Consider the following 144,179-nt stretch of genomic DNA (forward strand, 5'->3'; position numbering starts at 1 on the left):
GGGCGGATAGCCTTCCTAAGTCTTTTATACATTTCTTATATAACTATACATATAGAGGCATGCAATTTATAATTTAAAAAGCATAAAATAAGATTTGTAAAACCTTTGAACATAAATATTTTCTAAGAAAAGACCGACTTGATGTCGATCTATAAAATGGTTTTGAAGGCATGGGTTTGATAAAACAGTTTAGTATAAAGAACATTTGTTTGAAACACAATTGTAAACAAGTTTGAAATGTAATATATAGAGTAAAATGTACAGTGTAATAAGGAGTTTTTAAACACATAAAGTGTTTATGAAAAACATTTGAAGGAAACTGTTTGGTAAAACGGCTAATGAGTTGCCAATCTACTTGTATCCCCCCATAAAACATTTAAAAACAGTTTAAAACATTGATTAAGGGGTATGAACTCACCTGCAGTAAGTGATTGGAATTGAACGGACTGTTATCGTAAGGAAGGATCGGACAAGTGCTTGGTGTCAAGTGAAGACTTTAGACACACACAATGATCCTAATTACATATGAAGACATATGTATATAAATAATTAGTGATTAAAACACTAATTATACATGTATAAGCATTTTAATGTGAGGAAAACACTTTTGGTCAAGTGCTAGGAGGCAAATGGGTTGCAATAAAGGAGTGCAATGCCTCTAATGGGAGTTTATGGTCAAATAACCATATGTTTTGGAGTTTACTCTCCATATATCATCACACATGGAGTTTACGGTTGTAAACTCCCAACCATGGGGGTATTGTGTGTTTTGAAGTTCCAAATGATTCCTAGAATTATTCCAACTTGGTGGTTAAATTCTTGGAAGGGTTTAAGGCCTAGAAACGCTCCTAAGAGGAGTTACCGGCCCTAAGGCCATTTCCTTTGGAGTTTACGGTTGTAAACTCCCTTGGAATGGTGTTCTTGTTGTTTTCAAGCCTCATGCACAAGTGGTATAAGTTCTAGGCTTTTATTCCAAACATATGAAGACTCTTGACACACTTTGGTGCCCCTTTAATGAGTTTACGGCCCATGAACCATGTCATGGCCATAAACTCACTTTTTAAGGTGATTTGTTGTGTTTAAGGCCCTTGATTTAATGGGAACAAGTCTAGGTAAAAGTCTAAGGCCTTAGGTGCCTTAAAAGCACCATTTTGAGCATGAACTTTGGAGTTTACGGCCTAAGATACTCTTGGGCCATGAACTCCCAAACTTAGGTGATCCTTGCTTGATTTCATGTCCCTAATACACTCCTATACAATTCCAAGGCAGTAGTATATCATGGGGGACAATCTAGGCTTGGTTTCGGGAGTTTACCGCCCAAGAACACCTTGGGGAGTAAACTCCTAAATCGAATGATTTAGCTATGTAATCTATGTTATGAACACATTTAAAGCTTTCTAACTCTACTAGAAAGAGTTACTCACAATTTGGGATAAAAACCCGAAGATCCGTGAGAGAGAATTTTGGCTTTTCTCTAATTGGAAATGTAAATAATGAACTATTTGGTTCAGTTTTCTATATATAGTCCTGGGATTTTTGGAAGAAAATATTTTTATTCCCGGAATGAACTCTAATATCCTAGAGTATTGGAATAACAGTGTTGCACAAAACCCTAGTGCATCCACTCTCTTAATATCTCCTTAAGTGTAAATCCTGAAAACTGCCAAACTTATACTCGAAGTCTGGATTTTCACTGTAACTGTTCTACTTCTATTGGCTTGATATGGTTTGTTCAGAATGGAAATTTCAGGTTGTCACAAATGATGCATAACAAGCCTTACAATACACTAGGGTAGGAATAATTACTAGTTGGAAGCTTGAAATGAGCTAAAAGTCCAAGAACACTAGTGTATGTTCTTGGTGTTCTTGGTGTTTTGGAAATCTAATCAAAACATTAAATTTGATGGATTACAAGATGTATAATCACTAGTTGTTATGATATAACAATAAATCAAGCCAAGAAGTACTTACGTTTTCGGGAAATCGGGTGAAAGACGGGATGGTAGCTGAGAGTGTTTGGAGTTTACTCGTGAGATTGCAAGTAAGAAATGATGTATTTTGGGGAGTAAAATCATGCTTAAGGCATGAGTTTACGGTTTTGGAGAAATTTTTGGCTCAAACATAAAAGTTTGGTCGTGAATTTCTTAACTACGTGGTACTTGCGGTTTTGAAATTTCAAGACCCAAGACGACATTTCCTTTCACCCGTTCGTTTAAAGAATAGTTATTAAAATAATCAAACAAACTTTAAATTTTCTAAAAACAAATAAAAGTGAACTTGACTTATAATTTGAAATGATTGACTTTAGGGTTTTTCTGAATGAAGATTTCGGGTTGTCACATCATCCCCTCCTTAGAAGGAATTTCGTCCCGAAATTAGAATTTAAGAAAATAAGTAGTTACAAATAACTAAGTAAAAAAGACGAGGATATTTCAGTTTCATCTGATCCTCATGCTCCCAAGTGAATTCTGGTCCCCGCTTGGCGTTCCAACGAACCTTCACTATCGGGATACGATTTTGCTTCGTCTGCTTGACCTCTCGGTCCATGATCTCTACTGGTTCCTTCACGAATTTGAGGCTCTCGTTGATCTCGATCTCGTCGAGTGGAATAACAAGAGTCTCGTCGGACAGACACTTTTCAAGTTCGATACGTGGAAGGTAGAATGTATGTTACTGAGTTCGTGCGGTAAGTTAAGTCTGTAAGCTACAGGGCTGATTCTTGCGAGAATCTCGAAAGGCCCAATGTACCTTGGATTTATCTTTCCTCTTTTTCCGAAGCGTATCAAGCCCTTCCAGGGTGAGACCTTCAATAGAACACGGTCACCCACCTGGAATTCCAATGGTTTCCTACATTTAGCAGCGTAGCTTTTGTGTCGGTCTTTGGAGACTTTCAATCGTTCACAGATTTGAACGATCTTTTCTGTCGTTTCCCGTATGATCTCCGGACCTGTGAGAGTGCTTTCAGGAACTCGTCCTTTAGCTAACTGGGTATCACCCACCTTAGCCCAGCACAGAGGGGATCTGCACTTTTGGCCATAGAGGGCCTCGAATGGAGCAGCCTTTATGCTCGTGTGATAACTGTTGTTGTAGGAAAATTCGACAAGGGGTAAATGAGTATCCCATGCTTTCCAAAAGTCTATCACACATGCTCGCAACATATCTTCCAAGGTTTGGATAGTTCTCTCACTTTGCCCGTTGGTCTGTGGATGGTAGGCTGTACTCATGTCCAGCCTAGTTCCTAAGGAACTTTGTAACGACTGCCAGAACCTCGAAGTGAATCTACTATCTCTGTTCGAGATAATGGATAAGGGAACACCATGAAGTCGTACAATCTCCCTAATGTAGTCTGTTTCTTTGATCGGCAGGAAGTGTACAGACTTGGTCAATCTGTCGACGGTGAGCCATATTTATCCACTCCCATTTCCATATTTACCCGCTCCCAACCGTTGTCTTGGGCAACTTGGTTATGAAATCCATAGTTATCCGCTCCCATTTCCATTTCGGTATCTCAGGTTGTTGTAATAGACCGGAGGGTTTCTAGTATTTGACCTTGACCTTTGCGCTAGTAAGGCATTTACTCACGAAGGTGGCAATCTCTGCTGTCATGTTAGGCCACCAGTATAACTTTTTGAGATCCAGATACATCTTATCTGATCCCGGGCGCACAAAGTAGCGAGTGTTGTGCGCCTCGTTCATGACCAAGTCTCTGAAACCACCGACTTTCGGGGTCTAGATCCGGTCCATGAAATAGTAAGCTCTGCCACCCTTAACCTCCAAGTTCTTATCCATCCCTCTTAGGGATTCACCCGCCACATTTTCAGGCTTCAAAGCGTCAAGCTGAGCTGCCTTAATTTGTGTGGACAAGTGTGAATGGATAGTCATAGTCAATGAATTGAATCAACGACCAGAATATTCCTTCCGACTCAGGGCGTCAGCTACTACGGTGGCTTTACCCGGATGATAACGAATTTCGCATTCGTAATCATTGAGTAGCTCGACCCACCGTCGTTGTCTCATGTTGTGCTCCTTCTGGTCGAATATGTATTGTAAGCTCTTGTGGTATGTAAAGATAGTGCTTTTCGTTCCGTACAAGTAATGTCTCCAGATCTTCAGAGCAAACACAACAGCTCCTAATTCAAGATCGTGGGTCGTGTAGTTGACCTCATGTGTCTTTAGCTGTCTCGAGGCATAGGTGATGACCTTACCTCGCTGCATCAGAACACATCCGAGTCCTTGATTTGACGCATCGCAAGAGACAACGAAGTCTTTTATTCCATCGGGAAGGGATAGTATTGATGGTGTGGTGCACAAGGCTCGTTTGAGCGTTTAAAAAGCTCTTTCCTGCTTCTCCTCCCAGTCAAAGGTCACGCCCTTCTGGGTTAGTGTTGTAAGAGGTTTCGCAATGCGGGAGAAGTTCTGAATGAACCTACGATAGTAGCCAGCGATGCCTAGAAATTGACGAATTTCTGTAGGCGTCTTCAGTGCTGACCAGTTCTCAATGGCCTTCATTTTGGAAGGGTCCACGTGTATACCCTCTTCGCTAACCACATGCTGTAACAACCCAAAGTTGTTCATCGCCGAAAACCCGTTCTACCCGAATAACTCGTCGGAAATCGAAATGTCCCGTTATCGTTTTTGGGCTTAGTTAACTAAAATTATATATTTATTTTCATTCAATGAGGGTCCAAATCATTTAGGAACTCATGAATTTAGCCCAAAACATTTATTTCATAAGTTTTAGAAATATCCTCGTTGGGTGACGGAAACTCAATCGGGTGCGACCCAAAGCATCGTTTAAGGCCGGTATCGGGTAGAATTCCACCGTGTCCAAGTTTTAGGAACTATATAAGAGTGTTTAAGCACTCATTTGAAGCTTTTTCCTTCTCTCTCTACTCTCTCTCTAACCTCTCTCCTAAATCCAAGGATTAAGTGTCCAAAACTCAAATTTAAGGCTTCAAATCCTTAAGGTACCTTCCTAGCCTTAATCTATAGTATGTTTAGCTTCCAAATTAGACACTTAATCATAAAATTGGACATTATATGTGAGTTTACGGCCCAGGAGGTTGCCTAGGCCGTAAACACCATTTTAGAGAGTTTTTAGCCCTTAAACTCCTTCCTTGACTCATTTGGACTTTAGATATGGCTAAGGGACTTCAAGATATGGACTTAGAACATGTAAATCTTTGATTTTGAGGACTTTGAAGGAGTTTACGGCCAAGGCATAAGCTTAGGTCGTAAACTCATGTAAATGGGGTTTTTCATGCCCTTAAACCCTCCCAAATCACTTCTATGGCTTAGATATGAATTATAGGACCTTGGTTTTAGCATTTGGACACTTGAAACATGATTTTTGGAGGATTTAGATGAGTTTATGGCCAAGGCATATGCTTGGGCCGTAAACTCCCCAAAACTTAGCATAAATCCAATTCTAAGGTGTTAGAAAGCCATCCAACACCACCAAAAGCCTTGGAATAAATCAAGGGACCAACCAAAAATACTTTGAAGGCCTTAAACACATCTTTTATGGGGTTTCTAAGAGTTTACGGTCAAGACCTGTTCTTGGGCCGTAAACTCCAAAATCTTTGGTGTTAGAATGCAAACTAAACACCCCTACAACCTTTAGATGAATTTTAGAAGCCATTCTATGCTAGTTTCAGGCCTTGAAACACATTGTAGCTTGTCATATTAGAGTTTACGGCCATGAAGGGGGTTTCATGGGCCGTAAACTACATAAATCCCTTATATGTCACTTGCAAACTCATTTCTAGGCTTGTGGGAATTTTTAGAATCACATGTGATTGGTTTTAACAACATTTAGCATCATTTTCATAAGGATTAAGGAGTTTACAACCAGGAGCCTATGCTAGGCCGTAAACTCCCATAAGTTAATCATTTTAGTGATTTTAATCCATTCCATGCATTTAGATCAAAGCCTAGAATCATTTCCCATGTCCATGTAAGCCATTTAAGCCATTTAAACACCCAAAACCACACCCACATGAGTTTACGGCCGTAAACTCATGTATGTGTGTGTTTTGTGGTTGTAAACTCATTTAAAAGTTTACTCATGGGGAGTAAACTCAAGTCCCAAGTCCCTAGTGTCATTTCACATCCTTAAACGCCACTCGGGTCCCTCCAAACACTCGTATCGGAGTGTTTTCGCGACTAGAAGCAATTGTCCCTATCCAACAATAAATCTAAGTCCTAATTAGATACAAATGTGTATCTTTACATTATAATTAGGAACCTCGTGTATTTACAAGCCCCGGATCAACTCTTAGCATTCAAACCGTCCTACTTCTCGTCCGGTGAGTTCATACCCCTACGCCTTTTTCACTGTTTTTAACTGTTTTCATGGGGGGGAATACAAGCAAACCAAAACTGCTTTCAAATCATAACATTTATGTGTTTCAAATAATATCTGGCAATCTTATAAACTCTTTTACTCCTTATGTATTATGTTGAGCATAAGGAATGATTTGTCAATTACAACTAAATGGATTTTAGTTAAGAAAATAACCAAACTAATCAAATTATTATGGAAATAATTTGGGGTTCTATGTTTCTCTTTATATCATGTACTGATATCTGTATTAAGTTATTAGATAAACTATGTCTGATTCAGTTTATCTCCGTATCATTCGAATGTTTTTGCCATATAATTTCATTGTATGTATCTATTTTTCACTGTATCATGTCTTAAAGTCTATGTATGTTTGTAATCGTATGAGAATCCTGTGAATAGTTTAATACTAGCTTGTGAGATAGTCACTACCCTTTATGGATGATCAAGTAAATCCTCTCCGGAAGTGTAACCAGAGTCTCCTGGAGGGAGAGCGAAGAGTTTGTGAATAGATCTATTCGGGACTGACAATCCCACACCTTCACTGCTAGCTACAGTTAGGCGGGCACGCCTAGGGTGACAAATTCTGGATATCATACGACGTCTGACTAACGTCAAGGAGGTCTCGTTGTCGTATCAGTATGGTTACCCGACTCACAATACGTATTAATATAAACTTATTCACAGCTAGGATCTGTTTAGAATCTATATCTTGTTCGGGATGGTAATCCCATGGTCTTGTAATCTATATCTCGTTCGGGATGGTAATCCCATGGTTTTATGTCTGTATCTCGTTCGGGATGATAATCCCATGATCTTGTGTCTACATTTCGTTCGGGATGATAATCCCATGGTTTTGAAACTAAATCTTATACGGGATGATAATCCCATGATTGTATCGAACTATCTTATATCTAGTTTCGGGATAGTGATCCCATGGTTTATCAAGCTATTTTGTATCTACTTTCGGGATAGTGATCCCATGGTCTTTATCGAATTATCTTATAACTGGTTCGGGATGTAGTCACAAGGTTTTCAAAATACTTTTTACTTACAGTTCGTCTAAATTATAGTTTTGTATATTAAACTATACTATGTGTTATTCAATCAAACTTGTAATTAGGAAAATATGGGATTTTCCTGGGGTTAACTTATATCTTGTAATAGAACTGTAACGAAAGATAACTTAACTACTTCACATAAGAAAATATGGGATTTTCTTAGATATCAAATCTTTTCAGAAAACTAAAGGAAATCGATTCATTTTCACTAAACAAAACCGCTTATGAACTCACCAGCTTTATGCTGATTTTCAAACTGCTTGTATTCTCAGGTCCAAGTTAGACAGGTACCCGGCGATATCTTTTGGTGAAGATGGAGTGCTCCGAAGACTCGTCTCTTTTTGTTCATATGAAATATGTATAACTTTGTACAATTTACTTTTGAACCAAATGTAAACTTTTATATATATGTAATGTAATGGTTGTTTACTGTGATTACTATGTACATTGGATTTGATACTCAACGTGGAGTCAACCCCGGGAACGTTTCTGCCTTTGGTTTTTGGGGTGTGACAGATTGGTATCAGAGCCCTTGTTTATAGTGAACAGAGTATACCAAACCTTACATGGTATAAAACTATAAACATTAAGGGGCCTAAGTGCTCTGAACTAAAAGTATCCTACAAGATATAAGTATTTTGAAAAGTATTTAAGTATGTCGAGCAGTCGAAATCCGTAGCTACAAGTAGAACAAAACATAAGTAAATAGGTGTTGTACACTACGGTTAAACCTGGGCAGTTATGTAGTCGTGTCTAGGGTCAATATAGCCTGGCCAACTATATTCATTCGAGACACGGCCAACATGTGCTTGGGAGTGACTGTGGCATGCGGCATACCTAAAACTTACCCAATATCCCAAACAACGAATCGTCGCTGCAGCGAACCATGAAATACTATGGGAGTATTTCTCGAGCCGATCCTTTGTAGAAATTCTCGTATACGCGTTATTTCTTAATCATTCCTCTAGCGATAAAATGTTCTATCTTGATAACTCCTTTCTGCTTTATCGCTTTGTATGATGCTATATTTGCCATGATGAGATATCTGTTGTCCTATATCTCTTGATTCAATTCAGAGGACTTATGATCCTCTCTTTCCTGATCTTGTTAGATCACGATGCCTCCAAGAAAGAGACCCAGCTCAACAAACGACAGCAATCCTCCTCCGCCACCACCTCCTATTCAAATCGATTTGGAAACACTTCAAGCAACCATTTCTGCTACCATATCAGCTCTCTTACCTCAACTGAACTCGAGGGGTTCAGGAGGTGGAACCCAAAACCCAGATGATAGCCAAGGACACCAAAAAGGGGGTTCCTATAAGGACTTCATGAACGCAAAACCGACATTCTTCGATGGAACAGGGGGTGTCATTGCCTTAACCCGATGGTTCGAGAGAACCGAATCAATCTTTGAAATATGTGGCTGTTCGGAGTCTGATAGGGTCAAGTTTGCCGCCTGTACCTTCCTAGACAAAGCCCTGACTTGGTGGAATAGCCGAGTCAAATCCTTAACTTTACCTGTAGCCAATGCCATGTGTTGGGAAGCTATGAAGGAGCTTCTTCTCGCAGAGTATTGCCCTCGGGGCGAACTTCAGAAGCTAGAACACGAACTTTGGAACCTTAAGATGAAGGGTTCCAACATAGCTTCTTATACCTCAAGATTCGATGATCTGGCGTTACTTTGTCCGGGAATGGTTATCCCGGAGAGTAAAAAGATAGAGAGATTCATCTGGGGGTTGACCCAGCCAACAAAAGGGAATGTCTTGGCTGCGAAGCCAGACACTTATGACAGTGCCAAATGTCTTGCGAAAATCCTGATAGATCACGAAGACAACTCTGATGAAGAAGCTACTACCCCTGAGCCAGTCACTAGTGGAGGTGGAAGTAAAAGGAAATCCTGGAACAAGCGTAAGGCCCAGAGTACGCAAGGGTCTTCTAAGAAACAGCAAATGGTAGCAGTCCACGCTGCTACTGCCCCTGTTGCTGTTTCAGCTGTAGGTTCCACAACCCAAACTCCCGCCAGTGGATACACTGGTACCCTTCCTTGGTGTGGTAAGTGCAACTACCACCACCGCGTTCCTGAACCATGTCGTGAAAGGATCTGCGACAACTGTGGCAATAAGGGCCATCTTGCGCGAACCTGTAGAAAACCAGCGAAGCCAACGAACCAATCATCTGGAACGGGAATCAGTCCGGCCTGCTACAATTGTGGTGAAGCTGGGCACTTCAAAAGGAATTGTCCCAAGACAGCTACAACCACAAATCCCTCTGCTGCCGCAGGTATATCTCTCTTTGATAATTCTTATACTTGCAACTCTTTTCGATTTTGGGTGCAAAAAGGAAATCTGTTATCTATCTATTCGAACGTATTCTAAGCTCAATCTTTCGCATGTAATCGAAATGTATACCGTCGAGACGACTAACTAGTGAGATAGAGAACATAAACTTCGTATCTATAGATTAAATCCTCGGTCCGGAGGACTATTCTATTCCATTCGATTTATAAAGGGGGAACTTTCCATGAAAATACTTTGGTGCCATGTTTAACCAGAAATGACTGAGTTTTCGTTCGCGTTGTTATCTTTACTTTCGAAAGGGCCGCTCGTTAGATCTTTTTCTCGACCAGGTTCTCGTGATCTTCGGCATCAAACTTCCGTATCATTTTATGCTTTAGAACTCAAAAGTTTTCCCAATATAAATTATCACGCATCCCTCGTTTCTGTGATTATTGAGAAACGGGAAGTTAGCAACTATTCCCTCTAAATGTCTATCCCGAAGGATTCCCGGGAGTTTCTTTCGAACATCCAGTTTAGTCTCACATCAAACCTTTCGAGATCTTCGTAGAGATCGATTACGTAACCTTCAAGTTTCGGATGCCCTTAGAGCTTGGTAATATCTATCTAGACCATCACGTCTCGAATCCTTAGAAGCGTCTGCCCAACGAAACCCTAGTGATTCCTTTGAGGAAACCGAAGTCATTCAGGGTTGGAGCTTCCACGAGAAAGCATATTGATATCGTAGATTGAGAGAGAGTCAAGAAGCGAAACCAAGGCATGTTCCGATAATGAGAATTCGTTAGAACGCCCAATAGAGACTTGATTCCACTTGAGGAAGTGAAGATCCGAGGCAACAAATCCATTCGTATCTCATTCCAATCCATGACCTGTATCTTATTCTTTGAATTTCGGGACGAAATTCCCTCTAACGGGGGGATAATCTAACAACCCGAAGTTGTTCATGCCGAAAACCCGTTCTACCCGAATAACTCGTCGGAAATCGAAATGTCCCGTTATCGTTTTTGGGCTTAGTTAACTAAAATTATATATTTATTTTCATTCAATGAGGGTCCAAATCATTTAGGAACTCATGAATTTAGCCCAAAACATTTATTTCATAAGTTTTAGAAATATCCTCGTTGGGTGACGGAAACTCAATCGGGTGCGACCCAAAGCATCGTTTAAGGCCGGTATCGGGTATAATTCCACCGTGTCCAAGTTTTAGGAACTATATAACAGTGTTTAAGCACTCATTTGAAGCTTTTTCCTTCTCTTTCTACTCTCTCTCTAACCTCTCTCCTAAATCCAAGGATTAAGTGTCCAAAACTCAAATTTAAGGCTTCAAATCCTTAAGGTACCTTCCTAGCCTTAATCTATAGTATGTTTAGCTTCCAAATTAGACACTTAATCGTAAAATTGGACATTATATGTGAGTTTATAGCCCAGGAGGTTGCCTAGGCTGTAAACACCATTTTAGAGAGTTTTTAGCCCTTAAACTCCTTCCTTGACTCATTTGGACTTTAGATATGGCTAAGGGACTTCAAGATATGGACTTAGAACATGTAAATCTTTGATTTTGAGGACTTTGAAGGAGTTTACGGCCAAGGCATAAGCTTAGGCCGTAAACTCATGTAAATGGGGTTTTTCATGCCCTTAAACCCTCCCAAATCACTTCTATGGCTTAGATACGAATTATAGGACCTTGGTTTTAGCATTTGGACACTTGAAACATGATTTTTGGAGGATTTAGATGAGTTTACGGCCAAGGCATATGCTTGGGCCGTAAACTCCCCAAAACTTAGCATAAATCCAATTCTAAGGTGTTAGAAAGCCATCCAACACTACCAAAAGCCTTGGAATAAATCAAGGGACCAACCAAAAATACTTTGAAGGCCTTAAACACATCTTTTATGGGGTTTCTAAGAGTTTACGGCCAAGACCTGTTCTTGGGCCGTAAACTCCAAAATCTTTGGTGTTAGAATGCAAACTAAACACCCCTACAGCCTTTAGATGAATTTTAGAAGCCATTCTATGCTAGTTTCAGGCCTTGAAACACATTGTAGCTTGTCATATTAGAGTTTACGGCCATGAAGGGGGTTTCATGGGCCGTAAACTCCATAAATCCCTTATATGTCACTTGCAAACTCATTTCTAGGCTTGTGGGAATTTTTAGAATCACATGTGATTGGTTTTAACAACATTTAGCATCATTTTCATAAGGATTAAGGAGTTTACGGCCAGGAGCCTATGCTAGGCCGTAAACTCCCATAAATTAATCATTTTAGTGATTTTAATCCATTCCATGCATTTAGATCAAAGCCTAGAATCATTTCCCATGTCAATGTAAGCCATTTAAGCCATTTAAACACCCAAAACCACACCCACATGAGTTTACGGCCGTAAACTCATGTATGTGTGTGTTTTGTGGTTGTAAACTCATTTAAAAGTTTACTCATGGGGAGTAAACTCAAGTCCCAAGTCCCTAGTGTCATTTCACATCCTTAAACGCCACCGGGGTCCCTCCAAACACTCGTATCGGAGTGTTTTCGCGACTAGAAGCAATTGTCCCTATCCAACAATAAATCTAAGTCCTAATTAGATACAAATGTGTATCTTTACATTATAATTAGGAACCTCGTGTATTTACAAGCCCCGGATCAACTCTTAGCATTCAAACCGTCCTACTTCTCGTCCGGTGAGTTCATACCCCTACGCCTTTTTCACTATTTTTAACTGTTTTCAGGGGGGGAATACAAGCAATCCAAAACTGTTTTCAAATCATAACATTTATGTGTTTCAAATAATATCTGGCAATCTTATAAACTCTTTTACTCCTTATGTATTATGTTGAGCATAAGGAATGATTTGTCAATTACAACTAAATGGATTTTAGTTAAGAAAATAACCAAACTAATCAAATTATTATGGAAATAATTTGGGGTTCTATGTTTCTCTTTATACCATGTACTGATATCTGTATTAAGTTATTAGATAAACTATGTCTGATTCAGTTTATCTCCGTATCATTCGAATGTTTTTGCCAGATAATTTCATTGTATGTATCTATTTTTCACTGTATCATGTCTTAAAGTCTATGTATATTTGTAATCGTATGAGAATCCTGTGAATAGTTTAATACTAGCTTGTGAGATAGTCACTACCCTTTATGGATGATCAAGTAAATCCTCTCCGGAAGTGTAACCAGAGTCTCCTGGAGGGAGAGCGAAGAGTTTGTGAATAGATCTATTCGGGACTGACAATCCCACACCTTAACTGCTAGCTACAGTAAGGCGGGCACGCCTAGGGTGACAAATTCCGGATATCATTCGACGTCTGACTAACGTCAAGGAGGTCTCGTTGTCGTATCAGTATGGTTACCCGACTCACAATACGTATTAATATAAACTTATTCACAGCTAGGATCTGTTTAGAATCTATATCTTGTTCGGGATGGTAATCCCATGGTCTTATAATCTATATCTCGTTCGGGATGGTAATCCTATGGTTTTATGTCTGTATCTCGTTCGGGATGATAATCCCATGATCTTGTGTCTACATTTCGTTCGGGATGATAATCCCATGGTTTTGAAACTAAATCTTATACGGGATGATAATCCCATGATTTTATCGAACTATCTTATATCTAGTTTCGGGATAGTGATCCCATGGTTTGTCATGCTATTTTGTATCTACTTTCGGGATAGTGATCCCATGGTCTTTATCGAATTATCTTATAACTGGTTCGGGATGTAGTCCCAAGGTTTTCAAAATACTTTTTACTTACAGTTCGTCTAAATTATAGTTTTGTATATTAAACTATACTATGTGTTATTCAATCAAACTTGTAATTAGGAAAATATGGGATTTTCCTGGGGTTAACTTATATCTTGTAATAGAACTGTAACGAAAGATAACTTAACTACTTCACATAAGAAAATATGGGATTTTCTTGGATATCAAATCTTTTCAGAAAACTAAAGGAAATTGATTCATTTTCACTAAACAAAACCGCTTATGAACTCACCAGCTTTATGCTGATTTTCAAACTGCTTGTATTCTCAGGTCCAAGTTAGACAGGTACCCGGCGATATCTTTTGGTGAAGATGGAGTGCTCCGAAGACTCGTCTCTTTTTGTTCATATGAAATATGTATAACTTTGTACAATTTACTTTTGAACCAAATGTAAACTTTTATATATATGTAATGTAATGGTTGTTTACTGTGATTACTATGTACATTGGATTTGATACTCAACGTGGAGTCAACCCCGGGAACGTTTCTGCCTTTGGTTTTCGGGGTGTGACAGATTGGTATCAGAGCCCTTGTTTATAGTGAACAGAGTATACCAAACCTTACATGGTATAAAACTATAAACATTAAGGGGCCTACTACGAATTCGTAGTCCATGAATATTGCGGGTGCGTTTGTCAATCCGAACGACATCACTACGAATTCGTAGTGCCCATAACGAGTTCGGAAGGCTGTATTTGTAACTGATGGGTTTTGAGCATTCTAACACTTCCTAAGTGTACATGCAACCCTAATAAACCTTGGATCTATGTTTGTCTAAGATACATGCAAATAATTATTTTTCCAAGGTTCATATCCTAACTAGCATGGCATGTGGAACATGAATCAAATAAAGCTAGTAGAAATACTTACCTTGTAGTTGTAGTTGATTGTTTGGAGTTTTAGAGCCTAGCACCAATAGTGTGAATGCCACAAATGGAAATCACAAATCACCACAAACTTGGAACTTTGAGAGAATAGTCACTACTATCTTGAAATCGACCCTCACCTCAACAAGTGTCAACTAGTGTGATTTCAAGAACCAAAGCCTTCTTTATATAGTGTGGTGGATTAGGGTTACATCCATGTAAACCCTAATACCCATGTCTTTTCATTTCCATGAGATCCATGGGTTAAAGCTCCATGGAGTATCCATGGACTTTTCCATGCAAGCCTAGCAATGCCAAATAAGCCTTAGCCCACACTATATAAATATAGAAGCCCATATTTAATTAGTAATATCTTTGATCTCTAAATTAATCCTAGATTAATTATAGATCAATACTAATTAAATAATATGATCTTATATTAATATATTAGAACTTATAGTATATTAATAAATCATAAATTGTACTATTGTCAACAGACTATCCATAAATTGTTCGGGTGAAGTGCAACCCAAATGGACCATGCCGGGTCGGGTCAAGTACATACCAAATATAGTTATGGACTTAGACACTATATCCAACAGTCTCCCACTTGGATAAGTCTAATAACTATAGTTGCAAGTATGACTTCAGGAACCGATCACCAATCATAGCTCTTTAAACTATGTTGAACTAGAACGCGCCATTTTAGATAAGTGATCATATAATCCTCGATTCTAGATATCAGCGGGACAAATACATGGAACATGGTGTTACTTATCGCCCAACATTTGTTTCCTGATTTCCGATTTGTTTGACATAGAACTTAACTGAACACATCAATTTAGTTCTGACCGGGCCCGGTACACAGGTCAAAACAAAATCATCGAGGGGCCCAGATATCAGCTTCTAATCCAAGAAGGAACAGATAAACTTCGACTCATATGTTTGTTCTACCACTCATTGAATTATACACAAAGGCACGTTTTATAACATCGAGTTACCAATACGTTTTCATACAATGAATGCATAACCAACTCGTAAGTAACAAATCATATCTCTAGGTTTGAAGACTTATATGATATTACCGTCTCACGATCACTCGAGATAAAATTCCATGAAATGATTCCAGTGAGCGTGGGTTGAGTCCAATGCTCAGAACTTATGAGCACTCATGATTGTTGTAGCCATGTCCAACACCTTAGACCTCTACAACCAATCATGACAGTCTTGATTCATACCTACTTCCAACATATGACCGACTGTGGAGGTTTGAATAATATGATATACCAAACATAATTATTCTGGAAGTCAAAACATGCAAAAGAAATATAGTAAACGATCGACAAGAGATAGCAACACTTTACTCATAAATAAAACACCTTTTATTCATCATCTAATGTCAATTACACTTTACAAATTTCATAATTTATCTAACTACTAAAACTTATATCATCCTTCAGCCCTATGCTCCGAGCATGCTGGAGATGCTTAACCCTACTCAGTCCCTTCATGAGGGGATCTGCTGGGTTCTCATCTGATGATACCTTCTTTGCCACGAGGATTCCTTCTTCTATTCGATGTCTGATGAAGTGATATTTTCTGTCAATGTGCCTAGACCTCCCATGATCTCTTGGTTCCTTGGCTAAGGCAACCACACTATTGCTGTCACAGAAAATCTCCATTGGCTCTTTTATAGTTGGTACAACTCAAAGGTCTCCAATGAAGTTCTTTAGCCATATAGCCTCCTTTGCTGCCTCGCTTGCTGCTATATACTCTGATTCACAAGTGGTATCAGCCACTTTCTCCTGCTTAGAACTCTTCCAAGTGATTGCTCCTCTGTTTAAGGTAAAGACCCAGCCCGACTGAGAGCGGAATTTATCCCTATCAGTCTGGAAGCTAGCATCACTATACCCTACAACTCTCAAGTCATCACTCCCACCGAGGGTAAGGACCCAGTCCTTAGTCCTCCGCAGGTACTTGAGGATATTCTTTACCACAGTCCAGTGTGCCTTGCCAGGGTTCCCCTGGTACCTGCTAACCATGCTCAAAGCAAAGGCTACATCAGGTCGAGTACACGTCATAGCATACCTGATCGATCCTACAGCTGAAGCATAAGGTAGTCGACTCATTTCTGCTATCTCAGCCTCAGTACTAGGGCTTTGTGTCTTACTCAATCTGGCATTACTCTGAATGGGTAACTCACCTTTCTTTGAATTATGCATGTTGAATCTTTTCAACACTTTGTCCACATAGGTGCCTTGACTAAGTGCAATTATTCTTTTACTCTTGTTTCTCAAAATCCTTATCCCTAGGATATAGGCAGCTTCACCATGGTCCTTCATAGCGAAACACTTCCCAAGCCAGGACTTAACTTCCTGCAGGGTTGGGATGTCATTTCATATGAGTAGTATGTCATCCACATACAGTACCAAAAAACTGACTATGCTCCCACTAGCCTTGATATAGACACAAGATTCATCTTCACTGCTTGAAAAGCCAAATTCCTTGACTTTCTCATCAAAGCAAATATTCCATCTGCGAGGTGCCTGTTTCAATCCATAAATGGATTTCTCGAGTTTACACACTCTATTGGGGTACTCTGTACTGACAAAACCCTCTGGCTGAACCATGTAAACGTCTTCAGCCAACTTTCCATTAAGGAAAGCACTTTTGACATCCATTTGCCATATTTCATAGTTATGAAATGCAGCGATGGCTAACAGAACCCTAATAGACTTTATCTTGGCCACTGGTGAAAAGGTTTCATCATAATCAACTCCCGGAGTTTGAGAATAACCTTTTGCAACTAGTCGAGCCTTATAAGTGTGTACATTACCATCCATGTCGTTCTTCTTCTTGAAGATCCATTTGCACCCTACAGTCTTACGACCTGGTACATTCTCAACCAAGTTCCAAACTTGATTGTCATACATGGACTGTATCTCGCTATCCATAGCCTCTTTCCATTTAGCATCCTTAAGACCTGCCATGGCTTCCGTGTAACTGTTAGGCTCATCCAGACCTACTAGTGTCTCATCACTAATAAGTGTCTCACCTTCCGCAGTAATATGGAAACCATAGTAATGCTCAGGTGCATTCCTAACTCTCTTCGAACGCCTCAGAGGTACAGACTTTTCAATTGGCTCAACAGGAGTTTCCTCCTCAAGTTGAGGGCTAGCGTTTGAAGTTCTTTCACCACTTGACTCTTGAATTTCTTCAAGATCAATTTGCCTCCCACTTTCTCCTTGGCTTATAAACTCTCTCTCTCTCTCGAAAGACTCCTCTTCTTGCTACAAAGACCACATTATCACTAGGTCTGTAGAAGAGGTAACCAAATGATCTTTGTGGGTAGCCGATGAAAATACACCTCTCGCTTCGGGGTTCTAGCTTGTCATGAGTCTCGCGCCTCACAAAAGCCTCGCAACCCCAAATCTTGATGTGGTTTACTAGTCCACATCTCGTGAGGAGTTTTGGCAACTTTCTTTGTAGGGACTAGATTAAGAATATGAGCGGCAGTCTCTAAGGCATACCCCCAGAATGAGATTGGTAGCGAAACTCGACTCATCATGGAACGAACCATATCCAACAAGGTTCGATTACGCCTCTCAGCTACACCATTCAACTGTGGTGTCCTGGGAGGTGTTAATTGTGAGACAATCCCACATTCCCTAAGATAGTCGAGGAACTCTGAACTAAGATACTCACCACCTCGATCGGATCGAAGCATCTTAATGTTCCTGCCCAATTGGTTCTCAACTTCCTGTTTAAATTCCGTAAACCATTCGAAAGTCTCTGACTTATGCTCGATCAAGTAGACATATCCATATCTACTGTAATCATCAGTAAAAGTCAAATAATAACGATTAGCATCCCTTGTGGCATGTTTGAATGGTCCACACACATCCGTGTGTACAAGGTCCAACAAACCTTCACCCCTCTCACAAGAACCTGTGAAGGGTGACTTTGCCATTTTCCCAAGTAAGCATGATTCGCAACTATCATCTGACTTCAGGTAAAATGACTCCAAGACTCCATCCTTTTGGAGTTGGCCTATGCGTTTCTTGCTTATATGTCCAAGATGACAATGCCATAATGATGCTTTATCCAAGTTATTATTATTAACAGAATCAATACACAATACATTGTTTCCTAAGTTATCAACCACAGATACTGTTTCATACACGCCATCACAAGGTAATGCTTTAAAATAAAGAACATTATTAAAGAAAGCATTAATCGAACCAACTTCATTATCAAATGAAAAGGTGAAACCTTGCTTATACAACGCATAAAAGGAAATAATATTTCTTGCCATTTCTGGCGAATAACAACACTTATTCAAATCTAAAATAATCCCACTACTAAGCGATAAAGTATAAACTCCAATCTTGGTGACAGATGAAGCTTTCCTATTTCCCATGATCAAGTTTATTCTTCCTTGCTCCACATTCTCACTTCTTCTTAGTCCTTGTAAATCAGAACATATATGAATACCACAAACAGTATCAAGGACCCAAGAATTAGAATGGAGTGAGTTATTAGATAAGATAGTGTAAATACCTGCATGGTTGGGTTTAACTTTCCCATCCTTCACATCTTGCTGGTACTTTGGGCAGTTCCGCTTCCAATGTGCCTTTTCATGGCAATAGAAGCATTCAGCCTCTTTTGGGTCAGAAGAAGGAGTGATGAAACCTTTCTTGGTTCCACTTGAAGAAGAGCTGTCAAGGGTCCTAAACTTGGTACCCTTCGAAGAACTCTTTCTCTTCTTCCCTCGTCCTTTCCATATTGCCAAGACAGGGGCGGAGTTGGTAGGAGTAGGAGTAGTAACAACCGCCTTACCCTTAAGACCACTTTCCGCGTTCTTTAAGAGTCCTTGAAGTTTGCTGAGAGTGATCTCTTCCTTGTTCATGTGGTATGTCATGCGGAATTGATCATAACATGAAGGTAAGGAGTGAAAAATAATATGTATTGCTAGCTCCTCCGGGAAGTTCACATTAAGTTTCAGCAAACGGTCCACAAATCTTTGCATTTTCTGCATGTGGCCTGTGATAGGTTCACCATCCTTCATGCGAGTTGTTATCATGGAGGTGATGATTTCATACCTCTCTTGACGAGCACTTTGATGGTATCTTTCCATCAACTCTTGGTGCATCTCATAGGGGTAGAAATCTTCATAGGATTTTTGGAGATCCGCGGTCATAGTGGCCATCATGATGCATGCCACTTTGGTGGCATCCCTTTCATGTGCGTTAAACTCAGCGATCACATGAGCAGTAGCAACTGTCTCATCAATCTCCTTAAGCTCCTTATCGAGGACATATTCCTTGTCTTCGTAGCGAGTAATCATTCTGATGTTTCTGATCCATTCATTAAAGTTGGATCCATCAAAAGTGACTTTCCCGCACAAGTTCATAAGAGAAAAGAAGCCATTAGGATTAGAGCCAGAAGTTGCGTTGTTTGCAGACATCTAGTAAGAGAAGAAAGAAAGAATTAGTTTAGATATAGAGATAGTCCTTAATAAAACACCCAAATGTAATATTAAGGCTAGGACCCAATCACAATATATTATACTTAGAAGAGGTATGCCGTAATCTAAGTAATAACATATTTGAAAGGTAGGTGAATGACGATTCACCAATTTCCACCAAAGTCGAAATATTAAAATATTTAATTTGGTTCTTAGAAACTCCTAGATTCTTTTGAGATTCAATGAACTTTTCAAAGGCATATTTCAATCTCGAGTGTGCCCTCCAAGTTTTGTGATTGGGATGCCGAGGATCACAAAACGAGGTGTGTAGTAACCATGCAAACTACTTGGTACCTTTAATAAATTACCCCTCAATCGATGTGCCGGTTAACCACACACGCTCCATCGATACTATGATAAATATTAAGTCACCCGTTACCTACCTTGTTAAGTCCACGTTAGTGTTCTGGTTAACTACACACGCTCCACTAACGACTTAGACAAAGTGTAAAGTGTAATTTCATGGATTAGAACCTTATTCACATTTTCCTAAAGTAACTAAGATTGGGAATTTAATAAAACATTTAGTTACTTTATAATATTCATCATACTTTTAATGAGAATTTATAAGTCCTTGTCTTACCCGTTCGGCTAACGACCCTCCACCAGTCAAGCAAGCGGTGGGTGAGAGTGGACACCCATTAAGTTGCCATTTTATAGGCAACAACCTTATACCCACCTTATAGATCGGCTTCGTGAATGAGGCGTACTAGCGGTAAGATGACTTTAATCTTATACATACATACATATATATATATATATATATATATATATATATATATATATATATATATATATATATATATATATATATATAGATATTATTAACTTATGATATTATAAGTATAAGGGTTGAATTTTAAATTTTAAAATTCTAAGGGTTGGAACTAAAGTTTTTAGTATGACTTTACTTGTTCCAAAACTTAAGGGCAAGTTTTGTAAACTTTCAAAACTTTTCATTTCTTGTAACTTATGAGTTTAATAGAGTAATAAAAATGAAGGCTCTTCATTTTTCTAACTCCTGTGTTCTTTTAATGGTTTTTTTTTAATTCAAGTGACTTTTGGTTTTCCATAACTTGAGGACAAGTTATGGACTCCATTAAAACACATTATGATCAAGAATTAAACTACCACATAGGTTACAAATAATTCCTATGATCATCTAAACATCATAAGATCAAGAACATGAATATGAACACTTTCATGAATCAAAAATTACACATAAAACTTTGTAATTTTGATAACAAGTTGTTGTAAATGGATTAGCGAAGACATTACACCATCTAAAACAAGTTTTCAAGTACCAAAACAGTTTAGGGTAATGTTTCTAGTCTATTTCCAGCAACTAAAGTCGAAAATCTGCACTCTGTGGCTCCTACTCGCCGAGTGCATGAACCTATTCGGCAAGTAGGTTAAAGATACACATGAACTCGGCGAGTCCCCCCATGGACTCGGCGAGTTCATCAGGCAGACAACAAGTTTTTCGACTTTTTCAACTATTTTGCATCAAGTATCAAACAAACAAGCCTAGGCTCTGATACCACTGATGGGTTTTGAGCATTCTAACACTTCCTAAGTGTACATGAAACCTTAATAAACCTTGGATCTATGTTTGTCTAAGATACATGCAAATAATTATTTTTCCAAGGTTCATATCCTAACTAGCATGGCATGGGGAACATGAATCAAATAAAGCTAGTAGAAATACTTACCTTGTAGTGGTAGTTGATTGTTTGGAGTTTTAGAGCCTAGCACCAATAGTGCGGATGCCTCAAATGGAAATCACAAATCACCACAAACTTGGAACTTTGAGAGAATAGTCACTACTATCTTGAAATCGGCCCTCACCTCAACAAGTGTCAACTAGTGTGATTTCAAGAACCAAAGCCTTCTTTATATAGTGTGATGGATTAGGGTTACATCCATGTAAACCCTAATACCCATGTCTCTTCATTTCTATGAGATCCATGGGTTAAAGCTCCATGGAGTATCCATGGACTTTTCCATGCAAGCCTAGCCCATTCCAAATAAGACTTAGCCCACACTATATAAATATAGAAGCCCATATTTAATTAGTAATATCTTTGATCTCTAAATTAATCCTAGATTAATTATAGATCAATACTAATTAAATAATATGATCTTATATTAATATATTAGAACTTATAATATATTAATAAATCATAACTTGTACTATTCTCAACAGATTATCCATAAATTGTTTGGGTGAAGTGCAACCCAAATGGACCATGCCGGGTCGGGTCAAGTACATACCAAATATAGTTATGGACTTAGACACTATATCCAACAGGAACATACTCCCCTAGCACTCGTAGTTGGTGATATCTAGATCTCAAGTCGATTTTTTAAAAGAAGTTCGCCCCATGAAGTTGGTCAAATAAATCGTCGATGCGAGGCAACGGATAACGATTTTTGACCGTCAGCTTGTTGAGCTCCCTGTAGTCGATGCACATACGAAACGATCCGTCTATCTTCTTGACGACCAAGACTGGAGCTCCCCAGGGTGAGAAGCTTGGTCTTATAAATCCCTTGCTGAGCAGTTCGTTAATTTGACCGGACAGTTCATGCATCTCTGTAGGTGCTAGACGATAGGGCGATTTGGCTATGGGGGTAGCCCCTGGAACTATGTCGGGAAATTCGCGTACCACTGGAATGTTCTGAATGTCCTTCGTTTATTGGCTCACATCGACCACATGAGTAAGGAATGCACGACATTCCTTTCACAAGAATTTCTGAGCTTGAATGCTCGAGATGATACGAAGGTTCGTGCCGGGTTTGTCGCCATAAACTACTAAGGTTTCGCCAGACAGCAGATTAAGGCGAACAACCTTTTCGTAACACATGATATCGGCACGATGAAGTCTCAACCAATCCATCCCGATAATGATGTCGAAACTTTTAATTGAGACCGGAATGAGATTGATCGAAAATGAATGGTTATCTAACGTTAGGGTACAACCTATAAATATATTGCTAGTGCTCTCTGTCTTTCCATTAGCCATTTCTACAGTGAACAGTTCATTAAGTGCTTATGATTTTTGCTTAAGTAAGTAAGCAAATTTTTGGTTCACGAATCTCCTCTCCGCTCCACTATCAAATAGAATGCATGCATAAGAGTTATCGAGGAGGAACGTACTAGTGACCACTGTGGGGTCGGCAACCGCTTCCTCATGGCCTATGGCCAGAACTCTTGCCGCTCCACTGACAAACCCTACCTTCGGGCAGTTTCTTTTGAAGTGGCCTACTTCGCCACATCCGTAGCAAGTTTGGCTCACTCTAGCACCAGTGGCTTGGTTGATTGGCTTCGCCGGAGCTTTACAGAAATGGGCAGTGTGGCCCATCCCATTGCAGTTCATACACTGTGTAACACCGTGATTTTCAAAGCAAAATTTTTCTTTTAAATAATCAATTTAATATTAAAATACTTGTTTAAAATCTTATTCATATTCGAATTACAATACATAATTCCATTTTCATTTGAATAGACAACCAGGATCCTCCAAAATACAACTCTTTCCTCGGTGTGTACAATCGAGCCGATGCCATTCCGCGTTACTGAAAGAACCTGAAACAACATAACATAGATACTGTAAGCACGAAGCTTAGTGAGTTCCCCAATATACACTTACGCACATACGCCTTTCCAGGCCCTGACCTTCCGGTCCTCAATACAACGCCTTCCGGCCCATAATATAATCGCCTTCCGGCCCATAACATATTGCCTTCCGGCCCACATATCATACATAGCACATATAACAAATAACTTACCACATATAGCATACATATCACATAACATATCCGACCTTCCGGTCACACAGTCAAACCCTTCCGGGTACAGTATAGTGAGAAGACTCACCTCGCGGACACTGGAAGATAGCAACTCCTGAAATCTCTTGCACTTGATCCTCCGAGCTACAAGCTCCCTGTCTCATCATATATCTCTTTTTAATACTTCTATCCTCCACGTTAACTGACCCTAAAACGTTACACACAGGTCAACTCGGGTCAAAGGCCATCTCGACTGGACTCGGCGAGTACCCTGGCGACTCGGCGAGTCTAGTCGTCCTCACCAATTCCTGCATGATCCCTTTCTACTCGTCGAGTATCCCTCTTGACTCGACGAGGTCCTCGTGGAAGAATCGCGGGGCCACCCCGACTCTACTCGCCGAGCCTGAAGAACAAACTCGGCGAGTCCCAGTAAATCTTCAAGCTACTCGCCGAGTCTGATCATCCGACTCGGCGAGTCTACGCCATGCAGTCGATCGAACTACTTCCTGAGATACATATATTCTCGAATATACAAACATGGGACCTTCTGGACCTCTAAGGGTCCTAATACAAGGTTATAAACGTTGAATAACAACACAACAATCCATCTAGACTCCAAATGGGTTCCATAAACCCTAAATCTATATACACATCAATCACAGGAGAATGTGATCCGAATTATTACCTGAATGATGTACCTTCCATGTCCCCAAACTTCAGAACTCGAACTCCCTGCAGTTCCTTTAGCTAAAACCCTTCTCCTCCTTGCACAACAATTCCTTCAAGGTCACCAATGGCCTTCAAGCTTGCTCTAGCCGCCCCAGTCGCCTAGGGTTCTTCCCAATCGATCAAAAGTCATGAAATGACGGCATAATAACCCTTATATACGACCCAATACTGAACGGCTAGGGTTTCCGCTGAACAGCGTCGACTCGCCGAGTCCATATCTGGACTCGTCGAGTCCAGTCGTGAACCCGCGACCAAACCTGCGACCCTACTCGGCGAGTCTGGCTCCAACTCGTCGAGTCTCCCCTTTAAAACACCCCCAAAATGCAACTTAACAATACTTGAGATTTTGGGCTGTTACAATTCTCCCCCACTAGAATTAGACTTCGCCCTCGAAGTCTCACTCTGAAAATAGCTCTGGCTGCTGCTCCCGCATCTCACGTTTCGGCTTCCCTAGACACTACCGATCTCTTCCGAGGCCGCCACTGAACCAATACCAGAGGTACCTCCTTGTTCCTCAGAACCTAGATCTTCCGATCTCCGACGGCCACTGGCCTCTCGGCGTAACACAGGCTCGCATCCGCCTAATCATTCTCTAGTAGAACCACTGCTGACTCATCTGCTATACACCTCTTCAATTGCGACACATACAAGTGTCATGGATCCGTCCCAATTCCATTGGCAGCTCCAAACGGTAGGCCACCCTTCCTGCCTTCGCACCTTCACGAAAAGACCCAACATACTGGGGCCCCCCATTTACCCCTCTTCCTAAATCGAAACACCCCGTCAGAAATACGAAGTCGCCGACCTGAATCACATGCTTGTAACGGCGTCTGCCTGCATAACTTTCCTGTTAACTCTAGACGATCACTAACTCTCTTTAACTTGCTGAGTCTGCTCTGTCAACTAAAGCACGAACTCTGAACTGCTCATCACTCTCTGTAATCGGAAATTACCCAAGATGCACTCTGCTCCGAATCTCAACGATCACTCAACCCATAAGGGTTAGGAAACCCTGAACCACCGGATCCCCGATCCAAAGCCCACTTTGCCCATTCCGGACCGACTGAGAGATCCATTCTCCCTCTCAGATCAACTCTCACAAGTTCCCTCTTGCCATCACATACACATACTGAACTAGTCCCCACACTCGCAGGTTGAAAAACCCGATACACTGATGATATCCTCGAACATCTCCCAAGACGAACCACTAATATCCGTCCTATACCCTGATCAGAATCACACTGAGAATTCAAGATTCTCTATTCCCTTGCATCCTTTCTGAGTCTCGTCAGTCATCCCAACCCGGATGGGTTCCTACTTCACTGCCGCAAACACGATGCTCGAAACCATACTTGAAATATTCTAACCATAACTCTGCTCTGCAGCTTTCACTTTCGTGAACTTGCACCCCTTCGGAGTTACACACCTTCCTCTTTTCCTTTTTCCAAGGAACCCTCTTGGCCATAATGCCACTCCGACCGGTGCCACGGTGCTCGCCCCAAGCGACACCACCCTTTTTGCGTAACCGCTATCCACATACTCTGGTTCTCATTGCAGGGGCTCTCAATCTCATGCACTCTCTCCACTCATCAAAATCACTGCCTCAGCTAAACAAGATCACCAATCCCGGGGCCCGACCTTCCAATGTAATCACACTGCACATACATCATCCGTAATCTCAAACTGATCTAGCAATACCAACAGAGTCTCCAGCATGACTGGACCGACTCTGATAACACATACTAGCCACTCGAGGCTATATCTCTGTGGGTCCGTACACCCAACTCTGCGAACCCTCAGGTTCGAACTCTGGGAACCTTCCGGTTCCAACTCTAGAAACATGCACAACATAAATCCCGTGGGATTAACGCAGTACAACCCATCACGTACCTCAACATACCAATACTCTGATCGCATAACCCCGGTTACTTACTCAAGCTTGATCCCGGCCTTCTCTCAGGCCTCCACAGTCAAGTGTCCTAGGTCTGTATCCCGCCCCACATACCCGACACTCGCTCTCGTCGGCCTATACTCTGTGCTGACAAACACTGCTGAATCCCATCAGCTAAGCACCCTCACATACTCATCGATCTCCCGGAGAATTTTCTAATTCTCCCCCACTAAAGCACTGACTAACTGCCACCGATCGTCATTAACAACCTTACAGAACAATCCTGTACAAAGAGAACAATTACACATTGACTGCTTCCCACAAGCACAAGCAACCCTCAGCAAAACACACCTCCTCCCTGATCAACCCACTCACAAGAATCTAGTCCTTCAATCATCCACTCCACGACTGTAGATACTACCCGACAATCAACCCAGTGCCGCATCTCCCCTAACAACCCCCACGAACGATAGCCAAAGGAATCCTCGACAATAACCCATAACCAAACCCACAATCTGCCCAAAGCATGAACACCACATCGAAAACCGCACAAGACTACTGACACTAAAACACCAATTATAACCATACCCTACCATCAGGGAACAACGAATGCCAAAGCGAAAACCTGAAGCACCAATCCATAACCATGCCAGACCCGCGAACAACGAATACCGCATCGAAATCCATACAAGATACCAGCACAAACAATACGCCAAATCAATGCAAGACAATTAAGACATCATGAAAGCATCATACCCGCAGCTGCCTCCGGCACTGCTCCGTCTCCCTCTGTCGCACGCAGATAAACACGACCCTGAGCCCTCTAAGGCTCCGCTCCATCCTGTCCTCCTCAAATCCCGAATTGGCACTGACTGCCACAATCCCGTGCACAGTGCCCCTCCTTTCCGCACTTGCGGGATGCACCACCGGACCCGCAAGCCCCGATGTAACCCCTTTTTACTCGATCATCGACACCGATGGTCTCGTGATTTCCTACTGCATCTCTATACTCCACTTATTACTACTCTTGACAATTCTTGCTTTCTTACATACTGCACCCGGTTCTCCCCCACTAGGGTTCGAACCAACACCAATTCGTATACAAACAACCCACGACTATCTTTCACCAGCGAAATCGTACCTGCCCCAGAAAAGTGCTGTGCAACACCCGATAGTCCCTCCCCTTATGAAGTCAATCAACCCCCTATACTCTGAACCTCTAGCTACTCTCCAAGAACTTCTCATCACGGCTGCCTCTAATCGTTCCAAATCCCATACTGATCTAATACTAAGCACCTGCACTGCTCGATAACATATCTGGCTCGCAGACTGCACCGCAGCATCATCGTTCCTCTCATCTCAGCTCATCACCCCGTATCCAACGCCAGATTTGTCCCAAGAACAGGGACTTACTCTCAACATAGACGACAACTCTCCGCACTGCAAAACTCGTCTGAACTCTTCACTGCTACCACTATAACCCAACCTGTTATTCTCAATTAGGTGTGGTGTGGTTCTCGACTACCTCAGCCCCAACTGACTGTCTGTTCACGGTAAATCTCTGTCTCGCGGTACACCCGCTACCTGATGCTCTGAGGGAAGTCATTATCGATAACTACCTGCAGGGTGTACTCCCAAATCCAGAACTGAAACACCAGACCTCCCGCGTCTTGCACACGAGCATAAATGACACTACCCACCCAAAAGGTGACCTCTCCTCTGTCGTCTGATTGCTCGACTCAACTGAAATTCTCCCCTGTCTTTGACTCTTACCAAAATACTCTGATAGGCACTTGCCTTTCCCCTCGAGGAACGCCTCTCCGTACTCAATCATGGTCTACAGGCCTGAAACCCATAGCGTCCAATCTCTACCTCATCGGTCATAACCGGATAACAAGATAGCCACAAGCATCATCCACTACGAACCATGGTATTCATCCCATGACATCCCTCCTCAACATGCTTCGGTGTATGGTACCTGAACCATAGCACCACTCCTCAATCTGCTCCAATGTATAGCACTCGGACCGCAACATCTATCTCAATCTGTTCCGATGTATGGTGCCCGGACCATAACATCACTCTGTATCCGCTCCGATGTATGGTATCCGAACCATAACATCACCCCTCAATCGGTTCCTTAGGACCTTCAGAATGCCCCCTGTATCAAGTATGGGTCCTCTGCTTTCAGTAGTACGGGCCCATACTACCTGCCACATCTACCCATACTTTCCACACGGACCATCCCAGAGTTCCTAAGTAGCTGATAAACCTGCTCTTTCACCCATCTCATCGTGCGTGCTCGCTTTCCAGCGAAATCTTCTACTCTACCCGCGCACTCATCTGGCTAGGTTTACTCCCTAGTCCCTTCCGCTGTCCTCCCACTTCTTTGCTATCAGCTGCTGAAGAGTTCCTAATGATGCCAGCCCTCTACCTCCTGAGTATCGTCATACTCACTTAGTAGCTGACTCCCATCATCGATAACTCCACAAAGCACAAAGCAAGCAGCATTCGAGCATTGAAGCATACATAGGACTCCCCATCTGTGGTAGCTCCACCTTCTCAGCTCATCCTCGGAAGTACCTCTGTACCCCGTAGCTTTACCCCTTGTGCGTTCTAACTAGATACTCTCACTCATCACATACACACAAAAGCATAACGCACATATAACAGCAAACCCTAGACTAAGGCATCACAAATTAGGCCACTCTAGTCCTAATATATGAAATACCTAGCCTGTCTCTAGCATGCAATAATATCTCATAAAGTGCATAATAGATATTTCATATTACAGAAGTAAGGGTATTTTGGGAAATCACCATTTGGCTCTGGCTGATTGTACACACTGCTCTTTCTTGCTTTCTCTTTGAACTCTTATTCACTTTTAGAAAACTATTTATTTGAAAACCTTTTCTTAATTCCTCAGTTTGAGTCCAGACTCACCCGTAGGCGCGTCCGAATCCCTCAAACCAAGGCTCTGATACCAATTGTAACACCGTGATTTTCAAAGCAAAATTTTTCTTTTAAATAATCAATTTAATATTAAAATACTTGTTTAAAATCTTATTCATATTCGAATTACAATACATAATTCCATTTTCATTTGAATAGACAACCAGGATCCTCCAAAATACAACTCTTTCCTCGGTGTGTACAATCGAGCCGATTCCATTCCGCGTTACTGAAAGAACCTGAAACAACATAACATAGATACTATAAGCACGAAGCTTAGTGAGTTCCCCAATATACACTTACGCACATACGCCTTTCCAGGCCCTGACCTTCCGGTCCTCAATACAACGCCTTCCGGCCCATAATATAATCGCCTTCCGGCCCATAACATATTGTCTTCCGGCCCATAACATATTGCCTTCCGGCCCACATATCATACATAGCACATATAACAAATAACTTACCACATATAGCATACATATCACATAACATATCCGACCTTCCGGTCACACAGTCAAACCCTTCCGGGTATAGTATAGTGAGAAGACTCACCTCGCGGACACTGGAAGATAGCAACTCCTGAAATCTCTTGCACTTGATCCTCCGAGCTACAAGCTCCCTGTCTCATCATATATCTCTTTTTAATACTTCTATCCTCCACGTTAACTGACCCTAAAACGTTACACACAGGTCAACTCGGGTCAAAGGCCATCTCGACTGGACTCGGCGAGTACCCTGGCGACTCGGCGAGTCTAGTCGTCCTCACCAATTCCTGCATGATCCCTTTCTACTCGTCGAGTATCCCTCTTGACTCGACGAGGTCCTCGTGGAAGAATCGCGGGGCCACCCCGACTCTACTCGCCGAGCCTGAAGAACAAACTCGGCGAGTCCCAGTAAATCTTCAAGCTACTCGCCGAGTCTGATCATCCGACTCGGCGAGTCTACGCCATGCAGTCAATCGAACTGCTTCCTGAGATACATATATTCTCGAATATACAAACATGGGACCTTCTGGACCTCTAAGGGTCCTCATACAAGGTTATAAACGTTGAATAACAACACAACAATCCATCTAGACTCCAAATGGGTTCCATAAACCCTAAATCTATATACACATCAATCACAGGAGAATGTGATCCGAATTATTACCTGAATGATGTACCTTCCATGTCCCCAAACTTCAGAACTCGAACTCCCTGCAGTTCCTTTAGCTAAAACCCTTCTCCTCCTTGCACAACAATTCCTTCAAGGTCACCAATGGCCTTCAAGCTTGCTCTAGCCGCCCCAGTCGCCTAGGGTTCTTCCCAATTGATCAAAAGTCGTGAAATGACGGCATAATAACCCTTATATACGACCCAATACTGAACGGCTAGGGTTTCCGCTGAACAGCGTCGACTCGCCGAGTCCATATCTGGACTCGTCGAGTCCAGTCGTGAACCCGCGACCAAACCTGCGACCCTACTCGGCGAGTCTGGCTCCAACTCGTCGAGTCTCCCCTTTAAAACACCCCCAAAATGCAACTTAACAATACTTGAGATTTTGGGCTGTTACACACTGCATCTCCCGGCAGGCGCCGACGTGACGGAAGTTGCACTTGTTGCACTTAGGCAAACTTCCAGCATACTGCTTTACCGGAGCAGCAGCGATAGGTGCTATCGCAGCATGTACTGCCACGACCTGCTGCTTTTTGGCAGCCTTAGCCTTCTTCTTGTCATCCCAAAACTTCCGCTTGGAGTCAGTGGTTCTTGCAGTTTCTGAGATGGCCAAGGTAGTTGTTGTGGCCGGGGTACGAACCCCATGGTCTATGAGCCGCTGTGCCAATCGTTTAGCACTATCAAATGTAATGCGGTGTGATGCCAAAAGATTTCCCTGGTATGGTGCCACCAGCCCCCATATATATCTCTCGATCTTCTTTCCCTCTAAAGGGATCATGTTGGGACAGAGGGCCACCAGCTCGCAGAATCTGGTGGTATAGGCGACTACGTTGGACCCTTCATGGTTAGGCCCTATAGTTCTTCCTCCATCTTTTGGATCTCGCCCCTCGGGCAGTACTCCTCAATCATTAGGTCTTTTAAAGTTTCCCAGCCCATAGCATTAGCCACTATAAGAGATAGTGACTTAACATGGCTATTCCACCATGTTAGGGCTTTCGTTTCGAAGGTGTAAGCAGCGAACTTCACCTTGCTCTCCTCGGGACAAGAGCAGATTTCGAAAACCGATTTGGTTTTCTCGAACCATTGCGAGAGGGCAATGACTCCGCCAGTCCCTTTGAAGGAAAATGGCTTGCAGTTGGTGAAGTCCTTGTATGAGCACTCTTTCAAGTGCACCGTGATTTCACCATGAGTTGAGAGGATAGGGTTTCCTCGTCCAGTGGAACCAGATGAATGATATTAAGCCATGGCTGTAGCCACAGCTGCAGCTACAGGAGCATTTAAGGCTGTCATGTCGAACTGAGGAGTAGGTGGTTGAGGAGGTGGAGGAGGTGGTGTTTCGTTATTGGGGTTTCTCCATGGATTTCTGCGAGGCGGAATCTTTGATCTATAGTTTATGAAGATGAAAACATTGATAAGATTTCAATGGAAGAATTGATGAGATTGACTCATGGACTAACTCTCCATAGCCCAACGATACGATTGAATGGAAATCTAGAACTAATAGATGATCATATTTGGATAATAATTCCCATAAGATTAGGTACCTGTCAATATTACTGGAATTACAGATGTAACAAGTTCGGGAAAAACGGCCAACAGAAGGAGACCTTACATCAACCAAAATGGGAAAATTTTGATAGAATTACAACCTAACCAAGACCTAACAGGCCTATGATTTACAAAGATAAGGAATTAGACCAGCGTTTTTACATAACTACGTTTTATCCAAAAGAGAGAATTTGATGAGAATCTATCAGCGACGAGAGCTACCAGAGTGAGTTGCTGTTCCCGACAGGAGACATTCTATGTCCCTTATGCGCCTATCAGCTCTTGCTTGTTGTGCTCGAAGTTCTCCGACTTTAGTTTGGGCTTCAACGAGTTCCCTCCGAAGAGCTGCATTGTGAACCAGAGCCCTTTCATGAGTAGACTCTAGTTGGCGAATGCAGACAGTGTTAACACCAGAGTTGGCGTCAATCTCCAAGACTCGATTGATAGATGATTGACCCAGTATCGTGTTTTGAGAAATCCTACGAACCATGACGGGTATGTCAGCAGAACCTCCCTCAGTGAGGTTGTAGAAACTTATGTCTCCATTGTAGGGAATGGGTTGACCCTGTTCATGGCTCCATGTACTTAAGTTTGTGGCCCACTAAGGTGTGGGTCCTTGAAATGTTGGACGAGGGTCTGGGTTTTGATCAGCTGGGGGAAGGTTGTTGACTTCTGGCTCTGATTCAGAACCATCAGAAAAGCCTTTAGCTTCATGATCATCCAAAGGAATTGGGTGATCATCTTCTAGTTCATCTTCCAGCCATCCTGCATTGCCGTGGTTGGGATAGTACGGGTCTCCGGGAATGAGGAATCCAACCATTAAATCTACGTGAGAAGAGAGGTATAAGGATCTAGCACATAAGTAACTTATAGTAATTCAAAATACTCCTATAGTATTTTAAGTTTAGGTTCTATGGTTCTCATTGTGGTATTGTGGGTAACTTTTTAAACTTGTTGCAACTTCACAACCACACTTAGGCACATGCTAGTCAACCCTCGGATAATATAGTTGATCAGGCTATATCTTCCCAGTTTTGACTATATGTCTCTAAGTCTACTTATGTTGCCCAACAATCGTAATACTTTTGTACTGTCTTAGTGACATTGATTTTAGTGTGAATTCAGCTCTTTCCCATACACAACGACGGTTCCAAGCAAGATGAATAGTTTATAGTCGACTCAACATATACTTAATTAAATATTTTAATATTTAAAGTATAAACTCTTAGTCAGAGTATTTTTCCCAATGTATTTATAGTTAGAATATCTTTTATGGGTTGATATACTCAACTCACTATAAACAATGCTCTGATACCAATCTGTCACACCCCAAAACCATGAATGGCAGAAACATTATGGGGTGAAGGACGTCATGTATAGTATCACGACAATGAATAATAGTAAACAAGCAACAACATCATCTATTGCATTAATAATATAATTTCATACATGTGTGTTCTGTCAAAATATATATAGACACCAAAATATACATATCAAAATAAAAGACGAGTCTTGAACGAACTTCATCTTCTCAAAAACCTGGCACCTATACCTGTCTACTGGTGACCTGAGAATACAAGTTATTTTGAAAGCGAGTATCAGCTTTAAATCTAGTGAGATCATAAGTATCTTAATGTCTTTGTTTGTATTAAAGCATTTGTAAAATGTTTGCAAGATGTTTTGTACTCTCCTAGAAAACCCTATGTTTCCTACTAACTGTAGCCTTCTACCAAGGCATCTAGTGTCGTGCGTGTGTCTCTTGTAAGAGTGTGTGTCTTCCTAATTTTGACTATCATTAACAAAAAATAGAGTTTATACATTACCGTGCATCGTGTGAATATTCACGAAGTGAATGTAATGGGAAAGTATCATAGTACCGTAGTATTTGTAATAAGTGACTACCGCTGTACTAACTACCTTAAAACAAAAGGTGTTCAAAGTAACATGTGATCGACCTCTATCCTGCTACCGACTCTAGTAAAACGACGATGTAAGACGCCGTAAGAAATGACATTTGGCACCCGTAGACTTCAAGTCCCACTGTAGCGAGCATCAAGGAGTAGGATAGTCAATCTAGTATAGATCTATACGCAAACTCATACGCTCCCCAATTAAGGAGATTCGGGATACAAAAACGGTCATTGAAGGAAGTTCCATGACCCATTTAATGGTTCACATAACTGCATGAATGTACATGTAATGAATGTGCTAACTGTAAAGTGTACTCTTTCTCTGTCTAGCCTGTATCTCCTGTAATGTTCTGCGTGTGCTATCTGTAATGTGTGTTCTCTCTTAATCTAGCATGTATAGTAATGTACTGTGTGTACTATTAATATTGACTCATGAATGAACTGACTCATTGTATGTTTCATTGTTCTAGTAATAGTATTAGTATCTTTCTGTACTACCCCTATGGTAGCTTACTAGTAATGTATGATCATGATTGTAAACCCTTGCTACCCAAAGTTATGGAACTGATTGAAAGAACTTTTATGTCTATATATGTATACATAATATATAACTAATAGATAGGTGACCGTCGGACAGATAGCCGATGCCCTACAACCACATCCCAACGAGGAAAAGGAGATAAAGCGAGCTGGCCTTCCTAAGCCCTTTAAACATTACTTATATCACTAAACATACATAGGCATGAATTTGATAATAAGCATAAAAGACTTTAAGTAAAAGTATTTTACAAGTAAAAGAGTTTGTAAAACAGTTTGAAGCAAAGCAGTTTAATAAACAGTTTGAACAGTAAGCAAACTACTAGATTGGTAGTTATTAATCACACGTGATTTATATAATAACTATAAGTATTCAACTTGTATCCCCCCCCATAAAATCATTTAAAAACATTTAAACCATTGATTAAGGGGTATGAACTCACCTGTAGTGAGTGGTATGATGAACTGATGATGTAGGATTGCTAGGTGTCAAGTGAAGTCTTGAACACACTCTATGATCCTAGTTAATATATAATATCACATATATGTATCCAATTAGTCTTTAAACAACTAATAAACAAAGTCAAGACACTCTACGACATGCTAAACACCTAATACAAGTGATATAAGTCTCAAGGATTGCATCTAAGTGTTGTAGGGAAGGGCTAGTGTGCTTGGGGCTCAAGGAAAACTCCATTAGGGAGTTTACGGTTTAGTGGTCACAACCAAAAGAGTTTATGGTCGTAAACCCTTGAGTTTACGGCTGTAAGCTCACACTCTCTTTGACCATTTGTTGTTTGAAGACTTCTAAGCCATTCCAAGCATTCCTACTTCATGTTTAAGCCTTAGGAAATGTTTTGTGGCATCAATACACTCCTAAATGGAGTTTACGGCCCATGGACCATTTCTCCATGAGTTTGCTGCAGTAAACTGTTGGATTAATGTCTAAGTCCATAACTATAATTGGTAAGACTTGACCCGACCCGACATGGTCCATTTGGGTTGCATACCATCATGCAATTGGATGAAAGAAATAAGACACTTATGGTTATTAATATATTATAAGTTCTAGTATATTAATAATAAGAATGATAAGATTATTTAATTAGTATTGATCAAGAATTAATCTACGATTAATTAAGTGATCAAAAGAAGACTAATTAAATATATGGGTTGATTGTGTAAATCATCCATACTTGTATAGTGGGCTAATGCTCCATGGATAATCAAGTTGGGCTAAAACCCATAGGATGGTCCATGGATGCTCCATGGTGTATTTGTACCCATGGATCATGGAAATGAAAGGCCATGTCAATTAGGGTTTACATGGTGTAACCCTAACTATATAAGCATCTTATTCTTGACCAAAATCGGCCACTAGTGTGTGAAGTGAAAGGGCTAGCCGATTTTGATGAGTGTAGAATTCTCTCAAGTCATTCCAAGTGTTTTGATGATTGTGATTCCATTTGAGGTGTCACACTTGGGGCACTAGGCACTCAAGCTTCATGAAGACATTCTACACCAAAGAGGTATGTATTCTATCTTGCTATGGTCATTGTTTTGTATGCTAGATTAGGATAATACCTTGGAAGTTCTTATTTGTATGTATAATAGAGAAAACATAGATCCAAGGTATTTAGGGTTGCATGTACACTTAGGAGTGTTAGAATGCTCAAAACCCAACAGTGGTATCAGAGCCTAGGCTTGTTTTCTTGTTATACCTGCAATAGAAGCTGAAAAAACGAATCTGGTGCTGTCTGGCCATCAGACTCGGCGAGTCCATGCCTAAAAAGTGATGAATTCGATCCAACTCGCCGAGTTGGTTCATGCACTCGACGAGTTGGACCCCAGACAGCATATTTTCGAGTTTTTTGGCTAGAAATGGACTAGGAACATTACCCTAAGTTGTTTTTGATCTTATAAACTTGTTTTTGATGTGTTAATGTTCATGCTAATCCATTTTCAAAGATAATTGTCAATAGATTCATGTTTTGTATTAGTTTAAGGTTTAGACTAATTACATGAAAAAGTTTGATTTGAATTATCTTGTTCTTATGAGTTGCTTAGATTAATAGAAATGTTGAGTGAAATAGTTGTTTTCAATCCATTTTAATCTAAGAGTTGAGTATAAAATGTGTTTGTGTAACTTGTCCTCAAGTTACCTGAAGAGTCACATTAAAGACTCATAAAACTCATAATAGTTGGCAATGGTTACAAAATGAAGAGTCTTGTGTCATTGAATAACTTTTTATGACTCCATAACTTGTCCTCAAGTTATGGAAGTTCAAGAGTCACTTCATTAAAGAAAAATATGTAACCACAATTAAATCCATAAGTTATAAAATAAAGAAAAAGTTAGTTCTTTTATTAGTTTAAAGTCTTCCATAACTTGTCCTCAAGTTATGGAACTTGAAGAGTTTTTGGATTAAAACTACTTTAAACACATAAGTTATGGAATTAATTAGTTTTGAATAGTTTCAAAACTTGCCCTCAAGTTTTGGAATTTGAAAAGTTTTCAAGTATGAATACTTTAATTCCAAGTTAGCCCTTAGAGTTTTAAAAGTTAAAATTCAACCCTTATACTTTATAATATTATAAGTTAATAATATATATATATATATATATATATATATATATATATATATATGTATAAGACTAAAGTCAGTCTTACCGCTAGTACGCCTCATTCACGAAGCCGGTCTATAAGGTGGGTATAAGGTTGTTGCCTATAAAATGGCAACTTAATGGGTGTCCACTCTCACCCACCGCTTGCTTGACTGGTGGAGGGTCGTTAGCCGAACGGGTTTGACAGGACTAGAATTCTCCCTTCATTAAAAGTATTAATGATAATACTAAGTAACTAAACTCTTAATAATACCCAATCTTAGTTACTTAGGAAAAATGTGAATAAGGTGCTAATCCATGAAATTACACTTTGCACTTTGTTTAAGTCGTTAGTGGAGCGTGTGTGGTTAACCGGCACACTAACTTGGACTTAACAAGGTAGGTAAAGGGTGACTTAATATTTATCATAGTATCGATGGAGCGTGTGTGGTTAACCGGCACATCGATTGAGGGGTAATTTATTAAGGGTACCAAGTGATTTGCATGGTTACTTCACACCTCGTTTTGTGATCCTCGGCATCCCAGTCACAAAACTTGGAGGGCACACTCGAGATTGAAACATGCCTTTGAAAAGTTCAATGAATCTCAAAGATCTAGGAGTTTCAAAACCAATTAAAACCTAATAATACATTTCGTTTATCTTGGTGGAAATTGGTGAATCGTCATTCACCTACCTTCAAATATTTTATAGCTTGGATTACGGCATACCTCTTCTAAGTTATAAAATAGTTTGTTGGGTCCTAGCCTTAATATTTCATATTGGGTGTCATATTAAGGACTTAAAATCAACTATCTTGAATATCTCCCAAAAGATGTCTGGTTTAGACACCTATGATCTTCCCAAATCTCTTGAAACAAGGTTTCCTAATGAGGATGATGTCCCATGGATATCATACTTCTTTCTCCTCCTCCAATCATTCTCCCTAACCCACAAGTTCTTGAAAAGTTTAAGGTCACTCAAGCCCTATTGGCAAGGCAAGGTCTAGGTGTGGACACATCTTGGAGATGTACTCACATATTGACAAGCCGGGAGAGTTGGGTGTCAAAGTCTTTAGAAAGTTGGTGGTTCAACTACTTTCTAAGTCACATAGTGGGTTCTTTTGGAACACCTATGAAGCAGACTATGACAAGACCCTTAATGATCTTATCTGTTTGCTAAGATCAACTTCCTAAAACTTTATGGACATTGACAATGATGACATTAGATATCCAGTAAAGCATTCTCTTCCCAATGGAAAGGGATCGGCCATAGTCAACTCGGTTGACCAAATGGTAAAGAGAAAAGCTAAGTCTGTGATAGTCCCTTGTACCATTATCAAAGGGTCCATATGTTTATATTGCCAAAGGAAGGGGCATTGGTTGCGAAGCTGCCAAATTTACCTAAGGATGTTAAAGTCAATAAGTTTGACTCTACTTTAGGTAAAGTCCACTATCTAACTCTGTTAAGTTTCTATTCTGAGATTCTTGATACATGATGTGACTGGGTCACATGGTGATGTTTAAGAATCAAAGAAAAGTGAAGAAACTTAAAGAAAGAATATGTTGAATCTGATCGCGTAGATGGATTTCTATCGCATAGCTTGAAAAATCGGATTCTTGAGCTACTTCTTAGGAGTTATGAGATATTGCTTAGGAATAGATAACAACAAGTTTTCATATGGATTGTAAGGATAAGTTTTTTTCCGCAAAGTTTTAAAATAAAAGAAAATTTTTGATTTTATTTATTTTAAAATATCCTTACAATGGCATTTGAGGAAAAATTGTTGCTTATATGATTCCATTAAGAGCAAGAGTGGAAATATGAAATTGATTCTTTCATTTGTGGTAATGTCTAGATTTACCAAATAAGGAAAGATTCTCATCACCCATGTTTCAATTGGACCAGAACTTGGAATCATGCAAGTTGTATAGCATGATGAATGAGAACTTTCAAGTATTGGAAAATTAAGACTAATTACTTGTTCACATGGATGTGTGAGTCAAGTGAAGGACTAAGGGATCGAGTACACATTCTTATGCACTGATTAAGTCCACCACAAAAGTTTGATAAGACTATTCGTCATAGTTTACTAAGGCTCAGTAAATATGATTATACTTACAAGCTTAAGTGTAACTCTGAGACATTGGAAAAAGGTTCCAATGTAAGGCAGAGCGAATAAGAAGAATCAAATTAGGCAGAAGGATAAAAGTTTCTCAAATCTGAAAAGATGGGAGAGTACTTTAGTATCAGCTTTTGTGATCATCTTAATGATTAAGAAACCATAGCACAATTAGTTCTCTAAGGAAATCTTAGTGCATTCTTATGACTAAGAAGAGGGATCTTGAATTGTTGAAATGGTTAAATCAAGAAGATGAGTCATACTTCGTTCCAATACAAGTCTTAGAGTCATACTCCAAGATTGTAACTTGAGTGACATGTCTCAAAAGAAGGTTTAAAACACTTGTCAAATGTAAGAGTAAAAGTTTTCTACTCTTGTACATTTGAAATTGGTAAGTTGTGATGTTTTGGATAAAACAAAGACCAACTAAGGCCAATTGTGTGAAGTGTTTGTCTTGATTAGAATCCACACTATCTCTTGGATATTTGACAAGGGAGTCTTATAGGTCAAGAGGACAGTGGGAGTCTTAAAGGTCTTGAAAGTCTCAAGAACTAATCAAGAATAAAACCTGAAGTTCTTCACTAGCACACGACTTGAGGTTTATAACCTATCGTGTTGACTTATTCTGTGCCCATTCCAGTTAAAGTTGGCTTTGCATATGAGTTCTTAGAGTTCTCAATTGGTTGCACAACAACTTGGAAGCAATGGTAGGCCCTTGAGCTGCCAGGTGGCAAGAAATTAAGATTGAGTTCAGTCCATATGAGTTTGGATTTGTCATTATCCTTGTCTTGTGACTATGATTTTGACAATTCACATGGATAAGAACACATACACCAGTAAATCTAAGTGTCATAAGGTTTCTCTCCGATTCATGAAAATGATGGTGAGGAAACACTTTCACTAAGTAGATTTTAGCTAGATAGCAATTGTGATATTTGCATTCTCAAAGTCGTTAGTGGAGCGCGTGTGGTTAACCGGCACACTAATATGGACTTGTGAGAAGTGGAAAAAAGGTCTAACCATTATGATTACGGCATACCTCTTCATAATTGTTTAGACTCACAAGTGTGCTATCTAAAGGAAGGTGTATGATTTTGATACAGCTTTATCAAAACAATCTAGCATCAGAAATCTGAACTTTGGTAAGAAAGTCAATGAAGTATTGATTTCTAGAAAGTCAGCTGATTTCTGAGTACATGTCAAAGCTAGTGGGATCATAAGTGTTATGCTAATAATCATCATGTTAGTGGGAGCATGATAATTATGATAAGTATTGCAAGTTAGCAATGTTAATTATAGAAAACAAAAAAATTTCAATTGGGAAAGAGTTGTTTTGCTATAATTAAGGGAGAGGAAATTATACTTCATCTCAAATCTATAAGCTTAGATCGTGAGGTTCTAATCATTTAGTCAAGGATATATATGAATTTCATGTTGGAATGGCTCAACATAAGGAAATTTTGTATATGGGTCCATTATTTGCGTTCTAAAATTCGATTATGATTACGGCATCCCTTTTCATAATCTGAATTATGAGAACTTGGCAAATAGAAATGGAATTGTTATAGCAAAAGACTGGTTTAGTCTTTATGTGAGACATCATGAATCGTGTCCCATATGCTTCGGATATAGGATCGATTACATGTGCTATAATCATCTGTTCTAAAATTTTCCAAATGCCTGGGGCATTAAGAAGGGTTTAGAACTGGATATGACTAAAAGGATTAAACAATTGTCGAGGACAATCTAAGGTTTACCAAAAATTGGTTACTCAAGGACAGTTGGAAGTATAGTGATAATTCTGGAAGGACCATATTGACATAATCAGTAAGGAGGCAACTCTTGTTCAGAAGTGATATGTCAGAATGGAATCTGGAAATGTTTCAGAGTTAAGATTTTTCAATCTGTGTAAGATTAAGGAAACTTAATGCAAGAAGGATGTTTCAAAGGAGTTGATCTCCTTTGGAATACTCTATAATGATTGTTGCCAAGTCTTTATGACTTTGTGCATAATCATTACAAGAGGATCAATGCATATAAGTTTAGAATCTAACAGATTTCAGTAAATGGCATGAATTTGGAATTCTTGCATTTGCGGTAAGGATTTGGGAGTGTGAAAAGAGAATCATTGAAGTTATGTTCAATTGATCTAGTTCACAAAGTAAAGATCATAGACAAACATAGTATGCATACTTGGTGTATGGCATGACTAGTGTTTGAGAAAAACATAGTGTACATGCTTGGAGCATGAGACAACTATTGTTTTAAATTCAAGATTAAAGTTGATAGCTGAAACAGTATACAATGTATAATGTGTAATCATATGGTAATAAATAAAAGGTTTTTTATTTATATTCATAAGTTCTGAGACCATATTGGATTCAATTATTGTTGGGTTTCACTTTGCATGTTTTGACTTCCCGAATAAACTAGGTTATTCTTCCGGAATGACTAAGTTATTCAAACCATCCACAGTCGGTCATATTTTGGAAGTAGATATGAATTAAGACTGTCATGATGGGTTGTAGAGGTCTAAGGTGTTGGACAAGGCTACAACAATCATGAGTGCTCATAAGTTCTGAGTATTGGATTCAACCCGCGCTCATTGGAATCACTTCATGGATTTTATCACGAGTGATCATGAGACGATAATATCTTATATTCTTCAAACCTAGAGATATGAGTTGTTACTATGAGTTGATAGTACATTGATAGCACGAAAATGCATTTGGTAACTCGGTGCTATAAAACGTGCCTTTGTGTATGATTCAACAAGTAGTAGAACAAGTCATATGAGTCGAAGTTTATCCATTCCTTTTACCTTCGGGATAAAAGTGATATCTATGGGCCCCTCGATGATTTGATGATGACAAATGGAAGTGCTCGGCCGGGCCAGGACTGATTTGATTTGTTCAATTAGTCAGTCGTCATAAATCGGAAATCGGGAAACAACAAATGGACAGAGAGAATGATTATAATCCATGTCTTAGTCCATATGATATCTAGAATGGAGGAATATATGATCCCTTATCTAATGGATAAGTCACTGACAAAGCTCAGAGTCATCGACAAGGTCAGAGTTCGACAGAAGCTTTTGAGAGCTACGATTGCCGGTTGGTTCCTGAAGTCATACGCAATAATAGTTTTAGACTTATCCAAGTGGGAGACTGTTGGATTAATGTCTAAGTCCATAACTATAATTGGTAAGACTTGACCCGACCCGGCATGGTCCATTTGGGTTGCATACCATCATGCACTTGGATGAGAGAAATAAGACACTTATGGTTATTAATATATTATAAGTTCTAGTATATTAATAATAAGAATGATAAGATTATTTAAATAGTATTGATCAAGAATTAATCTAGGATTAATTAAGTGATCAAAAGAAGACTAATTAAATATATGGGTTGATTGTGTAAATCATCCATACTTGTATAGTGGGCTAATGCTCCATGGATAATCAAGTTGGGCTAAAACCCATAGGATGGTCCATGGATGCTCCATGGTGTATTTGTACCCATGGATCATGGAAATGAAAGGCCATGTCAATTAGGGTTTACATGGTGTAACCCTAACTATATAAGCATCTTATTCTTGACCAAAATCGGCCACTAGTGTGTGAAGTGAAAGGGCTAGCCGATTTTGATGAGTGTAGAATTCTCTCAAGTCATTCCAAGTGTTTTGATGATTGTGATTCCATTTGAGGTGTCACACTTGGGGCACTAGGCACTCAAGCTTCATGAAGACATTCTACACCAAAGAGGTATGTATTCTATCTTGCTATAGTCATTGCTTTGTATGCTAGATTAGGATAATACCTTGGAAGTTCTTATTTGTATGTATAATAGAGAAAACATAGATCCAAGGTATTTAGGGTTGCATGTACACTTAGGAGTGTTAGAATGCTCAAAACCCAACATAAACTCCTATGGAACATGGTTTTATGATGTTTTCAAGTCCTAATCACTTCAAGGTAATAGTCTAGGTTAGATTCTAGGCATAAGGAAGGAATATGGTCCATTTATACCCACTTAGGGGTGTTTATGGTTTTGGGAGATCCCCAAATCGTAAACACATATAAATGGGAGATTTAGGTGCTTTTCATGGGCTTAAGCACATCAAGGAAGTATTTAGACATGTTTCAAAGGCTTGTGAAGGAACTAGTCACCGTAAGGCACCCTTTGGCACCATAACTTGGTGTTTACAGTTCAAGAACTTCTTGAACCGTGAACACCTTATTCTTGGTGTTCTTGGGACATTTCCTTGATGTAATGATGTATAACAAGCCTTACAATACACTAGGGTAGGAATACTTACTAGTTGGAAGCTTAAAATAAGCTAAAAGTCCAAGAACACTAGTGTGTGTTCTTGGTGTTTTGGAAATCTAATCAAAACATGAAATTTGATTTACTAAAAGATGTATAATCACTAGTTGTTATGATATAACAATAAATCAAGCCAAGAAGTACTTACGTTTTCGGGAAATCGGGTGAAAGACGGGATGGTAGTTGAGAGTGTTTGGAGTTTACTCTTGATATTGCATGTAAGAAATGATGTATTTTGGGGAGTAAACTCATGCTTAAGGCATGAGTTTACGGTTTGGAGAAATTTTCGGACCAAACATAAAAGTTTGGTCGTTCATTTCTTAACTACGTGGTACTTGCAGTTTTGAAATTTCAAGTCGCAAGACAGTATTTCCTTTCGCCCGTTCGTTTAAAGAATAATTATTAAAATAATAAAACGAACTTTAAATTTTCTAAAAACAAATAAAAGTGAACTTGACTTATAATTTGAAATGATTGACTTTAGGGTTGTAACAAATGAAGATTTCGCATTGTCACAAATCTCCCCCTTGGTTTGGTGCTAGCTTGGACTCAGTTGTCGACCACCAGTACATCGGACTCTCCCATCGCTCCGTTCCATATTTTCTTTTCTATAATTTTAGCCACCATCGAAGTGTATTCTTTTCCAGTAGGCTGAAAAATATCCTCATCCACCACAATCTGATGAGTCGCGAGATAATGTATGCCCTACTTGCCAGATTGAAGAAATCCCTTTTGTCATACAGATGGATGCAATCTTCTTTAAGCTTAATGACAGCATCATCTGTGGATTCATCGTACACCCAATATGGCGTGGATGCGACAGAACAATCTGAGTAATTTTAAAGAACGGGAATGTGCTTAACTTGGGTAGTTGCATGCCACATCATTGACTGAAGTGGCTGACTTGTTTTGGGATCAATAACCTTTTTGTGGAACTTGACAAAAGACTCCGCAGTCTTCATTGACGGAAAGCCTTTGGCCACTTGATCTTCCAAAAAGGATTTGAACTGAGTTGCCCTGGGATTGCCTGATGGATTTGAGAAAGGAGCATTGGACAGCTCAATGAGATCAATCTTGGTAAAAGAATGAAAGTCGTGAGCATCTTTGTATAGTTATTTGTTGCCTCTCTTTCTTCTGACCATAAACATGTTCATGGTGTCAGGGAATCCCCACGATATGATTCCTAACCTATCGCCATACATATCTTTGAAACGATGCACACCCAGATCCGTAACGGTGATCTGTGGACAATCCCAGGGTGCGTTATGATCCAAGCTCCTTTTAAACAGAATTTGACCTTTGTCAGAAGACTTGTCAGTATACTTGTCCAATTTGGCGTGTTTCAATGCTGCTGCACTTGGAGCTTGAGTCGGTTCCTTTTCAAAACGGTCTTCGATGATGGCGGTTCTGGTAGGCTGAGGAACAATGGGAACATCTTGGTTAGGAAGATAAATTGGTGGCTCGTCAATAGATGACTTGAAATCATCGCCATGTTTATCTTCCAGCTTTTTCTTTAACTTGTAGTAGCTGGCGGTCAACAGGCCAAAGTGTGTCTGAAGATCTGTAATCTGCTTTGTCTTCAGAACTTTATCCTCATTAAGTTCAGCCACTTGAATACTGAGCTCTATGTTTTCAGTCTGAAGGTCTGCGACCTTGATAGTCAGCTCAATATTTCTCTGATCAAGATCAATGTTCTTCTGATTCAGTACATCAATCTGTTTTTGGAGTCCAGGAATTGAAGGAATCTCTTCTCCTGAGCTGTCACCCCCAATAAAAATTCCTTTGTCGTGTGGGAGTGGTGTAGAAAATTGTTCTTCTGCCAGGAGCCCAGCTAGCCTGCCCGAGGCAGCATCATCCTCTGTCTTGGGAGGAGAGAAACCTGTTGGGAATGAAGGACCATCAGCTTCAAAGAAAGTACTAGGACCTTCACTGACGGGTTCGGCAGAGACTATGGCAGGTGTGGTTGTTGGCGGAGCTGTAACACTTTGAGTTGCCAGTCTGAGGACGAGTCTGTGTCTTTTACTTGGAGGAGGAGAGGCTTGAGTAGTGGTGTGATCATTTTCCACCGGCTCAGATGTAGGTAAGACAACATCAAGGGGAGGAATCCCTGATACTGTCACCATAGGAGTTGCTATTTCTGCCGATGGATTGGTAGTAGTAGGAGTGGCTTCAAAAACATGTTCTTCTTCCCTTGTCTCTGTTGTCAGATGAGCAACTTCATCGACATTATCAAGCAGTTTGTCGAGGCTTTCTCCGGTCATAAAGTCTTCATTGTTACCGAAGTTTAAGGGAATTTCATCATTGTCGAATCCTGTGAGGTCGAAATCCTCATACAATTCAGTTTCAGCTCCCAACCCCTCATTGTAATCCCCTTGAACTTGTACCGACTGCAATTCGTTTTCCTCGGCGACTTGGGCATTTGCAGCTGCAGTCTCATCGGCTTCATGATTTGAAATGGCGATGACATCATTAGAAACAACCCTTTCAGAGGAAGTGGGCTCAGATGATGCTTTATTGGATGCTCCATGAGACTCGGAAGATTCATCAAGCTCAACAAATTTCTCGAACTTCACCAGGGGATGTAATCCTTGAAAAACAACCTTGCCCTTCTGATTTTGTTTGATGAGACCAACAGTGTGAGGACCCAAGGATTTTATGTCCAGCTTGTCACCATCCTTGACTATCTCTAGAAATTGATCGTCGATGAATGCTTGAATAAACCTTCGATATAACAAGAAAGCATCTCTGGTTCCCCGGGTCATGGCATTTACGTTCACCAAGAACTCATCAAAGAATAAACTTTGAGAAGTTGAATTTAATGTCGGCGGCCAAAGAGACAATCGCCCCTGTGTTTTTGAGGCAGATTTCATCAGCTCCTAATCTCCTGCCTGAGATGCAGCGCACGAACACGTGTGCCAGGAATCGCCAATAAAGAGGCAAGAGCTTTTTCACTGTGGGAGAGTAGGTACCCTCGTATCCCATCCTCTCAAGGATCCGTTGTACATCATCAATTCCAATTTCAGTAGGAAAATTAGATTTGTCATTAACCAGCAAAGTATCTCTTATGTACTGCTCCGTGATTCTGATCTTGCAGCCCTTAACCACAACTTCGATCGACATTTCTCCATTGACCTTTGACATCTTAGCCGTCTACCAGAACTCCCGGACAACGTACTGATGAATGATGGGATTCATTGTGATGGCACAAGACAAACAACACTCTCTCAGTCGATAGATCATTGATTTGAATTTTGCATGGGCGACCGGAGGATCATCCAATACAATCGCCAGGTTGTGCATGTCCACAAACTTGAGATTCGCTATTGATCTGCAGTAAACAGGCGAAGTAAGAAAACATAGTATTTGACAATTTAAAGCTTTAAGTTTTCTTAGAAAAACAATTTTTATTTTAGCCCTTTAAATAGTTTAACTGCAAAAGAATAGAATTTACAGTCAAAATTAGTCAAACAAGGAGTTTACGGTCAAAGTGGGTCAACGGACCGTAAACTGAGTTTACGACCGTAAACTCAGAGGAGTTTACGGTCGTAAACCCATAAAGAGTTTACGGTCGAAATACCAAAATGCGTTTACGGTTGTAAGGCCAAAATGGGTTTAAGTTTCATGAATCTCCCCAAACCATAAACCACTAAAGAACAGTAAACGCCGACAATCATAAAAACGCAAAATACTCCTCCAGTTTTGGTCGGAACGACGAAAAGAAAGCAGATCCTTGGTCGGTTTCATCATACCTTCAAAGAGGACTAGTTGATTTCACAAAATCTCGCAACAAGTTTTTCGAGGAGAGAGAGTAGAAAGATAAGGTGCTTGCGGCTGTAAAGGGGGAAGAAGGAGTGGAAAGGGTTTATGGAAGTAAACTCTTCCTTTTATACTCCTTAACTTTTTAGTTGTCTCCCACACAGTGTAAAAAACCAGTCCAAATTTCGATTAAAATTTTTTAAAAATAAAACATTTTGAGGACATTAAACTAAAAATAAAAATAAAATTAAACTAAAAATAAAATAAACTAATTTCTAAAATTTAGTGTTTAATATATGTAAAAATTAAATTTTTGACAATTATAAAAGTAAAATTAAAATTAAAATTAAAATTAAAAATAATATAAACGCAGACAAAATTTATCTCAAAATTTACTAAAGATTTTCTTGAGATGTTGGGATCAAAGTTGTTAGACAACATTAATCCACTTGTCGGTACCTTTCATCTTCACATCTTTGTCTGGTCGATCGTCAGTATTATGGTCCACTTAAACACGAAAAATTGTGACGAATTTTAGGACATACTAATAATTGTAAGGCAAAGTGATCCTAAATTCCTAGATAATATATATGAACCTAAGTTCATAGATACTATATATCTTAAGGACCATTCAGCTGACGACGACCAGGGATATTGTTGTCCACCTAAATTGAGCAGTGAGATCTATATACAATCTGTATGTGTTCAATTTTAATTGTACTAGAACGTGTTTCCCGCTTCCTGATATGCCCCAGCAATCAAAGACTTCCAGAATACTCCTTACATCGGGTGAGCAGACAATTATAAAGAAAGAAGATAGATTTGGAATGCATATGCTATACACCCAGGTCAAATCTCTTCCAATCACGCAGAGGGTGAAACATATGACTAACTGAAGTTTTAGAGGGACTGAGAAGTAGAATGGTGCATATACTGTGTACTAGGTCAGATTGTGAGTCACGTAAAGGAGACAATATATGGCTAACAGATAGAAAGAATTGCATATATAGAAGATGCAGAGAAATAGACTTGCATATGTTACAGTCCAGGTCAGATTTTGAGTCACATAGAGGAGGTAACATATGACTAACAGATAGAAAGAAAGAATATAACCTTCTACAGACCTAATTTATCGAAATTCACCAGTCGCCCCATCAATACCGAAATTAAGGACAGAATCCACACATCGAGGAAAAGTTAATCCACGGTTCCAAGTACAGGTTCTTTAATGTGACCAGTAGATTCCCATATATATCTCCATGCTCAACTTATCCAAGCGTCGTATTGTCTCGCTAAACGGATCTAACTAGGTCAAGATTTGTCAAGTCTATAGATTTCCTAAGTTCAGCTCTGCCTAGTCATGTCCATTTAGAATCTTTCGTGCCTACCGACGCATCAAACCAGAACATAGACCCTTCAACTTTGGGTACGTTATGCAGACTTAGATTGCATGTTATCACTTGATAATATCACTTTCCAGTCCTTCATCAACAGGCAAAACTTTATGCAACGATTTTTTTTTGATTTTTCTTAATTTTTTAATGTTTTGGATTTTTGAATGTTTTCTGAAAAAAATAAAAACAGAAGCAGAATGTTTTTGGAATTTTTTTTTAAATTTTTTAAATTTTTTTGTGTTTTTTTGTTTGGTTTTGTTTATTTCTCCCTCTAAATTTGTGCATGGAAGAGAATGAAATGACTGAAATGCTCAAGTTTAAACTAACCTAAACAATAACAAAAATTAATCCTCAAAACGAATCATTTTCAAAAATCCCACAAGCACATCGAATCGAGCTTTGTTAAAAGGCTTAGTGAACAGATCCGCCACATTATTGGCAGTAGGAACCTGTTCTAGCCGGATGAGCGAACGCTCATAACAATCTCTGATAAAGTGAATCTTGATGTCAATGTGCTTGGTTTTGGAATGTTGGACCGGATTTTTAGTAATTTGAATAGCATCCTCATTATCACAATGAATTGGGGTTTCTAGATAATTCAAACCGTAGTCCAACAGCTGATGTTGGATCCAGATAACGTGAGAATAGCAAGCTGATGCAGCAACGTATTCCGCTTCTGCTGTTGAGGTAGAGACGGTATGTTGTTTCTTGCACTGCCACGACACCAGCCTATCACCAAGGAATTGGCACCCTCCTGATGTTGATTTCTTGTCAAGCTCACAGCCTCCATAATTACTGTCAGCAAAAGCGTATAAATCATATTCAGAATTCTTTGGATACCAAAGACCCATTTTTGGGCTGCCTTTGATATACCGAAAAATCCTTTTGACGGCAATAAGATGTGAAAGTTTAGGATTAGCCTGATAGCGAGCGCATTGACACACTGCAAACATGATGTCGGGACGGCTTGCAGTGAGATACATTAGGGAACAGATCATTGATCTATAGTGAGTTTGATCTACGGATTCGCCATCAATATCTGGATTCAGCAGGGGTCTTTCAGCCATTGGTGTCGATGCAGGCTTTGTGTCATCAAACCCGAACTTCTCAAGAATATCCTCCACATACTTAGCTAGATGTATCAAGATTCCGGTTGAACTTTGTTTGACCTGAAGCCCCAGAAACATGGTCATTTCACCTAGAGAACTCATCTCAAATCGCTTCTTCATCACGCCTTCAAACTCTTTGCAAAGCTTTAGACAGGTAGACCCGAAGATAATGTCGTCAACATAGATCTGAGCTAGTATCTGATCATTACCCACATGCTTGATGAATAAAGTTTGATCAATAGTGCCACGAGAGTATCCATGCTCGAGAAAATGCTTTGTTAGAGTCGCATACCATGCTCAAGGAGCTTGATGTAACCCATACAACGCCTTGTCCAACTTGTAGACATTATTAGGCAACTTTGAGTTAACAAACCCAGGGGGTTGATCAACATAAATTTCTTCCTTTACCTTGCCATACAAGAAGGCAGTTTTGACATCCATTTGGTAGACATTTCATGTAGGAAGCGTATGCGAGAAAGATACGAATAGCCTCCAAATGAGCCACGGGAGCATACACCTCAGTATAATCAAGACCCTCGATTTGTCGAAAAACGTGAACCACCAACCTTGCTTTATTACGCACTATTACACCAGAATCATCCTGCTTATTACGATAGACCCAATGCGTGTCAAGAGAGCTTTTGCCCTTTAGTAGCTCGACCAACTTCCAAACCCCGAACTTTTCAAACTGATTTAGCTCTTCATGCATTGCATCTACCCAGCTAGGCTCATTCAAAGCCATTTCAACGTTCTTCGGCTCTATTTGAGAATAAAGCAAGAGTAGAGACATGCCTCAACATCTCTACTCTGACTTCTGGTTTTAACTCCATCACCCAGCTGGTCAATGATGTTATCGATCGAATAATCGCGTTGAATTCTTGCAGGTATGTCTTGGCTGATATCATTGAGTGAAACAGGAAGAGTGTGTATGTTGAGGCCTCCATCATCTGTTGATTGATTCACATTAGATGAATATGCTACAAACTCATTGGCAATTTCTTCAGGAAAGAGTAGTTCCATAAAAGTTAGATTGACAGCAGAAGCATCTCTAGACATGAACTCTCTTTCAATAGGTGTAAGAGGTGTAGCATCAGCATTGGGAGTTTCTTTTAAAACCTTAGACTCTAGACTATTTGGTTGATCAGATGACTCCCCCTCGGGTGGAGCAGAGAGCCCTCCTTCAGATGAAGCAGAGGACTCCCCCTCAACCGTTGGAGGTCTGTAGACAACTTCTTCATCTTCGTCTTCAGAAACAATCTTCGAACCAAAAGAGGATCCACTTGAACTATCTGTAGACACATTTAAAGATTTGAAAAGTGATGTGTAATCAAATAACCAGTCGGGACCCACTCGAGCGTCTGTTTCATTCTCCTCCAACCAGCGCATGTCATAGGATTCTACTATCTGCTTAGTCTTTTTGTTATAAACCCTATATGCAGTGCGCGCATCATACCCTACAAAGCAACAATCATCAGCTTTGGCATTGAATTTAGGGTTGAATTCCAAGTGAAGAAGGGTGCAAGGGCAGCCAAATACACGGAAATGGCTGATAGAAGGCTTATGTCCATAAAGAATCTCGCACGGTGTCTTCATCTGTGCTTTGTTGAATAGAACATGATTCTGCACGTAGCAAGCAGTGTTAATCACCTCGGACCAAAAGAAAATTGGTTGCCTGGAATCACAAAGCATTGTCCTTGAGGCTTCTTTCAAAGTTCTATTTCTCCTTTAAGCAACACCATTTTCTTAAGGCGTGTGAGCAGAGCTATATTGACGCACTATCCCCTTTTCTGCGCAAAAATGGTCAAGAACAACATTCTTGAACTCAGTTCCATTGTTAGTGTGAAGCGCCTTCACTTGGTTGTTGGTTTGCTTCTCAATCATTACAATGAACTTCTTTATCAAATCAGCAACCCCCGCTTTGTTGGATAAGAAGAAGACCCACGTAAACCGAGAGAAATCATCGATCACAACTAGACAGTTCGAGCTTCTGTTGATGCTCAGGACGTTGACCGGACCAAATAAGTCCATATGCAATACTTGGAGCACTTGACTGATTGAGTTGACCTGCTTGGGCAGGTGTGGTTTCCGATGATGTTTGCCTTGAGCACAGGAAACACAATTCTCAAATGTAATAAAGTCTCTGACGGGTAGGCCTCGGACCATCTCATTCTTAGCAAGGCGATTCAGGTTTGTCGCGTAAGCATAACCGAGCCTTCGATGCCACTGCATTGCATTTTGTTCAGAGACTTTTGAGAATAGACAAGTGACTTGTTCAGGTAGGTTACTGTACATATCAATAATGTAAGCATTCTTATCCCGCTTAGATTTGACTAGAATCCACTCTTCCGGGATGACAATGTCTGGCTTGAGAATCATACATTCTTTATCGGTAAAATGGGTAGAGTAGCCTTTGTCGCAGATTTGAGAAACACTCAACAAGATGTTCTTTAACTTGGGAGCAAAGTTGACATTTTCAAAGCTTAGCACCCCATCTGTAACGGTTCCTCTCTGTGTAATCTTGCCACCATCTCCGCCCACGAAGGAAACATAACCCCCATTAAAAGATTGAAGTTCGCTCAGTTGAGATGTCTCCTATCATATGCCGGGAGCAACCACTGTCGACGTACCAATGACAAACGACATTCCTCCACAATTGTCCCTGCAAAATGAGCGGAATCATTTAGATTTAAGAACCCAGGTCATCACTGTCCTTAGTTTCCTTTTCGTTTTCTCTGATTTATCCTTTAATATATTCAAATTAGGATTCTCATTCTTAATCACTTCAGAATATGTTAATGATGGATTGGAAAATGATTTGGGCTTCCATTGATATTTGGGTTTTACAACATTCTCATGTTGTTTTGAAATATGTTTCTTAGGAGTTTTCATTGAGCCTCTGTATTTTCTACCAGAAGTGGTGGAAGATCCAGAATCGCTTTTTGATGAAGCCGATCTTGGCGGAGCCTTGTTCGGTTTTGGCAAACTATTTTGAGCTTTGTTAGTAAAAACCTTTTTATTCTTTTGAAAATTAGCCCTTTTCTACTTCGATCATCTTTCCAATCATCATTTTGAGAATGAGTTCTTGAGGATTTTCTAATTAAAGACCTTCCTCGAGATTCGTTCTCTCCTCTTGGTGACAAGTAATTTACAAAGATCCTATTTTGAAAATTCCTAGCTATATGACCACCAACACCACAATTAAAACAAATCTGTTTATTATTTGAACTTGTACTGCATTTTTTAGATTTATTTTCTTGACAGACACTCTCACTTTTCTCAGAAGAACACGCATGAGGAATAGATTGAGAGATAAGTGAGGGTGTCTTAGATGTTGTGACTTGTGGAATTGATGGTGTTTCATGAGTATCACAAGCATCATAATTACCAAACAGTTCATCAAACATATCAAATAAATGAAATTCAACAGATTTAGATGTGGAAACATCACAAGAAACATTATCAGTCTTAACATCAGAAACATAAACTTTTTCATTTGAAACAGAAATTTCAGAATTAGAAACAGAAACAGAAATAGGTCCTCCGACTCCATGCTTTGCCTAGTCTAAGGGTTGATCTGCAAGGGAAGTAGAAATGTTAGTACTTTCAACGTTAATAAATCCGCCAGAAACAAAACCAGATGGTTTGCCATAAACCATAAATGGTTCGTTGGCAATCTCCTCCTTTGATAGAGGTTGATACAGATATGTATGATTATAAGGAGGAAGTACACTATCCTATCCTAAACCCTTAGACTGATTTCGTTTAAATTTCATGCAATGATCAATAATGGTGTTAACTACCTCGCTTGATCCATCAAATTTTTGAAAAGCAAAGTTTGCAGAATCAAACTCCCTTTTTAATGTATCAAGCTTAGTAATTAACTCGTCATTTTGTCTTTTAACATAATCATACAATTCACATTTTTCACTATATTCTGTTTGAATCCTTCTGAAATCTTTTATTTTGGTTTCTAACTGGGCCTTAAGTGGTTTTTGTCCTTTCCTAAGTTGGTAGCCCTCATATCTAAGGTTTTCTACTTCTCTACGTAATAATTGGATTTCATCACGAAGAACTTTAACATATTCTTTACATGCATGAGAACAAGATGGTATGTTTACCTTGCTTTTCTTGGGCTCGGAGGAAGTAGACACCATTAGGGAAAAATGCAGCTCCATCATTTCTGCTTCGGGATCAACATCATCATTCTTCAAGGCAGCAGCAGCATCAATCTGAGCTAGGTGAGCATTTTGTGGCCCTGAGATATTCAAAGCCTGAATCTGGTCCTCTCAATCAAAGGATTGAGCGACCATAGCAGTCTCACCATTAGCTGCAACACTTGCACGGTTGTTTCCCACTGCTACGATTTGCCTGTTGTTATTGATCCTACAATCTAGCTTAGGGCATTCACAAGCAAAATGACCCATCTCATGGTAGTTGAAAGATCTCAGCATGCCCTTGTTAAATCCCACCTTCTTATCAGCATTCATGCCCCAATTGCTCTTCCCTGTCTTCTTAGCAAACTGTTTGGCCCTAAAAACGGCCATAGCAATCTGCCAAGTAATCTCCATCTCTTCTATGTCTTCAGGATGAACCTGATCCAAATCAGCAAATGACAGCTGAGGTGGAAGATCTCCAGCTACAAAAGCATTATAGCAATTAACTAGCCTAGTAGCTAGAGCCAGATTTGCATCAGAGTCTTTAGAGTTTGAATAAGAAGCTACAGCTGACACATTTGGAGCAGGGACAGCTTGTGGAGTGACATATGGTTGAGTTTGCTGGTAAGGGATGGATGATGCAGCAGCAAAGGTCTGAATCTGAGGTTGTTGAGCTGCAAAGGCTTGAAGTGAGGAAGACATGATTGATGTGAAAGCATTGTTGGATGAGATTCCAAGATTTGCAGTAGAGTATGAGTTCACATGGTTAATTTCTCTCTGTTTGTCATCAATGTCACCGACTTTGATGATCTCCATATCTTCAGCAAGAGTGAGGCGATTTAAATCCTTGGTTTTCTTAATTACAGCAACATTCATATCCCATGATCTAGGAAGAGCATTCAGAAGCTTCTTGTTGATTTCTGACTTGGTTAAGAAAATCCCAGATATGTTCATGTCAGTCGTGAGAGTTGTTAATCGTTGTAGTTGAGCCTCAAGAGTCTCTCCTGGAATGTAGTTGAACATATTAAACTTTTGTCTCAACATGTTCTGTCGACTTTCCTTCATATCTCCATTGCCCTCATAAACCTCAACTAGGGCTTCCCATAGATCTTTAGCTGAAGTGTACTTAGAAAAACCTTGAGCAATATCAGGAGACATTGCCATGGTTAGAGTGGCTAAAGCCCATTCCTGCTCCTCAATTTTATCAAACTCCTCATCAGTGTAGTTTTCAACAGCCTTGTCAATCACTTGGCCTCCAACTGTCATAGTGATTCTAACAGGGCCTCTAAGAATGCTTCTCCTGACTTTAAAATCTTTCATCTTAATGTATTTTTCAATTATGTACTTCCACTCAGGAAAACCATCTGCAAACATCAATCTTGGAATACGCATAGTGGTTCCCATGACAATATCAAGTTCGTGAAAATTATTTTGACTTTGAGAATCCATTTAATATTGAATCAATTCTAAATCACGAAATTAAAATCACAAAAGAGTTTGCAGTTGAAGAGCTTACGACCGTAAATAGGGTTTACGGTCTCTGACTTTACAGTCTCTGAGTTTACAGACTCTGAGTTTATGGTTCTTGAGTTTCAATTTTCTGAATTTACAGTTCTTAAAGTTTTTGAAGCCTTGTTCGCGGTTTTTTGAAGATTCACAATTTACGGTTGATGAAGTTCTTGAATTTAGAACCGTAAAAGGTGTTTACGGTTGGCAGTAAACTCCCAGAAAGCTTTTAAACACACTTTTTTGCAATAGATTTAGATCCTTGAACCACTTAGAATACCAAAACCAATGTTCGAACAATGATAATATCAGTTTAAGCACCCCAAATCTCGATTGAATGAAGCTTGACACCGGTTACTGCTCTGATACCAATTGTAAGGTCCAAATAAGGATCTTTACCAGTAATCAAGCAATAATCAATCACAGAAATAGGAACGAGATGAAAAGAAACCAAGCTTGCACACAATTATATTCAATAAATCGCCAGGTACAACTCGATGGACTGCTCTGTAAACTCTATGGCATCAACAACTACAAAAGACCTACTCCTCCACTATTTATACTTGACTTAGACCGCAAACTGTGTTTGCTACCGTAAACAGGGTTTACGGCCGTAAACTCAATTTACGATCGTGAACACACAAAATGACCAAAAGACATAAACAACTCATAAACTGTATTACAGACTCTTGCCAAAACGATATACACTGAAATCCTAGACCAAACCATTAACTGGACTCTTCAAATAAACCTTGTGTCAGACCTATTTTAGGTATGATGACAAAAAGAAAGATTTTCCAAAATCAAATCCTTATAATCTGTCTCTTCCTATTACCCTAAAACATCTAATACATTACAACTTCCCTTTACCCAACGGATTAATCTCATCCTCACCACACCTTCTCCAGACGTGGGTCTTAAACCTGACATTTCATTAAATGCAAACCTCTTTTTGGTAAATCTGAAAATACAGATTTAATCCTTTTCTTAATCTATGGCTGAGATTAGCTCTCTTAATTCGAAATAAACACCCAAAAGTTTTACCCAAATTCAATTAGGGTAAAATTGTTTCCCGCTCCCATAAGCCTCTATAAAACTCCTTTCTTCTTCCCAAAGAAAAGTTTACGCTCTTTGAACTTCAACCTTCATCTTGCAATCTGTTTTTCCTTCTCTTACAAAGCTTCTTCAAAATCCTACAATGGTGAAATCAGGTGTATCCAAGAAATACTCCAAAGCATCTTGATCAGTAAACCCTACTGGTTCAGACTCTACCTCAAGACATCCTACGCCTACTATTGCCTCTAGCAATTTCAGGGCTGTGTTCGAAGAGCATTCCCTCTACATTGCTCCAAAAAAGTTGATGATCAAGTTCTTATCCAATCACCCACTGTTTGGACCCTTTGATTCGTTCACAGACGTTGTTCCTCCTTCAACCCTATTCAAATGTGCCTTCTCAGCGTATCGACCACTCGAGAATCCTCAAGAAGTGCATTTGAACCTAGTTAACGATTCTTTGATCATTTTGACTAAAGAAAAGTTTCTCACTGCCACTAACCTTCTTGTTCATCCCTCAATCAGCATTTTTACTCCATCCATGGAGGACATCCTTTCTGCGCTTTACTAGATGGGATATCAAAAGAAAATCAAAGGCATTGGGGAATTCAAGAAAAACCAATTGCCTGCGGTCTGGCAATTTTTTTCCATTTTCTCATCCGCAGTCTATCTGGCAGAACCGGAGGCACGGATAACATGGGACTCAAGCTCCTAGAGTTAGTATGGAGTATTTTCACCGGGCATGACATCAACTACGGTCAGATAATATGGGACGATTTCTTGCAATACATTCCAAAGGAAAGCCCAAGAGAAAACCCTACTGAACTCACGTTTGCAAGGTTCTGGTCTCTATGCATCTTAGACCTCCATGCGGATGTAGGAATTAGCATGGGCAATGACAGCAACCTCTTTGTCACCAAGGATCTCAAAATATACAATCCCTCATTTTATCAGTCTGTTTTTGGACCCATTAGAAGACTACCAACCCACATTCTCTCTACTCTTGGTCTTGAGACTGATGATGTCTCGGGTCATATTGAAGCTACGGAAGGTATTGTCCCATACCTTCCTACCCCGCCTCTTCAAACCCCATCCATAATCATTGCCCCCTGGTAGTACTGCAGTACCATCTTCCACAACTCTTTCCAACCTGTCTTTATCCCAAAGACGCAAACAATTAGTCTCTGTTCGTCAAGGCCCCGCAACACCAAAAAACAAGGAACTCCCAAAAAGGATGCTTCCAAACAAGCCAATCCTTCAAAGAAAAGGAAAATCACCCCACTTGTGATAACACAAGTCGATCCAAGCCAACATCAATCTCCCTCTCCCTCTGATAGTGATTCTGATGAGGATGATCAACCCATCACAATCCTTAAGAAAAGAAAAACCGATCCCACAAGCCAAATGCATGACCGGACTGATACCTCAGTCCCTCAAAAAGCTCCCGTAGTCCTTGAGGTGGCCGTACACCCATTCGAATCAACCATCCAATGCCACTTAGCCGCAAGTGGTGCGTCTACTTCACCGCAATGTGGAGACTCCCCCCTAGGTCAATCTCAAGAGGATGGACCTGGCTCCCGCCCTAAGCTCTCCAGGGCTTCCCGTCATCATTTCTTTTCCACAGAGGAGTTGCACTCCATACTTTTGTTTGTTACCCAAACACTACAAACACCATTCTAACCGCAAGGCGATTCTTCAGCCTTTGCCATAACTGAGCCGAGGCCAGACTTGACTTTAGGTCAAGGAGACCAAGGAAGCTTTGGAAATCCTACTCTGCTTACATCTGTAATAGGTGGTTTAGGCACGGTGAGCACTAATGTGCAAGGATCCGTGAACCCGAGGGACACCTCGGTGCGATACCAAGGAATTGATGATATCGATCTGAATGATTCATGGAGCAAGTATCAACCATCCAATGAAGCTGAAGCCAAGAAATATGTCGTTTTCCTTAGGGCATTCCAAGCAAGAAAGGCACGACAAACAAAGCGGCTTCAACAAAAACAACAAGTGATCCAATCTGTAGCTAAGTATTGGGCAGACGGAATCAACAATGCCAATACAGTAGCTACTTTCTGCAAGGTTCAAGCTCTGATGGACAACATGGCTGATACTATCCACAAAGCTCAAGAGGTGACTGTTGATCAGACTCCTTCAAAGCCCCCTCCATCTCCAACTGCCAAAGACTCTCTAGATGTAGGCACTGAAATCGACGTCAGCTCTGCTCCCACCTTAGGTCTTGATGATATTGATCTACAGGAGGTTAATCAGCCCAGTCCTTGATGATGACCTCATTATGTTTGTTGAAGAAGAGGAATCAATTGGTTCTCAACACTCAACCTCTAAGCCAAAGGAGAAAATGAAAAAGAAAAAGATGGTCGTTTCAAGAAAAGAATTCCTAAGTCTTCAATCCAAAGTAGATCAAATACTTTCCGCAGTCAAGTCAACTCAACTGCCATCCAAAGACTATCTTGTACCGCAGTCCTTGATCGAAAGGCTTGAAAGGTTGGAGACAAGGGAACGTCTGGCTACTGAGAGAATTTCTCTCAAGGTAGAAATGGGAATTCGGTCTCTTCATAACAATCGTCAAGCATATCACAAGGAATTAATGGCTATTGCGGAGCGCCTCATCTCTGAGGTATCCACAATCAAAGACAACCTGCAAACAGCCATTGCAGACCAATCTTCTCTTTCCCAGAAACTGATAGTTGAGTTTCACACTACTTATGAGTCCACTATTTCAGTCCTCCATGCCACCATCCAACGATCTTTATCTTCAAACTTCCATGGTCCTGAAATTCTCCGACTAACAAAGGAGATTCATCATCTACTCTTTAACACCACCATTCCTGACAATCAGCAACTGGCTGATGTTCTCAAAACCCATTTCTAGGAGGTGTGTGCCAAAGTCGATGGTCTCAAACAATGGCTTGAGGAGGCTCCGGGTCTGAACTCCTCAAGAGGGGGAATTGAAGAAGACTATCGAGAAGGAGAACACTATGAATAAGATCATCAATCCAACAGTGTGTGTCAGAAAATACCTTCACCGCAACCATCTCATCACAAGAGTCCAAGCAATCAATCTCCTCCACCGCAACAAAAAATCATTCCTTCCCCTGAACGACCTGAGACTCCCCCTCACTTTAAGAATCTGGTGGATCACATGTCTTCTCCAAGCTCAAATGACTCACCTGTCACCAAACAGAAGAAAGCTGACTAGAAAGCAGCTAAACTTGCTGAGCTCATATGGAGAAAATGCGGTTTCGACACTGTTATGGATGAATCCTTGATAAACTCTTGGATCAATCCCCACCGCAGACTGCTGGATGACGACTACAAACCATACCTCACTTATGCTAAACCCCCCTCTGATGGCTACTGGGATGTTCCTATCTCCCCAAATGCTAAATACTTCACAGTATTTGATCAGTTTGACCGTAGCCTTCCGGATCACAAAAGACTGCCAATGGAATTCGAGAGATTTAACCGATTCTATGCAAATAATGCCTCTCCCATTGAGAAGATCTAGTCTAACGATAGACCATCAGCAGTTAAGAACTTCAAGCCCCGCAAATTCATGAAGGCTGACTTCGTGCAATACACACTCAGAAGAATGAATCAGGACTATGTCCGCACCCAGGCTGACTTCCCCTGTATGAACCCAGAAGAAGTTTTTCTTACAGATAAGGTGTTCCAAAACAAGTGTTAAAAGCATCCAAAGATGAAGATAGCTCTTGAAAGGGCAAGCATTTATCTTAAGCAAGCTGTCTGCGACATCGCAAAGATCGATGCATAGATCCACCCAACTATTGCCAAGAAATTTGATCTACCGCCACTAGTATCAAGAAAGATCCCTGGGTGCAACAAACTTCCCTGAACTTGGAGTCATCTTCAAAAGAAGACCGATCAAGTCAAGTACTTCATTTCCATGACCTTCATGAACCGTCTCACAAAGAAGCAACTTGAAATCTGTCAAACCACAGTAGAAAAATCGAAACATATGACTACCAAAGTCAAGTTCGAGATTTTAAGGAGGATCACTTGGTTGGAAAATATCAGGTAGTTTTGGTGGATTATGATCAAGTTTCTTCAACTTGATAAGTGATAAAAAAAAAATTAGAGGTCACTTACGGGGAAATTGTTGAAACATGAATTGACCCTCTTAATTTAGCCTACCGCAACCTACAAGCGTCCACAGTCAAGCTCCCATCAGCAGCCTCATTCGAAGTCATCTAGTCAACCGCAGTCTTCTTACTTTACTTAGTTTATTTTTATTTATCTTTCTGTAATACTCTCTATTGTCCAGTATGCCTTGCATGGCTACTCTTAGAGAATCAAATGTAATTCTTGAGTCTCTATAAATAGAGCTCATTCTTTCTCAATCAATATATATCTTCACACATCTATCAATCTGAATTATTTTCAAGTATTTCTCTTATGCATATCATATCTTTCTTACTCTCTAAATCCTCTCAAACATAACTGATAAATACTTCTCTTCGGAGCAAGTCATTTGTGACTTTATCACTAAGATTGATCTCACTCACTAACTTGGTTTGAATGCATTCCATGTTATGAATCAACTTATGTGTTTACTTGATATATCACCTGCTTCCATTTATGCTTCTTTACATTTCCACAACTGACTATCTAACTATCTAACTCATTAACTTATTATTGTTGAGCTTTTAGATCCTTTGAGTTTAACTAATTCCGCAACTATACTTGTTCTAACATTTGTTCAAGTGTGTCTCAAGTTTTTCTCTCAACACATAACTTTTGAAAAGTGTGTTGCTTGTGCTCAGGGCAAACATCACCGCAAGACACATAAGCCAAAGTTGGTCAACTCAATCATCAAGGTTCTTCAGTTGTTACATATGGATTTGTTCGGTCCGGTCAACGTCCTCAGCATCAACAAGAATTTTTACTTCCTGGTTGTGATTGATGATTTATCACGGTTCACATGGCTCTTCTTCTTATCCAACAAAAGTGGGATTACTGACCTGATCAAGAAATTCATTGTGATGATTGAGAATCAGACAAATGAAAAGGTGAAGGCGTTTCGAACTGATAATGACACAGAGTTCAAAAATGCAGTTATGGATCACTTCTATGCAAAAAAGGGTATAATGCATCAATATACCTCTGTTCGGACACCTCAACAAAATGGTGTTGTAGAACGGAGAAATCGTACTCTGATGGACGCTGCAAGGACTATGCTTTATGATTCCAAATTATCGGTCTTCTTCTGGGCTGAAGCGACCAACAATGCTTGCTATGTCCAGAATCCTGTTCTGATCAACAAATCTCAGATAAAGACCCCGTACAAAATTCTATATAATCACAAACCATCATTCGCTCATTTCATAATCTTTGGATGTCCTTGAACCATTCTTCACCTTGAATCCACCCCTAAATTCAACACAAAGGCCAATGACTGCTATTTTGTGGGATATGTCGCATGTACTGCTTACCGGGTGTACAACAAAACCACCAAAAAGATTGTGGAATCCTTTGACGTGCGTTGGCTGGAAAAGAATGAGACGGATGCACGATTTGGACCTAATTGGTTATTTGATTATGGATCATTGTTTAAATCCTTTAATATGTAGTCGGAAAATGTTTCAGGCTCTATCTCGGGCACTCATAACGTTGTTGAAGATGACGAGGAGGATGTTATATACAGACCACCTCTAGTGACTCCCGTGTCTCCTTTAGTGGATGATGTTGCTCCAAGTACTTCCTCGATTTCAACAAGCCAAAGAATCAGTTCTGACGCTGATGCTACTCCATTTTCCGCTGCTGAAAGAGAATTCATGACTAGAGATCCTTCCGTTGCCACTCCATTGTTTATGGAGCTTCTCTTTCTTGAACCTATTTCAAATGAGTATGTGGCAAGTACCTCTCACGGTCTCAGATCTTCTAAGGAGAGTGATTCAGTTGAAGACCGCTTCATCAATATCAACAACCTTCCAGTCTCACTCATTGACATCAGCCATGAAATCCCTACCAAAGTACAACACGATCTTCTGGATGAAAATGCCATTGGTCCAATGGCCAACGGAGTTAAAACGAGAAGTCAAAGTGGAGATGTAAATTCATGTCTCTACTCTTGCTTCATATCTCAAACCGAGCCCAAGAGTGTTGCCATGGCTTTAAGCGAACATAACTAGGTGGATGTGATGCATGAAGAACTAATTCAATTTGAAAAATTGGGTGTGTGGAAGCTGGTTGAGTTATCAAAAGGCAAGAAGTCTTTAGACATGCGCTGGGTTTTCAGAAATAAGCAAGATGATTGTGGGGTGATTGAGCGCAATAAAGCTCGGTTGGTCGTTTGTGGATTCAAACAAATAGAGGGTCTTGACTACACATACGTATATGCTCTGGTAGCACGTTTGGAAGCCATTTGTATATTCCTTGCGTATGCTTCATACATGGGCTTTACAGTTTATCAAATGGATGTCAAGACTGCCTTCTTGTATGGAGCTGTGAAGGAAGAAATTTATGTTGATCAACCTCTACGGTTTGTTAATTGAATTAAAGTTTCCAAATCATGTTTACAAGTTGGATAAGGCTCTATATGGGTTACACCAGGCTCCTAGAGCTTGCTATGAAACTCTCACTGAACATTTGCTTGCACATGGATATACAAGAGGAACGATTGATCAGACATTATTCATCAAGAATGTAGATGCCGACTTGATCATTCTTTAGATCTATGTTGACAATATCATTTTCGGGTCGACAAGTACAGAGCTATGCAAAGAGTTTGAGGTTGTTATGAAGAAAAGATTTGAGATGAGATCGTTGGGTGAAATGACCATGTTGTTGAGTCCAGAAGTGTTGCGTCTTTGGGCTCGGTCCTTAGCCCAATTTTGTTATCCGGTTTGGGCCTGTCCAACCGTGATTTTTTATTAGGGTTTAGTATTTAAGGTTGCATGCATGCATCCTTATAAATATCGCTTTTCATTTTTATTATTCTTGGCATTGTACTATAAACCCTAGCTCGCCGCTACAGTGGAAGTTCTTTGTCGAGCTCTGCTAAGGTGTGACTACATTTGAATCATTAAGCATTACTTGATTCTATATCGTGTTTATTGTGTTTTTTTACTTTATTGATTAACCTGTTGAAGATCTAATTGATCTAAGAGGTTTTCAACTCATCACATGTTCTTGGGGTTACAAGTTCGACAGGGTTCAGCTGGAATCTTATTACATCAAGGCAAATATGTCGATGACATGCTTGAAAAGTTTGGTTTTAAAGACTCCAAAATTGCTTTGACTCCAATGGCTAAAAGACCATTGTTGAATCTAGATCTAGATGGGGAATCCGTTGATCAAACAGAATACTGCTCAATGATTGGTTCTCTGATGTTCCTAACTGCAAGCAGACCCGATATCATGTTTGTTGTCTGCTAATGCGCTCGTTATCAGGCTAATCCAAAACTTTCTCATTTAATTTCCATTAAAAGGATTTTTAGGTATCTTAAAGGTAGCCCTAAACTGGGTCATTGGTATCCTAAAAATACCGATTTCGATTTATATGCATTTGCTGACATCAATTATGGAGGCTGTGATCTTAACAGGATATCAACATCGGGTGGTTGTCAATTTTTAGGAGAAGGGTTGTTGTCATGGAAATGAAAGAAACAACAAACCGTGTCAACCTCAACGGCTGAGGCTGAATATGTTGCTGCCTCAGCTTGTTGTTCTTAAGTCATTTAGATTCAACATCAGCTACAAGACTATGGTTTGAATTTTCTTGACACTCCCATCTTCTGTGATAATGATGCTGCTATTCAAATTGCTAAAAATCCAGTCCAACACTCCAAAACCAAGCACATAGACATCAAAGCTCATTTTATTCGAGACTGTTATGAGCGTTCGCTCATTCGTTTGGAACAAATCCACACTGATAATAATGTGACGGATTTGTTTACCAAACCCTTCAACAAAGCTCGATTCGATGTGCTTGTGAGCTTTCTCAAAATGATCCGTTTTGATGACTATTTTTTTGTTAGCATAGTTTAAATTTGCACATTTTATTTTCATTTTCATTAATTTTCTCTCCTATGCACAAATTCAGAGGGTGAAATAAAAAAATAAAAAAATTATAAAACAAAATTCCAAAAGTATGTTCTTATGGTGTTTATTCGTAGGTGATCATTTGGGAAGTGATATCAAGATTGGGTGATAAAGGGCAGTCTAAACAAGTGTAAGGTAATGAATCTGGATTGTCTAGACTCTATGTTCAATGTGCTGGTAGGCACGAACGGTTAAAAGGACTAGACTTTGATTGACAATTGAAAGGACTTGATAGCATAGACCTAGATAGTCTCATTTGGACTGACAATACGAAGCTTGGGTAGATTGATTAGTGAGATAAACATGAGAATCTGCAGGATACATTAAAATCATATATATATATATATATATATATATATATATATATATATATATATATATATATATATATATATATATATATATATATATATCTAGAGCGGTGGTTTAACATTTCCTTGATGTATGATCTCATGACCTTGATTCTGGTATTGATAGGGTAACTGGGGGTTCTGATAAAGTAGGTCTGTAGAAAATTGTTTTCTTGCTTTCTATCTGTCAGTCATATGTTGCTTCCTTTGCATGATTGGAACATATTCGACTTGGAATGCAACATATGCAACTCTATTTCTATGCACCTTCTTATCTATGCATTTCTTTTTGTCTATGAGTCAGATGTCGTCTCCTTTGTGTGATTGAAACAATCCGACCTGGAACACAGGATATACATTATTCTATCTCTCAAGCCCTCTATCTGTGTTAGTCACATGTTTTCCCCTCTGCGTCATTGGAAGAGATCCGACCTGGGGTACGACATATGCACTTCTACATCTATTTTCTCTCCTAATAATTATCTACTCATTTAAACTAAGGAATTATTTGGAAGCACTTGATTGCCAAGGTATATCAGGAAGTGGGAAACATACTCTAGTTCATCTAAAATTGAATCAATTAATAGGTTGCCTGTAGATCTTGTTGCTAAATTTAAGTGGACAACAATACCCTTGGTCGTCGTCAGTTAAATGGTCCATTTACGAATTTAGGTGAAATAACTTGTTATTTATTTTCTATCAAAATTGTCAAAAGTCCTTTGTGTTTAAGTGGACCGTAATACCGACAATTGACCAGATCTATTCATAAAGGTGAAGGTACCGAAAAACATGTTAAAAATTGTGTCATAACTTATGATCCCAAAAGCTCTTAATTTTGAAAAGTAATTAGTGTTATTTTATTTTTATTTTTTATTTTTAACTTTATTTTCTAAAATTTTTTAATTTTTAGTTTTCATTTAAATTTTAGAATTTACGTTATTTTTATTTTATTTTATTTTATTTTTTAATTTTGTGTCTTCAAAATGTTTCAATTGTAATTAAAAAATTGGAATTATTGGTTTTGTCTTAAAATATTTCGGTTTACAGCCCATTTGATTATGGGTTTTGGGCCGAGAATGGTGTAGGGTTTTTAAAGGAGGGATTTTCGGCTGATAACCCTCATTTGATCATTTGTGACTAAAAACCTCTTTCCTTTTCTCTTTCCTGTTCTTGATTGATATCCAGTCCTCTTCGTCGATTCATCATCTATTGCGGTTATAATCTGGAATTGACCCTTGATTCTTCAAGGTATAAAGATGGCGAACCCCACACTACTAATTTTCATGTGATTTGACCTTGTTTTGTAGGTTTTGGAAGCCAAAACGTAATCCCGACGGTGTTCTTCGTCCAAAACAGGAATAGTGAATGTTTTCGGCCGAAAACGCATTTGCGACTAAAAATCATTTGCGGTCGAAAACCGATATTCAAATGCTTTTAAATTTTAAGTGTAGTTATTTCAGCCAAAAATCCTTAATCAACCTTATTTTCAACTTGGATAAAAATAAATTGGAGCCAAATCAACGTATATTTGAGAAATTTAATCTTAATTGTTTAAATTTTTAATCTTCTCACTTGGCTTCGTTGATGCAGATAAATGGAAGACCTAAAATTCTTAGAAAATCACAACATTGTCGCATGCTTGTTAGATCCTGCAATGGCACATCAAGAATTTAGGTCCATGGTTCATGGACTTAAGAATCGCAGACATGCTCATGCTTTCCAATCAAATCCCATTATTTATCAGGAGTTAGTGAAGGAATTTCCGGACAAAGCTTTTATTAACATAGAAGGAGCTAATGGAGAAGGCACATTGGAATCATCTATTCAAGGAAGAGAAATTATTGTGTCTGAGCAAGTTAGATGTGCTTCAATTTTAAGGATCAGCCAGGATTTCCAACTGAAATTCTTGTGGATCAGATCAAGAAGATCCTTGATAGGATAGGTTATGAAGGAGTCTTCGCTCCTACAATAAAGAAGTTGTTCCCTTAGTACTAGCGTTTTCTTGCCCATTCCTTTGTTATATGCATATCTGGCAGGAAAGCAGTTGCAGATGAAATTTCTCTATTGAATACCGTCACCATCGCTGCTCTAGTCATGGATCTTGACTTCAATTTTTCAAGATTTGTGTTGAATGAAATGAAGAATAATCTACAGCGGCAGAGGAAGGACATATTTTTAATGTACCCAAGGTTTCTTCAACTAATCTTTAATGCCAAATATCCATCATTGGAAGGAAGGGGAGAAACTTTGGATTTGAAGTCTCTGGGTCCAAGCAGTTTTGGCCTAATGAAGAAGTACCGCAAAGTTTCAAAATTTGTGTTTCAAGGAACGAGGCCCTTAGAGAAGTTTAGTTGTTTTGCTGAAATTGGTGAGGATTCGGATTCAGAAGAAGCCTCAAATGATGAAGATGATGAAGTTAATATCTTTGATCAGGAAGATGACACTACTCCTCCTGTAGCAATTGTTGTAGAGGAACATGTTCCAATGATCAATGTTGATGATGTTGATGTTTCCAATGATGTTGATGATGATGATGATGATGATGTTGGGATGGATCTAGGGGATAATGCCCAAGGTTTTGATGATGATAATGATGATGAAGATGATGGTGAAGATGGAGTTGAGATAAATCAATAGGGTGATGTGTTAGGGTTTGATGATGGTGACTTGTGCTTTGATTTCGAGCCGAATGATGAAGACCTCAATTTGTTCTTTGATAATGTCGATGATGTTGGAATTTCTCCAACTGAGACAGAGGGAGATTCTAGCATCCGCAAGCTATCATCTCAAACACCCGATCAGATGGCCGACATAATTGCTAAACTAGATTCAACTGCAAGGATTCCTCCCCAAGCAGTTGAAACTCCAACCAGCATTCCATCTGAAAGTGATCTACAAGAGACACAAGCCTCCCAGCCTCCACTTAAAAGAAGAAGAGCAGATCCAAGGCCGAGAGTGCTCATTATGGAGCAAGTTCAGCCTGTTCCACAATCATTTGCAGTCGTAACACCATCCCAACCAACTCATGTGGATAGTAAAGTTTTAAATGAAGGGCCTAGTGTTGTTCGTTCTTCTTTTGAAGCCGAGAGCTCTTCAGCTCCTGATGGATCCTCGACTCCTCAACCTACGTACGTTGTAGCTTCCGAACGGCTTGCTAGGTTTTTGGCTAGTGTAGGTGTTGATCCTGCACCCAGGGGAAAAGGAATATCGATTGGTGCAGGGAGCCCTGATAAAGAAGATTCAATGATTTTCAAGCTCAAGGAAGAGATTGGAGTCTTAAATCAAAAGTTCATTGAAAAATATGTTTTGATTGGAACTCTATAGATTAGAGTTTCTGAGATCGAGAAAGAAAATGCACAAAAATCAAAACAAATCTCCGACTTGCAGCTCAACCTTGGTGCTTTAACTGCTGGTTATTTTGATCTAAAGAACAAGTTGATAAGTGAATTTGGCGAAAAATTCAAAACATCAGTCGATGAAACCAACGAAGCTGAGACTTCCCAAGGTGCTCCAGCTCAAGTAACTCATGATTCACAAGATACTCCTCAACATGTCAATACGACCCGTGTTGTCGATCACTTTGAAAAAGAACCTGCTTAAGCTGATCCAAGAGCAATTATGAAGCGAGCTTAGAAACAAGCAAAAACTTAGGGCAAAATAGGATTTATCTTCATGAAAAACTCTGATAAAAATGCTCGTGGTGATCAGCCTCAGTTGAGTGTGATTGAGCTCGAGAGAAAACGCTCCAAAGCCAAGTATGGAGACAGGTCGGGAATTTTGATGTGGGGGTTTCACGACCAGAAGAACATCTGGGCAGTCATGAGGAAGAGTGGAAATGTGGAGAACTATACACATCAAAATGAATTTAATTCCTAGACTAAAGTTGATCTTATGGAATTGTCTGAGGCTCCTTTCCACAATCCATCAAACGATCCACGTGCAACTAACTTCAGGCTCTTTTTGGAAAACCAAGTAAAGAAAAAGTTTGAGGGGATGAAGACTGCAAAGTCTTTTGTCAAGAGAGGCATGGGGAGCTCGGATGTATTGATAGTCGACAAGCCTTGATTTCATGTTAGCATCAAACCAAGGGGGATACTGTTAGAACCTTTTTGTTGGTTTGTGCTAGGCATACATGTTTTATAGGCTTTATTACACTTTGTATAGGTGTTTTTGTGGGCTTTTGGTTAGGTGGACCGAAAACGTCCCTTTTTCAGTCCATGTGGTGTTTTCGGCCGCAAACTATTTTGTAGTTACTATTCCCTATAAATAGGCCTGGCAATGGAGCGGGTTTTGACCCTGATCCGATCCAAATCCTTAACAATTATACGGGTTTGGAGCATAGTTTTTGATCCATTTACTCGTTAACGACCCATACCTGCTAACCCTTTTATTAAAAGGGTCGGGTATGGGTCATCACTGATCCGCTCCATTTATAACCCGCCCCATATAAATTTTAGAATTATACATTTATATTTTATATTTCCTAAGTTTTACTTTAAATTACAATCAAAGTCCAAAGACTAAACTGGTTTTATATAGGACTCGATGACTCAACTTCTAGAATTCCAGTCTTCTCCCAAGAATCATGATGTCATTTCATTTATATTTCATCATATAATCACCAATTTCATTTATAAATCAATAAAGTCATTTATCAATCGGAAGAAAGTTTGTAATTGCTATTCTCTGTCAATGCAATCGAGGGTCAAAAACCAATTGGAAGTAACTACAATAATGATTTTAATTCCAATCGAAACTCTTCAAGTACATAATGTGTTTTCTAAATTAACATTTGTTCTATTTAACAAATGTGATTTTATGATTTAAGTAAAATGAGTTTGATTATTCAAAAAACCTTCGGGTTACGGGGTGGGTTTGGATATCTGTTGATTCGGTGGATAAGGGTATGGGTTTGATTATTCAAAACCCTGCGGGTTACAGAGCGGGTTTGGATCGGGTTTTGGAATTTGTTAGAAGGGTTTGGATTAAGGTCGATTCGCTCCAAACCCGCTCCATTGCCAGGTCTACCTATAAATAGCGTCCTAGCTTGTCAGTTGTCAGTATCTGTTTTTAGTCAACTATGTGTGTGTATTGTCCATTGTACCTGAAGGTTTTCTTAATGAAAATCGTGTGCAATTTGGATCAATTTTGTTTATACTCCTTTTTGTGCATTATCATTTTGGGTTGTTTGTGTGTTGATCACTAGTTGGTTCTTAAATTGGGGACTTACAGAGTCCTCCTATTCCTTTTCCTCCACTTTTAAATCCTCTTCAGAATCCTCTTGGGGTTCTTCCTCGGGTTCTTCTTCCATTAGCTCCTCAAGATCCTTATCAGGATCCTATTCGATCCACCCACCATTTCCCTAGTTAGGGAAATAGGGGTCTCCAGGTACGTGAAATCCTGCCATGATGTCTTGGCGAGAATAAAGATGTGAGAAAGATATGGAAGGATTATAACATTTTAAAATACTCATGTAGTATTTTAATTTTTTTATGTTCGATTCCAGGGTTTTACGGTTGGTAAGTTATAGATTCGTTACCCATCGCGACCATTCCTAAACACATGTTGGTTATATCTCGTATAAATATAGTTGATCAAATTATATTTATCCTAGATATGATTACATAACTGCCTAGGCTTAATCGTAGTGTTTAACTTATCTAAATACTTTTCTATGTTTTCTTATTACAACACTGATCTAGTATGCACGCATGTGTGTATACTCTTATAAAACACTTATATTTTAAAAATATACTTTTTGTCAGAGTGTTTTAGACCCATTGTATTTATAGTTGTATATCTTTAATGGTTTGATATACTTAGTTTATTATAAACAATGCTCTGATACCAATCTGTCACACCCCCAAACCAGAACGGCGTAAACGTTTAGGGGCGGATGACTTCATGTGAAGTATCATAACAATTGAATAATAGAAATCAAAGCATCACAACCAATATATTGAATATTAAATAACTTTACATTTTGTTCACAAAAGTATTGTTTACATGATAACAAAAGTGTACAACAAAAACGAAAAACGAGATACGACGGTCTCCCATCCACCAAAAACTTATGGGGTTACCTGTTTACTGGTTTCCTAAGAATACAAGTGGTTTTGAAAAGTGTCAACAATTAAGTTGGTGAGTTCATAAGTGTTTTTGTATGTAAAGGACTTTGTAACTCTTTCGTGTAAAAAGATAGAGTAACTTCTTGAAAATCCAATATTTTCTTATAAATATACTATAAGTCTTAACCCAAAGACTAAAAATGTAAGTAATGTTGTACTGAAAATAGTGTTATGCGGTTTTTTCATTTTATATAAAATTACTTGAATGTATGTTAACCTGTAAATCGAATGTGTTTTTGATACTCTATGTGTTATTATAACCATACTGATATGACTAGTGGCCTGAATGACGTTCTTCAGGCATTAGAACTGTTAAGACATTTGTCACCGCATAGATCTATACACAAGTGTCACGCTCTCACTACAAAAGACTCTGGCTATAATTCAGGACTTTAGTGGGTACTCTAGTTATTAAAATGAAGTAGTGTCTCATAAGTCTATATCAACCGATTTATGTCTATAGTGTTGAATATTCGTTATCTTGTAAGCAAAGTAATTATACATTTTAGTGATTATTTGTTTACTCTGAAATGATAGTGTAGATTTTGTAACTCCCAAATTATACCATTTATAGTTTATCATGTTTTGTTGTCAAGAATATTTATATAAGCATATAAACAAATAGAAAATATTTTGTCTAGTTTCAAAGTGTAAACCAACATAATGTTTTTAGGTTGTAACCCACAAAATAGTGAAATACTAAAATGTACTCCATTTTAGTTATGAAATTTTATATTATAGTAAAAAGCTTCAAAAATCAAGGAGTTTTTAAAAATCATAAATTTTCTTATGATCTTATAACATAGGTTATGTTTGTTTTCTTAGTTTTACATTTTTAAAACTAACTGATGATAATAAATCTATTGATCGTTTAGATCTTTCACAGGTATATTGATAAAGAACAAACAATTCAATCACAATACGATTAAGAACACAGTATGGAATCAATATGAAGCTTATGATTCAAATGTAGTCACACCTCAGCAGAGCTCGATAAAGAACTTCCACTGTAGAGGCGAGTTAGGGTTTACAATACGTTGATGAGAAAATAATAAAAGCGTTACTTACTAAGGATGCATGCATGCACCTTAAATACTAAAACCCTAGAATAAAAACAATCACGGTTGGACAGGCCCAAACCGGATACCAAAACTGGGCTAAAAGGAATGAGCCCAAGACGCAACATTATAAGCCCAACAATCTCCCCATTTGCATCAATTGGGGCGAGACCTTCACTTCGGTTGATTAGCTGAAGTTCGCTTCACCACTTTGAACAAAGAAGGAATTACAACAAGAAGAACATGGCGAAAGTGGATATACCTTCATATCATATCAGTGAAGTACTTCTTGTCGCTTTCATTGTTCTGCTTGCATTTGTGAATAATCCCTAGAACATACTCCAAGAACGAAGTAGTGAAGAGATGTTTATCAGTCAAGGCGAACAGACATTTCTTACCATCCTGTTTGGTGAACATCACATAATTTAAGATCGGATCAATCTTTCCCATCTTCATCTTGTTCACATCACTTGCAGAACCAACTGGAAGAACGGTGGGCTTCTTTCTGAAAACCGAAGCGACCTCTTGATCCATCTTAGCTACCTCCAGAACGTAGCAGACTAACAATCTTTTAATATGATCAATAATTGGGTCATACTCAACTGGGTTGGAGAGTAGAATGTTGTGCAGGACAATCCAATCATGAGGATTAAGATTGGGCAGATCAGCAAGAGAGAAGGTATGCTCAGACAAAGTCGAACCTCTTGTGACTTTGAACTTGGCGTTGATAAATTTTCCTGCTGCTTGAGGCTTAATGGCCCGAACTGTGATGATTTTCTGAGCGCTCCAAGTGACATATTGCGGTGGAGTGAACTCTGAGTAGTAGTCGATGAGCTCACGATTAACCTTCAGGTATGGATGTGGGACTTCTGCAACGGGAAGAAAGCAGTGAAACACAAATGCCTTTCGGGTGATAGGCATGTCAAATTGTGAATTCTTAGTGTTTTCACAGTCCAAAGACACTACTGGCTCAAGCCAATGAGTGCTAGGAGAGTCAATGGCTTCTTTGAGCAGCTTCTCCAACGTCCAGAAGGGAAAAAGTGTTTTCTTGCTTTCTAGGAGATCCTGAGCCTCCTTTAATCTCCTTTCTCTTTCTTCAGCTTCTTTCACAACTTTGGCGTTGATATCGATTTCCCTTTCCCTTGCCTTTCGCTTCAAGGCATCATCAATTGTTTCCTCTTCCTCATCGTTGTCATCCACTATTTGATCCTTGCCTTTACCCTTAGGACCGAAACCTGAAGCATGCTCAGTCTTCTGTAGTTCTAGCTGGGAAGTGAGAGGAGGTTTTGACTTAGGAGGAGGTTGAGACGAAGATGTGATTCCTTCTCCCCCTTGTTTCGGAGGTACCATCGCCTCGGAAACACCTTCAATGCGACTCAACATCCTAAGGGCAGGACGGAATTTGTCAGCAAGATTGTAACAACCCGTTATTTCCGGGCATTATAAACCGAGTCTTGTAACCCCTTTTGAATGTAATGGGAATATCATCGATAAATGAATTATTCAAAAGCTCTGATTTGGAGTACGCTATGTAGTAGATATCGTCTTAAAGGTTCCAAATATATAAAGAACACTAAAATCTGAGTTATGGCGAAGAAGCTATGACCATTCTAAGATTTCTGTCAAAACCGACAACACCGATCAAACGGAAAATGCAAAGTTTCAATACGATAACATTTAGCCTTAGGTATCTAAATGAAAGTCATACATAACATTAAACCGTGAGCGTACACAAAAAGAACGTCCAAATCTGACTTCGCATGAGGAAGTTATGATTTTTCAAAGAAATTCCTTAAAAACGATTAGTTATAAAATAAATAATAAAAATAATTTTGGAATTTGCCAACGGAGTCTAAACGAAAGTTGTAGATCGTAGTCTCACCTACGCGTGGATATAAAGACCATCGAAAACGGAGTTCGTATGAAGAAGATATGGATTTTTGAAGTTTATTAAATAAATTAATTATTTATTTAATTCAAAATTCGGATATTATCCGAAGGGGAGTCAGCATCCTTCTCCGAAGTACGCGCTGCGTACTCCTGTACGCCCCGCGTAACCGAGAGGATTGGCCTCGGATCGTCCACGTCGCCATATCCGAGGAATCCGATCCATCCGACCCGTCCGACCCGTCCGATCCGACGTCCCATCCGACCCGGCGTCCCATCCGACCCACCTCCCCAGCAACCCGTCCCATCCGACCCGAGAACCCAACAACCCGTCCCATCCGAACCGAGGCAGTCGAGGCTTCGGTCATGCATGACGTACGCGTACGCAGCGCGTACGAGCGTACGCCCCGCGTACCGAGGCAGACCAGCCTTGCTATAAATAGGATGCGAGGGTTTCTAAGAAAAGGGCTCATTTCTTCTCTCTCTCTCACAGCCTTGCCTCGTTTTACGTGTCCGCTCAAACCCGAAGCTCTGGTCTTTTTGCTCAAATCCCGAGGGTCGATTCTACTCCCGAGATTCCCGAGAATCCCGAGAAAAATCAGTTTCCCGAGACGAAACTCTGCCCGGTTTTCCATCTCGCAATCTTCAAACTATCAAGTGAGTTCATATCCCCTTCGAACACTCTTTAAATACATTTTAAATGTTTTATACTCTTTTTGGGGAGGAATACAAGTAAACACATGACTAAAATCGCGTGAAACATTAACCTTTTGATATACTTTTCATACTGTTGTTTTAACTATCTTGTGAAGTTATTATGATACAAAACCCCTCACAACACAGCTTTACCCTCTTGGGATATAATATGTTTATAAATAGAAATATGTTTTATTTATACGTTTACATACAAACACATCATATCAAGGGTAACATTCTTTACTAAGTCATTTTATGCATTCAAAGAACTTATGATTTATGCTTTGTCAAACATTGTGAAAGAGGTTAAACTTTGCACACAAACTACTACCTTATTACAGACTTAGTTGAGAATCCATGAGTCGTGTATATCTTCAAACGTTACTTTCTTTATTAGAAAATAATGCTACAAGTCCTGTCTATAACCAGAGTGTCCCGTTCGGAGAACGTGTCAAATGTGTATAGATCTATACGGGAAGTCATGATCCCGCGCCCTGACTGTTAGCTACAATCCGTCTTTTGGGGTGACAGTTGTCATAACGCTACGACGCCTGAAGAACGTCACTACAGGCATATTATGTTTAGTATGGTTATAAAACTCATCGGATATACAATTATTATGGTATTATGCTTTTATGAACAAGTAGTCATTAAAACTATTCTTCATCTAATAAGTGCGATTTTCGTATAGCTTTACTATGTAAAACTATGACACGACTTACAAGCACGTCGCTTGCTTGCGATTTTCGGTCTTAAAGACTGCCAGTTATGTCAGGAAAATAAGGGTTTTTCCTGTATACAAACCAAACAACTAATAGGAAAATAAGGGATTTTCTCGGTACAATTAGTTGCAATTTACATCACGAACATTCATATGCACTTCATACTTTTATAGGAAAATAAGGGTTTTTCTGGAAAACATGCAAACACTTTCGAATGGCATACATCTTCTCAAAACACCACTTATGAACTCACCAACTTAAATGTTGACACTTTTTCTTTGAAATAACTTGTATTCACAGGAAACCGCTAGCCAGGTAGCAACTACTTCTGAAGACTAATGCACTGGCGTTAGTAACATATTTTGGATCACCATTTTATATTTGATTTCTTTTGCAAACATGTAACATCTACAATCATGTAAACTTTTCAAACATATTTATATTATGGTGGTGTGTACTTTCCTTTCTATGAACTGTTATGATACTGAATATGACGTCCTCCGCCCCCGAACGATTCCGCCGTTCTGGTTTGGGGGTGTGACAGATTGGTATCAGAGCATCGTTTATAGTGAATTAAGTATATCAAAACCATTTTTTTTTGTATACAACTATAAACTCAACTGGGCAAAAAAAACACTCTGAGAAGAGTCATACTTTGAAATTAAATTTATTTAGTTTTTAAAGTAAGCATGCATTCATTTAGTAATAATAACAGTTCCACATCGTACCATATTAGAAGTATTATTAATAAGTTGTGCAGTACAGGTACGCCTTGGGACACGTAATCGGAACTGGGAAGGATATAGCCTGATCAACTATATTTGTCCGAGAGCCGACTAACGTGTGCCGAGGGGTGTCTGCAGTGGACAACAAATTTTAAAAACTTACCAAACCGTTATTAGAATCAAACACAATAATTTAAATACTATAGGAGTATTTGCTATCTAAACTAATTTACATGTTTTGCATGTTCCGACTTTATTCAATTCTTATGACCCTATTTCTCGTACAGTCAAATGGCTGGATTTCACCACCCCAATGACCCCTACTTTCCCAACCAAGGCAACGGAGGATGGATCGAAGATGATCCCGAAGAGGATGAGGAACCCATAGAATTGGGTGATGACTCCGGTACTGACTCAGAGCCTGAAGTGATCGATCCACCACCCATTCAACCTCCTGTCCATGTGAGGAACTTCCAAGGACCCACTCCCGTCTGGGGAAGTCACCTACATCATTGGAGCCAACAACAAGGCATACGCCCTCCCTACGGCATGTGTCGGGACTTCTATGATGTCCGCGGTGGAAGTTCGGCTGATCGAGCACTCCCGGTAATGGTGGGTAAGTTAGCCAATCAGTCCTATCAGTCCGGAGTACAAGCAAGCCGACTCCGGGATATCAACGTGGAAGTGCAGGTTCACACTTCTGATATCCGTAGGCTGGACAAGATACAAGATAATGTTCAACTCCAGTCTGAGGCATTTCAGGCACAGATAATTGCAGCCCTAGCCGAGTTAAGGGAGCAACAAGCCGCTTTTGATCGGCGCCTAATGGAATCGAAGCAATCAGATGCGGAGTCAAGCTCCAAGCGCAACCTACGTCGCAAATAGTGCCTGCCAGGATTTCAAATTTTGTTATAAATTAGGACTTCGGATAAGAATGTTCTTTTCGTTAAAACTTTCTGTAATCGGAGACCTTTAGAAAGGTCAAAAAGTTTTGTCTAAACTCGGATGTAACACAACTATATGTTTTATATATATAGGGCATACCCCCCCCCCCCTTTTCTGGTTTTAAATATGTGTATTCCGTTCAACTCATAAGTGCATCCATTCAAACGTTATTAATAAATCAAGCTCAAAACCCATTGTTGATCAAACCAAATTCTTAATCTATTTGAGGCAGTTAACTCAATACCATTCAACTCACAACCACCAAAACTCATAATATCTCATTTTTTTTTCTTTTGACAGAGCAATGCCTCCTCGTAGATCAGCACGTACCAACGCAACCCCACCACCACCTCCACCACTAACTTATGATCCGACAATGGTCCAGGCTGCTATCACAGCAGCAGTAGCAGCAGCCCTCTCTCAAATAAACTCCAATGCCAATGGAGGTACAGGAAGCAGCACGAATCATCCCAATCGTGGCACCGGCCAGGGCCATGTTAGAGAGTGTACTTACAAGAAGTTCTCCAACTCGAAGCCAAAGACTTTTAATGGCAGTGGCGGAGTCATTGCACTAATGCAATGGTTCGAAAAGACCGAAACGGTCTTCGAGATCTGCTCGTGCCAAGAAACAAGCAAGGTTAAGTTCGCTGCTTGCACCTTCATAGATCGAGCCCTCACTTGGTGGAAAAGCCATGTGAACTCAGTGACGCTCACTGTCGCTAACGCCATGAGTTGGGAAGAACTGAAGGTACTACTACTGGAAGAATACTGCCCAAGGGGTGAAGTGCAAAAGCTTGAGCAGGAGCTCTGGAACTTGAAAATGGTCGGGTCTGACCTAGTCGCTTACACAGCTAGGTTCAACGATCTCGCTGCTTTGTGCCCTACCATGGTCAACCCAAAATCAAAGAAGGTCGAAAGGTACATTTGGGGGTTGTCACCCCAGATTCAAGGGCATGTCCTAGCCTCCAACCCTATCACCTACAACAGCGCTAAACGCCTGGCGCAACGACTCATCGATCACGGAGCGAAACAGAGTACCATCACAACAGCCGCAAATCAACCTAGGGAGGCTCAGGGACAGAGTAGGCCTTGGAACAAGAGGAGGGGACAAACCCTCCAGGAGAACCCCAAGAAACAACAAGTGATAGCGACCCACGCTATTACTGTACCTACCAACTCTGCCCCCACAAGTTCATACAATGGAAAGCTACCGAAATGTAACCAGTGCAACTTCCACCACCGCGGTCACTGTCATGGCCTTCAATGCACCAGGTGCAATATGAAGGGTCATACAGCCCGCTATTGCAAGGAGCCAACCCAACAATCCGCCCCCACTGCTAATACCGGAGTAAGCCGCGCTTGCTTTGAGTGCGGGAGCACAGGGCACTACCGCAAGGACTGCCCGAAGGCAAACAATAGGAATACCGGCGGAAGAGGCCGAGTTTTCGCAATGGGACAAGATGAAGCCATTGCGGACCCTACTGTTGTTACGGGTACGTTTCTTCTCGATAACTCGTATGCATGCATTTTGTTTGATAGTGGAGCGGAAAGGAGTTTTGTGAGTCACGACTTTAAAAGCATGCTAAAACCAATACCACAATCATTAAGTGAACCGTTCATAGTAGAAATGGCCAACGGGAAAACCGAAGGCACTAAAGAGATATACTTAAACTGCACCCTAACTCTAAACGATAATCTCTTTCAAATCAACCTCATGCCAGTCTCGATTAAGAGTTTCGATGTCATCATTGGCATGGATTGGCTGAGTTCACATCGTGCGGACATTCTATGTTACGATAAGGCCGTTTGCCTTAATCTGCCAACCGGCGAAACCTTCCTTGTCTTGGGCGACAAACCTAGTACCACTCTTAGAATCATCTCAAGTATCCAAGCTCAGAAGCACTTACGAAAGGAGTGTCACGCATTTCTTGCACATGTTGTAGACGTGAAACGCGAAGTCCGGGACATCAAGGATGTGCCCGACGTATGCGATTTTCCCGATGTGTTTCCCGAGGACCTTCCAGGGATACCACCCGTAAGACAAGTCGAATTCAGAATCGATCTGATTCCCGGAGCTACCCCAGTAGCCAAAGCACCCTATCGATTAGCCCCGGCAGAGATGCAGGAGCTATCCAGTCAACTGAATGAACTATTGGGAAAAGGATTCATCAGACCGAGCTTCTCACCTTGGGGAGCACCCGTGTTGTTTGTGAAAAAGAAAGATGGATCGTTCAGGATGTGCATCGACTACAGAGAACTCAACAAACTGACGGTCAAGAATCGATATCCTCTACCACGCATAGATGATCTATTCGACCAACTGCAAGGGGCGAACTATTTTTCTAAGATTGATCTGAGATCCGGGTATCACCAGTTACGAGTGCTAGAGGAGGATGTGCCGAAGACCGCCTTCCGAACTCGTTACGGACATTACGAGTTCGTGGTGATGCCATTCGGATTGACCAATGCGCCCGCAGTCTTCATGGATCTGATGAATAGAGTATGCCGACCTTACTTGGATCAGTTCGTCATCGTTTTCATTGACGACATCCTGATCTACTCCCGAAGTAAGAAAGAACATGGCGATCATCTGCGACAAGTTCTAGGGACATTACGAAAAGAGAAACTTTATGCGAAGTTCTCGAAATGTGAATTTTGGATCCGAAGAGTCGAATTCTTAGGACACGTGGTAAGCGAAGAGGGAATCCACGTGGACCCAGCCAAAATTAAGGCCATTGAGAACTGGTCAGCACCGAAGACTCCTACAGAAATTCGTCAATTTCTAGGTCTCGCTGGCTACTACCGCAGGTTCATTCAGAACTTCTCATGAATAGCGAAGCCTCTTACAACCCTAACCCAGAAAGGTGTGGCCTTTGACTGGGAAGAGAAACAAGAAAGAGCGTTCCAAACGCTCAAACGAGCCTTGTGCACCGCACCAATACTATCCCTTCCCGAAGGAATAGAAGACTTCGTAGTTTATTGCGATGCATCAAACCAAGGACTCGGATGTGTTCTGATGCAGCGAGGTAAGGTCATCGCCTACGCCTCGAGACAGTTGAAAACACATGAGGTTAACTACACGACCCACGATCTTGAGCTAGGAGCAGTAGTGTTTGCTCTGAAGATCTGGAGACATTACTTGTATGGAACGAAGAGCACTATCTTTACCGACCACAAGAGCTTACAACACATTTTCGATCAGAAGGAGCTCAACATGAGACAACGGCGATGGGTCGAGCTACTCAGTGATTACGAATGCGATATTCGTTATCATCCGGGTAAAGCCAACGTAGTAGCAGACGCCCTAAGTCGGAAGGAATATTCTGGTCGCAAAGTCAAGTCATTAGCTATGTCGATCCATTCGCACCTATCAACGCAAGTCAAGGAAGCTCAATTAGAGGCCTTGAAACCCGAAAACGTGGCAGGTGAGGCCCTTAGGGGAATGGACAAGAACTTAGAAATCAAGAGTGACGGAGCACGCTACCTCATGAACCGGATCTGGACACCAAAGTTTGGGGGATTCAGAGAGGTAGTTATGAGGGAGGCACACAGGACCCCATACTCCGTACACCCAGGGTCAGACAAGATGTATCTAGATCTCAAGCAACTCTACTGGTGGCCAAACATGAAAGCGGAGATCGCTACATATGTGAGCAAGTGTTTAACTTGCGCCAAAATAAAAATAGAACACCAAAAACCCTCAGGCCTACTCCAACAACCTGAAATACCTGAGTGGAAATGGGAGCAGATTTCCATGGACTTCATAACCAAACTGCCCAAAACTCAGAGTGGCCAAGATACTATTTGGGTAATCGTCGACAGATTAACCAAGTCAGCCCATTTCTTACCTATCAAGGAAAGCGATAGGATGGAAAAACTATCAAGAACATACATCCGGGAGATCGTACGACTTCATGGAGTACCAATGTCCATCATCTCAGATAGAGACAGCAGGTTCACTTCCAGATTTTGGCAATCATTGCAAAAATCCATGGGAACAAGGTTGGACATGAGTACAGCATACCACCCTCAAACTGACGGACAGAGTGAGAGGACGATCCAAACCTTGGAAGACATGTTGCGAGCATGTGTAATCGACTTTGGCAAGGCATGGGATATTCACTTGCCTTTGGTCGAGTTCTCTTATAACAATAGTTATCATACTAGTATCAAGACCGCTCCATTCGAAGCCCTTTACGGCCGTAAGTGCAGATCACCCCTGTGCTGGACGGAAGTGGGCGACACCCAATTGGCAAAAGGTCTAGTCACTAAAAGCACCCTTACTGGTCCAGAGATCATCAGAGAAACTACCGAAAAGATCGTGCAAATACGAGAACGACTGAAGTCCTCAAGGGATAGGCAAAAGAGCTATGCCGACAGGAGACGTAAACCCTTGGAATTCCAGATTGGCGACCGTGTGCTACTGAAGGTCTCACCCTGGAAGGGCGTGATACGCTTTGGGAAGCGTGGAAAGCTAAATCCCAGGTACATTGGACCCTTCGAAATCATTTCGAGAGTTGGTCCAGTGGCTTACAAACTCCAACTTCCAATCGAGCTTAACAAAGTGCATCCAGTATTCCACGTGTCGAACCTGAAAAAGTGTTTGTCCGACGAAACACTTGTAATTCCACTCGATGAAATCGCGTTAAACGAAAATCTTAACTTTGTGGAAGAACCCGTCGAGATCATGGATAGGGAAGTTAAAAGGACCAAGCAGAGTCGCATTCCAATAGTAAAAGTTCGATGGAATGCTAAGAGAGGACCCGAATTCACATGGGAACGGGAAGACCAAATGCTACAGAAGTATCCGCATCTCTTCCTCAGCCCCTAAAACTCTTACCTTGTATTAAATTTCGGGACGAAATTCCCTCTAACGGGGGGATGATGTAACAACCCGTTATTTCCGGGCATTATAAACCGAGTCTTGTAACCCCTTTTGAATGTAATGGGAATATCATCGATAAATGAATTATTCAAAAGCTCTGATTTGGAGTACGCTATGTAGTAGATATCGTCTTAAAGGTTCCAAATATATAAAGAACACTAAAATCTGAGTTATGGCGAAGAAGCTATGACCATTCTAAGATTTCTGTCAAAACCGACAACACCGATCAAACGGAAAATGCAAAGTTTCAATACGATAACATTTAGCCTTAGGTATCTAAATGAAAGTCATACATAACATTAAACCGTGAGCGTACACAAAAAGAACGTCCAAATCTGACTTCGCATGAGGAAGTTATGATTTTTCAAAGAAATTCCTTAAAAACGATTAGTTATAAAATAAATAATAAAAATAATTTTGGAATTTGCCAACGGAGTCTAAACGAAAGTTGTAGATCGTAGTCTCACCTACGTGTGGATATAAAGACCATCGAAAACGGAGTTCGTATGAAGAAGATATGGATTTTTGAAGTTTATTAAATAAATTAATTATTTATTTAATTCAAAATTCGGATATTATCCGAAGGGGAGTCAGCATCCTTCTCCGAAGTACGCGCTGCGTACTCCTGTACGCCCCGCGTAACCGAGAGGATTGGCCTCGGATCGTCCACGTCGCCATATCCGAGGAATCCGATCCATCCGACCCGTCCGATCCGACGTCCCATTCGACCCGGCGTCCCATCCGACCCACCTCCCCAGCAACCCGTCCCATCCGACCCGAGAACCCAACAACCCGTCCCATCCGAACCGAGGCAGTCGAGGCTTCGGTCATGCATGACGTACGCGTACGCAGCGCGTACGAGCGTACGCCCCGCGTACCGAGGCAGACCAGCCTTGCTATAAATAGGATGCGAGGGTTTCCAAGAAAAGGGCTCATTTCTTCTCTCTCTCTCACAGCCTTGCCTCGTTTTACGTGTCCGCTCAAACCCGAAGCTCTGGTCTTTTTGCTCAAATCCCGAGGGTCGATTCTACTCCCGAGATTCCCGAGAATCCCGAGAAAAATCAGTTTCCCGAGACGAAACTCTGCCCGGTTTTCCATCTCGCAATCTTCAAACTATCAAGTGAGTTCATATCCCCTTCGAACACTCTTTAAATACATTTTAAATGTTTTATACTCTTTTTGGGGAGGAATACAAGTAAACACATGACTAAAATCGCGTGAAACATTAACCTTTTGATATACTTTTCATACTGTTGTTTTAACTATCTTGTGAAGTTATTATGATACAAAACCCCTCACAACACAGCTTTACCCTCTTGGGATATAATATGTTTATAAATAGAAATATGTTTTATTTATACGTTTACATACAAACACATCATATCAAGGGTAACATTCTTTACTAAGTCATTTTATGCATTCAAAGAACTTATGATTTATGCTTTGTCAAACATTGTGAAAGAGGTTAAACTTTGCACACAAACTACTACCTTATTACAGACTTAGTTGAGAATCCATGAGTCGTGTATATCTTCAAACGTTACTTTCTTTATTAGAAAATAATGCTACAAGTCCTGTCTATAACCAGAGTGTCCCGTTCGGAGAACGTGTCAAATGTGTATAGATCTATACGGGAAGTCATGATCCCGCGCCCTGACTGTTAGCTACAGTCCGTCTTTTGGGGTGACAGTTGTCATAACGCTACGACGCCTGAAGAACGTCGCTACAGGCATATTATGTTTAGTATGGTTATAAAACTCATCGGATATACAATTATTATGGTATTATGCTTTTATGAACAAGTAGTCATTAAAACTATTCTTCATCTAATAAGTGCGATTTTCGTATAGCTTTACTATGTAAAACTATGACACGACTTACAAGCACGTCGCTTGCTTGCGATTTTCGGTCTTAAAGACTGCCAGTTATGTCAGGAAAATAAGGGTTTTTCCTGTATACAAACCAAACAACTAATAGGAAAATAAGGGATTTTCTCGGTACAATTAGTTGCAATTTACATCACGAACATTCATATGCACTTCATACTTTTATAGGAAAATAAGGGTTTTTCTGGAAAACATGCAAACACTTTCGAATGGCATACATCTTCTCAAAACACCACTTATGAACTCACCAACTTAAATGTTGACACTTTTTCTTTGAAATAACTTGTATTCACAGGAAACCGCTAGCCAGGTAGCAACTACTTCTGAAGACTAATGCACTGGCGTTAGTAACATATTTTGGATCACCATTTTATATTTGATTTCTTTTGCAAACATGTAACATCTACAATCATGTAAACTTTTCAAACATATTTATATTATGGTGGTGTGTACTTTCCTTTCTATGAACTGTTATGATACTGAATATGACGTCCTCCGCCCCCGAACGATTTCGCCGTTCTGGTTTGGGGGTGTGACAAAGATGGTGTCTAACAGAAATAGTCAGAATAGGGTCATGAGCCTCCAAAACGCCTAAGAGAATTGCGTGAATGTCGGAGACACAACTCTTGACAACAGCCCTTTCAGAGCGAAGCTGAGTGACCTCGTTGTTCGCCTGAGAAAGTTGAAGACTTTTGGTTTTAAGTTGATTTGTCTTGCGAGCAAGTTCATCCATCAGTGAGTTTTCCATAGCGAGGTCATCTTGAAGCTTGGTAAGACGCTCGTTGAGAGAGGAAAGAAAAGTAGCATTTTCCTTTTGAATATCTTGGCGAAGATTGACAAAATTTTTCTTCTCAGCAGCAAAGGCTTCTTCGAGCTAGGTTATTGAGTTGGTCACTTTAGAAGCATTTGAGGCAGCTGCTCCCTGTAAGGACTCAAGAAAAATGTTAGCATCTTGAATTAGTTTACTGACTTTTTCGGTCGCTTCTATACACACTTTGGTGGAAGCGGTAATGGCTTCTGTGGCACGAGAGATGGAAGCCTCATGTGCTATGACAAGGGTGTCAAGCATTTTCTGAATAGCAGATTCAGAATTGGGAATATGAGAGGAAGAAGAGGCCATGAGAGTGTCAAGTTTGGCATTCAGCTCCTTGAGATGCTTTTTGGTAAGAGGAGCATCATCATCTTTGTCATTTTGAACACGATAAGGGCTGTAGTAGAAGGAATCAAATTCCATGTCTTCGCCACCCAAGACAATGTTGGTTTCGGTTGATGGTGTGGGAGATAATGGTTTGGTTATTTCTGGGACTGAAGACCGAACCCACGTATCAGATACGTTGGTTTGAGCTCCAGTGGTAGTTGTTTTGGTTGCTTCGGAAAAGATAGGAGTGGAAATGGGAATAGTAGATGTAGGTTAGGATGTAATAACTTGGAAGGTTTCTGGTAATGAAATGGGGATTGAAGCAGATGGAGAAGAAGGAACTGGGGAGCGAACAGGTACCTCAGGTGTTGGTGATCTAGGCGGAGTATCACCATGAGTCGAAGCCTCCTCGTCGGAGCTTTCATTCTCTGATTCTGTAGGAGTAGGAGGTTTGTTACCAAGAGGAACATACTCATAATTTGAATCGCTAGAGGATTGAAGAATGAGTCTCCTGGCTGGCTATTTGAGCTTCTTCTGCTTAGGCTGTAAAGGAGCAGTTTTGTCTGACTTTCGCTTCTTGGGGGTTTGCCCCTTAGCTGATTTAATAACTTTCACATCCTTTTGTTTTTCCGGTTTCTTTCCCTTCTTCGCAGGCTTGTCTGCTTCCTCGATAGAGCGAATCATGGCAGGAGTGAGTTCCCTTGGGCCCGAAGAAGGAAGCTTCTTGTATTCTTGAATGACGTTTCTTGCCTCAGACACACAGGCATACATAGCTTCTGGAATCGATCCAATGAAGAAATACTTGGAAGGATCTGTGACAATGATCTTTGTTGTGTGAAAGGTTGCGATAGATGAAAGAAAGGAGTCCGCCATGATTGGAACGTGAAGACGATCCATTGCCCACTTGGTGACAATGGACCAGTACCTATAACACGAAATCTCAGAGTGTCGAGAAGAAGAGTATAAACTCTGAACCAGTTGTTGCCGTATGACTGCCCCAAAGTCCAGAGTAACACCATTGTACAACCCATAAATCATTGTCATAAATGACTTGCTTGCTCCATCTGAACTAGCGCTATTGTCACACCCCCAGACCAAGGATGGCGGAAACGTCCGGGGGTGGAGGACTTCATGTATAGTATCACAACAACGAGTGTAATAGTGCTCAAAGTAAATACAACCATCCTAAATATAATTGAAAACGTTACACCAAAGTATATGTTTACATGATTCAAATCAATTACATTATGATGACAAAATGAACTGTTTAACGATTTATCGTCCCATGCTCAAAATGCTGTTGATTTCCTGTTACACTGAATTCCTGAGAATACAAGTAGTTTTGAAAAGTGTCAACACAAAGGTTGGTGAGTTCATAAGCTTTTGACAGTAAGAGTTTGAAAATCGATCTTTGTAAAGAGATGTATGTTACGAAGAAAAATCCAATATTTTCCTTATAAAAGTTATGTGGTCCTAAATACAAGGACCAAAAATGAACAAGTATTTGTCATACTTAAAGATATAAATGTGGTTTTAAATTGGCGTAAAACCCTTTCTGATTTGAGAAAAATCCCGTAATGAATGATGTGTAGTCTTAAATACCAAGACTGAAAATATACCATAATATTTGTAATTATTGATATAAAAAGTGATTTTAAATCGACAAAAAACCCCTTTTGATTTATGAAAATCCCCGTAAACTTTATGTTGTTAAACCCTATGTGAGCCGCTATAACCATACTAATGACTGAATGAACCTGCCACGACGTTTCTCAGGCGTCGCAAAACTGAAATGACACTTGTCACCACAGACCTGCCGGTCTAGCTGTTGCATGCAGCTCAGGTGTGGGGTGTCAAACTCAATATAGATCTATACACAACTATCACGTTCTCCCTCCAGGAGACTCTGATTATAACTACCAGGAATTTAGATCCCGCACTCGGACGTACGGAAAGAGATTGTCTCACAATTTAGGTTAACAAGTTTATGTGTGGTGTGCGTGAGTGTAAAACCTTTTTCTGTGGGAATAAAACCTTCCGAAATATGTTTTTTGTGTTAATGGAAACATAAAACATACCTATTATAGTTTATCCAAAACGTTTGTAATGTATACGAACTCTTTTATGAAAACGCATTTGTGTTATGAATCCATAAACTATGCTTATTATAGCTTAATATACGTGTACTAAATGAATGAATATTCTTAACATGAATGACTAGGTTTCAGTTTATGATTATAAACTAACAAGGAAACACATTCAATATTTAGAACTTATTGTTATACACTTTGCTCAACATAATACAAAGTGTTATGAAAGTTATAAGCTGTTAACTAATTATTAACCTTTCTGTGCTATTTTAGAAAAGTCGCTGAAAAATCATACGAAGTTGAAAACTAAATCCGTAAATTCTTAGAGTTCCCAAAATGTGTCTAGTTTACTCATAATTTTTATCATGATTTTTAATGACCTCCAACTTGGGTGAAAAAGTCCATAATCACAGACTGGTCCGGATTGGTGATTGAAATGATAGGAAGTTTTGTAAAAATCACCATAAATTGTAGAAAAATCGTATGGAGATGTGCAAGTAGTAATTTTAAAGCTAAGAACCGGTAATACTTACAACTAAAACATTTTTGAAAAAAAAAATGTTTAAGTTGCCCAAAACAGTCCGTGAATGGAGTCCAACATTTCTGATGAAAGTTGTTAGTAAAATTTAGTTATGTTCTTAGTGTTTTAACTTCTATTCCCCCCCCCCCCCTAAAACTTGAGAAAAGATGAAATTACAGGGCTATGAACTCACCTTGAGTGTTTTCAGTGAGTGAATGTTGAAGAAGTGAAGTGTTCAACTCAAGAACACTTGAAGAATTGCTTTGAAGATTAAAGAATCTAACACAATAATGATGGAGTTTATGTAAGGAATCAATGATTTGAATAAAAGGAATGTAATAATCATAAGGAGAATGATGATACTTACTAAATGAAGATGGAAAGCTTTAAAAATGACTTGGAAATCTCTAAATTGTATGAGAGAAAAAGAGAGAAAAGATGTGTTTGAGCTTTGGATGAAAATGAGGAAATATGAGTGAAGTGAGGGAAATGAAGGGAGATAAGAGTGTTCTCCAGCTCCTTTGGACGGGAGGTTGCTGGGAAAATGGGTAGGGTAAGGCCTTGAGGTGACTAGGAGTAGAGAGTAGTACAAGGATTGGTCAAAGGAATGGGCATGGGGTGGTGGTTTGTGCCAAATATTATGGCAAGATTCACACTCCACCTCAAGATCTAACTTAAAAGATTTTATTCTCAAATAAATATTTTCATGAAAATATGCCCAAATTATGATTATTTAGGGTCTTATACGTTAAAATATTATTTATGGAGAAAACCCCGCGTTAAAATAATTAAAAACGGACTTCTAACGGAGAATTAGTCAAAAACTGGGTGAAATGTGTGAAAATCCGAAGTTCTGGGCGAGGTCTCGGCTCAACAGTCAAGAACTGAAGTGGCTAAGTCGCCTGTGGCTGCGGTCGGTGGTTGCGGCTTGCGGGCTGCGGCTTGCTGGCTGCGGCTGTGGCCAGGTGACCGCGGTTCCTCAAGAAGACTCCGGTTCAAGGAGGGTTTTGGCCCCTATAGAGAGGCTTCGGCCCTGAGAGGCTAATTTCCAAGGATTTTCCCTTCTTTGAGTGATTCCTTATCAAGCCAAGTATCGGGATGCCCCAAGTGATTATAAAAATTTCAAGAGAGGTTTCGGGAGATATTTTGGAGAGATTTTACAATCTTGGAGAGATTTCTCATACAAAGAGAGATTTGGGAGAGATTTCGCATTCTTGGAGAGATTTGGGAGAGATTTCACATACTCGGAGAGATTTCTCATACAAAGAGAGATTTGGGAGAGATTTCGCATTCTTGGAGAGATTTGGGAGAGATTTCACATACTTGGAGAGATTTCTCATACAAAGAGAGATTTGGGAGAGATTTCGCATTCATGGAGAGATTTGGGAGAGATTCTCAATAAAGAGAGATAGAGTGAAAATGATTGAGTGAGGTTTCGTGTGTGACATTTGCGAGTGTCCGGGTTCGCAATGCAAGGTCCATAAACCCCGTTAAGCCTTGTTTAAGGATCTTACACACTCCTGATGAGTATGCAACATTGTTTTATCGGTTTGGTTCGCCACTTACCACAGTTTTAGGTTAAGGAGATCTAGATGTACGTACTTTTCGATATATGATCTCTCATTAGAATTGCGAGTTGTGAAGTAATTAGCTAACGTAAGCCCTAGAACCCACGGGCTAACTGAGTCGACCGGTTTGACTTGTGTACTTTAGTTGACTTTGACTTGACCGGAAATTAACGGTTGTCACATCATCCCCCCGTTAGAGGGAATTTCCCCCCAAAATTTGAATTTAGGCAAGGAGTAGGCATGAATAATCGAGCCAAAAAGTGGGGATACTTCCTAATCTACTGATTCTCGCGCTCCCAAGTGACTCCAGGTTCTTGGTTAGTATTCCAGCGAACCTTCACTAATGGGAAGCGGCGTTGCTTCGTCCGCTTGACCTCTTGGTCCATGGTCACTATGGTTCTTCCATGAAGGTGAGGCTCTTATGGAACTCGATCTTGTCAAGGGGGACTACAAGAGTCTCGTCGGATAGATACTTCTGCAAGTTCAAGACGTGTCGGGTAGAATGTACTTTACCAAGCTCGCGGGGGTAGATTAAAGTAGCGAGTTACAGGGCTGATTCTGACAAGAATCTCGAAAGACATAATTATCTGGGGTTTTAGCTTTCCGAAGCATACTAAGCCTTCCCAGAGTGAGGCTTCCAGAGGGATTTGGTCTCTTATTCTGGAGTTCTAAAGGTTTCTCCCTCTTGCTTCTCTTCCCAGTAAAGGGTTGCTCCCTTTAGGGTCCAAGTCGTAAGAGGGTTCTGTAATTTGCGAGAAGTTCTAAAAGAACTAATACGGTAGGTCAGCGAGACCCAGAATTTAGGCGTGTTCCCGTCGACACCTTTGGTGCTGACAATTTCTCAACGGTTTTGATTAATTGAAACGGTCCTCAAGAATTTCCACATCAATAATAGTGTGTCTTAGGAATTTGACTCTTCAATTCCAAAACTCGTATCTAGAGAACTTTAGGTAAGGTTTCTCTGATCATATTGTTTCTGTGGTTTGTTGTAGCTGCTCTCCTTCGTTTCCTCCTTACTACGAGGGTAGATGAGCAAGTCATTCACAATGACAATGCCGAAATGACCCTAATAAGAATGGCATATCCTATTCGTTAAGTTCATGAATACTGCGAGCGGGTTGGTCCTATCCGAGGGGTATCACTACGGACTTGCAGCGTCCGCATCGAATTTGGAGGATTGTCCTCGGACATCCTTCTCTAATACTCACGACTGGTGATATTCAGATCTGAGGTCCAATTCCTGAGGGGTACCTCCTTCCTTGCGGTTGCTCGGTCTATTTGTCTATGCGAGGCAGATAGTAATGATTTCTATTGGAGATATTGCCGGGGCCTCTGGAGTCGATGGACCTACGAGCAATTGCCTTTCTATTTGAAGAACAAGACCGAAGCTTTCCAGGGTGAGAAGCTTGGTTCTTCAATTTCATTATTGAGTAGTTCGACAGGTTTGACCTGACAGTTCTTGTAGCTCGGTAGGAAGCATGTGGGTTTGGTTTACGCGACTAGACCTTTTTTGGATGGTAGGACGTTCACTCGTCCTCTTGGGCAACCTTGGCCCGAAGTTCATGGAAGGACTCGTACCTTGTCCATCTATCATTAACTTGCGCATATAGGTCGTATGTGCTTAAGATTGGCAAGACAGTTGGATGAGTGACTCTGCCCCAAGTCCACAACCAGACATGGAACAGGAAATAGGGCAGAAGCACATATCCAATGCCCGTAGAATCTTAATTATACATTATCCTCGCGTATACACATAGTAGTGGTAGACTAACCGTATCCATCCCAAGCTTCTGTGCTTGAACCTTGTCTGCTGTATGTGTGACATTCCCGAAAGGTCTCCTGGAAATAGTTGTGATAAGGTTTCAGGAGGTATAACACTCCTTTGGCGCGTGTTTTGGGGGTTTCACATCGAGAGATGACCCGGAGGTCCGTGCTGGATGTTTATGAGAGACGAAGGTTTCGACATTTGGTGGGTTAGGTGAAGGGTCCTTTCGTAGTCGTTAAACCGGGAAGATGAGGACTATACCAATCGAAATTGAATGGTGAAAAAAATATCTCTTTAGGTAAAACATGTGTTAAGTTGTATTCGTATGAAGTGCTCATTAGAGTGATAGGGTATCATGTGTTTCTTTTCAGTTTGTTCCATTTTGTTCGATATTATTATTACTGTAGATGATTCATACCACAGTGTCTAGCACTGGTAGTAGGTGTGTTTCGATAGCCAGTAATTATACTTGATATCATGATCCCTGACAGGTCTCCTTATGATTGAGCGGTATATGAATGTCGTATGAAATTTGATGTTGGTGAAATCATTGAGTGGGTGGCCCCACTCAATTCTTACTACTAGACACGGAATAGGAGTCAGGATGGAATTATTTGTTTCAAGACTTTAGTATTTTCATTATAATAAACCCGATGTATGTACAAGGTCATCACATCTTACAAGTAATGATTCTAAGGTCATATATGAATGTCTTTGGTTTGATTTGAATGAGAGAGTGTTTTAACTACTTTTTTTTATAGAAAGACGGTGACTTTAGCAAGCATACCAAATTCATTACAAACATATGGTACTTAAACGTTTTTGACATTGGAAACATTACAAAAGTCCTAATATGGTTCCCTGTTACCCTTGCTATTTCGTTCATCTCACTCCTACTCCTCCGTCATTCTTCTCGGTTGGACACTCTCTCTTGAAGTGTCCCGTTTCACCGCATAAGTAGCATACTGGGCCTACCTTGGTGTTGGTGATTGAAGGGAGATGCTGGGTTGGGGTCCAACAGAAACGGACGGTATGCCCTTTCCTGTTGCAGTTGTTACGGTGTAAAACCCGGCAAGCTCCATTGTGATGGAAGCCACACTGGTTACACTTTGGGAGTGATCCCTTATATGGTATGGCCGGCGTTTGGGTGGCAGACCCCGTGGCTAGTGTCGAGGTATGTGTCGTGACTGCTGTTGTAATGGCAGGTGCAGCCACGAATTGCTTTTTTCCAACGAAGTTTTGAGGTAGGCTACACTTCTTTTTGTCCCAAAACTTTCGCTTTTTATTCGTAGGTCTGTGGCCTGAGTCACCTTCGTTGGTAGGAATTCGTTGGTGTTCCTGGTTGTTACCACAATCTGTATTATCAGTACCGCTTACATCTCTGCTGGCGTTGTTAGCATTGAATTGCGCCATGACGGCTGTCACAGCTGCCGTGACTGCAGCCGGAAAAGTAGTAGAGTCTATCTGCAGGGTTGGCGCCTTGCTAGTTGGTTGGTTTCCTCTTGGTGAATACATAGCTCTGTTTCACGATGAAAAACGACTTCGTGAGTGGAAATAATTATCTCAAGTGCATCCTTACGATTTATATTCACATATATAAATTCTTGCACATTACTATACTATTCCTAGTGTTTCTGCTAACGTTCCTGAGACGGATTTATGGTAGTGGGTATAAGTAGGTTTCGTGCGGGCGTTAAGCTTTACTCATCTTAGGATCATGTTTGTCCAAACACACTTAGCTGAGGAGTTTTGATGGGATCCAGTGTATTAGTGCTGGAAAGATCGCACCTTATAGGTCTACGAAGAAAGCATCCCCTCAATCATAAGGGTTAAGGGGAGAGACGGTAACGAGTCTTTAGAATGGCTATACATCGCGAGTTTTTTAACTAAGTTTATCGATCTTAGTTCAATTTATAACGTATTTCGATTGTTAAGGGTGTTCTGAAAACAGTTCATAACGAGAGTCTTTATATGGTAAACCCATGAACTTTTAGTAGTTCAGTATCCAAGTGAAACCTTGTAACTAGACCTAAGCTAGGTCCTTATTATGACCAATTGATGTATGCTTAGTTATATATTAAGGCTAAATAGACCTTCAAGTCTGTTAGGTATGTCCTAAGCCCGTCTTGTTAATATGATTCTAGTAAGTCTGGTTTCAGTGAAATTTTTTTGACCTAGATGTAGGTTTACCTCACATCCGTGCATGGAAAAGTTTTGATAGCAACTAGATCTCTTGATCAATATAACCGCTTAAATCGCAGTGTCGTGTTTACGCTTAGAATAGAGTAGCACCGCGCATACTCATGAACCTATTTTACGAGGTCTTGCGAGCGGTATGAACTCTACTCACGACGATCCATCCCTTGCGATGCCTGAGGCAAAGTCGGTGCACCTTGTTGCCCTGCCAATCGATGCTTGGCTGCAATCATCCTCTCTTTGAGTGTCGTGTGTCTACCCTGTTACCTTCTTACTTCTGTCCGAGTGGCGATAAGGTCCTTAATAGAGAGTTGGTCTCCGAAATAGTAGTCTTTTTCCGAGTCTCAGGTACGTGAGACAGTAGGGTCTGTAGTAGCATGCAGTTTCCGAACTCGGGTTATAGTCTACCTGTTTTAATCCCCGATGTTCGCGATCTGCCGGGTCTTCGCCGGGAGGGCTCTGTCAGTCGGTCCCCCGTGCTTGAGGTCATAGCACCCTCGTTGGTCTCCACACGGTGGTTGCTGTCATTGTTGTCGACTTCAACCCTCGATCACAATTGCCCAACGGGGCACATGTTCGATGTAGTCGAAACGGTTCGCGGAAACGCTTGCTATGCATGGAGGATTGATTACCTCCGGTTCCGCTTCTGATTCTTCTCATAACCATTCACCATTTCTCTGGTTCGAATTGGGAAAGTAGGGTCGTCTGGTAAGTAGGATCTTGCTACGTTGTACTTGCGAGAATAGGAGCGGAAGAGATAATTACTAGGCGTCTACTCTATAATTAATTACTTATAGGGGTGATCCTTATTAGTTACTTCTATAATGACATAGTGCATACTAATTACATATAACAAGATATGATAGACCTTCAAATAAGTGGTCCTACCCTAGGTCCACATCCAAATAAGGAAAAGGAAGTAAGGCAATGACCAAAAATTCTAAGTCTATGATTTCTAAGTTATATAACCTTAGAGTATCAACTTAGGGACTATAGACCTATTATTAAGGATCTATTTAGTTTTCATATAAGTTATGATATTACAAAATACTCCTATAGTATTTTAGATTTTATGTTTGGTTCTAATGTTCTCATTGTGGTCGTGTTGGTAAGCTTTTAGACTTGTTGCAATATCACAACCATTCTTGGCCATGTGCTAATCACTCCTCGGACCAGCATAGTTGATCAGGCTATGCCACTCCCAAGACTGATCATACATCCCCGAGCTTACTTGTGATATCAAACAATCAATACTTTTGTTTTGTTCTAGAATGATGCTGACCTTAGTATGTATGCATGCATGTATACTTTTAATAGGAAATTATTTATTTTTAAAAGTATAATTGTTTTGAAAATTTTAAATCAGAGACTTTAGTCCCAATGCATTTATAGTTTGTATATCTTATGTGGTTCGATATACTTAGTTCACTATAAACAATGCTCTGATACTAATCTGTCACACCCCCAAACCAAGGATGGCGGAAATGTCCGGGGGTGGAGGACTTCATGCATAGTATCACAACAACGAGTATAATAGTGCTCAAAGTAATTACAACTATCATAAATATAATTGAAAAAGTTACACCAAAGTATATGTTTACATGATTCAAATCAACTACATTATGATGACAAAATGAACTGTTTAACGATTTATCGTCCCATCCTCAAAACGTTGTTGATTTCCTGTTACACTGAATTCCTGAGAATACAAGTAGTTTTGAAAAGTGTCAACACAAAGGTTGGTGAGTTCATAAGCTTTTGACAGTAAGAATTTGAAAATCGATCTTTGTAAAGAGATGTATGTTACGAAGAAAAATCCAATATTTTCCTTATAAAAGTTATGTTGTCCTAAATACCAGGACCGAAAATGAACAACTATTTGTCATACTTAAAGATATAAATGTGGTTTTAAATTGGCGTAAAACCCTTTCTGATTTGAGAAAAATCCCGTAATGAATGATGTGTAGTCTTAAATACCAAGACTAAAAATATACCATAATATAAGTAATTATTGATATAAAAAGTGATTTTAAATCGACATAAAACCCCTTTTGATTTATGAAAATCCCCGTAAATTTTATGTTGTTAAATCCCTATGTGAGCCGCTATAACCATACTAATGACTGAATGAACCTGCCACGACGTTTCTCAGGCGTCGCGAAACTGAAATGACACTTGTCACCACAGACCTGCCGGTCTAGCTGTTGCATGCAGCTCAGGTGTGGGGTGTCAAACTCAATATAGATCTATACACAACTATCACATTCTCCCTCCAGGAGACTCTGATTATAACTACCAGGAATTTAGATCCCGCACTCGGACGTACGGAAAGAGATTGTCTCACAATTTAGGTTAACAAGTTTACGTGTGGTGTGCGTGAGTGTAAAACCTTTTTCTGTGCGAATAAAACCTTCCAAAATACGTTTCTTGTGTTAATGGAAACATAAACCATACCTATTATAGTTTATCCAAAACGTTTGTAATGTATAAGAACTCTTTTATGAAAATGCATTTGTGTTATGAATCCATAAACTATGCTTATTATAGCTTAATATACATGTTCTAAATGAATGAATATTTTTATCATGAATGACTAGGTTTCAGTTTATGATTATAAACTAACAAGGAAACACATTCAATTTTTAGAACTTATTGTTATACACTTTGCTCAACATAATACAAAGTGTTATGAAAGTTATAAGTTGTTAACTAACTATTAACCTTTCTGCGCTGTTTTAGAAAAGTCGTAGAAAAATCATACGAAGTTGAAAACTAAATCCGTAAATTCTGGGAGTTCCCAAAATATGTCTAGTTTACTCATAATTTTTATCATGATTTTTAATGACCTCCAACTTGGGTGAAAAAGTCCATAATCACAGACTGGTCCGGATTGGTGTTTGAAATGATAGACAGTTTTGTAAAAATCACCATAAATTGTAGAAAAATCGTGTGGAGATGTGCAAGTAGTAATTTTAAAGAAAAGAACTGGAACCACTTACACCTAAAACAGTTTTGAAAACATTTTAAAGCTAAGTACCGGTAATACTTACAACTAAAACATTTTTGAAAAAAAAATGTTTAAGTTGCCCAAAACAGTCCGTGAATGGAGTCTAACATTTCTGATGAAAGTTGTTAGTAAAATTAAGTTATGTTCTTGGGGTTTTAACTTGTATCCCCCCCCCCTAAAAACTTGAGAAAACATGAAATTACAGGGCTATGAACTCACCTTGAGAGTTTTCAGTGTGTGAATGTTGAAGAAGTGAAGTGTTCAACTCAAGAACACTTGAAGAATTGCTTTGAAGATTCAAGAATCTAACACAATAATGATGGAGTTTATGTAAGGAATCAATGATTTGAATAAAAGGAATGTAATAATCATAAGGAGAGTGATGATACTTACTAAATGAAGATGGAAAACTTGAAAAATGACTTGGAAATCTCGAAATTGTATGAGAGAAAAAGAGAGAAAAGATGTGTTTGAGCTTTGGATGAAAATGAGGAAATATGAGTGAAATGAGGGAAATGAAGGGAGATAAGAGTGTTCTCCAGCTCCTTTGGACGTGAGTTTGCTGGGAAAATGGGTGGGGTAAGGCCTTGAGTTGACTAAGAGTAGAGATGAGTACAAGGATTGGCCAAAGGAATGGGCATAGGGTGGTGGTTTGTGCCAAATATTATGGCAAGATTCATACTCCACCTCAAGATCTCACGTAAAAGATTTTATTCTCAAATAAATATTTTCATGAAAATATGCCCAAATTATGATTATTTAGGGTCTTATATGTTAAAATATTATTTCTGGAGAAAATCCCAGGTTAAAATAATTAAAAACAGAGAATTAGTCAAAAACTGGGTGAAATGTGTGAAAATCCGAAGTTCTGGGCGAGGTCTAGGCTCAGCAGTCAAGAACCGAAGTGGCTTAGTCGCCTGGGTGCGGTCCGAGGAGGAGGGAAGATTAGCCACGGATGAAGGAAGGAGGTGCTGCGGTCCGAAGCCAGGAGAACCAGAAGCGAACCTCGGATGCGGGCTGCTCCCTGCAGCTACGGTTGGTGGCTGCGGGTTGCGGCTGCTGGTTGCGGCTGCTGCTAGGTGACCGCGGATCCTTAAGAAGACTCCGGTTCAAGGAGGGTTTTGGCCCATATAGAGAGGTTTCGGCCCTAAGAGGCTAATTTCCAAGGATTTTCCCTTCTTTGAGTGATTCCTTATCAAGCCAAGTATCGGGATGCCCCAAGTGATTATAAAAAATTCAAGAGAGGTTTCGGGAGAGATTTTGGAGAGATTTTACAATCTTGGAGAGATTTCTCATACAAAGAGAGATTTGGGAGAGATTTCACATTCTTGGAGAGATTTGGGAGAGATTTCACATACTTGGAGAGATTTCTCATACAAAGAGAGATTTGTGAGAGATTTCGCATTCTTGGAGAGATTGGGGAGAGATTTCACATACTTGGAGAGATTTCTCATACAAAGAGAGATTTGGGAGAGATTTCGCATTCATGGAGAGATTTAGGAGAGATTCTCGATAAAGAGAGATAGAGTGAAAATGATTAAGTGAGGTTTCGTGTGTGACATTTGTGAGTGTCCGGCTTCGCAATGCATGGTCCGTAAACCCCGTTAAGCCTTGTTTAAGGATCTTACACACTCCCGATGAGTATGCATTATTGTTTTATCGGTTTGGTTCGCCACTTACCACAGTTTTAGGTTAAGGAGATCTAGATGTACCTACTTTTCGATATATGATCTCTCATTAGAATAGCGAGTTGTGAAGTAATTAGATAACGTAAGCCCTAGAACCCATGGGCTAATTGAGTCGACTGGTTTGACTTGTTGACTTTAGTTAACTTTGACTTGACCAGAAATTGACGGTTGTCACAGCTACGCTCTAAGAGACCCTTGAAAAGAAGAGTAAAGAGGTCGTTCCATTGTGGGGGAAGGAAAGACTTCTTAAATTTGGTGACAGTGGTTAGGGTTTCTGTGTACCCCATTTGATAGAACATGGAGAACAGTTGACCAGTAGTAATGGAGTCGGGGCTTACCAGAGTTGGTTCATGAGCAAAACCAATTAGGGCGCAGAAGCGATTCTTGGAAATCAAGGTCTTCTCGTTGTGAATATCAAAGTGAATCCTCTCAACAACCTTGTCATAATAAGCGGTTGAATAGATGTGAGAGGGGCAAGTCATGGGAACCACTTCCACCTTTGTAAGAGCATCGACAAGGGGGGAGTATTTGAGGCATTCGACGACGTACAACATGTAGGGTTCATAGAAGAAGGGTGTAAGGTCAATGATGAGGTTTTGTTGGGGCTTAATGGTGAGAAGGTTCAAGTGAGCAGAGGTATCTTGAACAAAAGAGGATTCTGCCATTGATGAAGCTTGAGAAGAAGATGATGAACAGTGAGAGAGATCACCCTTTTCTTTTTGAGGATTTGTAAGTGATAAAAGAGTAAAGTGGAACATGAGAAATCCTTTTATACGTGACAGTAGTTGAGAGAAATATCCGACTGAAATCTTGCCTTTTTATGAAACCGTTCCTGATGCGATGGGGAGTGGACAGTTGGCAACCACGATGATGACGCAGGAGAGAAAAAGGACATTTCACTTTTTACGTGCATTTCCATAGAAAGTACCTTTTTCAAATCGTCAAGACGATTGGATAATTGCTGACTCATCCAAGAGCTTTATCTGAAATGTCACCCATATAATTTACATGAACCTTCGTCACCTTTATCTTTATCGATCACCATAATACTTTTAGAACCCAAGCTGTAAAAATTAGCTCATATTAAATAGAACCAGACTTTCGGAAAATCAATGATTTTTGTGCATAGAGTGTGACTGACAAAGAAATAAATCAAAGTTTGTGGGATATTGTGATGTCGAATAAGACATGAAACATTAGATCTCGGGCACGAATCTCTTCCTTTCAATTCAAGAGAGACTTTAAAGTGTCTGGGTGGATTCCCGTTGAATAACGATCAAGTACTTGTTAAGAAGCATTGAAAGGCATCTTTTTAATTAAAGCTATAAAGGGTGGCTTTCGCTTCAATTCATGATTTCGGTACTTCATATAAGACCGAAACAGAACGAAGTACTTGTGAGACCAATGTGGCCTGTTAAACAAGTAGGTAGGAAACATATTCAGTGACTTGTTGACAAATTTTGATACGAAATCTCAAAAAAAAAAAATTAAAACCTGGATCCTTTTGGAAGAAAGAATATTGGTGAAAAAAAAATTCATAAAAATCTCGCAAAAAGAAAAGTGGAGATTTCCTAAGATGACAAATAATATCTAGAACTTTGAAGAGTTCACCGTTAATTCATTATGGGAGTTGGATTATGGGTTTCACTTAATTCGTGGTGGACGAAACTAAGATCATTAACACAAATTTTTGTGTAACCATAAACCTCAGTGGTAAGTGCTGAGAGTCTCAAGGGTTACTTTCGTGAGATGAAGTGGAATGAAGAAAAATGATATAGGTGGTGTAAGAAGCGAATGTACCTCTGCTATAAAAGAAGGACCAAGCAGAAAACTCTAAACTCAATATGAGAAGAGTAAGGTAGCTCACGATTAGAGTGAATGTAATAGCTTAGTTTAGGAAAACATGATTTGTATATATCACATTATTAAGGCTTCACTCAAAATCTGTAGAGGCTTTGGTCAACATGCAGCAACATGCATCTAGGGACACTTAACTAATTCATAGAAAAGAATTTGTACCTGCTTGAGCTTCACCATTGAGAGTAGCATTTATACAAAGAAAAGCATGAGAAAAATGAAATAAATGAAAAATATTTTTGTATTTTGTGAAAAAATTATAGTAAAACAAAAAAATATTTTTGGATTATATGATAATAAAAAAATTGAAAAGAAAAACATAAAAATGAGTATGTAAAAGAGTGTACAAAAGAATACAACCAAAATTCCATTTAATTGAAAAGGAAGCAAATGAGTTTAGAAGGCCCGAACTATAAATAGACCAAGCATTCGGTTAATTTTGGTTCTCGGTTGAACCGAACCCGAAATAGACCGAGCGTTCGCTGTATTTCGCTTCTTACCTTTAATGAAGCGAAGGCGATTTTGGTACTGATTTTGCTTCCATCATTCCTAGGCCTTGTAAGATTTTATTAAAACTTGCTTCAGGTAAAGCCTTAGTGAATATATCTGCTAATTGATCAGTAGTCCTAACGAAATGAATCTCCACGTTACGATCTTCCACATGATCTTTGATGAAGTGATACTGTAGTGCTATGTGCTTTGTCTTCGAGTGTTGTACTGGGTTATGACAAATCCTAATTTCACTTTCAAAGTCGCAATATAGTGGGATTTTCTTCATGTTCAGCCCATAGTCCCTGAGCTGACTCTGTATCCAAACAACCTAAGATGTGCATGAGGAGGCGGCTATGTATTCAGCTTCAGCCGTGGAGAGAGAAACACAGGTTTGTTTCTTTGATTGCTAGCTAACCAATTTACCATCAAGAAATTGGTATCCTCCAGTAGTGCTTTTACGATCCAATCCACAACCACCTAATTCAACATCTAAGAATGCTTTGACAAAGAAACCTGAGTTGGCTGGATACCATAGACTGAGAGAGGAAGTTCGCTTTAGATAGCGAAAGATGTTTTTCACGGCTAGCATGTGAGGTTCGTGTGGGTTAGCTTGGAATCGGGCACAATAGCAGACTGAGAACATGATGTCTGGCCTGCTGGCTCTGAGATACATCAGTGACCCAATCATCTGACGATAAAGCGTCATGTCAGCAGCTGGCTTTTCCAAATATGGTGTAAGATTAGTCCCAAAAGCCATAGGAACTGTCACTTTGGAGTCTCCCATCATGCCAAACTTGGCAACCAATGTCTTTGTATATGCCTCCTGATTGATAAAAATGCCTTCGGGTCCCTGTCTAATATTAAGCAAGGAAAAAGTTAATTGGACCCATTGAGCTCATCTCAAATTTAGTTTCCATCAACTTCCTGAATTCAGCTGTTAAGTTGGGATTCGTGGAGCCGAAGATGATGTCATCAACATAAATTTGGACTGTCATAAGGTGGTTACCCTCTCTCTTATGAAAGAAGGTTGGGTCAACCGAACCTTGTTTAAATTTTGACATTTTTAAGAATCGAGTGAGAGTTTCATATCATGCTCTGGGAGCCTGCTTCAAGCCATATAATGCTTTGTCTAGAATGTAGCAGTGATCTGGATGCTTCTCGTTCACGAAGCCTGGAGGTTGCTCGACATACACAGTTTCTTCAAGTTCTCTGTTGAGAAAGGCACACTTTACGTCCATTTGATAGACTTCAAAGTTTTTGTGTGCAGCATAAGCAAGAAAGATTCGAACCGACTCTAATCTTGCAACTGGAGCGAAAGTCTCTTCATAATCTATACCTTCCTCTTGGCAATATCCTTTTACGACCAACCGGGCCTTTTTACGAATCACATTCCCCTCCTTATCCAGCTTATTTCTGAATACACATTTGAGACCAACAACCAAAGCATCTTTTGGAGTTGGAATTAGACGCCATACTTTGTTTCTTTCAAACTCTTTCAGCTCATCTTGCATGTCATGAACCCAATCAGAATGGTCAAGAGCTGAATTCATGGTCTTCGGTTCAACTTTGGAGACAAAAGAGTTAAACATGCAAAATTCTACTTGAGAGAATAGTGCTGCTTGTTTCGCTTTGATCTGTGATCAAGTTAATACCTTTTCTGAAGATTCCCCAATGATTTGACTTTTAGGATGGTCTTTGGTCCATTTAATGAGAGGTGGGTAATTTGTATCACAAGAGGGATCCAGTTATGCATTGACATTTTCTTCCAATTCTGATTGTGTATCATCATCATTAACATTTGTATTCTCCCCCTCGAAGGATGAAACTATTTCAATTTATAGATCAGAACGTTCCCCTTCGTTTGGACTTTCGGTTGAGCTAGATGATTGTGATGATGAATTCTCCCCCTGAATTGATGAATCCTGATCATTTTGTAGAGACGAACCCTCCACCTGGATAGAAGAACAGTCACCAGAAGGTTCCCTTGATTCAGGAGTTTCAGTTGCCTTTGATTGATCAACTGCCATCTTCTGTGCAACATCGTTAATAATTTGCTTCAAACTGTCGACTTTGTTATCTTCAGCCTTGGATTAATAACCGATAGCTCTTTCAGGTTCATCGAAGAAAAGCATATATTGCTCGAAAAGATTTGAGATAGGCACAGTAACTTGACTGGACTTTGGGAAGATTTCCTGCATTGCACCTGTAGGTGTCTTCAACTTCTTGACATAACTGTCATCAAAAGTGACATAGTATGTCTCTTGAATCTTCTTTGAGTGTTTATTCAGAACTCTATACACCTTAGAGTGCAAGTAGTAGCCCAAAAAGATCCCTTCATTAGCCTTAGCATCAACCTTGTTTCGATTCTCCTTTGAGTTGAAGACCAAGCATCTTGAACCGAACACATGAAAGAACTTCACATTAGGCTTGTGGTTGTTCAAGATCTCGTATGGAGTGATAGAGAATCGCTTGTTTAGAAACGATCTATTCTGAGTGTAACATGCAGCAGCAATAGCATCAGCCAAGAAATATAAAGGAAAGGAAGCGAAGCTTAGCATAGTTTGAGCCGCTTCGCACCAGAAAATCTTTGAAATCCTTGTTCTTGAATTCCAAGCCATTGTCGCTTCTTATGTTACGAACCACTTTTCGCAGTTGAACCTCTACTTGCTTTATGAAGAGTTTGAGCTTAGGAGTTGCCTCTGATTTTTGCTTCAAGAAAAATACCCATGTGAAGCGAGAGAGGGCGTCAACTATGAAAAGAATGTACATGTTCCCACCAATGTTTTCAATAGAGGAGGGACCACATAGATCGATATGTAATAGCTCCAATGGTTCTATCACCTTTTTGTTGATAATAGAGGCATGACTTTGTCGACTTTTCTTTCCCATTTCACAAGTTGCACATAGATGTTCTTTGTTGAATTTGAGAACTGGAAGACCTCTAACATGATCTCCCAGTACCATCTTGTTGATATCTTTGGAATTGAGATGAGAGAGCCTTCGATGCCATAACCAGCTTTCGTGTGAGTGTGCCTTCGTTAGCAAGCAGACTGCCGGTTTTCCTCGAATTGGATTGAGATTTAAAGGGTACATTTCCCCCTTTCGCTTCGACTTCAGTAGTATGTTATTTGACTTCTTTTTGACTATCTCTAAGCCTTCATCATCAAAGGAGACCTTCAATCTAGTCCCAACTACTAGCTGTGATACACTGATGAGGTTGTGCTGCAATCCTTCAACGTATGCGACCTTTCTGATTGAGAAGTCACCTTTCGTAATTATTCCATAGCCATTGATAGTTCCAAACGAATTGTTGTCGTAATTCACTGTTCCACCATCCTTGAGAGACCGTAACTCCCTCAGTTCTTCCCTTCATCCTGTCATGTGACGCGAGCAGCCACTATCAATGTACCATTCTTCGTTAAACTGCTCGTCACGTATAACCTGCAAAATATCAAGCAAATTTAGGAACCCAAAGTTTCTTGGGTCCTTGTGAGCCTTTTATAGGACAGGGAATAGTAAGAGAAACATCAACCATATAAGTTCTTTTTATTAGAGTTGTTTCATCTTTTCTTTTTATTATAAAAACTTTGATTTTTTTTTACTTAGATTCATTTGATTTAGACGTCGGATTTGAAATTTTGATGTCTGCATGCTTTTGGATCTCTTTCGGGCATTATCGTCTTCTAGAAAGAGCTTTCTTTTCTCTTTTGAATCTTTTGAAGAATAAGAATTAGAATGAGAATGAGAAGAATAAGGTTTAAAAGCAATATTAGATCATCGATTATTGCTCTTCCTTGGTTGAGAACAGGAACATTCTTCCCTTCGGTTCGTCTGATTGAACCTAGGACTGAACCCATCCTTTCGGCTGCTATTATGTTGAGGACCGAAACCTTTCTTTTGGTTGCTTACCCGCTGAGGACCGAAACCCTCCTTTCGGTTGCTTTCATGCCGAGGACCGAAACCTTCCTTTCGGTTGCTTTCATGTCGAGGACCGAAACCTTCCATTCGGTTGCTTCTTGGTTCTCCTCGTGACTTATGTGTCTTTTCATACCTTACGAAATGAGGATTCTGAGATCACCAAAACTGTTTTCTTTTTGAGAGATTCTTCTTGTATCTCAGATTACGTTGGTGTTTTCGTTCTGCCACCTGTTTTGGATTTTTATGAATATTGGCCTTTTTCTTCGGTACTTGAGCATGGCTTTCGCTCTTTGACGGACACGTCTCACTGGACATTATCACTGGTTCACCCAAAGATGTTTTGGTACCACTTGTCCTTGGTACATCATATCTTTTAGGTTCATTAAGTGGTTCCGGCACATACATACCCTTCACTCTCCATAAAGTTTTCTGAGATAGGCCTTTTGTTTCATCAGTGTTATCTATTGGTGTTGACCAGAAGAACTCCTCACATCCATTTGCATTATCTTCTTCTACCATTGGCGTCAGTTCTGCTGTTTGTTGAGGTATGACTCCCTGAAATGTGTAGACTTGATTTCGAGTGGTTTGAACCTTTTGATATACAACAACTTTTTCCTTGAGGATTTTGGTCTTGTCTGTCGATGAGCAAGCGAACTCAACTGAGTTTTCAGAGATCAAATTTTTATTACTTTCGGGTTCGCTTTTGACAAATTCTGAACAGTCCACCACGTCCTCTACATAGATTTCACTCATGTCATCATCCCCATTAAATTTAGATGCATTTTCAACATCAATTTTATTTTCTAAACTTAATTTGGCATTCAACGAGTCAAATTTATGTACAGTTTTGGTTCTTAGTTTCAATTTATCATTTTCATCTAACAAATTTTTGAGCATGTCCTTATGGTCTTTTGACTTTATGTAGGACTCTATTTTGTGAAGACCAATTTTGTAGATAGGAAAGATTTCGTCAGAAGATACAACATTTTCACAGTTGTAAGTTTCGGCATCGACTTCATCCTCCTTTAACTCAAGGAAGGGTAAAATCATGTGATGTATCTTCTTTCATATTTCACAATCGAGATGCAACTGAGTGATATTAAAATATAGTCTTTTCGCAATCAAACAAAAAATGTTTCGTTGTTTTAAAAGCTTAAGATTGTCTCGTTTCAAATAGATTGACTCATCCCTAGACCTAATTAATTCTTTCTCCTTCTGCTCAATCCAGATCCTCCTCTCCTCACTCTTCGACGATATCCTGCTAATTTGATCAGTCATGTTAGAGTTTGTGACACGAGTTTGGGTAAGACTATTACTTAAACTAGAAAATCTAAATTTTAAGCTATTCAGTTCCTTTTCATAGTTAGTAATAGGAATTTTCAGAGAAGTTAGAATATTTTGTACCTTCTTGATCATCTCATGACATTCGTTGATCTGTGCACTAACAGGTTTCGCAGCGAAACACATGTCCTCTCGCTCCTCATCTTCCAGCCCTCCATCTGTTGTGTATCCTCGCATATGTGATACACCTTCTATCACCATCAGACATCTTCACACAACATTTTCTTCTTTCACCATGTTGGGTCAAAAATATGGTTTATACTTTGCTTTTCTAGGAAAATATATTTTTCTATAATGTAATATGTAATTTTGTGGCTGTGTACGGCCGCACACCCTGTGTACGGCCGTACACTGGGTGTGCGGTTGTACACATGTATATGGCTGGTGTCTCATATACATTAGGTGAGGGGTCATGTGAGTGTAAGGCTAGGGAGAAGGAGTGGAGCATCTTGTAGAGAGAGAAAGTTAGAGAGAAGAATAGTGTGTGTGAGAGAATCTATTGTAAGGAGCATCATTCATATCTTTGAATACACCATTAGATTCATCTTGATTCTTCTTCTCCTTTTCTTCTATTTGATCTGACATCATCCAATTGATTGGGATTCCGCACCATCAATTGGATCTGATTGATACACAAGCAGATTTGCAGACTTACAATTGGTATCAGAGCTTGGATTGTATCAGTCAATTTTGTCAGATCTAGAGCTTATTTAGTCTTATTTTGAAAAGATAATAGCATTTTTGGATAGATCTCTGAAAAATAACGTGGGTTTCTTCTTTGCATTTTTCATAAAAACGAGTTCAGACTGTCTCACAACTTTGATTCCAAATATTTTTGTTTCTGGTAAATTTGTTCATAGTTTTCCTCTATGCACAAATTTAGGGGGAAAATTTAGAAAAAATTAATTAAAAATCAAACAAAAATCAGAAAATTGAAAATCCAAAAATATTTTTTGTGTGCTAAGTCTTCTTTTAGTTTTGTTTTGTCTTGAAAAGTGATTTCAGTTATAGATAAGACTCATGGAGACTGTATTGAGATTTTCTGAGCCAAGGCTTCATCCGTGATCATTGAAGAATTCTCATTCGATGGAGCATGAAATGAAGATTATTCTTTCGACATTCAATCTTTCAACCCTAGAAGCAAGGTGAAGCTGAAATTGAAGATTATGTGACGGATCGCATTGAAGCCTCCTTAATCAGTTTGCTGCTATCTTAAGCCTGCTAAAGTGATCCAATAGATTAGTTCAATCTGATATTCTCTATGAAGATTCTCAAGCTGAAAGCGCTATCTTTCAAGAGTCAGTACAAGAAGCCTCCTCACCCAATGTGCGTTCAATATCAAATTCTGAAGAAAAGCCAAACTGCTCAAGATGAAGTCATTCATTGAAGATTCATCAAGTTCATCTTGAAGTTGTGAAGAATTTGAAGATTAATGTTGAAGCCAAGCTCTCGATGAAGATTAACAAGTAAAGCCAGCTACATTTTAGGGGGGAGTTTGTTGGGTCAATTAGAAAAGAAAGCTATAAATCAAGGGGGGGATTGTTGGGTCAAAAATATGGTTTATAATTTGCTTTTCTAGGAAAATATATTTTTCTCAAATGTAATATGTAATTTTGTGGCTATGTATGACGGTACATGTGTGTACGGCCGCACACCCTGTGTACGGCTGGTGTCTCATATACATATGGTGAGGAGTCATGTGAGTGTAAGGCTAGGGAGAAGGAGTGTAGCATCTTGTATAGAGAGAAAGTTAGAGAGAAGAATAGTCTGTGTGTGTGAGAATCTATTGTAAGGAGCATCATTCATATCTTTGAATACATCATTAGATTCATCTTAATTCTTCTTCTCCTTCTCTTCTATTTGATCTGACATCATCCAATTGATTGGGATTCCACACCATCAATTGGATCTAATTGATACACAAGCAGATTTGGGGACTTACACACCACCATAGCCTTGCCATGAGTTGGCTTTCTCACTTCTTCGTCCTCTGAATATGTGGACCACACCTGACTCCACCAAATTCATCATTGTCACCTGTATCCTATACAATCAAAGCATTCATGGTGTTATTGTTAGCTGCTGATTTGTTTTTCTTGATTTCCTCCAATCGTCTCAGGAGGTTCGCTTCCTCATCGTCATCATCAATTCTTTCATTCTTTTTCTTCAGCATGCATTCTTTGGCAAAATGATTCTTGCCTCCACAAAAATGGCAATCAAAACCTGAGTCACCACCAATCTGTTGGATTATTGTTAGCTACTGATTTCTTTTTCTTGATTTCCTCCAATCGTCTCAGGAGGTTCACTTCCTCATCGTCTTCATCAAGTCTTTCATTCTTTTTCTTCAGCATGCAGTCTTTGGCAAAATGATTCTTGCCTCCACAAAAATGGCAATCAAAACCTGAGTCACCACCAATCTGTTGGAGCAGTTTATCCCTTCTTCTTAGAATGGACAAAGACCAACTAGGACCAATTTATGAAGTGTTTTGATAAAAACTACACTAGCTCTTGAATATTTGTCAAGAAATGTTTATTGACAAGAGAATCTTATATGTCAAGGAGTCAGTGGGAGTCTTAATGGTCTTGAAAGGTTTCAAGAACAAATCAAAATAAACCTTATCGATCATCACTAGCACACGAGTTGAAGTTTATAACCTATCGTATTGACACTATTTTGTCTCTGTGCCATTCCAATTGAGTTAATTATGCATGTGAGTTCTATGAGTTCTCATTTGAACGCATAAAAGGCATGCACCTTGATCAATGGAAAGTACTGTTGGATTAATGTCTAAGTCCATAACTATAATTGGTAAGACTTGACCCGACCCGGCATGGTCCATTTGGGTTGCATACCATCATGCACTTGAATGAGAGAAATAAGACACTTATGGTTATTAATATATTATAAGTTCTAGTATATTAATAATAAGAATAATAAGATTATTTAATTAGTATTGATCAAGAATTAATCTAGGATTAATTAAGTGATCAAAAGAAGACTAATTAAATATATGGGTTGATTGTGTAAATCATCCATACTTGTATAGTGGGCTAATGCTCCATGGATAATCAAGTTGGGCTAAAACCCATAGGATGGTCCATGGATGCTCCATGGTGTATTTGTACCCATGGATCATGGAAATGAAAGGCCATGTCAATTAGGGTTTACATGGTGTAACCCTAACTATATAAGCATCTTATTCTTGACCAAAATCGGCCACTAGTGTGTGAAGTGAAAGGGCTAGCCGATTTTGGTGAGTGTAGAATTCTCTCAAGTTACTCCAAGTGCTTTGATGATTGTGATTCCATTTGAGGTGTCACACTTGGGGCACTAGGCACTCAAGCTTCATGAAGACTTTCTACATCAAAGAGGTATGTATTCTATCTTGCTATAGTCATTGTTTTGTATGCTAGATTAGGATAATACCTTGGAAGTTCTTATTTGCATGTATAATAGAGAAAACATAGATCCAAGGTATTTAGGGTTGCATGTACACTTAGGAGTGTTAGAATGCTCAAAACCCAACAGTGGTATCAGAGCCTAGGCTTGCTTTCTCTTATACTTGATGCAAATTGCTGAAAAATGCTGAAAAACTCGATTTTCGGGCTTTCTGGGCACTGTACTCGCCGAGTCCACTGATGAACTCGCCGAGTACATGAGTAAAATCATCCTACTCGCCGAGTAGGTTGATGCCACTCGCCGAGTAGGAGCCCCAGACAGCATACATTCGAGGTTTTTGGCTAGAAATGGACTAGGAACATTACCCTAAGTTGTTTTTGAACTTATAAACTTGTTTTTGATGTGGTAATGTTCATGCTAATCCATTTTCAAAGAGATAATTGTCAATAGATTCATGTTTTGTATTAGTTTAAGGTTTAGACTAATTACATGAAAAAGTTTGATTTGAATTATCTTGTTCTTATGAGTTGCTTAGATTAATAGAAATGTTGAGTGAAATAGTTGTTTTCAATCCATTTTAATCTAAGAGTTGAGTATAAAATGTGTTTGTGTAACTTGTCCTCAAGTTACATGAAGAGTCACATTAAATACTCATAAAACTCATAATAGTTGGCAATGGTTACAAAATGAAGAGTCTTGTGTCATTGAATAACTTTTTATGACTCCATAACTTTTCCTCAAGTTATAGAAGTTCAAGAGTCACTTCATTAAAGAAAAATATGTAACCATAATTAAATCCATATGTTATAAAATAAAGGAAAAGTTAGTTCTTTTATTAGTTTAAAGTCTTCCATAACTTGTCCTCAAGTTATGGAACTTGAAGAGTTTTTGGATTAAAACTACTTTAAACACATAAGTTATGGAATTAATTAGTTTTGAATAGTTTCAAAACTTGCCCTCAAGTTTTGGAATTTGAAAAGTTTTCAAGTATGAATACTTTAATTCCAAGTTAGCCCTTAGAATTTTAAAAGTTAAAATTCAATCCTTATACTTTATAATATTATAAGTTAATAATATATATATATATGTATAAGAGTAAAGTCAGTCTTACCGCTAGTACGCCTCATTCACGAAGCCGGTCTATAAGGTGGGTATAAGGTTGTTGCCTATAAAATGGCAACTTAATGGGTGTCCACTCTCACCCACCGCTTGCTTGACTGGTGGAGGGTCGTTAGCCGAACGGGTTTGACAGGACTAGAATTCTCCCTTCATTAAAAGTATTAATGATAATACTAAGTAACTAAACTCATAATAATACCCAATCTTAGTTACTTAGGAAAAATGTGAATAAGGTGCTAATCCATGAAATTACACTTTGCACTTTGTTTAAGTCGTTAGTGGAGCGTGTGTGGTTAACCGGCACACTAACTTGGACTTAACAAGGTAGGTAAAGGGTGACATAATATTTATCATAGTATCGATGGAGCGTGTGTGGTTAACCGGCACATCGATTGAGGGGTAATTTATTAAGGGTACCAAGTGATTTGCATGGTTACTTCACACCTTGTTTTGTGATCCTCGGCATCCCAGTCACAAAACCTGAAGGGCACACTCGAGATTGAAACATGCCATTGAACAGTTCAATGAATCTCAAAGTTCTAGGAGTTTCAAATCCAATTAAAACCTAATTATACATTTCGTTTATCTTGGTGGAAATTGGTGAATCGTCATTCACCTACCTTCAAATATTTTATAGCTTGGATTACGGCATACCTCTTCTAAGTTATAAAACAGTTTGTTGGGTCCTAGCCTTAATATTTCATATTGGGTGTCATATTAAGGACTTTAAATCAACTATCTTGAATATCTCCCAAAAGATGTCTGGTTTAGACACCTATGATCTTCCCAAATCTCTTGAAACAAGGTTTCCTAGTGAAGATGATGTCCCATGGATATCATACTTCTTTCACCTCCTCCAATTATTCTCCCCAACCCACAAGTTCTTGAAAAGTTTAAGGTCACTCAAGCCCTATTGGCAAGGCAAGGTCTAGGTGTGAGCACATCTTGGAGATGTAGTCACATATTGACAAGCCAGGAGAGTTGGGTGTCAAAGTCTTGAGAAAGTTGGTGGTTCAATCACTTTCTAAGTCACATAGTGAGTTCTTTTAGAACACCTATGAAAAAGACTATGACAAGACCCTTAATGATCTTATCTATTTGTTAAGATCAACTTCCTAAAACTTTATGGACATTGACAATGATGACATTGGATATCCAGTAAAGCTCTCTCTTCCCAATGGAAAGGGATCGGCCATAGTCAACTCGGTTGACCAAATGGTAAAGAGAAAAGCTAAGTCTGTGATAGTCCCGTGTACCTTTATCAAAGGGTCCATATGTTTATATTGCCAAAGGAAGGGGCATTGGTTGCGAAGCTGCCAAAATTTACCTAAGGATGTTAAAGTCAATAAGTTTGACTCTACTTCAGGTAAAGTCCACTATCTAACTCTGTTAAGTTTCTATTCTGAGATTCTTGATACATGATGTGACTGGGTCACATGGTGATGTTTTAAGAATCAAAGGAAAAAAAGTGAAGAAACTTAAAGAAAGAATATGCTGAATCTGATCGCGTAGGTGGATTTCTATCGCATAGTTGAAGATCGGATTCTTGAGCTACTTCTCAGGAGTTATGAGATATTGCTTAGGAATAGATAACAACAAGTTTTCATATGGATTGTAAGGATAAGTTTTTCCGCAAAGTTATTAAAATAAAAGGAAAAATTTTTGATTTCATTTATTTTAAAATATCCTTACAATGGCATCTGTGGAAATTTTTGTTGCTTATAAGATTCCATTAATAGCAAGAGTGGAAGTATGAAATTGATTCTTTCATTTGTGGTAATGTCTAAACTTACCAAATAAGGAAAGATTCTCATCACCCAAGTTTCATTTGGACCGGAACTTGGAATCATGCAAGTTGCATAGCATGATGAATGAGAACTTTCAAGTATTGGAAAAATAAGACTAATTACTTGTTCACATGGATGTGTGAGTCAAGTAAAGGACCAAGGGATCGAGTACACATTCTTGTGCACTGGTCAAGTCCACCACAAAAAGATTGATAAAACTATTCGTCATAGTTTACTAAAGCACAGTAAATATGATTATACTTACAAGCTTAAGTGTAATTCTGAGACATTGGAAAAAGGTTCCAATGTATGGCAGAGCGAATAAGAAGAATCAATTTAGGCAGAAGGATAAAAGTCTCTCAAATCTGAAAAGATGGGAGAGTACTTTAGTATCCGCTTTGTGATCATCTTAATGATTAAGAAACCATAGCACAATTAGTTCTCTAAGAAAATCTTGGTGCATTCTTATGACTAAGAAGAGGAACTTGAATTGTTGAAATGGTTAAATCAAGAAGATGAGTCATACTTCGTTCCAATACAAGTCTTAGAGTCATACTCCAAGATTGTAACTTGAGTAACATGTCTTAAAGAAGGTTTAAAACACTTGTCAAATGTAAGAGTAAAAGTTTTCTACTCTTGTACATTTGAAATTGGTAAGTTGTGATGTTTTGCATAAAACAAAGACCAACTAAGGCCAATTGTGTGAAGTGTTTGTCTTGATTAGAATCCACACTATCTCTTGGATATTTGACAAGGGAGTCTTATAGGTCAAGAGGACAGTGGGAGTCTTAAAGGTCTTGAAAGTCTCAAGAACTAATCAAGAATAAAACCTAAAGTTCTTCTCTAGCACACAATTTGAGGTTTATAATCTATTGTGTTGACATATTCTGTGCCCATTCCAGTTAAAGTTGGTATTGCATATGAGTTCTTAGAGTTCTCAATTTGTTGCACAACAACTTGGAAGCAATGGCAGACCCTTGAGCTGCCAGGTGGCAAGAAGTTAAGATTGAGTTCGGTCCATATGAGTTTGGATTTGTCATTATCCTTGTCTTGTGACTATGATTTTGACAATTCACATGGATAAGAACACATACACCATTAAATCTAAGTGTCATAAGGTTTCTCTCCGATTCATGAAAATGATGGTGAGGAAACACTTTCACTAAGTAGATTTTAGCTAGATAGCAATTGTGATATTTGCATTCTCAAAGTCGTTAGTGGAGCGTGTGTGGTTTACCGGCACACTAACCTGGACTTGTGAGAAATGGAAAAAAAGGTCTAACCATTATGATTACGGCATACCTCTTCATAATTGTTTAGACACACAAGTGTGCTATCTAAGGGAAGGTGTATGATTTTGATAAAGTTTTATCAAAACAATCTAGCATCAGAAATCCGAACTTTGGTAAGAAAGTCAATGAAGTATTGATTTCTAGAAGTCCAGCTGATTTCTGAGTACATGTCAAAGCTAGTGGGAGCATAAGTGTTATGCTAATAATCATCATGTTAGTGGGAGCATGATAATTATGTTAAGTATTGCAAGCTAGCAATGTTAATTATAGAAAACAAAAGTTTCAATTGGGAAAAAGTTGTTTTGCTATAATTAAGGGAGAGGAAATTATACTTCATCTCAAATCTATAAGCTTAGATCATGAGGTTTTAATCATTTAGTCAAGGATATATATATGAATTTCATGTTGGAATGACTCAACATAAGGAAATTCTGTATATGAGTCCATTATTTGCGTTCTAAAATTCGATTATGATTACGGCATCCCTTTTCATAATCTGAATTATGAGAACTTGGCAAATTGAAATGGAAATGTTATAGCAAAAGACTGGTTTAGTCTTTATGTGAGACATCATGAATCGTGTCCCATATGCTTCGGATATAGGATCGATTACATGTGCTATAATCATCCGTTCTAAAATTTTCCAAATGCCTGGGGCATTAAGAAGGGAAAAGGTTTAGAACTGGATATGACTAAAAGGATTAAACAATTGTCGAGGACAATCTAAGGTTTACCAAAGATTGGTTACTCAAGGACAATTGGAAGTATAGTGATAATTCTGGAAGGACCATATTGACATAGTCTGTAAAGAGGCAACTCTTGTTCAGAAGTGACAGTCAAAATGGAATCTGGAAATGTTTCAAAGTTAGAATTTTCAATCTGTATAAGATTAAGGAAACTTAATGCAAGAAGGATGTTTCCAAGGAGCTGATCCCCTTTGGAATACTCTGTAATGTTTGTTGTCAAGTCTTTATGACTTTGTGCATAATCATTACGAGAGGATCAATGCATATAAGTTTAGAATCTAACAGATTTCAGTAAATGGCATGAATTTGGAATTCTTGCATTTGCAGTAAGGATTTGGGAGTGTGAAAAGAGAATCATTGAAGTTATGTTCAGTTGATCTAGTTCACAAAGTAAAGATCATGGAAAAACATAGTATGCATACTTGGTGTATGGCATGACTAGTGTTTAGAAAACATAGTGTACATGCTTGGAGCATGGGACAACTATTGTTTTAAATTCAAGAATAAAGTTGATAGCTGAAACAGTATACAATGAATAATGTGTAATCATATGGTGATAAATAAAAGGTGTTTTATTTATGTTCAAAGGGTTGATACCATATTGGATTCTATTATTATTGTGTTTCACTTTGCATGTTTTGACTTCCCGAATAAACTGGGTTATTCTTCCGGAATGACTAAGTTATTCAAACCATCCACAGTCGGTCATATGTTGGAAGTAGATATGAATTAAGACTGTCATGATGGGTTGTAGAGGTCTAAGGTGTTGGACAAGGCTACAGAAATCATGAGTGCTCATAAGTTCTGAGTATTGGATTCAACCCGCGCTCATTGGAATCACTTCATGGATTTTATCACGAGTGATCATGAGACGATAATATCTTATATTCTTCAAACCTAGAGATATGAGTTGTTACTATGAGTTGATAGTACATTGATTGCACGAAACCGCATTCGGTAACTCGGTGCTATAAAACGTGCTTTTGTGTATGATTCAACAAGTAGTAGAACAAGCCATATGAGTCGAAGTTTATCCGTTCCTTTTACCTTCGGGATAAAAGCGATATCTGTGGGCCCCTCGATGATTTGATGATGACAAATGGAAGTGCTCGGCCGGGCCAGGACTGATTTGATTTGTTCAATTAGTCAGTCGTCATAAATCGGAAATCGGGAAACAACAAATGGACAGAGAGAATGATTATAATCCATGTCTCAGTCCATATGATATCTAGAATGGAGGAATATATGATCCCTTATCTAATGGACAAGTCATTGACAAAGGTCAGAGTTCATCTACAAGGTCAGAGTTCGACAGAAGCTTTTGAGAGCTACGATTGCCGGTTGGTTCCTGAAGTCATACGCAATAATAGTTTTAGACTTATCCAAGTGGGAGACTGTTGGATTAATGTCTAAGTCCATAACTATAATTGGTAAGACTTGACCCGACCCGGCATGGTCCATTTGGGTTGCATACCATCATGCACTTGAATGAGAGAAATAAGACACTTATGGTTATTAATATATTATAAGTTCTAGTATATTAATAATAAGAATAATAAGATTATTTAATTAGTATTGATCAAGAATTAATCTAGGATTAATTAAGTGATCAAAAGAAGACTAATTAAATATATGGGTTGATTGTGTAAATCATCCATACTTGTATAGTGGGCTAATGCTCCATGGATAATCAAGTTGGGCTAAAACCCATAGGATGGTCCATGGATGCTCCATGGTGTATTTGTACCCATGGATCATGGAAATGAAAGGCCATGTCAATTAGGGTTTACATGGTGTAACCCTAACTATATAAGCATCTTATTCTTGACCAAAATCGGCCACTAGTGTGTGAAGTGAAAGGGCTAGCCGATTTTGGTGAGTGTAGAATTCTCTCAAGTTACTCCAAGTGCTTTGATGATTGTGATTCCATTTGAGGTGTCACACTTGGGGCACTAGGCACTCAAGCTTCATGAAGACTTTCTACATCAAAGAGGTATGTATTCTATCTTGCTATAGTCATTGTTTTGTATGCTAGATTAGGATAATACCTTGGAAGTTCTTATTTGCATGTATAATAGAGAAAACATAGATCCAAGGTATTTAGGGTTGCATGTACACTTAGGAGTGTTAGAATGCTCAAAACCCATCAAGTACATTGATAGGAAAGGGTGAGCTGCTTAACTACTTGGAAGACATGGTGGGCAGCTGTGTTACCATAAGGCAAGAAGTCAAGATTAAGAAAGTTCGGTCCATATGAGTTTGAATTTCTCGTAAACTTTGGTTTTGACAAATTCACATGGATACGAACACATACACCATTAAAATCTAAGTGTCATAAGATTCCCTCCTTCATGAAAATGACTGTGAAGAAATGCTTTCACTAAGAGAGATTTTAAAAGGATAGTGACTGTGAAAATTGGATTCTCGAATTCGATTATGGTTACGGTATCCCTTTCCTTGATTCGAATTGTGAGATTTGGCAATTAGTTTGAATTGTTTAGACACACATATGAGCTATCTAGGGAAAGGTGTATAAGCATAGATAATGGATTATCAAAGCATTAGGTATTAGAAACATGAACTTGAGAAATTCAATAAGTATTGTTTTTTCTGGAAGTTAAACTGGTTTCTGAATACATGTCAAAGCTAGTGGGAGCATAAGTGTTATGTTTAAAATAATCATCATGATAGTTGGAGCATAAATGTTATGATAGTATGATTATTATGGAAAGTATTGCAAGTTAGCAATATTAATTATAGAAAAAAAAGAGTTATACTTTGCAAAGTCGCAAGAGTTGAAAAGTTGTTTTGCTATAATTAAGGGAGAGAATATTATGCTTCATTTCAAATTTAAAGGCTTAAGTTGTGGAATGTTAATAAATTTAGTCAAGGATACATAGTGTGTTCTCAAATTTCGATTATGATTACGGCATTCCTCTTCATAGTTCGAATTTTGAGAACATAGCACATAAAATATTATGGCAGAAGATTGATAAAGTATCAAATCTTTATGTAAGACATTATGCATCGTGTCCCATATGCTTCGGGTAAAGGATCGATTGCAAATTCTATAATATTTGACCATTCTAAAATTTTCCAAATGTCTAGCGCATTTAGAGGGAAAAAGGACAAGAATCGGTTTTGACTAAGATAATTAAACAACTATCAAAGGACAATCCAAAGTTTGCCGAGGATTGGTCACTTGTGAGTAGCTGGAAGCATGATATTGGATGGACCATATCGACATTATTATGAATAGAAAATATTCTATTAAGAATGAGTTGTCATATGGAAAGTATGGAAAGTTTTCTATATTTGGAATTGAATATTGAAAATCTATGTCTAGATTAGAAACTTTTATGCAAAAGGATGTTCAAAGAAATGTACTTTGAGTGAGAGACATCATATCTAAGGAATTGTCTTGTAACAATCTCCGATAGAGGACTTTGTAACTTCATTGGCAATAGTCATTGTGACTTTAGTGCAGTGACATTACAAAAGGATCATTGCATAAAATGTTAGAATCTAGCATATTCCATAAGTGACAAGAATTTGATATTTTTTCACTTGTGAAAAGGATTGAGAATTGTGAAATGAGTATGATTGGAAATGTGTTCATTTTATCTATTTCACTGAGTAAGAACCATAAGGACAAGTGTTGTAATATTTCAAGTAAAAAGTTGATTACCCGAAACAACAAATAATGAGTAATCGATATGGTGATAAATAAAAGGTGTTTTATTTATGCTCAAAGGTTTGAGGCCATATGGTATTAGTATTATTCTTGTGTTTCACTTTGCATGTTTTGACTTCCTAAAAAATTTAATTGGTTTAACAGTCAAATTATTCGAACGGGCCATAGTCGTTCATATGTTGGAAGTAGGTATGAATAAAGACTGTCATGAATTGGTGTGTGGATTACCTAAAGAGTATTAGACATAAGCAAATGTTTGCTGCAATGTTCATGAGTGCTTATGAATATGATTTGAGCATTGGATTAAACCGACGCTAACTTGGATCACTCCATGAATTGTATCACGAGTGATTGGTGAGACGATAACATCTTACATTCTTGAAACCGAGATGTGTGAGTTGTATCTTGCAAATCGGTTGCATATTGATAATATGTAAACGCACCAGTAACTTGGTGTTATAAAACATATTGTTGTGTGTGATTCGGTGAGTGAGTGCAAGTGAGCATTGAATCAAAGTTTATCCGTTGCTTTTATCCAAAGTAGGATAAAAGCGATATCTTTGGGCCCCTCGATGATTTAGTGATGACAAACATAAATGCTCGGCCGGGCTAGGGCTAATTTGATTTGTTCAATTAGTCAGTCGTCATAAATCGGAAGTCGAGAAATAGTACAGAGAGAATGATTAGAAATCATGTCTCATACGATATCTAGAATGGAGGAATATATGATCCCTTATCTAAAGGACACACGTATCTGATAGGATCAGAGTTGACAACGGCTTTGGAAAGCTACGATTGCAGATCAAGATCTAAATTCATACGCATAATAGTTATTAGACTTATCCAAGTGGGAGACTGTTGGATTAGTGTGTAAGTCCATAACTATTTTGGTATGTACTTGACCAGATGGTGCATGGTCCTTTTGGGTTGCCTTCACCAAGGCAACTTGATAGGATGAATTATGGAGAAAAAGGATTAAATATGATTTATTAATATATTATGAGAATAATATATTAAAGGAGAAATCATATTGTTTAATTAATATTAGTCAAGAATTAATAAGAATTAAGTTTGTGACTAAAAGGGATTAATTAAACTTAAGGGACTGGAATTGTAATTATAAGACAATTGCAATTGGGCTATGGATTGCCTTATATTATAAGGTTGGACGAATTCTATGGGGAAACCCATTGGAAATTGTCCAAGGCCTTTAAGTAAAGGAGTCCATGGGTTGCTTAGGGCTTAAGCATCCAAATTAGGGTTTCCTTGTTAGATAACCCTAATAGCCTCACTATATATAGAACTCTTATGCCCCAAAAACGTAGTGAACTTGTTCTCTAGGGTCTCCACACGTTTTTGGTAGCCTCCTTCTCTCCTACTCTTCATCCTCTTGCTCTTGGTGTTTGTGAACCATTAGAGGAGTGACATTTGTGACTCTAAGCTTTCTAAAGTCAATACAAGAAGGATTTGAGATTGTTATTGCTACATAACAATCAATGTATGATCTAAACCCTAATTATATGTTATATTGATTATCATACTCTAGATCTAGGGTTTATAGTCTTGGATAACTTGCATGTACAATAGAGAAACCTAGATCCAAGCATTAGGGTTTGTATGAGCACATAGGATGTTCTTATGACCAAAACCCATGACAATCTTCGTCTCCTTCTTGGATTCTGCTCACTTTGAACCCATCTTCGGTTCCTCTTTCATCTTTTCGGAACTATAACTTCCCTGCCAATTTCGGTTCTTGTTGGCTAGGAACTTTCTTTTGATAAACTTTCTTGGATTGGAAACCATCAGGGCATACTCTTCACGAGTTAGATCATAGTCAGCAAGATCCAATTCTTTTTCTTCTTCAGCAGTACCTTTTCCTTTTGAAATAAGAGCTAACGACCCCAAACTAGAAACCACGTTCGTTTCCTTTGACACCGCACTTTCATGGGACTTCAGAATTCCCACCAGTTTCGCCAGAGAGTATGATTTGAACTGTTCGTGTGCCTTCATTGTGGACACACCTGCCATCAATTCGGATCTGAGACCATTTATAAAGGTGACCTTCTGCTCAATAACCTTCCTTTCGATCCCATGCTTTATCATCTTACTGAGGAGATGATTAAACCGATCGAAGGCCTGAATGAGTTTCTCTTCAGGCTTCTTTTGAGATCACCAAATTCAGAAAGCAGCAAGGTTTGAATCAAATGTTCCAGATCTTCATCAGTAGAGTACAATTCCTTCAACCTATCCCATATTTCTTTTGCTATAGCACATGAACTCACCAATCGAAACGTATCCGATTGTAAAGCAAACCTAATCATTCTTAAGGATTTAATGTTGCACTAAAACTTTTCTTTCTCGTCTTGAGGAATGTCTTTCACATCAATCACAAGTTGATTGTACTCCATTTGATTTTTGACAATCTTTGAAGTGGTTGAGTGAGCAAACGGACCAACTGTGATTGCTTCCCAGATCAAGTACCCATTATCCTCTGATCCGATTACATAATCTTCCAAGTGGTGCGTCCAAAATTCATAATCCTGAGTGTATAAGATGGGAATCCTTGTTGTTGATCCAATACTGTTGGAGATGTTGATTGGATTGGTTTGCAAATTATCCATAGAAATTGTGATGATGTTTGATCGATAACCTTTTGAAGATCAGACTTGTAATTTATCATTAGAGTGAAATTGACAATTAATGATATACATCAATTTGGAATGACGGTTCAATTAATATCAATCAATGCGGAAAAACCCTAATAATTTCTTCAACAGAAGAGATGTGTATGAATTACACAACCTCCTGCTCTGATACCAATTGATGAGAATAAATCTCTTGATCGTTTAGATCTTTCACAGGTATATTGATAAAGAACAAACAATTCAATCACAATACGATTAAGAGCACAGTATGGAATCAATATGAAGCTTATGATTCAAATGTAGTCACGCCTCAGCAGAGCTCGATAAAGAACTTCCACTGTAGAGGCGAGCTAGGGTTTACAATACGTTGATGAGAAAATAATAAAAGCGTTACTTACTAAGGATGCATGCATGCACCTTAAATACTAAAACCCTAGAATAAAAACAATCACGGTTGGACAGGCCCAAACCGGATACCAAAACTGGGCTAAAAGGAACGAGCCCAAGATGCAACATTATAATCCCAACACTAACAAAGCATAAATATTTGGGTAAAACTAGTGTTAACCACATCTTATGCAAACAATATATTATATTTTAACATAAAGATAATACATGCAAATATTTGGATGATAAATAAATTTTGACTTGTATCCCCCCCCCCCCTAAAAACATGAAAAAGCTTGAAAATATGGGGGTATGAACTCTCCTTGAGTGGATTTATGGGTTGTTTAGAGTGATGAAGTGAAGTTTTCAAGCCTAAACTCTTGAATGAGATTGTTGAACTTCCTTGGAAAAGGTATTATCCTAGGTGTTTAACACATATTAATGTGTGTAAAGATGATGAAACCAACATAAAAATGTATATAAACACTAGGGTATTATGAAAATATTTACCAAAATCTAAGGAAACTTGGAGCTTAAAATCCTTTGAAACTTGGGAATGAATTTTTGAGAGAATAAGGAAGTTAACAGGAAGTAGGGTGAAGAAATGGCGGAGTTTGGGTGCTTCTTGTGGTTTTTAAGAAAGAAAGGTGATAGGACTCATGCCTAGTTATTTTTTGGATAATATGTTTATTCACTGGATGTTTGCTTGGGATACTGTCGAATTGTTCATGGGAAAAGGATTTAGGCATCAAATCAATAAGTCAACACTTCATATCCACTTTATTTGGCCGAAAACCCCATGGAAACTCCTTAGCATGGCCGAAATCACATTTGATTTCGGCCTAGGGTTTTAGGTGGTGCTGATTTCAGTCTAAATGGTTCTCCAAGGTAGTGTTTTCAACCTTAGTGGGTTCTAGGTGGGAGATTTTGGTCCTAGGTCATTCTAGTTTGTTTTTTTTTTTGATTTTGTAGGTACCTACTAAGAGGTGATTTCAGCCTAGGCAAACCGAAATCCCTTGCTTGGTTGGGTACTAGGCCATAAATCTTAAAATAATGTTTCAAGTTCATGATTTTATGTTCCAACGATTTAGCTTTTAAAGGTTAACTACATCATGGTTTTCAAAGTTTATATATACCTATCTTTATATCTAATCCCACAAATGATGCCCCTTTGGCTTTCAAGTTTTATTGCATTAAAGTTACATAGATATACATTGTGGGTACACTTATACACATGACCTCTTAGACCTTGTTTGACCCAAAATTTCCTAGTTGTCACAGAAAGGCAATGGAAAATGATCTTTTCTTGTGCTTGCATTGATTTTGCGGTAGTCAATACATACTCCCCACCCGTTTTGCACACAGGTGGGGACCATCATACCTTTGTTGTTCTCAACCACCGTGATTCCCGTCTTCTTGGGTACAACTTGCACTGGGCTCACCCATTTGCTATCCAAGATTGGATAGATCATTCCCGCATCAACGAGCTTCAAAATCTCTTTCTTTACAGCTTCTGTCATTGGCGGATTCAACCTTCGTTGCACATCCCGACTTGGCTTGCATTCATCCTCCATCAAAATCTTGTGCATACAAGTAGAGGGGTTCAATCCCTTGATGTCCGCAATCATCCAACCCATTTCTTCTTTATGTTCCTTCAACACCTAGAGGAGTTGCACTTCACATTCGGTTAAGTGAGTTGAAATGATAACCGGAAGAGTCTCATTATTTCCCAAGTACGCATACTTCAAGTCTTGAGGTAGGACTTTCAATTCTAGTTCTGGTGGTTGAACAAGGGCGGGTGGCAATCTTGTGTGAGTTTGAGGTAATTCAATTTGCTTCATACTGAATTGAGTAGTTTTCTTGATCTCTAAATTGTTAACCAATCTTTCAACTTCTGGATCTAATGAGTAGAGCTTCAACTTCTTGGCTAATTTTCCACAATCAAATCCTTTGCTCAAAATCATCTCCATCATGTCACCATTAGAGAACTAAAACAATTCTTTGTTTAATGGTTCAACAACATCAACAAAATACAACTATGAAACATCACTAGGATATCTCATAGCATCGTAGATATTAAAACTTATTGTTTCCCAGTCAAACTCCATCGTTAAGATTCCAGCATACGCATCAATCTTTGTTCTAGCCATCTTAAAAAATGGTCTCCAAAGTAAAATTAGAGACGACTTGGAGGACACTTGTTCTTCTAGATCAATCATGTCACACCCCAAAACCGAGAACGACGGAATACGTTCTGGGGTGGAGGCCGTCATGTACAGTATCATAACAATGCATAATAGTAAAAACAAGCAACAACATCCATTGCATTAATATAGTAATTATAATACAAGCGTGTCCTGTACAGTTTTTTAGACACCAAAAAGTATAATCAAAATAAAGAGGAGTCTTGTATGTGCTCCGTCTTCTCAAAAGCTGCATCTATACCTGTCTATTGATGACCTGAGAATACAAGTTATTTTGAAAACGAGTATCAGCATAAAGTTGGTGAGTTCATAAGCATTTTGTGTCATTGCTTGTATAAAAGTGTTTTCAATCGTGTAATATAAAAGTTGTTATCAAGTTTGAAATTAGTATAAATCTATAGAAAATCCTATATTTTCCAGTAAAAGTAGTCTTCTGCCAAGACTTGGTTATTTGTAGGTTTGATCCTTTGAGTGTGTAAAAGCTTTCCCAATTAGACTCTCAATTATAAAATATAGTTTTGGACTTCATTCATGTAAAGTACATGGGAAGATAATGTTTTATTCCAGCAGTGTTACTGCCGGCTGAATGGAAAAATGAACTGCAGACTCTAGGTAGTGATAAGTATATAATACACCTCGGGGAGTCTGTTTTACCTTTATTTCTAAATTTGTTAATTTAGGGATCCAGATTTCAACTCATATGTAACCATGCAGATAGGCGATCGAGTGTCTAATGACCCTCCAGGTCACACGTAGTGTGGTAAAATTTTGTCATCCCTGGTGTCACACCCCAAAACCGGAACGGCGGAAACATTCTGGGGTGGATGACGTCATGTCAAGTATCACAACACATGCATTATAGTAATCAATGTACACAACCATTGCATTAATAGTAATAGTTTTACATGGTTTACATTACAATACATCAAAGTAATACAAGTAATATAATAGGTGCAGCTCGGTACTAAACTGTCTTCATCAAAAGCTCCGGAATGTACCTGTCTAAAGCTGACCTGAGAATACAAGTTATTTGAAAAGCGAGTATCAGCATTTTTACAAATGCTGGTGAGTTCATAAGCATTTAGTGTCATTTTATCCAAATAACTTTAATAAAAGTAGTAGTTTTAGAGTGTCCATTACATTAGTGTCTTTTCCAGAAAATCCTATATTTTCTTTAATAAAAGCAGTCTTTTACCAAGACTGGACGGAGTTATGTGGTAAAAAGTAGTTTTCCCTTAATTGCTATCACTATTAAAATACAGAATTTGATTATTAAAGAAAGCAAGAGAATCAGGGGAATAACATATGCCTCAACAGTGAAGACTGCTGACTAAGGCAAAGGAATCATAGACTCTAGGAGAGTATCGAACAAACAACATGTCTGGCTCAGTCTAACAAAGAGAGACACAGACCCTAGACGGTACCAAATAAAAGGTATAGCTGGCAAGGTCTAAACAGAGAATACAGACCCCAGACAGTATCAAATGAAAGATACAGCTAGTAAGGTCTAAAAAAAAAGAATACAGACCCCAGACAGTATCAAATGAAAGATACAGCTAGCAAGGTCTAAAAACAGTGTGACTCTAAGAGTGGGTTTCCAGCATACAGTGTAAATTGCTGGTGAAATACCATTACCTTAAGGCCATGAATTATAAGGTAACCTGGGATACTCGTAACCATACTAACTGACACTAGAGTACCTGACGCCCTACAAGCGTCTATAAAATATGACATTTGTCACCCCTTGGCATGGTAGGCCATGGACTGTAGCTAGCAGTCAGGGTGTAGGGGTGTCAATCCCATATAGATCTATACACACAATGTCCACTCTCCCTACAGGAGACTCTGGTTACCAACTAGACGACGGAGAAGGCCGTGTCCCGAAGATGCATCCCAAATAGTGGGTAGTGTGTTTCCATTATAAGTGTTGAACTAGAGGTAGAGACTCATAACTGAACTGACTAGAGTGAACCTATATGTCTATGCTCGTATACATAATATATAACTAATGAATCAAACGACCTTCGGACGGACATCCGATCCCAACAGACCACATCTCAATGAAGAAAAGGAAATAGGGCGAACAAACCTTCCTAAGTCCTTCAATCATTATTTATATGCATCTATACAAGCATAGGCATACATCCAACTACGCTTGAGTGTGTAACAAGTGGAGACATATCGTGAAGTATAACCAAATCGTGATGTATAAGCGAATCATGTTGAATAACCGAATCGTGAAGTATAAGTGTACAGTGTGGAATAACCGAATCGTGAAGTATAAGTGTACGGTGTGGAATAAACGAATCGTGAAGTATAAGCATACAGTGTGGAATAACCGAATCGTGAAGTATGAGCGTACAGTGTGGAATAACCGAATCGTGAAGTATGAGCGTACAGTGTGGAATAACCGAATCGTGAAGTATAAGCGTACCAGATATAAGTGTATCACGATGTAGAAGCGACAACAAGTGAAGTAAGAGCATCTAATAGGCATAAGAGACTACAAGTATAAGAGTAATAAAGGCAATAACAAGTATAAACGCATCACAAAGTGAAAGTGTTATCAAGTAGGAGTTTAAACTAAGAGGGAGTATCAAAACATGGAAGAAACCCTTTATACTTGAGAAAATCACAACTTGGTTTTCCTTGGTAAAATAAGTTTGAAAACCTTTAGAAATTCCTTGGAAACTTTTCATAAACCTGTTTAAAATGAACTTTGATAAAACAGTATAAGTAAGAGTTTTGAACAAGTGAAAACCTTTTGGAAAACCATTTATAGTATCCTACTTGGTAAAACAGTTTACAGTGTGGTAAATCCTTGTGCATGCAGGTTATCAATCACATGTGATTGATATGATAACTAGCATGTTTAACTTGTATTCCCCCCCCCCCCTATAAAACATGTAAAAACATTTAAAAGGTTCATTCAAGGGTATGAACTCACCTGGTGTAAGTGGATCCGACGGAGGTGCCGGTTGGGTGCTCGGTGTCAAGTAAAGACTTGGACACACTTAGTGACCTATTTAACATATGATAACATATGTTCACATACAATTAGTACATTTAATACTAATTAAACAAGTATACACACTCTAAGGAGCGGAAAACACTTTGGTTAAGCGTTTGGGGTGTCCCGGGTAACATCTAAGGGCTTGAATGGCTTAGGAATGGAGTTTACTCTCCAAGAGTAAACTCTCCATATGGTGTTTACGGCCCTGGGACAACTCCCCATGAGTTTACGGCCGTAAACTCATGGTGAGGGTGTTCTAGGATGTTTAAAGGCCTTATCTTAATTGTGGAATTTTGCTAGGTCCAAATCTAAAAGGTATGAATGGATTTAAGGCATTTAAAGGGACTAAATGGGAGTTTACGACCCATGAACCACCCCTATGGGAGTTCACAGCCGTGAACTCCTACCCTCTAGATTTTATTGAAGTTTTAGCCCTTGATTCAATTCTAGTGATTTATAATTAAGGTATAAGGCCATTTGGGGAATTTAAACCACCATTTGACATGGTTTGGAGGTGTTTACAACCTAGGCATGTGCTTGGGCTGTAAACTCCTTTTTACCCCTCATTTCTTAGTGTTTAACTGCTCCAAAACCGAAATAACAAGTCCCTATTTTATGTCTTTAGCCTAAGGGTGGTTTGGGAGTGTTTTGGACATGATTTACAAGTTTAGAGGGTGTTTACGGCCTAAGCATGTGCCTGGGCCATAAACCATCTTTTATGCCCCAAAATTGATTGTTTTATGGTGCAAACACTCCTAGGCTAAATCCCCAATTAGTTTCCAAGCTTTTAGGGACAAACTTGGGTCATTTTGGCCTCTCTTTAGGGGTTTACGGCCTAAGGAGGCTCTTAGGCCGTAAACTCCATTTCAACAACTTATAAGGTCGATTTTTGGGGTTAAACCACAATCCATGATGTTTAGAACAAGCTAGGGTAAAGGGACTTACGATTTGGAGGCGTTTGGTTGCGGATTTGAGGCGAAATCGGGCTTGTATGAGAGAGTGTATAGAGAGAGAGTGAAAAGGGGTGGAATGAAGTCCATTCCTCTTTATATATGGGTTGGAGTTGGAGCTCAGTGGGAAATCTACCCGATACTGTCGTTAAACGGGGCTTTTGGTCGCACCCGATTTAGTGGTCGTAATAAAAATTTAACTTTTTCCAAATTACTATGGAAATGTAATTTAAGTGTTTTTATTTCTTTTATCACGACGTTAACGACATATAATATAAATAAATAAAACATTTATTTATTTGGCGACCTCTAATTAACGGAACTTTTATAAAATGGAATGTTCCGTTAACGGTAACGGAGTAATGTAATGGAATAAACTTTGGGTTGTCACACCTGAGCCTAGTCAGCTCGGACTGTAGATAATAATCGGGATGTGGAAGTGTCTGTCCTGAGAATACAAGTAGTTTGAAAATCAGCATAAAGCTGGTGAGTTCATAAGTGGTTTATTTTTGTAAAAGACAAGTTTCCTTTGGTTTTCTGAAAAGGTCGTTATCCATGAAAATCCCATATTTTCTTATAAAGAAAGTTTAGTTATTCATTTGTTACACAGTTTGGTTAAGAGCAGTTATGTTATCCCAGGAAAAACCCTTATTTTCCTAATAGTCGTGGTTAGTTCTTGATTCGGAATGCAATGTACTAGTATCTACTATACTTGTAGTATTAGTTAGGTATTATGATATCCTAGTTATCCTACACACGAATGTCAAATATCTGCTATACTTATCCGTAATTTCAAATATTTGGAGACACTCAGAGACGTACACTAACTGTATATTCGATGTTCTGGTGACTTCCAAAGGCGTACTTTTGACGTATTTCCGAAGCTCTGTCGACATCAAAAGGCGTATGTGTTCGAAACTTTGTCGATATCCAAAGGCGTACTTTCGAATTAATTCTGAAACTCTGGTGGCACTCAAGGCGTACACTAGCTGTATTTTCGAAGTTTTGGTGCCATCCAAAGGCGTGCACTAGCTATACTTTCGTCATTCTGTTACTATCCGAGGGTGTATCTTATTAGTATTAATCCTAATTTATGATTAGTATGAATCCTTCGCAAATTATAGAATGTAACATAGATTATAACACTTTATAAAAAAATCTACAATTAGTCTGAAAACTAACTCTACAATTCGAACTATTGGTTAATACAGTTTTCGATATTAAAAGCATACAGAATATAAACAATTGAACTGAAATAATAAGTTTGAGTACAAGATTTCCTTGTACTTTTGCGTGTATCCCCCCCCCCCTGAAAACATTTGAAAAATACGGAAAAAGGAGTAGGGGTATGAACTCACCAATCAAAGAATGTGTCGGTTTGGATGCTAAACGTTAGTTCGGGGCTTGAATGCGTGCGAGGTTCCTATGTAATATGAAAAGATAGATAATTGTATCTAATTAGGCTTTGAACTACTAAATAAATATGAATAACACTTTGAGACGCAAAAACACTTCTACTCAAGTGTTTAGAGTGACCCGGGTAGCATCTAAAGGTGTGTATGGCTTGAATATGGAGTTTGCTCTTCAAGAGTAAACTCCTAATGGAGTTTTCGGCCCAATGACCAATTTCCCATGAGTTTACGGCCATAAACTCATGGTGGGGGTGTTCTTGGGTGCTAAATGGTCTTACAACTCTTGGGGGGTAATGCTAGGCTTGGTTTTAAGGCATTGGAATTGAATTTGAACTACATAAGGACCATATGAGGCGTTTACGGTAGTAAAATAGGTGTTTACGGTCGTAAACTCTTATGTATCCATTCGTAATGTGTTTTGGTGGTCCTAGATTAATCATATGTGATTCTAAGTCATTAAATAAGCCATGGAATAAAATTAGGGCATCATTTGACTAAGTTATGGGAGTTTACGGCCCAGGAACCTTTCCTTGGGGAGTTTATGGCCGTCAAGTCCTAAGGAAGTGGTTTTATCAAGTTTAACGCCCCTAACTCGTTTGTGGTTGCTTCTAGACTTTATTCTAAGGCTTAGGAGGTGTTTAAGGGGCATCTTAACATCTTACAAGGAGTTTACTACCCATGAAAGGGTTTTTATGGTCCAAGCATGTTCTTGGGCCGTAAACTCATATTCATCCCTCAATTGATAAGGTTTTGGTGTTCCAAGTCCAGTCTTGAAAGCCCCTAAGTCATATCTAAGCTTTAAAGGTGATTTGGGAGGGTTGTGGGGCTCAAAAACCCCTTTTATGTGTGTTTGCGGCCCAAGACTATTCTAGGGCTGTAAACACATGTTTTTGGTCCTATTCCATGATTTGAACACGAATTTGAAGGCTAAGGATGCTAATCTATGAGTTAGGGTAGTTACCTTATCGATTTGGAGCTTGAATTGAGTATTTTGGGACCTAGAACTTGGATTTGAGGAGAGAGAGTAGAGAGAGAGTGAAAAAGGATTCAAATGAGGTCTTTTGAACTTTATATATGGTTCGAGTTTGGGACACGGTGGAATTCTACCTGATACCGACGTTAAACGAGGCTTTTGGTCGCACCCTATTTAATTGTCGTAACCCGACGTGGGCTAAACTAAAAATTTTCCAATTACTAATTTGGGATGTTTTCATGTGTTTCTAATGGGTTTGGATACTTACAAGGTCTTAATAAAAGTCTTAAATTAAATGACTTAATCCAAAAACGTAATTGGGACAATTCGCTAAAGACTAGTTTTACGGACGGAAACGAGTTACGGCGAGGGAACAAACTTCGGGTTGTCACATTATCCCCCCGTTAGAGGGAATTTCGTCCTGAAATCAAACTTTAGATACAATTCATGGTTTCGGAAAGAAATACGGATACTTCTGCTTCATCGGATTTTCGCGCTCTCAAGTGAATTCGGGTCCTCGCATGGCATTCCAGCGAACCTTCGCTATTGGAAGACGGCTTTGTTTCGTACGTTTAATCTCTCGATCTATGATTTCGTTTGGTTCTCCCATGAGGTTCAGACTTTTGTTTGTTTCGGTCCCATCAAAGGGATTACTAGGGTTTCATCGAATAGTCACTACTTAAGAATGGAGACGTGGAATATCGAATGGATGCTGCTAAGTTCTGAAGGTAGTCGGAGTTTGTAAGCTACGGGATCGATCCTAACGAGGATTTCGAAAGGTCCTACGTTCATCGGGTTAAGTTTTACACGCTTTCCAAAATGTATCATGACTTTCCGGGGTAAAACTTTCAATAGGACACAATCTCCAACAAAAGGGTACACCTTTCTGTGTCAAAGTGATTAAGGGTAGACTATTCTAAATGAATTCGGGATGAACCTGCGATAGTAGCCAGCTAGACCCAAGAATTGACGAATTTATGTGGGTGTCTTCGATGACGATTAATTCTCTATCGCCTGGATCTTGGACGGGTCCACGTGTATGCCTTCCTAGCTTACCACATGACCAGGGAAGGTGGTTAGACCGAAGGGCATCACTACGAACTCGTAGTGACCATATCGAGTCCTGAATGTTGTCTTGGAAACATTATTCTCGTGAACTCGAACCTGACTGGGTAACTCCTACATTTCTGCTGGAGCCTATCAATATGGAGATTTGGCTACAGGGTTTGCTCCAGGAATTGGGTCGATGCAAAACTCTACTTGGCGTTCGGGAGGAATTCCCGAGTGCTCTTCGGAAAAGACATCAGGAAAATTGCAGGCTTCAGGGATGCTCTAAAGGTCTTTAACTTCTTGTTTCTCATTGATCACATAGGCTGGGAACTCATGGCACCCCTTTCGCAGAAGCATTTGGGATTTGATGCATGCAGCGATGCGAGGGCTGAAACTAAGTTTATCGCTAATGCTCTCTTTCTCACTGTTAGCTATCCTGACGTTAAATGCTCCGGTTACTAATTGAGGACTATGATTAAAAGTTGTTCGAACGAATGATTAACAAATTTTCTTTCAGCACTATAATTAAAAAGGATTGCAAGTATAAAGGTTGTCGATGAGGAATATACCTGTGGCAACGGTGGGATCGGCGGCTGCCTCATCTTGTTCCATAGCTAGGACTCTTCCAGTGTTGCCAGTTGTTGCTGTCTTGGGGCAGTTTTGCTTGAAATGCCTGACTTCGCCGCAACCGTAGTAGGCGTGACTGATACTCGCTCCAGAAGCTTGATTGGTTGATTGGGTTGGGGTTCTGCAGCTTCGCGCAAGGTGACCCTCTTGGCCACAGTTTTTGAAAAATTTCTCACTACATGGGCCAGTGATATGATGGTGGTAACTGCACCGGTTGCACCACAGAAGAATACCAGCATATCTAGTGACAGGTGCTTGAGCTGAGGAACCGACGACAAAAACAGCAGCAGGGGTAGTGGCAGCGTGGACTGCCACTATCTGCTGTTTCTTCGAGGACTCCTATGAAGGCTAACTCTTCTTCTTCTTCCAAAACTTTCTTTTCCACCACTTCTCTCTATCGGCTCAGAAGTGGTGGCTGCTTCCTCCAGGTCATCATTATGGTCGATCAGGGTTTGCACTAGGCATTTGGCGCTGTCGTAGGTATCCGACTTCGCAGCTAAAACGTTCCCTTTGGTTGGCTGGGTTAACCCCCAAATGAACCTCTCAATCTTCTTACTCTCTGGGGTAACCATTCCCGGACAGAGTAATGCCAAGTCATCGAATCTGGAAGTGTAAGCGGCAATATCAGAACCCTTCATCTTCAGGTTCCAGAGTTCATGCTCCAGCTTCTGCATTTCACCCCGAGGGCCGTACTCTGCGAACAGAAGTTCCTTCATTACTTCCCAACCCATAGCATTGGCTACATGTAGGGTTAAGGATTTGACTTGGTCGTTCCACCAAGTCAGGGCTTTATCGGTGAACGTGCAGGCGGCAAATTTCACCTTGTCGGATTCTGAACAGGCACAGATCTCAAAGATAGATTCGATTTTCTCTAACCACCGAGTTAGGGCAATGACACCTCCTATGCCATCGAAGAATGTGGATTCTGCGTTCATCAAGTCTTTATAGGAACATTCCTTCTGGTGTCCTCGGCTACCTTCCTGGTTTTGGGGCTTAGTGCCACCTCCTTGCCCACCTAAACCACTGAGGCTCATTTGTGATATGGTAGCAGCCACAGCAGCATTAACAACTGCTTGAAACATGACGGGATCAAACGGAGGGGGAGGTGGTGGCGGAGGAGGATTGTCATTCTTTGAGCTGGGTCTTTTCCTCGGAGGCATCTTGATCTAAAATAGCCAGGAAAGAGAGGATCATAAGTCCTCTGAATTGAATCAAGAGATACGGAACAAGAGATATCTCATTAAGACAGATAAAGGATTCTATTAAGCGATAAAGCAGGAAATATTTATCAAAGCAGATAAACTATCGCTAAAGGAATGATTGAGGAGCAACGCTGGAATGAGGATTTCTATAACGAAGTTGGCTCTAGAAATACTCCTATAGTATTTCATGTTTCGCTGCGACGACGGCTCGTTGTTTGGGTATTGGATAAGTTTTAGGCATGCTGAACACCACAGTCACTCCCAAGCACATGTTGGTCGTGTCTCGAATGAATATAGTTGATCAGGCTATATTGACCCTAGACACGACTACATAACTGCCCATGTTTAACCGCAACGTTCAACACCCATTTACTTATGTTTTGTTCTACTTATAATTACAGAATCCAGCGGTTAGCTATACTTGTATACTTTTGAAAATACTTATATTTTATAGTATACTTTTAGTTCAGAGCACTTCGGCCCCTTAGTGTTTATAATCTTATACCATGTAAGGTTCGGTATACTAGTTCACTATAAACAAGGGCTCTGATACCAATCTGTCACACCCCGAAACCGATGGCGGAAACGTTCCGGGGCGGAGGATGTCATGAGGTATCGCAACCATTGTACATAGTAAGCATAGTAAACACAACCATTACATTACATAGAAATATTTACATTGTCTGAAAACAAGTGTTATACATACATATATATATATATATATATATATATATATATATATATATATATATATATATCATATGAACAAAAGCAAAGACGAGACTTCTATACGCTCTGTCTTCTCCAAAAGATCGCGGTGTACCTATCTAATGTGGACCTGAGAATACAAGCAGTTTGAAAATCAGCATAAAGCTGGTGAGTTCATAAGTGGTTTATTTTTGTAAAAGACAAGTTTCCTTTGGTTTTCTGAAAAGGTCGTTATCCAAGAAAATCCTATATTTTCTTATAAAGAAAGTCTAGTTATTCATTCGTTACACAGTTTGGTTTAGAGCAGTTATCTTATCCCAGGAAAAACCCTTATTTTCCTAATAGTCGAGGTTAGTTCTTGATTCGGAATGCAATGTACTAGTATCTAATATACTTGTAGTATTAGTTAGGTATTCTGATATCCTAGTTATCCTACACACGAATGTCAAATATCTGCTATACTTATCCGTAACTTCGAATATTTGGAGACACTCAGAGACATACACTAACTGTATATTCGATGTTCTGGTGACTTCCAAAGGCATACTTTAGACGTATTTCCGAAGCTTTGTCGACATCCAAAGGCGTATGTTTTCGAAACTCTGTCGATATCCAAAGGCGTACTTTCGAATTAATTCTGAAACTCTGGTGGGACTCAAGGCGTACAGTAGCTGTATTTTCGAAGTTTTGGTGCCATCCAAAGGCGTGCACTAGTTGTACTATCGTTCAGTTACTATCCGAGGGCGTATCTTATTAGTATTAATCCTAATTTATGATTAGTATGAATCCTTCGCAAATTATAGAATGTAACATAGATTATAACACTTTATAAAAAAAATCTACAATTAGTCTGAAAAACTAACTCTGCAATTGGAACTGTTGGTTAATACAATTTTCGATATTAAAAGCATACAGAATATAAACAATTGAACTGAAATAATAAGTTTGAGTACAATATTGCCTTGTACTTTTTCTTATATCCCCCCCCCCCCCCTGAAAACATTTGAAAAATATGGAAAAAGGAGTAGGGGTATGAACTCACCAATCGAAGAATGTGTCGGTTTGGATGCTAAACGTCAGTTCGGGGCTTGAACGCGTGCGAGGTTCCTATGTAATATGAAAAGATAGATAATTGTATCTAATTAGGTTTTGAACTACTAAATAAATATGAATAACACTTCGAGACGCGAAAACACTTCTACTCAAGTGTTTAGAGTGACCCGGGTAGCATCTAAGGGTGTGTATGGCTTGAATATGGAGTTTGCTCTTCAAGAGTAAACTCCTAATGGAGTTTTCGGCCCAATGACCAATTTCCTATGAGTTTACGGCCGTAAACTCATGGTGGGGGTGTTCTTGGGTGCTAAATGGTCTTACAACTCTTGTGGGGTAATGCTAGGCTTGGTTTTAAGGCATTGGAATTGAATTTGAACTACATAAGGACCATATGAGGCATTTACGGCAGTAAAATAGGTGTTTACGGTCGTAAACTCTTATGTATCCATTCGTAATGTGTTTTGGTGGTCCTAGATTAATCATATGTGATTCTAAGTCATTAAACAAGCCATGGAATAAAATTAGGGCATCATTTGACTAAGTTATAGGAGTTTACAGCCCAGAAACCTTTCCTTGGGGAGTTTATGGCCGTCAACTCCTAAGGGAGTGGTTTTATCAAGTTTAAGGCCCTAACTCGTTTGTGGTTGCTTCTAGACTTTATTCTAAGGCTTAGGAGGTGTTTAAGGGGCATCTTAACATCTTACAAGGAGTTTACTACCCATGAAAGGGTTTTTATGGTCCAATCATGTTCTTGGGCCGTAAACTCATATTCATCCCTCAATTGATAAGGTTTTGGTGTTCCAAGTCCAGTCTTGAAAGCCCCTAAGTCATATCTAAGCTTTAAAGGTGATTTGGGAGGGTTTTGGGGCTCAAAAACCCCTTTTATGTGTGTTTGCGGCCCAAGACTGTTCTAGGGCCGTAAACACATGATGTTGGTCCGATTCCATGATTTAAACATGAATTTGAAGCCTAAGGATGCTAATCTATGAGTTAGGGTCGTTACCTTATCGATTTGGAGCTTGAATTGAGTGATTTTGGGACCTAGAACTTGGATTTGAGGAGAGAGAGTAGAGAGAGAGAGAGTGAAAAAGGCTTCAAATGAGGTCCTTTGAACTTTATATATGTTTCGAGTTTGGGACACGGTGGAATTCTACCCGATACCGACGTTAAACGAGGCTTTTGGTCGCACCTGATTTAATTGTCGTAACCCGACGTGGTCTAAACTAAAAATTTTCGAATTACTAATTTGGGATGTTTTCATGTGTTTCTAACGGGTTTGTATACATACAAGGTCATAATAAAAGTCTTAAATTAAATGACTTAATCCAAAAACGTAATTGGGACAATTCGCTAAAGACTAGTTTTACGGACGGAAACGAGTTACGGCGAGGGAACAAACTTCGGGTTGTCACACCGTTAACTCATGGGAGTGGTGTATTTGTGTGCTTTAAGACTTCATGCTCCAAAAAGAAAGGTTCTAGGGTTCATTCAAGGGCTTAGGAAGTGGTTAGGGCATGAATTTGCCCACTTTTTGGAGTTTACGACCCATAGGCCATTTTTGGGGAGTTTACTACCGTATACCCATGAGTTTATGGTAGTAAACTCATGGTCACTCCATCCACTTTGAGTTTTGGGGTTCAAAGATCGTTCAAACAAGTTCCTAGTCCATAAGTCATGCTAGAGAGGGAGTTAGGGCATCAAAACACTCTCTTTGGGGTGTTTACGGTTTTGGGAGATCCCCAAACCGTAAACACTTGTTGTTGGGGTTTACTACATGAATTTTTGATCATACTAAGAAGATAACTAGATAGGAGGAGTATACTTACTTATATGAAGCTTGTAAGAGGGTTTTAGGACCCAAAAACACTAGTGTTTTCTTGGTGATTTGAAGATGCTTGAAGATCTAAGTAAAAATCAAAATCCATGGATGAAAATGATGTATAAACACTAGATTTAGTGTTGTATAAATGAATTTGGAGAGGAAACACTTACATTTTAGCGGATTTGGAAGGATGAATTTATGATAGTTGAGAGAAAACCTTGTGTTCTTGAGTGGAAAGTGTAGAAATGAAGACATGGGGAGTAAACTCATGCTATATACATGAGTCTTGGGGAAGAGGGTGTTTATGGCCCAAACACCCTTGTTTGGCCGTAAACACCTAGCTAAGGTGTCGGGTTGTTCGGTTTGCCACACGTCACTAATTACGTCACTTCTTTTTATTAAATCGTTTGAAGAAAAATAAAATAAAGCACCAAACGTGTTTAAATCCGGCCAAAAATATACTGAAATGTTTTTGAATATTATTTGAAGTGTTTGACTGTGGAAATTATACAAATGAAAATTTCGGGTTGTCACATCATTCCCCCGTTAGAGGGTATTTCGTCCCGAAATTTAGGATTTGAGCAGCTAAGTTATTACAGTGCAACTAAGCAAAGAGGTGTGGATATTTGAGATTCATTTGATCCTCACGTTCCCAAGTGAACTCCAGTCTCGCTTGGCGTTCCAGCGAACCTTCACAATCGGGATATGGCTTTGCTTTGTTCGTTTGACCTTTCGGTCCATAATCTCCACAGGTTCTTCCATGAAGTTGAGGCTCTCGTTGATCTCGATCTCGTCGAGTGGGATTACAAGAGTCTCGTCGGATAGGCACTTTTTTAGGTTCGAGACATGGAAGGTAGGGTATATGTTACTGAGCTCGCGGGGTAGATTGAGTTTGTAAGCTACGGGGCCGATTCAAGTGAGAATCTCGAAAGGCCCTACATATCTCGGATTCAGCTTTCCACGCTACAAGAGTCTCCTACTTGGAACTCCATCTTGTCTGTTTCTTTGATGGGCAGGAAGTGTCTGGACTTGGTCAATCAGTCGACGATGACCCATATGGTATCAAGACCACCTGTTGTCTTGGGTAGCTTGGTTATGAAATCCATAGTGATCTGCTCCCACTTCCATTCAGGTATTTCCGGTTGCTGTAGTAGACCTGATGGCTTCTGGTATTCGACTTTGACCTTGGCGCAAGTAAGGCATTTACCCACGAAGGTAGCAATCTTTGCTTTCATGTTAGGCTACCAGTATGATTTCTTAAGATCCAGATACATCTTATCTGAACCTAGGTGGACGGAATATCGAGTGTTGTGTGCTTCCTTCATGACCAAGTCTCTGAAGCCACCGTGTCGTGGTGTCCAGATTCGCTCCATGAGGTATAAGGCTCTGTCACCCTTGACTTCCAGTTTCTTATCGATTCCTCACATGGATTCTCCCGCCACATTTTTAGGTCTCAAGGCTTCGAGCTGAGCCTCCTTAATATGCGCGGATAGATGCGAATGGATAGTCATTGTTAAGGACTTGATCCTTCGACCAGAATATTCCTTCCGACTTAAGGCGTCTGCTACTACATTGGCTTTTCCCGGGTGATAGTGAATCTCACAGTCGTAATCATTGAGTAGCTCGACCCACCGTCGTTGCCTCATATTGAGCTCCTTCTGGTTGAGTATGTGCTGGAGGCTTTTGTGGTCGGTGTATATCGTGTTGTTCGTACCGTACAGGTAGTGTCTCCAGATCTTTAGAGCGAACACAACCGCCCCTAATTCAAGATCGTGTGTGGTGTAGTTGACCTCATGTGTCTTCAGCTATCTTGAGGCATAGGCGATGACCTTACCTCGTTGCATCAGAACACAACCGAGTCCCTGATTGGACGCATCGCAGTATACCACAAAATCTTCTGTCCCTTCGGGGAGGGATAGTATCGGTGCGGTGCATAAGGCTCGTTTGAGGGTTTGGAATGCCTTCTCTTGTTTCTCTCCCGAGTCAAAGGCCATGCCTTTCTGGGTCAGTGTTGTAAGGGGTTTCACGATTCGAGAGAAGTTCTATATGAACCTGCGGTAATAGCCAGCGAGGCCAAGAAATTGACGAATTTCTATAGGCGTCTTTGGTGCTGACGAGTTCTCAATAGCTTTAATCTTGGATGGGTCCACGTGGATCCCTTCTTCACTAACCATGTGTCGTAAGAATTCGACTCTTCGGATCCAAAATTTGCACTTAGAGAACTTCGTGTATAGCCTCTCAGATCGTAGGGTTTCTAGGGCTCGTCATAGATGATCGCTATGCTCCTCCTTAGTTCGAGAGTAGACAAGTATGTCATTATTGACGATGATGACGAACTGTTCCAAGTAAGGATGGCACACCCTATTCATTAAATCTGTGAATACCGCGGGCGCGTTGGTCTTGAGGCATAGGCAATGACCTTACCTCGTTGCATCAGAACACAACCGAGCCCCTGATTGGACGCATCGCAGTATACCACAAAATCTTCTGTTCCTTTGGGGAGGGATAGTATCGGTGCGGTGCAAAAGGATCGTTTCAGGGTTTGGAATGCCTTCTCTTGTTTCTCTCCCCAGTCAAAGTCCACGCCTTTATGGGTCAGCGTTGTAAGGGGTTTTGCAATTCGAGAGAAGTTCTGTATGAACCTGCGGTAATAGCCAACGCGACCTAGAAATTGACGAATTTCTGTAGGCGTCTTCGGTGCTGACCAGTTCTCAATAGCTTTAATCTTGGATGGGTCCATGTGGATCCCTTCTTCACTAACCACGTGTCCTAAGAATTCGACTCTTCGGATCCAAAATTCGCACTTAGAGAACTTCGCGTATAGCCTCTCAGATCGTAGTGTTTCTAGGACGCGTCGTAGATGATCGCTATGCTCCTCCTTACTTCAAGAATAGACAAGTATGTCATCAATGAAGATGATGACGAACTGGTCCAAGTAAGGACGGCACACCCTATTCATTAAATTCATGAATATTGCGGGCGCGTTGGTCAGTCCGAACGACATCACTACGAACTCGTAGTGTCCATAACGAGTTCGGAAGGCTGTTTCCGGGACATCCTCCTCAAGCACTCGTAACTGGTGATACCCAGACCTAAGATCAATCTTGGAAAAGTAACTCACCCCTTGCAGTTGGTCGAATAGGTCGTCTATACGAGGAAGAGGGTAGCGATTCTTGACCGTCATCTTGTTGAGTTCTCTGTAATCGATGCACATCCGGAAAGATCCGTCCTTCTTCTTTACAAACAAGACCGGTGCTCCCCAGGGTGAGAAACTTGGTCTTATGCAGTCCTTGCTCAGCAGCTCGTTATGTTGACCGGACAATTCTTGCATCTCAGCAGGCACTAGACGATAGGGCGATTTGGCTATGGGGGTAGCTCCTGGAATTAAGTCGATCCTAAACTCGACCTGACATTGGGGAGGTAAACCTGGTAGCTCTTCTGGGAAGACGTCGGGGAAGTCGCATACTACGGGGAAGTCTTTTAGGTCTTTTGTTTTCTGGCTTGTATCGACGACGTGTGCAAGGAATGCACAGTATTCCTTACGCAAGTACCTCTGGGCTTGCATACTCGAGATGATACGAAGACTCATACTGGGTTTGTCTCCATAGATTAATAAGGTTTCGTTATTCGGTAGATTTAGACGGATTTCCTTGTCGAAACACCGGATATCGGCATGATGGAGACTCAACCAGTCATTACCCACGATGACATCGAAACTCTTGATCGATACTGGTATAAGGTCGATCGGGAATGAATGATTATCTAGAGTGAGGGTACAACCTATGTAAATCTCGTTAGAATTCTCTGTCTTTCCGTTAGTCATTTCTACAATGAAATTTTCTTCTAATGGCTGTGGGGATTGTTTATGTAATTGTTTAAAGTTATGGTTTACGAAACTTCTTTCTGCTCCACTATCGAATAGGATACAAGCATAAGAGTTATCGAGAAGGAACGTACCCGTGACTACTGTGGGGTCTGCTACTGCTTCATTGTGGCCAATAGCAAGTAGTCTCCCTGTTCGTCCGGCATTCCCAGCTTTCAGGCAGTTTTTATTGCAATGCCCTACCTCGCCACAGCCATAATAGGCCTGGCTTACTCCCGAGCCGAGCACCTGAGAAATGGGTTTGGGTTGAGATCTGCAAAACCGGGCAGTATGGCCCTTCTGGTCGCAGTTAGTGCGGTGCAATTCACGACAGGGGCCGTTGTGATGGAAGGGGCACTTTAGGCACTTGGGCAGGTTTCCAGCATAGGATTTTGTTGGTACAGGGGTAGCAGGAGTAGTGGCAGCATGGACAGCCACAGTTTGTTGGTTTTTGGAAGAGGACTGAGTTGACTTGCCCTTCTTTCGGTCCCATCGTTTCCTCTTGTTGTCGGATGTCTTGGTCGGTGCGGTGGCAGCTGCTGTTGTTGTTGATGGAGTGGAAGGAACTTCATGATCAATCAACTTGTGAGACAATTCCATGGCGCTGTTAAAGGTCGTAGGGTGTGATGCTAGAACGTTCCCTCGATACGGGGGCACTAAACCCCAGATGTATCGTTCAATTTTCTTGCTTTCAGAAGGGACCATGTTGGGACATAGGGTTACCAGGTCGCAGAACCTGGTTGTATAAGCCACTATGTATGTCCCCTTCATCTTGAGGTTCCAGAGTTCCTCCTCGAGTTTCTGAACATCACCCCTAGGACAGTACTCCCTTCTCAGAAGGTCCTTCAATGTGTCCCAACCCATGGCGTTGGCTATCACCAAAGAGGGTGAATTTACATGACCATTCCACCATGTCAGGGCCCTTTCAGTGAAGGTGGTAGCGGCGAACTTTATTTTGCTTTTTTCGGGGCACGAGCACATTTCAAAGACAGCTTCAGTTCTTTCGATCCATTGGGACAAAGCAAGGATCCCTCCGGTCCCAATGAAGAATGTCGGTTTGCAGTTCATGAAATCCTTATAGGTACACCCCTATGCACATGGATGGATTTCACCATATATGGAGTTGATGCCCATTCCAGCTCCACTTGCATCACCAGAATTCATTTGGGCCATAGCTGCAGTTACAGCTGTCTGAAACATTACCGGATCGAACTGCAGAGGAGGAGGTTGTGGAGGTGGAGTTTGAGTCGCAGGTCTGCCTCTGTTCGGGTGCTTGCGGGGAGGCATCTTTTACTAAAAGTTTATAGAGACGATGACAATAGTAAGAGTCAATTGCAAACCTGATGAGAGTGTTTCATGGACTAAATCGACATAGTCCAACTATCAGATAGAGTCATAGCAACAGAGTAGGGAAAACACGAAAGCATAAACTTTCCCATGGAGTAGGTAACTGCCAATATTACTGGTATTAATGATGTAATATGAGTTCAGGAAAAGTGACCTAAGAGTAGGTCTTACATCAAACCATAAGGGAAAATTTTGGCAGTCTAGGAGTCTAGGTAAGGTACTTTCAGAGTTAGAAATGTTTACAGAAAAGTGCTCTACTGAGCATAGAAAAGAAAAGGCTATTCCTTAAACAAAAGAGAGAGATAAGTTGACATCTTCTACTGGCGACGGGTATCCCTTGGACGAATCCTAAGATCAGCCAGTTGGCATACAACTTCTTGAAGATGTCACTCCTGTGCTCTCTGACGTGCTCGGAGTTCCCTGACTTCGGCTCGGGATGCAGCTAGTTGTTGCTACAGAGCCTCATTGGTCCTCCTAGTCCTATCCATGGCTTCTTCCAGCTGGCGGATACGGACAGTGATAAGGTTAGAGTTCGCATCAATTTCTATAACTCTGCCGATAGCTGCATGACCTTGCTCGACGTTCCTAGCAATCCTCGGGATCATGATGGGTAGGGCTCGATCAGCTGAGCCACCCTCGCTTATGTTGTAAGAGCTTCGATCTCCGTTGAAAGGTAAGGGCTGACCTAGTTCATCGCTCCATCGATCCAAGGTTGATGCCCACATGGGAGTGGGACCTTGGAATGCTAGACGGGGGTTGGGGTTTGGAGCTACGTGGGGTAGGTTGTTGACTTGTGGTTCAGAGCTGGAGCTATCCGAAAAGCCTTCTGCACGGTGATCCTCCAAAAGGATCGCGTGATCATCTTCTGACTCTTCCTCGAGCCATCCTCCAATGCCTTGGTTTGGATAGTACGGATCGTCAGGATGGTAGAAGCCAACCATGCTATCTACGCGAGAATGGGGAAAGAAAAGTTAATAGACGTACTAATCTAGGATACTTATAAGATGATCGTTGTTAGTCGACCCAATACTTGCATAATGCATACCAATTACATGTAACCAAGATGGGATAGACCTTCGAATAAGTGATCCTAACTCTAAATCCACAACCAAACAAGGAACAGGAAGTAAAGAAAAGCTCACAGATTATAAGTCTTTAGCGTCTTAATCACATGTAACCGTAGGGTATCCACTTAGCAACTATTGTCCTACACGTAACGACCCTTTTAGTTCTCACATATGTAGATCACAGGATTGGAGAATACTCCTATAATATTCTTGTCCTAATGTTCTTAGGGTAGTGTTGGTAAGTTTTTAGACTTGTTGCAACATCACAACCATTCTTAGGCACATCCTAGTCACTCATAGGAAAATGTAGTGGATCAGGCTACATTCACCCAGATTTGACTATATGTCTCTAAGCCTAATTGTGATGTTCAACAATCTTAATACTCTTGTTCTATTCTAGTATGATACTGATCCTTTGTATTAATGGATGTATATATATATATATATATATATATATATATATATATATATATATATATATATATACTTAGTTAAATATTTTATCATTTAAAAGTATATATATATATATATATATATATATATATATATATATATATATTTTGGTCAGAGTGTTTTAATCCCGATGTGTTTATAGTTTGTATATCTTTTATGGGTTGATATACTTGATTCTCTATAAACAATGCTCCGATACCAATCTGTCACACCCCAGAACCGAGAACGGCGGGATACGTTCTGGGGTGGAGGACGTCATCTATAGTATCATAACAATGCATAATAGTAAGAACAAGCAACAACATCGATTGCATTAATATAGTAATTGTAATACAAGCGTGTCCTGTACAGTTTGTTAGACACCAAAAAGTATAATCAAAATAAAGAGGAGTCTTGTATGTGCTCCGTCTTCTCAAAAGCTGCATCTGTACCTGTCTATTGATGACCTGAGAATACAAGTTATTTTGAAAACTAGTATCAGCATAAAGCTGGTGAGTTCATAAGCATTTAGTGTCATTGCTTGTATAAAAGTGGTTTCAATCGTGTAATATAAAAGTTGTTATCAAGTTTGAAATTAGTATAAATCTCTAGAAAATCCTATATTTTCCAGTAAAAGTAGTCTTCTACCAAGACTTGGTTATTTGTAGGTTTGATCCTTTGAGTGTGTAAAAGCTTTCCCAATTAGACTCTCAATTATAAAATATAGTTTTGGACTTCATCCATGTAAAGTACATGGGAAGATAATGTTTTATTCCAGCAGTGTTACTGCCGGCTGAATGGAAAAATGAACTACAAACTCTAGGTAGTGATAAGTATATAATACACCTCAGGGAGTCTGTTTTACCTTTATTTCTTAATTTCTTAATTTAGGGATCTGAATGTGAACTCATATGTAACCATGCAGATAGGCGATCGAGTGTCTAATGACCCTCCAGGTCACACGTAGTGTGGTAACATTTTGTCATCCCTGGGCCTAGTCGGCTCAGACTGTAGCTAGCAGTCAGGATGTGGGAGTGCCTGTCCTGTATAGATCTATACACGTAGTGCCCGCTCTCCCTCCAGGAGACTATGGTTACACGGCGAAGGTGCAGTGAAGTGTCGTATAGAGGAATAGTGTGCCACATTTTGTTTTAGTATATTCTCTTGTATTAGTGTATAGTGTACTTCTCGGTATCATGTATTTAGTGTTCTCTTGTATAGTATATGGTATTCTTCTTAACATGTAGAGACTTATAATTGTACTAACTATGGTAAGTATCATAGTAATCGTAGTAAGAGCGGTAAACCTTAACTATACCTATTATAGTTAAATAGCATGTTGTAGCCTGTCTTTGATACACAAAGGTATTGAACTGAGTGAAGACGTTCATATCCAACACAAATATATACAATATATAACTAAGAATTCAACGACAGTCGGACAGATAACAATATACCCTAAGACCACAATCAAAGAAGAACAAGAGATAAGGCGAGCTATCAGTCCTAAGTCCTTCAATTCTTACTTATATAAATATATCAGTGTAGATATAATTTGGGAACATAAGAAGTTTAAAAGAGTTTAGAAATAGTTTTTATAACAATTTAACATGAAAAATGAGTTTGATAAACATTTAAAGCAGTTTTGATGGCAACGCGGTTAAAAGTATAGAAATCCTTTTTGATAGCAAGTTACAAATCACATGCGATTGATACTATAATTTGTTGGATTCAACTTGTATCCTCCCCCCCCCCCCCCATAAAAGCGTTTAAAAACATTTGAAAGGTTAATTAAGGGGTAAGAACTCATATGCAGTGAGTGGAGTGGATGAAAATGTCAGGTAGTATGCTAGGTTTTAAGTGAGGACTTGAACACACACACGGATCCTATGAAACATGTAGTGACACATAATGGTGTCTAATTAGTCATTTAATCACCAATTAAGTAAGTAAATACCCTCTAATGCATGAAAACACCTTGTTTCAAGTGCTAGGAGTGTTAAGGGTTGCATCTAAGGAGAGTATGGTCTCACTTTAGAGTT

The sequence above is a fragment of the Lactuca sativa genome, chromosome 9, assembly GCF_002870075.4.
Source record: "Lactuca sativa cultivar Salinas chromosome 9, Lsat_Salinas_v11, whole genome shotgun sequence".
Classification (NCBI taxonomy): Eukaryota; Viridiplantae; Streptophyta; class Magnoliopsida; order Asterales; family Asteraceae; genus Lactuca; species Lactuca sativa.